Source organism: Selaginella moellendorffii, unplaced genomic scaffold (assembly GCF_000143415.4).
Source record: "Selaginella moellendorffii unplaced genomic scaffold, v1.0 SELMOscaffold_28, whole genome shotgun sequence".
NCBI classification, from domain to species: Eukaryota; Viridiplantae; Streptophyta; class Lycopodiopsida; order Selaginellales; family Selaginellaceae; genus Selaginella; species Selaginella moellendorffii.
In genome coordinates this window covers 1,264,883-1,394,202 of record NW_003314289.1, presented here as the reverse complement: position 1 = coordinate 1,394,202, position 129,320 = coordinate 1,264,883, and the positions used below count along the sequence as shown (strand labels likewise).

Genomic DNA, 129,320 nt, shown 5'->3' with positions numbered 1-129,320 from the left:
CGCCGAGCACCAGCACGATGGTCTTTGATTGTGCTGCTTCTCAATCTGGATGATCTCTCTCACTGCCTGTTCCTGCCCGGAAGGAAGCAAGGAAAAACAAAGCAAAAAAAAACTGGAAGAAAAATGGAAATGAAAGAAAAGAGGAAGAAAAAAACAGCTTCTCACACCTCTCGACCAGGACACACACCTGTATAAGTAGTCGATGGAGTTTCGGCGACGATCGATCCGAAAGAATTGTTTTCGCTCAAGCGATGGCTGAGACGATGTCCGCACCAGTGGAAGCAAAACCTTCCACTCGGATGCAGGGGCTGGATCCACGAGAAGCCTCTCGAGCGTGAGCAGTCTGCTGTGAACGGCCTCCTGTTGATGGTGTTGTTGACGACGGAGTTATGGCGGGCGGTGGCCTTTGGCGACCGAACTGTACATCGCGAACCAGGGGATTGCCTGCTCGCGTCGGTGGTGAGCCGGAAAAATAAGGTGGAGAGCAACCAAAGTTCGATGGCTCGCCATAGCTACTCTGTAAACGAGCACGGCGCTGGTTAGAAACAAAACGCTGGAAGAATCTTTAGTAGCGGAAAAGACTCCGAAGAAATCGAAGACTCAAAAAGTGTCATGAAAGCTTCAGAAAATGAAAGACGAAAGAACTTGACATGGTACGAGAAGCAAAAATGCTTTCACATTAACATGCTTTCTGTCTAAGAGCAAGAGAACAAGAAAAAAACGGAACTTTCAGCGATCAGCCAAAAGTTTTAGTAGCGGAAAAGACTCGGCATACGAAGAAATCGAAGACTCATGAAAACCGAGCTTAGGAAAATGAAAGACGGCAGTGGAGAAAAACTTGACAGAAGGAAACATGCTTTCAAATCCGTGAATTTGTTCGTCTAAGAGCAAGAGAACAAGAAAAAAAACGGAACTTTCAGCGATCAGCCAAAAGTTTTAGTAGCGGAAAAGACTCGGCATACGAAGAAATCGAAGACTCATGAAAACCGAGCTTAGGAAAATGAAAGACGGCAGTGGAGAAAAACTTGACAGAAGGAAACATGCTTTCAAATCCGTGAATTTGTTCGTCTAAGAGCAAGAGAACAAGAAAAAAAAAAACTTTCAGCGATCAACAGAAGGAAGAAACAGACGTACGAACAAAGAAGAAGAAGAGAAAGAAATCAAGTACCTTACTCAAAAAAATGTCCAGGATTTCGAATCCCGCGTCACTACTACGAGGTGTTGAGCTGCATCAAGGAAAACACAAAGAACTGGGTAAGAAAGAACAAAGAAAACACAAGAAGAAGTCTTACCTCTTTTGCCGACGACCCGAGTTACAAGGACGGCGAGGCTTTGGACAAAAGACCTCGTCTTCCAGCTTGTCTACAAAAATTCCTGGTCTAAACCTCCTCCTTTCGTTAGTCTCCATGCTACTGAGCGCCGCCAAAGGCTGTTGGACAGTGCTAAGATTTCTTGCGCAGATTTCCATGCTCGCCACGAGAAAATCGCCTGCAAAGAACCGAGAAAAAACAGGTTTTGAGATGAGCAAGACGGCAAGATCGATGAGAATTTCTAATTGCTAGCGAGCAACAGCCAAAATCCACAACAGTGACCACGCAAACACGCCGACAAAGCTCAAACAGGGAGATTTTGGAGGAACCTTTGCAAGAAATCAAGGCCAAAGCAGCGAAATCGACGAGAATGCGCAGTACTCTACCAGATCTGTGATCGCGGAGGTGGATGATCGATGAAGCGGCAGCGCCGCGCCCAAGCCCTAGATGCCCTCGCCTCCACACAATGGCAAAAATGGGAGCTACTGCCACCGGATGAGGAGGAATATTCAACTGTTGCGAAGGGAAAAAAAAAAAGAATAACCACTGCACCAATAATGCCGGCCCACAATGCGAGAGAAAAAATATGCTTTCACTGAGAGTTGAACTCAGGACCTCCCGTTTACTAAACGGGTGCTCTTAACAATTGAGCTATGAAAGCAAGCTGATGAAAGTGAGATCGCAAGAACTACATTTCTATCAATCTTTAACTTTTTACTGGTAAAAATTCAAATTTTTAAACAAAAAGCTTGAGTTTTTTTTTTTTTGTATGAAAAATCAAGTTTTACGCGCTTGGATAAGCTAAATCTTGACTTTTTATTGATAAAAAATCAAGTTTTATACGAAAAATCAAGCTTGGAAATGATATACAAGAATCGACCGGGAGTAAACTCCTGGTTTTACTTAAATTCGAGGAGATCGAGCTTTCTTACATTATACAATCATCGGCAAGAATGTGTGATACGATACAGTGTTCTTCCCACCTGGGAAGCTAAAGAATTAACCAAATCCATAGAGTTATTTTCAGGCCACTTAATCACCTTTCTCTCGCGGATGCGATGAGAAGAGCCACTGCCACCGAGAACATCACCAGCATGGACACCAGTAACGCCAGCGTCCTGTGTGAGCTACCACGGTATTCACCAAAGAGGAGCACTCCCCACAGCGTTCCCACCAGTGGTAACGCCTGGACAGCATCGGCGGCGGCGTATCCTGCTGCCTGTCCTCCCATAAACTGGAAACCATTCCCGAAACCACACACCAATCCTGCCAGGATCGCCAGCTCCCGGCCTTTCCAGTCCGAGAGGTAGGCCCAGAGTGAGGACTTTGGTAGACCGAGCACGGGATAGTAGAGCAAGTAGACGTTGATGAGCACTCCGAGCACCAGGAATGCCGTGGAGAAGTAGAAGAAACTTGTGTAGATTACCAGGTGTGGGACTTGAGGATCAAGCAAGTGGAACTGATCGTTGGTGGCGATGTTGAACAGCGGCGAGAAGAAGCCGTAGCACGTCCCGGTGATGAAGGCTAGGAGGAGTCCAAACATGACGCTGGAATCTCTGACCTGGATGAAGGAAAAAAATCCATTTTGATCAAGTTTGACGGTTTTAGAAGTCATAGTACATACCTTCACTGCTCTTTGCTCTTCCAAGTCCATAAAAGAGCTTGATGTTTCTGTCGCAATGAGGTCCACCAGAGCTGAATCAAATTAACATGCTAGATATCGTTATCAAAACCGAAATAGTAAGAACGAGAAAAGCTTACAGCTCTTTAGAAGGTTCGTGTGAAGATCTTGCTCAGCCTCGCACCTAAAAAGTCCACATACAATATATAAATGTCGCTTAACTGGAAAGTGACTTTAATCTCACCTGGGATTGCTTGGGCCCAACCTCGCCGTTCTATCATTTGCATTTGATGCGTGACAGAAAGATCCTAGCAGAACAGCGATCACGAAGCACCCAACTCCCGGGAAGAGAACTCTAGCAGAGTTCAAGCAATTGTCCAGATAGTAGTTCGCAGTCGTTCCTAGAAATAAGTCAGTACTTCAATCTTCGAAGAACGCAAGAAAAATAAATCACACATATTCGAAGAACGCAACTAAAATGAATCACACGTCTTTGATCGAAGAAGACAAGCAAAACAAATCACACAAAACCACCACAGGGAAGAAAAGAAAGTCGATAGAGCTAGCTTACCAAAGATGACTGCCAAGCTCGCGGATATGACTTCCGTGATAGAGATCCCCACGAACACCAGCGAGTATTGCATACAAATATTGCCCAGGCAGAGGGCGATGCCTCCAGCCATAGCTATAAGCACACAAGGAAGATTATCCTGTCGTACATCCTTAGAATTCATGCCGGGAAAGAAAGAGCCATATACCTGAGAGAGCTGCTGGATGAAATTGGGAGCGCTTGGATCGCTATCCCCGATCTGCCCCAGGGTCAACGCAAAGATCACTGCCACCGCGAAGGTGCTGATGGCGTAATCAATGTAGGTGTGCTGTGGCAGCCTTCCTCTCCTCTCGGCGATGTTGAAGAAGATCGGCCAGGTCCCGAGGCACCACAAGGAGCAGAGCATCAGGAGGATTGCCCATCCTCGATCCGTGACGAAATACATCGCCGCAGCGCCGCGCTATCGATCGATGCGAGAAATTCCGATCCTGATTTGTCGATCCTCCTCAATCCTAGAATGCCGATCTCTATACCTCAGCCCCGGCGAGCTAATCTTGCTCGAATCTCGCAGCGGCAGCTTCTTGGATCGAAGATTTGGAGCTCGTGGACTGGAAATATTATCGCCATAGCCTCGAGTCCGGAGCAATGGGAGGAGAATTTTCTTAAAGAAATGGTTGCCCTAGGTAGGGGATGATAAACACGTGCTCTCCACGCGCCTAGTATCTTTGTCCGCATATGAGATACCCGCATATTCGTCTGTCTTCTTCCTCTCTCTTTCGATAACGAAGAGCTTGCGCAATCGATCGCTGCTGAGTCGTCGATTAGAGCAAGAATATTCCAAGCACGACGCCGACGCCAAAGACATTGCCATCGTTGTAGGTCGCCTCCGTGTAATCCTCAGTCTCGAGAAGCATCGCGACTCCATTTGCATGCTCTGCCCTCTCACGACGAGCTTGTACCTCTCGAATTCCAGATCTGGCTGAGAATTGGCCGATTCCCTGGCAATGCCCGGAGACGTCTCTGGAACACACACCAGGCCCCTCAATTTCTCTGTGAGCACTGCCACGAACGTGTCCCTCAATACGGAACTTCTTCTTTGGCGCGTAGAGAAGAGGGCTTTCGATCAATGACCTGTAGAGGAATCCCGAATGATCACGCAAGAATCAGCTGATCTGGAACGATTGATTCCACCCGTTTCTTCTTGTCGGCGTCTTCGGGGAGAGTCTCCAATGCCGCCATTTTGATCGATTCTTCGCGATTACCCAAGAACCCCCCACGTCAGTCACTACGCGTTCGGCGGTGCTCCACTACTCGCAGATTGAGCCCAACAATCTGGGCGTGGTCAAGGACATCGGCGAGAATGTGGGGCTCATCACTGGCTATCCTCCAACAAGCTCCATGCATGGGTCATCCTCTTCATTCCTCGGATATGGCTCGTCATCAGTGAAAGGATCGCCCACTTCCATACTGGCAAGTAAGTTTTCCTGAGCTCTAGAGATAAGTTTGCGTTGCAAGTTCTTTCCAGGTTCTTTTCTCATTTCCTGAGGTAAAAATCAGTTTTTTCTTCAAGATTTCTCGTTTCGTTCTGTTTTTTGAGCTTGAAAGTCCTCTTTTGCTGAGACGCTTCTATAATGTTTTTTTGAAGGTGTGTCTAGCAATTTGCATCAGTTCTAGCAACAGTGCCACATTCTTCAACACCGGGGTTCTCGTCAATGGCAGGCTTCAGTGGTGCCATCTCTAAACCTCTTTCCTCTTTTAAAACCCGGGCTCGTTGTTGCTGCTTCTTTCTACCAGTCCTTTCACTTGCATCATTCACCCCATAGGGGGCCTGGCACATTTCCAAGGTTGGGTATGTTGTGGAAAACTATTGGAAGAAGGCCGTGGAGCAAGGTGCCGATCATCGGATCACAATGAGAAAGGTAAATAGAAGAGAGGAGAGAGTGGTCGCCTTGCATAAATGTGAATCTAGAGAGTTGGATAGAATTCAAGCACCTAGGCCATGGTTCTTGGAGGCCGTGGGAGAATGCAAGGTAGATCAATTGATAGTGGAAGAATCTGAGGCAAATCGATCAATATTTCAAGAAGAATCAAGCATTGATCTAGCAGGCTTGGATGAACCAGGGTCTGGGATGAAGGAGAGAGTGGGGCCAACCAGGCACAGGGGATAGAGTTCTCTTTGTTTTTGCAGGAGGTTTGGAATGAATGAACTAGTCAGGTGAAGTCTATGTGAAGGTGATAAAGATTAATTTGATGGTGCTGAGGTTTGCTCAATTTGTGGTATGCAAAGGCTAACATGGTGGCATTTGACTACTCTTATTTCAGTCTCTTAAGCAATTTGAGGATATATTGCCACCATCTGCAATGTTTGTGGAGGGAGGGTTTTAAGTCTAATGAGAAAATCTTAAACAAAGACAAGTACAACAGTAAAACAGATTTACAGACTACCAATTCATTGCTCTCGTTGTAAGTATACCTACCCATTTTTCCATAAGGTGGCACCAAAAATCTCTAGATTGGAGACATTTGTTCAATAGAAACAAGTAATTTCTTGTTGATTTTATGATTTTGCATATTTACTTTTGAACACTTCTTTCAAAATCCCATGTTTGCTAGAACATTTGTTTATGTTTCTTGGAGACTTTATCATTTGTACAGGCATGATGCCTTTGTCATTTTCTCTTTTGAATGTTTCAATTAAGTTCATTTTCAAGTCTGATATGGCCTTGGATTTTGTTTTTATGTGATGCATATACTATGTTTTAATATATTTCAAAAGGTTTTTACTACCTCAAAAGCAATGACAAACTCTCTTCCATATTAGAAGCGGTGATTTAAGATATTAATTTGTCATTTCCAAGCTTTCTTAAGCATGGCCATCAAATCTAGAAAGGTAAATGTGTATATCAAGTTTTGTTTTTGTTTACTTATTGGTTCTTTCAAAAGTTACAAAGCAAAAGAATATAAGATTCTTATGGTTCTTTCCAATATTTCTGAATAAAATTATGAATGGAAACTTGAAGAAAAAGGAAAGAAAAGGAATCTCTCTTCTTTGAAAATTAAAAAATGAAATACTTCATCCTCCTTTCTTGAAATTCATTTAAATGCAACCTAAGTTATAATTTAGTGTCAAATGTGGTTATTTATAAAAGAGGGTGAACCTTAGGCCAAACCTCCCGTTACAGCCTTATATCCCACAGTCTATTCTTGGAAGATTTTTATGGTTTATATCATTCTCCCAGCTGCAAAATTTGCTTGGTGTTAAGTGATTTACTATTTTACTTTATATAAATTAGAAATGGTTATATTCAAATTCAAATTTATAGATACAAATTATTTTATAGTAGTGGTCAAAATCTAATAGCCACCACCATAATATGGAGGACTGGGCACATAGCCAGACCCAGATCCTGAGCCACTTCCACCCCCACTCCCTTCTCCAGAACCTGGAGTGCTACTTTAATAAGGTGGTGGACTGCAAGGAAGAGTTCCACTTGGAGAAGATCCTGCGCCACTTCCATTCCCGCTTCCACTTCCACTACCACTTCCACTTCCACTTCCACCGCCACTTCCAGTGCCACTTCCAGGAATTCCACCATAGTACGGACTTCCACTTCCTCCAGAGCCGCTTCCAGAGCCAGAACCAGAGCCGGAGCCGGAGCCCGAGCCACTTCCAGGAATTCCTCCATAGTATGGACTTCCACTTCCACTTCCTCCAGAGCCACTTCCAGAGCCGGAGCCAGATCCACTCCCACTACCTTGTCCAGAGCCACTTCCATACGAGCCACCACTCCCGGATCCCGATCCCATTCCAGAGCCCGAGCCGGAGCCGCTGCCTTGTCCAGAGCCGGAGCCACTGCCAGGCGAAGAACCATATCCCGGACTTCCACCACTTCCAGAGCCAGAACCCGAGCCACTTCCAGAACCGGAGCCAGAGCCAGAACCTGTGCCGCCTCCACTCACTGGGCCACCACTTCCATAGCCGCTCCCAGAGCCGGAGCCACTCCCCATCCCAGAGCCCGAGCCAGCTCCAGAACCAGAGCCAGCACCACCTGGAATTCCTCCATATACCGGTGACGATGATCCAGAACCGGATCCACTTCCTTCTCCAGAGCCGGAACCAGAGCCACCACCAAAGCCTGCGTATCCTGAGCCACCACCTTGATAGTCTTTTGTCGGAGCGGAAAAGAAGCCGGATGATTTAAACTTTCGGTGGTGATGGTGGTGAGCGCACACCGAGGAGGCGAAGAGCAATGCTGCTAATAGAACAGCGCTGAGGATCATCGTCGCCGAACGGGTGGTGGCCATGGTGGTGGACAAGAGCTGCAGGGATGCGAGTAAGTGATGAGAAAGAAGTGAAAGCCTGACCGAAATTTATAGCTCGCTCGCGCTGAATCGAGAGAACGCAATGCGACTTTCGGAGCATCTGCTTGTACTCGGATTCTCATAGCTATGCCCCAGCTGGATTCGTTTCAACGAAACTGTTCTTTTGTTTGCTTACAGGATCATCATAAAACTTTCACCAACTCGCCCAGACTTATCGGCCTGCCTGGACCTCGTGCGTGAGAAACCAGACAAACGTTTTAAAACCATCATTTAGATTATGTAAGTTATGTACCAGAGATGCATGGCATCAATCTTGCCTATAGTACTGCCGCGGTGAGAAAGCTGCGCTTCCATCCGGATGGTCCGAACTTCGTCCAGCCCGATTCCTCTCGGTACACGTAGCACTGCAACAAAAAAATAGCTTGGTAGTACATTGTAAGAGAATATCAAGAAAATCATACAGTATCACAAAGAACATTCATTGTTTGCAGTCCACCGATAACGTGGATGGCGCCATTGACAGTGACTGCAGTACCGTAAGCTCTTGCGCACCCCATGGGTTGAACCTGTTTCGACGTTGTCAGATAAACGACAAGACGAAACATGATTCAGTGACTTACCGTTTCCCAGCGGTCAGCACGAGGATCAAAAGCCTCGACGGTCGAAAGAAATCCAGAACCATCGAAACCTCCCAGCGCATACCTGCAGAAACATGTTTTCTAATTCTGACTAGAAGATGGACGAGGTGGACAAATACTCACAGTTTCCCGTTTGAGACAGCCGAGGATAAGCTGCCTCTCTTGGACGTCATCGATGGCATCTTCGTCCAGACAGATTCACGAGGATCAAAGCGCTCCATAGTCCTAATCAATGCACCATCTTAAAGCTTAGAAAAGACTACGAGTATACCTGAGATAGTGTCTACCGTCAAAGCCGCCCAGAGCATACAAAGCTCCACCAATCTCAGCAGCTGCTACCATGTAACGCTGCAATGCAGAGGGTAAATGCAAAAAAACAAAAAGAGAAAGAAAGAAAGAAAGAAAAGAACGTCGTTACCTTTTCGAGCATGCTCGGAGAAGACGTCCAAGTACCAAGGTTGGCGTCGTAACATTCCACTTGAGAAAACTGGGCTTTACCGTTACCGCCGCCAAGAGCATACACTTTACCGCCGACTGTTGCTCCTGCTAAGTTACCACGCTTGTATTTCATCGAGCTGCATTTGCTCCAGCTATTACTGATAGAGTCGTAACGCTCAGCTGAGTTAGTACAAGATACCATCGCATGAGAAGACCAGAGATTCAATGAAAGGAGCATTCTTACTTGTGTCGAACCAGTTCTTCCCATCTCCACCACCAAACACGTAAATGCGATCGTCCAAAACGCTCGACGCGGCGGAAGATCGCGGGATGAGCATGGAGCAAGCTGGCGTGAACTGCGATGATTTAAACGAGTATACTTCCGCAGCTTTCACGAGAGCAGTATCATCGTAGCCACCCATGACAAATATCTGTGGACTGGCCAAGTTCGCCGATTTTCCCACAGCCCTGGCTTTCAGTCCACCCACTTCGAGCTTCAAGGCTTGGATTTGCGAAGCCATGCTTGCCTGCCAGGTATGAGAAAGACGAGGTATTTTTCTTTCTCCCACGCACAAAGGAAAGTTTTGGATACCTGAGAGGTTTCAAGCAGCACATTTGCCTTCTTCAGCGTCTCCACATCGTTAAGTTGCTTCGAGAAAGTTTTGGCGACCTCGAGAAGCCTTCTAAGCTCGACATCGTCTCTCCTCATCTTGAGAGGAATTTTAGAGAAAGAACTCGCAGATCAGCAAATATCTAGCTAGAAATATCGTTACCTGCGCCACGGCATTCGCGCAGAACTCCAGATTCTTGTCGGTGGCCAGGGCAAGCGCCGGATCCGCGGATTGAAGCGACAAGCGAAGCCGATCGCGCTCCGCCGCGAGCATCGCTTGCTCCTGAGCGCAGCGCTCGCCGTCGAGGCGCTCCCATTCCGCGATCGGGAGATCGCGCCCTAGCTCCAGCTTCTCGAGAATGGACGCCTCGAGCAGCGACATCGCAAGAAGATTTTCAAAAGCCCTGAACCCTAAACCTCGCCTGCTGACTAGGACGATACGAACGGGTAGTGAATGACGTGGCACTTAACTGGGAATCTAGGGTTCTTGGGCGATCAAAATGGCGGCACTGGAGACACTCCCCGAGGACGCCGACAAGAAGAAACGGGTGAAATCGATCTTCCAGATCATCTCCATCTCAACTGATTCTTGCGTGATCATCCTCTGCAGGTCATTATCGAAAGCCCTCTTCTCTACGCGCCAAAGAAGAAGTTCCGTGTTGGACAGGTGAGAGACACGATCGCAGCAGTGCTGAAAGAGAAATTGAAGGGCCTGGTGTATGATCCTGAGACATCTCCGGGCGTTGCCAGGGATCTCGCCGATTCCATCAAATCGGACCTCAAAGGTATCTTTTCAGAGCTGATCAAGAGTAATTCGATAAGAATTCAGCCAGATCTGGAATTCGAGAGGTACAAGCTCGTCGTCCAGGTGGTGATCGGCGAGGTGAGAGGGCAGAGCATGCAAATGGCGTCGCGATGCTTCTGGGATCTCGAGACTGACGATTACGCGGAGGCGACCTACAACGATGGCAATGTCTTTGGTGTCGGCGTCGTGTTTGGAATGTTCTTGCTCTAATCGACGATTCGATAGCGATCGATTGCGCAAGCTCTTCGCTTTTAAAGGAAGAAGAAAGGAGAATATGCGGGTATCTCATAGCCGAAGAACCAATGGTTTTCAAAAGAACGTAGAATATTCTCAAGACCAAATAGTCCCATTTTCAAACGATTTAACGGCGTAGTAGGACTATAGGATTGGGAAAATATATTTGAGTACGTTCAGATTTCCCGTTCTGCGTCGATCGATCAAATTTGTTTCAATGTAATCTTGATATTGAGATGGATCGCTGCATGGTGCGGTGATCCAGAGAAGGCACTGTCACACAGCTACACGCTGATATTACGGTTAGGATTTGTGTGGCCCTAGAAACTTCTTGCTCGCAAGGATGCAACGGTGCGGAACACGGCGGCAACGGTGCGGGCAACGGGAGACGCAGCGGTGCGGACTGTGGGGGCAATGGTGGCGGTGCGCCCGACGGTTGTGACAATAGCTACTGGATCCTTTTCTACGAGGACCTGGACTGGTGATCATCTGTGTTTTGCTAGAATTGTTTTGATAGAAATGAAAATCGACGCCGTGTTAACGCTCCAGAAGAGTAGAGATCCCACCAGATCGTACGTGGTCGATTGGAGCCTTGGCGTCTTCTCCGTGGCTATGGAGCTGGAAAAGACTCGATCATCAAACGAGAAACAGCCTCCCGCGCTCTCCTCCCCGCCTCTCTATCACGCGTTTGCCGCTCCTAAAGAACGCGCGACCTTCATCGAAAAGTTCGGTCTAGACTTTGGTGATGCGAAGGCAGTACCTTGACGAGGATGAGGTCCTCATTCGGATCATGTCTCTCCTCGCCTGGTCCCGCGACTTGAATCCCTCGTCTCTGGTAAGCAAGAGGTTTGCGCACCTGGCAAGGCTTGTCACACACTATTGCTTGGAATCGAGGAGTCATGATGTGGAGCAGGGGCTCATCCGCTGGTTTGGCCACAACAATCTTCGCCAGTTATCCATCCGGTTCCAGCAAGATTGCACTCGCTGGCTGCACCAGATCGGGAAGGGGCTCCACTCGGTGACCATCTACGGAGGTCCGCAGCAAAAGTTCGAGGGCCTCTGGTTCAACATCTCTGCGTGCCAGGAGCTCCGCTGTCTCCACGTCTACGTCACACAACTCGGCTCCACGCTCGGCAATGCAGCCTTGCCGTCACCGCTGCTGCCTAATCTCCTCTTCCTCACCTTTCACATACCGGTCAACGTGAGTGTGCTGCAGCAGCTGCTCGAGCTCTGCCCTTCGCTTCTTGCAGCGAGAATGAATACAATAGTGGTGAGCTCGCCCGGTATGTAGAGCTAGCCCGATTCACCCAGTCTGGGCATTTGTTGTTGTTTTTCATATATATGTGATTTTATGTTTATGCAGGTACCTACGTGCTCAAGAGCCGCAGCCTCGACAGCTGCCAGTCGGAACACTGCGAGGGTGGTGGAGTGGACAACTTTACACTTGCCCTTGACACACCAAAGCTCCGGTGGATGTTCTTCTTTGCTCCGCACATCGAGTTACGGCCCACTACATGCAACGTAGAGTGGATCCGGGTGAGAGAGAGCATGTGGAACATCCAGGGGCTGGGTTACACCAGGCTCAAAAGGATCATCTTCCTCAATCCGTTTAGCAGCCCCGCCCAAGTAATGGACAAGGCAGCTTTGTGTAGAACGTCGAGCCTGAAGAAGTTCTACTTCTGCATCTTTGACGATGGCATTCCACCCTGCTCTATTGATCTTGTGGCCCTGCTGGAGCCGTTCCAGGGGCTTGAGGAGTTCATTGTCTCTTTCATAAGTATCAAGGTGAAGCTTTTGCTTTCTTGTTCCAGTGCCTCACGGTGTGTGTGACGAAATGCAGCAACTCAACGTTGCAAATTGGAACAGCAGGAAGAGCCCCTTGACAGTTAGAGTCGAGTTTGTCTACAGCAAGCACATCTGGGAAAGAACAGGTCCGGAACTGGAGTTCCTTCGTGAGCTGGTGAAGAGAAGCAGTGACACAGATGTGGAGCTGAAGTGTGTCTACACTAGCAACGATGCTACTCCACAGATCCCTGCGTTGCTCAAGGAGTTTGCGCGAGAGCACCCAGGACGTGTTAAGCTGCAGCCCCTGCAGTGGGTGCCCTGGATCTACTGCGGCATGCTGTGGCGATCTTGGCAAGCAAGTGTCGTGTCGGAAGCTCCCTACACTGCAATTGATCATTGGTGTAGAGAGATGCACGAATCGCATTTGCATATACCATGTGGCTGGCAGTAGCTATCATGAATAATTGTGAATCACTTGAGAGCAATAAAAACCGCAGCAGAGAGGAATAAGATCATGACAGTAGCTATACCGGAGACAATTGGATTACTTGGGAGAAAGCACTGGACAAGAATGGCGACGACGGGACACTGTGAGGGAGTTCCCAAGTGGCATTTATGGCAAGTCATAAAGAATGAATAGTCTATTATTAGAATAAATAAGCAACATTTATTATGCAAAACCATATGCAAACAGTGATCCGTGGATAAGATTGTGTGAATACCATAATAAATACACATTTTCCAGATAGATGAATTTCTTAATAGGAGATGATTGTTCTTGATGGGAAAAACTTTTGGTGGGAAAAATGTATTCTTGACAGGAAATATTTGTTTTATACTTCTTTTCATCAGAAAATTTCAAACATGTTTAAGAAACTTCATTCAAAAACAAGTTTAGTGTTTTTTGCATACTATGGTAGATCACCTTGTAGCCAATTCATACAAGTGGAGTTTGCATGCCTTTTGCCTGAGCATTTCACCTTCACGGCTATCACTAGCTAGAACTGCAACACAAGCAGCCAAGTCCCACAGTTACTTCTCGTCCGGCTTAAGTATCAAGGCCCTCTGGCTGGACATGAACGCCTTCTCCCTATGGTCAAACCCCATCCTGACGCATACCACACCTAACCACACATGCATGGAAATGTAAAGCTCGCGGACTTTAGAATGGCCAAACACGTAAGTCTCTCGCAGTGGTTTTCTGCCTGGATGAACTGTGTTGTGTCGAGGCGATGCCCAACTTCCCTGTACCTGTTCCAAACCTGTCTTGTACACACAATGTGGCAGTCTCCCAAGAGTCTCTCTGCGAGACGCACTTTGAGAGCACAAGACTGACTTGGAACGTTGCTGCAACTTATCATCGTCCGGAGCTCAACCTCAGTGAGCGCAGAAGGGAGATTCATGTAGTCTTGCACAACATTATGGTGAATCAAGTCAATGTCGAAGAAGCCCTGTTCCTTCCACGGCTTGTCCACGTCCACCTTGTTCTCCTGAAGAAAGAGAACGAATTTGTGGATTCGGCACTCTGTTGGCAACACTGGGCAAGCCAATCCGGCAGCTTGGAACATCCCCTTCACCGCCTCTTCGATGCTACAACCTGTCGATAAAGACACCCCATTGATTTGGTAGAACCCTAACTCGGATTGACGTATTACAAGGAGCAAGATCTTGAAAGGGCCTGTAAGATTGTTAGAGCTTTAGCAGAACTTGTGAAGTGCCAGGCAAGGGATTTGTTGCCTAAATCAGCCACTGAATGGTTCTTAAGAACATTTCCACAGAGGGAGGCTACTGTGATAGGGAACAGGTGGCTTGATGCATTCGAGACGGATGATATCAAGTATTGGGACAAGTGATCGATCTTCTACTTCAAAAGGAGGCTGAAGTTAAGGAGCTTTTGAGGGCGACAAAATTCTGGTTTGTGGGAACGAATCTAGTGCAGATGCAAATATTTCTTATCAGAGCACTCTGAATGTTGTAGAGAAGTTGGTAAGGTTTATCTGTTTGTGCTATGGTGTTCAAGACTTCCTTATGTTCTCTGCTACAAAGTTTAATCTTCACAGTATAGATGGTACTGTTGTCATCCCGATGAGTTGATGATTCTTCAAGACAAGGAGAGTCAGCTTCAACACGTATTTTCTGAAGCAGTTGCGGAAAACGTAAGAAGTCTGATGATTCTCGAAGAAAAAGAAGCTGTGAGAGGGGCAACTGAAGAGAAGAATATCAGAGCAGCGGCAGGGCAGGTAGAAGTTAAAGATTCGGTTAAGCAGGCGATAACTACTGCGTCCGAGCACAAACTGGTTGGGATTCCCAACATTAGACGGACGTGTGATCTTTCAAGTACAATTCAAGCATTAAGTTCTCACAAGACACTTTGGAGGACTCTTGGAGAAAGCTTCGGGTTGTTCAAGGAGTTGTTTGAACTTCACAAGAAAATCAACAATGGAGAAGCATGTGATGCGCGAGCTATGCACCAGCAGGTTGCTGCTCTTGATCCGAATTTTGCAGTTCTTGGGCAGGACCAGGACGCACATGTAAGTATATGGACTTTGTGTTTCAGTCTGACATTTTTGTGCAGGAATTTTTAGTATTACTATTCAACGAGTTTGAGAAGGTTATGGATTGCAAGGAAGTAAAGCTGAAGTTCAAACACGTCTGTAAATGCGTGACTTGTGGCGTTTCAAACTTGAGCTTTGAAGAAACAACACATTGGCTGCTCCACATTCCTAATGGCGGGGGTAACTATTATGTCTAGACTTCGTTGTGAATGTTTGTTTAACGATTGTCCTGCAGATTCACAAAGTTTGGATTTGGAGACCTGTATTGACTTCGATCTTGCGGATGAAAATGTCCAGCTACATGCGTGTACTTGTGGGAGCCAAAAGTTTATAAAATCTAAATGCCTGATCCAGCTTCTTATAATATGCTTGGAGCGTTTTCGTGCTTCCAGATGAAGGTTTGAAACGAGGACTGACAGGACTAAAGCTAAAAAGTCTGTCTTTCTCATCTTTTAGCGTAATTTAATTCGATTTCCCTTATGCAGAGCTTAAAAGCAGAATGGAGGACAGAGAAGTCAAAGCGCTTAGGGCTGGCCTGCTAAACATGAGCAAGAGGACGACTGCCGCGAATTTTCCCAGAAAGTCTGAGGCTAATTCTAAACTTCTTGAAGCTGTGATGTTTCTGCTTAACACGGCTTTATTTTTTCTTTTCCAGATTAGCATCTAACGAGCAGGAATCTTACAACCTGTGTGCAGTTGTTGAACATTACGGAAGAGGAGGGCATTATACCACAGTTGCTAAAGCAAACAGAATTTGGTACAAGTTTGATGATGCAATTCTGAAGTCAACTACTTCTACAGGTTCTCAACATGCATGCTGTTCTATGTGAGAAACACGGAAAAAGGCACGAAATAGAACAGGTGGAGGATATTGGCACAGGGGAGCTTGATGGCAAGCATTTCAGGCACAGGAAGTCTACGCAAAAACATTCTAAACTTCTTGAAGGGGTGAGAAAACAGAGAGAGGAAATCGTCAGCAGCAAACAACTGAATCCTCTTGGAAAAGAATTCTCTCTCTCTCTCTCTCCATTAGTGGCAATGTCTTCAAAGTGACTGTTTCAGAGCTACCCTCCTGCGACTGCAATTCCTTCAAGCGTTCTGTCAGCCAAAATTTGTACACATGCAAGCATTTGCTTTACATATTCTACTTAGTGCTAACATTACCAACTGCAGATCACCGAGGAGTGCAGCCTAGGTTGCAAATAAAGGACTTTTTCAAGTAAAACCCTTACTAAGAGCCTTTCTATGTAATTTACAAAATGACACTTTTGTATGGTTGTATAGTTGCCCGCAATATTGGATATCTTGGTGGCCAATCAAAGCTACATCAAGAGGAATTGAGTGTCCAAGCAAGGCTTTAAGGGCAGTGAGTCATCAGTTTGGCATTTCTGATTTGAAATTTTATTTCAGCAACTGAATTGTAAATTCACCAATCCCCTGTCTAAAGAAAAATGGACTTGTTAACAGAAAATTTTGGATACCCATAATTTTATTTGCAACAGTTAAAGGTTTTAAGATATATGTAAAGAGTTTACAATAGCCTTTAAAAAATATAACAATGAATAAGTATTTTAAACTCTAAATAATATATTTTTTCAGGTAATCGCTTTAAATCAAGGTTTGTAAATACATGTATGTACATACATGTATTACCAATACATATATATACATACATGTATCTAAACCCCAATTAATAGCACTCACAATAACAAATGTTTGTTTATAATGTTGGTATCTCTTTAGCGCCCTTAGAGCCTCCATTTCGATCCACTGGATCCCGCTCGATCCAGAAATCCACGCTCGAGCTCGTCTATCGCTCGCTCTCCCTGCCGCAAATCCCCGTGATTCCTGTTCCCGCCCAGCAGCGTCAGCCAATCCACGCTCCCCGGCAAGAACGGCATCTCCTCGATAATCTCCTCGGCCTCCTCCAAATGCCCAAGCCGAGCGAGCAAATCCACGACGCAGCCATAGTGCTGGGCCGTCGCCTCGATCGAATGCTCCGCGGCCATGGCCTGGAAGTATCCAACCCCCTCGTCCAGCAAGCCGGCGTGGCTGCAAGCCGAGAGGATGGTGACGAAGGTCACGTCATTCGGAGCGTCGCCATGGAGCTGCATGAGCTGATAGGCCTGGAGCGCGGCGGTGCCATCGCCATTCCGAGAGTAGCCGGCGATGAGGGCGGTGGCAAGGACCAGCGTCGATCCCTGGAAGCCGTCGAAGACTGCTCGAGCGGCGGCGTGATCTCCACACCTCGAATATAAGTTGACGAGCGCGGTGGCGACGAACTCGTCGGATTTGCACTGGAGGGCCATCACGCAGTGGATGCTGCTGCCTTGCTCGTAGTCGCCCAGCTTCGCACAGGATTCCAGAGCCACCGCGAGAGTGAAGCTGGTTGGATGGACGCCTTGGAGTTGCATTTGGCGAAAGATAGCGAGGGAGTCTCTGTCCAGGCCTTTCTGGGAGCAGCTTGTCATGGCGCTTGTCCAGGCAAGCACGTCGTCCGAGAGCTCAAGTTCCTGTCGGTGAAGACCTTGATCTTGATCGCAACTTTTGGTCGATCTACTTCTTCCGTGAGCTCGTACGAAGGCGGTGCCCAGCGCGGCTGCTACTTCCGGTTCTACGTCAGCAACACCGCTCTCAAAGGCCAGCCTGTGAATCCATTCCCAGCTCCTGGGACTCGGCGATGAAGAGTTTAGAACCGCCAGAAACGTCACCCTCGCGGGCCTCAGTCCTTCGCCCAGCATCTCTCGGAACAACCGGAGCGATTCTTCCTCCGCGAGGAATCCCACCTCTACACTGCGCTGCTCTTCCAATAGCTTTCCAACGCTCGACACCGCCGTGAGCATCGCGTTCCAAGTCACAACGTTGCTCCGGTCCGAGACAGCAAAAGCTCTCCTGGAATTCTCCAAAGAGCCAGCTTTCCCATAGGTGGTGATCAAGCACGTACTGACGAGCACGTCGGATTCCAGTCCAGCCTCTCTGATCAATGCCGAGAAGAAGTCCACCTCCTGCGAGCTCGAACAGGCCGGCAAGATGGCAAGGAACGTCACTGAGCTCGGCTTGATCCCATCAGCTACCAATTCTTTGAAAAACTGGAACGCCTCCTTGCTATGCCCGGACTGGGCATACGCTGCGATGATCGAGTTCCACGAAACAATCGTCCGCTGCCTCACTCCATAGAAAACCTGGGTAGCGGCTGCTAGATCACCGCATCTCCCATACATGGCAATGAGCCCATTTCCCAGCTCCACAGCTTTCTCTTCTTCTTCTTGATCTGTGATCCCGGCCTCTTGGATGGAGCTGTGGATGATCCTTCCCAGCGGCAGGAATTCCTCTCCTTCACAGGCCAGGAGAGCGTTCGTGAAGGTGATTCTGCCAGGCCTGACTCCTTCCAGCATCATCTTCCAGAAAATTTCCAGCGCTTCTTGCCGGTGCCCGCTCCTGGCAAACCCGCCGATCACCACGTTCCACGAGACCGCATTCCGGAGCTCCATGGATTCCAAGAGCTCGATCGCGTCCCGGACGCTCCCACATTTTGCATAGACGTTGAGGAGAGTGTTCTGCAAGAAGAGCGCGCGATCGCCAAATCCACACCGGGCAATGTGGGAATGGATTCGCCTACCTTCGTGGAGAGCACTCAATCGCGCGCATGCCTGGAGCAGCTCCTCGTACGCGTAAGGCTCCAGATTGATCCCATTCCACTCGAGCTCTTGAACCCGCGAGCGCAGCACCGGTAGGGATTCGATGCTGCTGGCCGTGCTGGAGCTCCTCGCAGAGATCGAGAGGATTGAGACGGAAGAATCGAGCGCCTTCTTCCTCCTCCTCCATAGCCCTAAATATTTCACTAGCATCAAAATCCCAGAGAGGTCTCGGGCTCAAATCCTCTGCCTGGCCTAAAGTGGTCGCGAGGTCGAATCTTTTCAGTGGCATTCCTGTGAATGGTGGCTATAGCGATAGAAGAGAGGCTTCGAGGAATCCTAGGGTAGCTCGTTCTTCTCTTTCTCTTTGGTGCGCGGCGGCCAGGAAGCGCTCTCGCGAATTCTCGTCGATCTCTCTTTCTCTTTGGCGTGCGGCGGCCAGGAAGCCGCGAAGGTTTGCTCGAATTCCAGCTTTCGGTGCTACTCGACATGGATTTGCAGGTTTGCGCGATGGGAGTGCTGTATGGGCCAAAATCTTACGAGAACGAGCCTCATCGCGATCCATCACTCATTGTAAATTCCAAGGTAAGGAAAATGCTGTGCTTCTACCACTTCTACAAAATTATTTTCCTTCTCAGGAGCCTTTCAATGCCGAGACACCGCCGAAGGCTCTCGTGCGATCCTTCGTAACTCCCGAGGATCTCTTCTACAAAAGGAATCACGGTCCTATTCCTGTCATCGATGATCCAAACAAGTAAAAATTTCTTTGATCGAGATTGATTGATTCTTCTCTGAAGCTCTTTGCAATTTTTTTTCTTCTTCTAAATTGCTTGTTTTGGCAGCTATCGCTTGGAAATTGGTGGCTTGGTTCCTGGACCCTTGTCTTTGTCCCTCCAGGACTTGAGGTACTTGAAAATTCTTTTCAATTCTCTTCTATTGTCCGAAGGGTGATAACCAACGTAAATGCAGGAACTTGCCCAAGCACACGGTGACGGCTACGCTACAAGTAATAAAAGCCAACTTCAAACTTTTAGTTTTTGATGAGTTTTGCTCTCCAGTGTGCAGGAAATCGGAGAACGGCTATGAGCAAAGTCAGAAAAGTTAAAGGTGTTGGCTGGGCGATTTCAGCCTTGGGAAATGGTGGGCACGAATTGTTTTCTTCTTTCTTACGGCATAAACTTTTGTCCAGCTGTTTGGGGAGGTGCTAGATTGCACGACGTGTTGGAACTCGCAGGAGTTCGCCAGGAATCTTCGAAAAGGCATGTCGAGTTTTCAAGCGTGGACGTTTGCAAGGTGGGAAAAGCAAAACAAAGCTTTCTTAGTTGTTTGCGTTTTAAGTCTACCATCAACTTTTTGTTTCAGGAGGAAAACGGTGGACCTTACAAGGCGTCCATCCCTCTCTCCCAAGCAATGAGCCCTGAAGCGGAAGTTATTTTGGCTTATGAAATGAATGGGAAGGTAAAATCAAAAGCGCAGAACGAATTTCCTAGTTTATGAAAATCTGTCACAGGAACTAAATAGGGACCATGGATTTCCTCTTCGGGTTGTTGTTCCAGGTGTCATTGGCGCTCGCTCGGTAAAATGGCTTACTGAGATCAAAGTTATTGAAGAAGAATGCCAGGTTTTGTATGTAATTGATTAGTCACGACACACTTTAACATCTCTCAACTCGCCAGGGATTTTTCATGCAAAAGGATTACAAGATGTTTCCACCAACCGTAGATTGGGACAACATCAACTGGAACTCTCGCCGACCTTTAATGGACTTTCCTGTTCAGGTATGTCGTCAAGCTGGGATTTCTTCTTAAAAATCTCGTGGTTTTTGGTTGCCAGTGTGCTATATGCTCTCCAGCAGAGGGAGATCTCGTCAAAGCTGGCAGCAAGGTAAGCACACTTGTGTTTGATGCTCAGTTGTTTGTTTCTGCTTTTCTAGATGAAAATTCAAGGCTACGCTGTGAGTGGTGGAGGCCGTGGAATAGAACGCGTTGATGTCTCAGTAGACGGAGGCAAAACTTGGCAGGAAGCTCAGCGATTTCAAGATGACAAGGAGTACATTGCTGACAATCCCGAGAAATGCAAGAGATTTGCGTGGGTCCTATGGGAGCTGACGGTGGAACTCACGAACTCTCCGCTAGAAGTCGTGGCTAAAGCTGTAAGTTTCTCGAGTTCGTTCAAGACCTCTCACGGTTTTTATGTGATTGACAGGTTGATGCTGCCGCAAACATCCAGCCAGAGGATGTGTCGAGCATATGGAACTTGAGAGGAGTGCTAAACACTTCATGGCACCGGGTGAAACTCAATGTCGTGCCTCCTCAATCCAAGCTTTAAAACGTTGGAGGTACGAGGCCAGTTCTTTTTGTTTCTTAAAAGTCATGGTTTTTTAGAGTTGGAATTCCCATTGTACAAGAGCAGTGTGATTTTCCACTGCGCTAGACGAAGAACTGGCAGCTTGAATTTCGAGCGAGCCAGCCTCTACTTTTTATCCACCACCTCGATGGCAGTTCTAAAGAGAAGAATCGACACCTTTCCCACCGCAAAGTAGATGAATCCACCGACGGAGTGCGTTACATACGATCCAAAACTCGTCCCTACGATGCAGTGCCAGGCCGGTCCATGGATCTTATCAAACTCCTACAAAGAAAACCACGTAAGTAAAGAACTCGATCGTCAACTTGGACCGAAACTTACCTTCTTAAGTTGCCAGGCGATGAGCTTGCAGTTGAGCTTGCAATCCATGTTCTTGAGGAGCTGGAACGCACACTCCACGGCGTGCTGCTGGATCGCCGGAGGCATGTCCACGGACTTTAGCTTCATCCTCGAAGAGCTGCTGTGGCATATCGGCGAGGAGATGACCGTTTGTTTCTCCTCCACAACCACGGGAAGAAAGTGCTGCCTCCGGAGATCACCGCCATTGCCCTTCAGCTTTGAGCGGTAAATCCTCCTGCCAAGATCGTCGCCACCATCGCGAAGATCGTCCACGCCTCTGGACGATGGCACTTTGTTCTTGCTGTGGATCTCGCTGCCGGTGGTGGCGGTGGCGGTGGTGGTGATCCTTTGAGCGTTCAAGTTGCTGGAAAACTCCAGCGCTCGCCTCACCACCCGCCGCGTTGTAGCGTTGGGCTCGCTATTCGAGGAGCTCGCGGCGATGGTTCTCAGCTGGTCCACGAAAGCATCGATGAGATCTTTCTCCTGGCAAGGGTCCCGGATGTTTGGACTCGTGGGTAGCATCTTCCCATTGAGTCCCGCGTGGAAGCTTGCCCGGCTTGGAAACATCCCACCATCGGTCGCGGACAAGGGGCTTTTGGCCGCGGCGCTCGATCTCCTGTGCTCCTGGTCTATAATGGGAGAATTCGCGGCCACCACGACGCAATCCTCCGAAGATTTGGCCGCCGCTACTCTGCTGCCACTGCCACTGCTGCCACTGCCACTGCTTCCATTGCCATTCCTCGCGGCCTTGCGGCTAGGCCGCGACGATGCCTTTGCGAAGAATCCAGACTCCACATTGAGGCTCTTGGTCATGTCCCATCGCCCCCTGGCATTGCTGTGCTGCCTGGAGCTCCAGGAAGGATCCATATTCAAGCTCCGTGACATATCCAAGTAGCTCCCCAGTGTGATTCGCGGCTGCTGCTCGCCGGCATTGCCCGCCCTACCCATTCTACCCTGGAATCCCTGGATGATCTAGCTCAATCCGGCCCGATGGACTAGGGAGGGCAAGGTACCTGTACGACTGGAGCTGGAATCCTCAAAGGAATTCTCAGAGTTCCTCCTCCTCTTCCTCATCCTTGCTCCTCCACCATAGCCTAGCCGCCGAGAAGCTCTCTACCAAAGAGAGCTTACCTAGAAGTGTTCGGCATGTAGCGCTCTGGCGCTTTTGTGGTACTCGTGGCCTCGAGCGAATGGGAGAATGACGCGTGGCGGATTGTTACAGCGAGAAGCTATCCGCGCGAGACGCGTGGCACGGGCATGTGCAGCATGTTCCAATTTTGCGTTTATTTTGAGAAGTATGCAAGTTACTATAAATTTGATCAAGTGCCAGAAAATCTTATTCTTGAAAATGCCATTTCCATATGGATAACTATTAAGTATAGTATGAGGTTCCATTTGGGTGTTTTGGGCTTTAGAGTCCTCTAAATATTCTAGTTTAAGTATTTAGGGAAAGAATTTGGAGAGAAAGAAAAATATAGCCACTTCCTTGATTGAGGAGAGCTGTTGCACCAGCTTGTGGGAGGTGTGATTGTTGCCGAATGTGTGTAAAAGCTAGACAATTGTGTGTAGTACCACTGTCTTCACCTCCTGGCAGAGTCGTCCTTCCCATGGGATTGGAAGGCAAAACCATTCCCCAACTACTGAATACAATCGATGCCCTCTAGTTCGATATGCTGCAACTTCCTGTGTTTCCGTCCAAGAGGCTGATCAGTCGACAACTTTTACGTGGTATCTGTAAAAACTGTGTTGAGCTCTATCAGCCCCTTGCAGCCATGTCTTAAATGCTTTTTCCATTTATAGCGTATGGACATAAGCTATATTTTCCAGAAGGAGATCACTAAGCTCCATCTCCGTGACTGTGTCCAGTTGTGCCACCATCCAAGTTGATGTTGATTGTCCAGTCTAAAACAGCAAACTTTGCAAGGTTGTCTTCATCCAGGTGTGTGAGTCGACGTAGAACATATTGCATAGTATTCTTCCAAACTTGGAGTAGGATGCCAGATTCCATAGACATAACCCACAAGATACCTTCAGGCATCCGAATTCAGTTGTCCAATGAATCTTCTCAACTTTCCTCCAAAGGTCCTTGGTCAGACCAGGTCCTCATACTTCTCCACTGTACATCAAGACTGTTGTGACTTTTGCCATGAAATATTGATGTTCAGTGTCCCAACAGTAGATTCCCATGGTACAGAAATCACTTTGGAGGGTGTGGTATGCTTTGCAAGCTGTGTTGATATGGTCAATTACCCATGCACACCAGAGATTACATTGATGTACTACATAGCTAAGGTACTTGTATGCCTCCAATTTACAGCCAAGTCTGTGTTATTGAAAAACATGGCAAGGACCTCTTGTTATCTCTGAAGTATGGTGCGGGTGGAGGCAAGTAGTAGTAGGTTGTCTACGTACAGAAGTAGATAGAATTACAGGTCCTGCCATTTGGATCTCTGATAGATGGTGATCAAGAAAGAGAGCCTCAATCTTGTTGATATATAAACCAAAGAGAGTTGGGGAAAGTGGGCATCCTTGCTTTGTGCAGTGGTGCTGGTGCTCGATTCTTGACCAGCAATGTCAGCGAGAATAACTTTGTACAAAGCCGAAATAGCCTAGATTCTCGAGTACTTCCAGCCGATCTGTATTGAAAGCTTTCTTGAAATCAATGAAGCAACATATTAATGATTAAGTGATCCACAAAAGTGTATTGTGGCTGGAAACCTGCCTGGGCCATTGCACGTTTCTCTCGCTGCTCACTCTAGTTTACGAGATGTTTCTCCACCATGTGGGCAAAGAGTTTGGAGGATCAAAGAGACCATTATGGTATGGTAGTTCGTATCTCCACTCTTCCATTGTCTTAGAAATTCATTGCAAAGAATGTCATTAAAGATAATTGCTAGAACCTGTGCAAAAAAGCCTCTATCACATGCCTGGAGAAGCTTGGCCATTAGGCCATGAACATCCAGGCTTATGTGTAGTGGAAAATCCCCAATGGCTCAAGCCAGCTCTTCAATAGTGAAATCAAGGTTGCTTCCATCCACTGTAGAGTTGGCAAAGGTACCCAAGTCTCCATGTCTATCACTAAAATCTTCTTGGTAGGCTTTCAGAAAAGTTTATAGGCAGTCGCTGGTGTTGATTGGAGCTGTTGTACATTGTTTGCATTCTTTTTAGCCAGAAAAGCTCGTTTCTTGAAGATATGGTGCCCCTCCCAGCCATCAGGTGTTTCTTGTCTAGCTTTCTGCTTCTTTAATGCATGCCATTTTTGGCATTCTCATCCCACCACAGGGAGTTGGGGAACCTAGAATGTCATTAATGGGAGGCTTCCATGGCACTCCACTCAATGCCATCTTAGGTTCCCCAACTCTCTGTAGTGGGAGCCTCCTGTTAAACACCATTCTGATTCACTCTCGCTCCACTTATCTGGCAGTGATGTGGCATCAGGCCTTCTTTTTGTTTTTTCTCCAGTGCACTCCCTCTCCCATCCATCACCACTGCACTCGCCCACATGCACGTCTGCCCACACCCAGCATGCACCCTAATTATTTCCACAGCCAAATTCATGCCTAGTTGCCCTTATAATTGACTTCTATTTCTTCCACAATCAAGCATGGTGGTAGCACATCAATTTTCAGAGGTAAATAATCAATTCAACTTCATATTGATTCAAGAAAATCATTTAAGCTTGATGAAGTGAAAGAATTTCATGAAAAGGATTATTTTTGTGCAGATGATTTAGATTGGATTTTGTCTAAATCAAATGAAACTATAACTCTTATTGTGTATATATTATACAAGGATGTAAATAAGTTTTTAATGGTGAGAGGAGAAGGGATGATGGAGTGGATTTTTAGTGATTTTCCAACAAAAATCATAATTCTAGAGATTTAAAATGACCCAAAAACACAAACTTTTTATCATTAATCAGGTATATTTTTTTTAACAAATTATAATTATTAACTTTTTGACACAGGTATTGGTATGAATATAGAAAACAAGATTCTTATGAAACATTTGCTAAATCTACACCAAAGTCAGGATCTGGAAGTAGACCAAGTCAAAGTTTTAATAAGCAAAGGTGACTTTGCAATTTTTTAGTCAAACAAATTTACAAATAGCTTGATTATGTGCAGATTACATATTATTATAGAGAGCATTTTGATAAGAATGGGATTCTTTTTCATGGTCAACTTGATTCAATTGGAGGAAAATCATTATTTTCTTAAAAGCTTTCAGTAGATATTTGAAATTGGGTGATTCATATGATCCAACAAGATTTCAATCAGATTTATAATGAGAATATATAGATTGTAGGAAGGAACAAATCAGCTAGTGAACTTCCTTGTTGAGATGATTTTCTAACTATGTAGGATATCAATAATTTGTATAGGAAGTATTTACTTTCAACTTATCGAATACATAAGAATGATGCATAAAGTGTACGTATTTGGAAGAACATAAATCCTGAGAAAATATTTTTCTATAAAAAAGGTGATCAAAGTAAAGATTGTTTTACCATTGAGATTCAAACAACTTGGCAGTTGCAAAAGATGGTAGAATTTGTAAATAATATTTTTTTGAATCTTGATGCAACTTTTGGAACTAATCACTACAAGGTAAAATTTTTTATTTTTTTTAAGTCAATAATATTTAATAATTTATAGTTCCCATTATACACTATGTTTGCTTTTGATTATCATGGAAATGGCATTCCAATTGCATGGGTTTTAACTTCATATGTCAGATTGGAAACCATATACAATAATGATTGATGATGTTGAAATAGAGATTAATGCTATAAGGTAATTAATTTGATATGATATAATTTATTTATTTTTCTTTTATATAAAGTTATATTTTATTTTTATAAAGATTTTAAAGCACTTGACTTGGAAGCTATGATAGAGGTAATTTACTTATTAATTAAAATTTTAAAATTCTTATAAAAATTTGAGCAGGAAAATATCTATCAAAATGTTTATTATGAGCAAAAAATTCAGTTAGGGACAACAATAGAGGTAAACTAGCATATTTTATATACTAATATATATGAATTTTAAGTAGAAAGATATCTATCGAAATATACAACATCAACAAGAAATTCAGCTAAAGATTACTATAGAGGTAATTTACACTAAACAAATTTTAGATATTGAGCAGGAAAATATCACTCCATCAAAAGTTACAAAAATGATATTGTAGCAAAAGATGATGGATATCTTACAAAATCTTTCTGATGAAGAAACTTTTGTATCTATGAAGAAGCTTTTTTTTTTTTTTTTCAACAGAATTTCAACAGCACATTGATAGTTATGGTACATCCTTGAAACAGGCAAAAACCTTTGGTGGAAAGAATTATAAGTAAAAGAAAAGCTTTTAGTAGTCAAAAGCAACTTCTTTAACTAGGTATAGGAAGACAAGAAAGAAAAACTCTTTAAACAAAAAATTTAATCTTAGCAAAGAATAAATATAAAAACAAACTCTTTACATACTTGCATTGCTTATCTTTAAATTAGTGAGAAGATTTCATAATACCATAGCTAGTGATCATGGTCATCCATGACACCAAAAGTGTTTGGCATTGGCCATGTAGAAAGGCATCCATGCATGATTGAAATTTGGTTAAGTGTTGGGTCTGTGGCCATGCAGAAATAATTAGGGTGCATGTTGGGCGTGGGCAGACATGTGGGCAGGCGGTGGGTGGGCAGGAGTGTGGTCAGGTGGGCGGGAGCTGCAGTCGGGCGATAGCCAAGGGCAGGAGGGCATAGCAGCGATGGATGGGAGAGGGAGTGCATTGGAGAAAAAACAAAAAGAAGGCCTAATGCCACATCAATGCCAGGTGGAGAGAGAGAGAGAGAGAGAGAGAGAGAGAGAGAGTGAATTAGGATGGTGTTTAATGGGAGGTGCCATGGAAAAGTGAATTAAGCCACTAACCAAGAGTTTTGTATACTCTTCTTGCTGTGTGATAGGGGCTGAGGCCTTCCAGAGATCTTGTACCCATTTTGCATACACTTCATAGCAATCATCTATCAATTTATATGTGATGGAGGTTGAAAGTTCTCTTGGAGCAGTGATGACAGATGGTATCCTCAAGGATACTCCCTATGGAGCATGATCTGCCATTTCTAGATCAGGCATGTTTGGAGATGGAAATCCATCACCTTAGGTACCAAGGTGTGGTCTATGAGGGTGTAATCCATGGTACTATTCCCTTGATTGGCCTGACATGTATATTGCTCTATGTGTGGCCATGGTAGTGTACCATTGAGGATAATCAAGTCATATGTCAAGCATGTCTCCATAAGTTTTTTTCCTGCCATGGTTGGGCTAGGGTTTCCCTCTTCATCGCCAAGTGTAACTTCTGAACTCCTAGTGTAGGCATTCATATCCCTGAGGTTCACCACCTTGGCATCATGTCTGCAATCAAGAAGCTTGGTCATCAAAGGATCACCATTTCATTTTAGTAATTCTAGTGCATCTATAGGTATAAGGCTCTAGCTGCTCATGAATTCAGCTGGTAGGGAAGTAATAGAAGATTATGACAGCATCTTTATGGGTTTGGAGCTACAACCTTAATGGTATGTAGTGGTGATCTGGATCTATTTCCAAAAGCTGTAAAGAGGGGAGGGACATTCTTTGTGCATAGACTGCAATGCCTCTAGATCTATAATGGCTCCCAAGTTGAGAAGAGAGCAAACCTTGGCAATTCTGGCAGGTGAGCCTAGGTTTTACTAAGTGTTGTGATATCATATTTTATCTGAGAAATTATGTTTGGTGCTGAGACCAAGACCAAGATTGAGACCGAGACCAAGACCAAAACCAAGTTTAAGTCCAAGTTTGAATTTGAGAGTGAAAGCCCAAAGTTATCATTTCCTAGACTTTAAACGGTTTGGTAAAACGGGAAAGAACTCTAATAATATGGCCAAAGAAGGTCAATGAGGCCGAGAAAGTTATACCCACGTGGTGGGTGATGATACAAACACTAGAGAGTCCACAATTAGAGTGAGCATGGATGGAAAAGTGAAGTGACTTGGTAAAGTGTTCAAGAGTTGACTTTAACTCCCCAAGGAGATTGAATGATCAATATTCTCAATCTAAGTGTAGGTGGTATTGCTTATTTAAATACCTTGTATGGCTTATCAAGACCTTGTTCTAGCCATATGGCTACGGCACTTTAATGGCAAAAGCTGAAGGGAGTATTCATAAGGCTTACTTTAGGCTAGGGAAGCCCTAAACTATAAAAAGGAATATAAATGGTAGGGATGGTTACATGGTGAAGAAGTCCTAAAGATTAGTGGGATTTAGTGGAAGGGCCTTTAGGCTTTAACTAAGTGGTGGTATTAGTGAGCACTTTTATAGATGGAAAGGGAATTTATAAGGATTGAAAAAAGGATATTAGGGGATGGTGTTCCTTATATTTTGAGGCATCCTAAGGATGTTAAAATATGGTTATAGAATGACCATTTATGAATAGATGGCTTAGTCTTCAAAAGATGAAAATGTGGTGTTAATTGCCTTAGACTACTAATGAGACAAGTGTGGATGAACATATCCTTAACATAATGGGCTAAGATGTTAGTGGTGCTTTTAAATGCTTATAGTGGGACTCAGACACATAAAGCACTTAGACCAAATGTGAAGGTAATGTAGCTTGAAAGCCACTTTTGGGGTCTCAGCAAATACTCTAAGTTGGGATAAAGATTTATAAAGGTTGTAATTAAAACTTTTCTAAATGGTTAAAAATGTGGTCAAGTGACTAAAGTAAAATGGAATACACTTAGCTCCCCCCCCCACATAACCAACTAAACTCTCAATTAACAAACCATACTTCAACCCATTGAAAAGGTTGCAAAATGAATTTTTGGACTAGTCTTTAATAACTAGACTAGTAAGGGACTAGGGTACTACTGGATATATCTAGAATATGCTTGAGTATTTTAAGCACATTCAAATTAAGTTTTTTATATTTTATTTATAGTTTATAAACTTTCTTAAACACTTCCTAGTATATTTTATTTTTTCTACTATTTAATGGTTGATATACAATAATATTAATCTTGATTTTAACTTATAAACATGTTTATAATTATTGATCAATTGGATTATTTAATAATATTAAACATGAGGTTATTTAATTAGTGATCCTTGGACATAATGGCAGTTGGAATGTTATAATAGGGTTTTTGAATATGGTTTTAGATGGTATATTGCACTATGCTTGCAAGTAGAGATTTTAACTTGGATCACAGCCTCTAAATTTCTTAAACCTCCAAGAAATACCACAAGTCTCCTAAAGCTTTGCCATGGTAAGGAATTGTGTTGCTCAATGATGAAAAGTGCAAAAAAGTGTGATAATGGAGGGAAATGGGTGGAAAAATGAGTGCCTCAAGGTATGGAAATACCAATGATTGGTCAAGAAGGATGTCAGGCACAATCTATAATGAAGAACTTTCCAAAACAACCAATTGAATCTTGCCAAAATTAGAACTCTCTACAATGATATATTGGAATGTTGCAAACTAAAAACCTTTACCTGAAGAAGTTACTAGAAATTAATAGAAATGGGAGGGAAAATAACTATACTGTGGAACATACCTGGATGTTTGTGCATAAGGCTTAACCAGCCACTAAAAGCTTTTGCTTCCACTTTTACATTGTAGTGTTCAAGAAGGTTACTACTATAAGTTGGAGTTGATTGTGTATCTCCTATGGAAACTTTGCTAAATGATGAAGGCTATCTATGTGAATACTCTATGCTTGTAAAACACTGAAGAATGCTAAACTAAACCATGGTATTGGAAAGATGAAAGAGTTAATGTGGAAAGAACGGGCAATGGTGTAGATAATGAATAGAAATGCAAATAATGACTATGAAAAGTGTAGAGAAATGGGAGGGAAAATGTGATGGAAGTGATGTAAAGACAAAGTTGAATATCAATAGTAAAACTTAGAAAAACTTGAGCTTCCAAACAATCAAGATTAATGCCACATAGAGAAATTATGACCAAGCACAAATCTACTTTATGATGAATCTAGGACAATAAAAAAAACAAAGTGAAAGAACAAAGAAAAGAAAAAGCTGGAGAAAATAAAAAAACAAAGAGAATGAAAAAGAAGTCACTACAAGTGTAGATGGTGGTGGAGTAAGGCCTTGCATGATGATGTCTTTCCAAGCCTAAGAAGGCTAGAAACTCCAACACATGCCATGCTAGAATTGGCTGAGCCAAGTCGTTATGGATGTCAAAGTGAAGCCTAAAATGTGCATTGCTACCCCAAAAGCCATATTGTACCTAAGTAATCTTGAATGATAGAGGAGGGCACTGATGACAAGCTAGGGTCATCCTAGATTGCCTTTAGAAGTTTGGGGTCACACAAAGTGGTGTTGCCTTTAAAAGTTACATGAGTGGAAAGCTCAAAGCTAATGAATGCACTCTCTCTAGCATCCCATATAGAAGAGTGCCAAAGGAATCTCTAATGTCTAGGAGTCTTGCTGAAAAGTATTGAAGTTGTGAAAAAGAATATTGAAGGTAGATCTAGGTTTTTGTCAAAGTCCCGTGAATAAAACACTTGACTTGAGGACCCCAATAACATACCATATCATTCTCTACTGCATTACGTTTATGAGCATTATCACTCCTAATTCATTTGGGCTGGCCAAATCTACATACAAACTGCATATATGTGTTGAAAATTGCATCTATTTTTTTTGAGCTTGCAAGTAGTTATGTAATGAGTTGCTCCACATATCAAAGCATGAATGTAGAATCTATAAGATACAAGCTTGTAATATGCTGGCACAATGAGTATGTAAATCACAAATTACTACAAGGAAATTTACTCATAGTCTATATGGCACAGCACATAAGGATTCACATTTGTGTCAATCTATCTTGGAATTCTAAATAGATGCCTTTGCTATAGCCAAGCCAAATCATGCATTCCCAATGTTTCACAAACTTGTTAGTAGTTGAATCTATAACCTACTATTTGACAACTAGATTGGAAGTTGATAGCACTCCACTTTATGCCGGTATAATTCATAGTTACATTAGTCCATACCTGACTCAAAACCTCCTCTACTGGTAATCTGTTTTATATTCCCCTCTAATTTGGGATTCTATAACATTGGCCTTGTAATTTTGAGATAATTTGTTAGGTACCTTGTAGTTTTTATCTCAAGAAATCTTGACATGTAACCAGGTGGTACATGCATCTAGACTAGCAAAATCCTCTTATAGATAAAGAGGTCTCAAATGTATGTAAATTTTAAAAAATTAGTGAGACGAGCAAAAGTGGGAAATTTCTTCTTACGAGAGAACATCACTTTTTCAACATTGAAGGCAGTGTTAGAAGCAAAGATGAAGAGGGATAAAGTGTCCTCATCTTGCATCTCACATAGGTTAGAGATTCAATTTAACTATATATAAGCTTACTCATTCTGAATCTCCTATACTTGTCAACAGCCTTATTCTTATTTATGGATTGAACCAAACTACAAATGGGAGGATAATATATAAACTAAAGGGCATAAAATTGTGTAGCAAAAATCTTCACATCCAAATATGCCACTGCAGTCAACATGCCTTGCATCTGGACCCTAACCAAAGACCAATCCCTACCTTTAGGTTTGGAACACATAAGCTTGGAAGAACTCATGACTGATGAATGCTATGAATGTATATGGTATCCATGCATACATTCTATGACTCATGGTTTCCATTACAGATACCCATCAAAGCATCATCCATGTATATAAGAAACTCATATACCAAAGAACTAATCAGATAGTGCCAATTGGCAATGGTGGCATATCACACCGTCAAGTGTTGTGTGCCTTACAAATTGCACACCATACCAATTCAGCATTTAGGATATGCATTGTTAGAATACACATTAAGTATAATAGTTTTTATTGAACTTAATTTAAGAGGATTAGTTTGAATTCATGCCTCACACATGAGCACAGCTGTGTAAAGTTTCAACTGTTAGATTTAAATAATCCAACACTTTACCTTAAAATTCACTATATAAATTTTTGACCATCCCAAGTAATGTAACAATCTAGAATTTGAACCATCCAATGTGTGCCCATCAATGCAACAAAATCAATGTTTTGTCTTCTTGTGATTTTTTTTAATATCTCTCTTGCAATCAACTTGGCCACTGCTTGCAAGACTTGGAGAAAGAACAACTACTACAAGCAGCTTACAAACAAAAAAGATCATAGGCAAGGGAAAATGTTCCAAAAAAAGACTAGGAAGTTATTCTTCTACAACTATATTATGCAAAGAGAAAAAAAATTATAAGCCCATTTCAAATGCATTGGAAGTTTTCTTCTACAACTAAAAATAAGCTTATTATGCAAAGAGAAAAATAATTATAAGCCCATTTCAAATTAAGAGAGTAGTTGGTTGCTAATAAAACAAAAATTATTTAAACTATATAATTACTTTGTCTTTCTCTTTATTATTTTCTCAAAACATGTCTTTACCTTTAGTTATCATCTTCACATAAATATTTTTATAACTTTTTATATTTAATTTAAAAAAAAACACATTTTGTTTGCAATAGTTTATATAATTTATTGATAAAATTATAAAACTTTATTTAAATATAAATATATTTCAAAGTAATAAAGAAAAAGACAAGATAATTGAGAAATTATTAATTATTTTTGTAGTATAAAAGAAGGTTGTTTGATTAGTAATGAAATCAACCTCCTAATTCAATATGAGGGCTTATAATTATGCTTTGCTCTTTGCGATGATAAGTTTATTTTTTGTTATAGATGCAAGACTGAAAACATGTGGCGAATCTTGTTCAAGCCATGATGATTGTAAAGGAGATATTGCTTGTTTTGATAGTATTTGTAAAGATGACCCTGATATGGATACAAATTTATGTGGTGGTAGTGATGGTGGTGGTGGTGGTGGAAATCCAAGAGGTGGTGAAGTAGGTGGTGGAAGTCTTGGAGGTCCAGGAAGTGGAGAAGGTGGTGGAGGTCTTGGAGGTCCAGGAAGTGGAGAAGGTGGTGGAGGTCTTGGAGGTCCAGGAAGTGGAGAAGGTGGTGGAGGTCTAATATAAGAAAAATGGATTATTTAAAGGTAATGGTGGAGATGGGTTTTAAAGAAAATTTTAAATAAATAATTATAAATAAATGACTAAGAATAAATAATTAACTGAGATCAGTTCTTCACTTTGTACCTTTAATTCAATACAAATCATTAAATTTATAAGTATTATTTTTAATAATTTCTTTGTTTATATGTAGTGGTGTGTGTGTTTGTGTCTATATATATATATATATATATATATATATATATATATATATATATACTATTTTAGTTTCAATTAGGGAATTAATTTTTGAGCTTAGAAAATATATAATAAGTGCATAAAAGACTTTGACAAAGCTATGCAAACCAACAAGAAATCTTAGATATTATTGGTTTTTACTCTAAAGGCTTAATTCCTTCTTAGATGTGGCATAAAACTCTTTAGAAGGTTATATATGTTCATCTAACATATCCAACTCTTTAACATTGGGCATTTCTAGAATCTTAAGAATCTTTATAATACTATAGCTTGTGAGTAATTGATTTGAAGAAATTCAAAGAAGATAAGTGAGTATAGGATGAGATCCTTGTCTATATAGTGTAGAAAAATTAATAATATTACACGGCCCTAACTTAGTATTTAATGATACTGCAATTGAAGGAATCTATGGCTCCAACCTAGAGTACACCTGAATTTCACATAGTTATATAAAAGGGTGTAAGAAATAAAAATTATTTAAAAAACATATTATTAAGGTTCAAATATAGAAGGAAAGGGCTAAAAATCCTTTTTTCTAAATGGTTAAGGATCTTAGGATATTTGGGATTAATTATCTTTAAATTTGAGTAGTACAACTTCTTGAGAAGTTTAATTTTAAGACTTTAGAAAAAATTAGCCCAAAACCATCTTACAGCCCAAAAATATCATCATTGTTTGAGACCATCATAGTCTATACTACAAGAATGAAAGTTACCTTCAATAAGAACATCCTTGTCCACTAATTGTGCTTTAGCTATGTCCATTAGCATGATGGGGGCTTGATATTTAACATAGTACCTATAAAAGAATAGTATAATGTAAGGAAAATGCATATGATTCCAATTGCAACACCCATCTTTTATCCATTCTTCCTTCTTTATAATAGAATGTGTTTGCTACTAATAAACACTCCACTGTTGCTGGGTCATATGCAACATAATGTTGTAAAGGCTAGATTGTTAGTGGTTTGCCCTATTGCAAATTGATGATCATGTTGCATTGGGAGATTAATATTAAGGCTTGTAGGATGTAAAACCATATTTTACTGCATCTAGAGAGTGGTTAGGGCTGCTCAATTGTCTTGATCCTTAGATAAATGCTCCAATATTGGATACCATAGCAGTCAAAATGTTGTAAGGGGGCATTTGAATATCGTCTTTGATGGCATATTATATTGTGCTTGGCTAAAAGTAAACAAATTGCATTTTGGAAGTTTTAGTTGGATGTCCTTGTGACACTAGCACACCTCTCACTCTCAAACACACTCAAAACATGGCAAGAAACTCCTCAGCTCAAAGATATATTATTAATTACTCACTCATCCTCCTCCTTATACCTTTAATTTGTAGGAGAAGAAAGGTATATACCCCTATATAGAATATCCTCCCTCACACTCTAGGAATATTCCCTAGAGAGAATATTTAGAGAATCTTTATACTCCAAGATACAATAAAACCTAGAGAGAGAAAATATAAAAATAAAGAAGATAAAATTTGAAGATAAAGGGAAAAACCTAGTGAGAAACTTTATAGCCAAATTAGACTCGTCATCTAGCAAAAAAAAGAATGAGAAAGGGACAAAAAACATAGGAAAAGGTGAGAGAATACAATTAAAAAAAATAAAGCAAGAGAAAGATAGAAAAAATCAAAACCCAAAGTAAAGACTTTAATTTAGATCATAACTTTCAAATTTCTCAAATCTCCACAAAATACATATTGCCCAATGATAGAAAGTGAAAGAAGATGTGATAATGGAGGGAAATGGATGGAAAGATGAGTAATTCAAAGCATGTGTAGCACATATGGTTTTCATCCTTTACCTTATGATGATTTACCATAGGATAACCATGAAGGGGAATATAAACTTTTTATGTGCCATATATCTCATGCCATGTGCCACATGCCACATGTCTAATAACAAGAGAGTGGAATCTAAGTTTCAAAATTTTAGGCCACTGAATGAAAGTATGAAGCTAAATTCCTAAACTTGCAACCAAGGAGCGAAGGAACTAGAGCACGAATGCTAGGATTAACATGCAAAATGGAGCCAGATGGAATTTAACATTTTTTTAATATACCAATGGCGTAATGCAAGAATAAGGATTGTGTGGAATTTGGGCTTAGACATAATCTAAATGCAAAACAAGGATAGGCATGCAAGCAAGAATTAAATTATACCTCAAGTTAGTCGTCCATGCCTAACCTACCTACTATTTTTACTATACATTTGGAACCCCCCTTTCTTGAGTAACGCATGCTTTGGGCTTTCACCCTTAGCCATTCTTAGTACCAAGAGGATTAACTCAAAGCTTACTAAATATGGAATGACACTAAATTGTGAATTTGGACACAGGACCAACACCATTGTGTTCAGGACAATCTCTACATTCCGTAGACATACCAAATTAGCAAATTTAGACACTTTTCATAAATAATAATTGAGACCAAATAGGACTAACACATGGGGCATGATAACAATAAACATGGTATGCAATCATTTAGCAATATTAAGGGACTAGAGCCCATTCCACACCAACTATAACCCTTAGTAAAGAGATTATATTTTTTTCCACACCAATACCCTTTAAAAATTTATGTAAGGGGTAATACTTCCACACCACCCCTAACTTTTACATTTGTGGGTTATGCTAAGGGTATGTATTCCACACTAACATTTTACCCCTTAAAAATAAAGGGTAACTTATCTGCATAGAAAATCACTTAAATATTTTAAATATTTAAATTTCACACATATGTACCAAATACAACATAAGCTACTAACGCATCGCGAATTGTTTGAGCATCTAATATTGTTTCTCTAAGTTCTCTTGCATCTCTAGGAGGATCATTATATTCAACGAATGTTCCTTGTCGATGACATCACTCTAGCCTTCTTTGTCATGCTTTTAAAATTGCTTTATAATTCACCTCACCCATATCAATAAGAATGTTATGAAGAATGATGCAAGCATTAACAATATTTGGGATTTGTGGCAATCTCACCTTTAATTTGCTATCAAGACAAACAAACTTTTGCTTGAGTAAACCAAATGTTTGTTCCACAACAATGCACACATAATCGAGCTTTTTATTGAAGGCTTTTTGAGCACGTGATAAATGTGTCCCTACCAATTAAAATATTTATTAGTTAAATATAATAGTAAATTATAATAAAATAAATAACTTACCTAAAAAAAGAATCATAACATGTGTTTGTAGTTGATAACCTTAGTCACTGACCAAGTACAGTCTTACATTATCCGTGTGTATAACATGAATAAGAGCTTGAAGATAAATTCTATCTTTAATTTTGTGTCGAATTGAGCTATTTTTCCAAACTCACATATTGTGTACACTTCCTAAAAAAATAAAAATAAAAATTAATAAAAATTATAATAATTATTTAATAAAATTAATAATTAATAATTTTAAAATTGAAAAAGTACCTAGCCAACCGACATTTGCATTAAGGAACTGCTTCCATGCATCCACAATCGCTTGGATAATTATGCTAAATCATTGTTTCCTATTAGTGTAATCATCACGATCTCGTGCTGAAGGTTTGTCATGTCATCCAAAGAATCTTTGTCCATCGAAAATCATTATAATACACCATCATGAATATGTCCCACCATGCCACACTATGTAGCATTACCCACCATGCTTGTTCTCCTTAAAATTTAACATCTCCTAACATTTCAATTTGCCACCTGAGTTCACTATCATCATTGTCTTCATCTTCTTCATCTTCATTTTCCATTTCATGCACATTTTCATTGGAGCTAGAAGAAGATTCCTCTGAATCTGAATCCATATTCATAAGTATGAATTGAATGAAGAAGTCAAATGCAAACACTAAAAGCTAGCAAAGTAGTTGAATTTTTTGTTGATTAAGAGCAACCTGCATATTCATATCATAAATTAAATATCATTTTACAAAAAATCAAAATAAAGTAATGCAAATAAATGCCACATGAAAAATGCAAATCTACTACAACTTCATGATTTGTTGTGCAATTTAGCCTATTATTGTCGTGAAATGGTCAATCGCATATGTCTACCCCTACTTCAACTCACAACAACGATTAAACTCTTGCCTCTTGCACTGTTGCATTTGCTTGTTATCTTCCTTCTTCATTTGCAACTCCTCTTTCATGGTTAAGTATACATCATGTTGCACAATCAACATCTCGTTGAATTGTCTATCCTTCATGTCAATTTGCATCTGTTGCAACTTCAAATTCTCAGTCATTGCTTGCACCATTGAAGTTGTTGCATTCTTCTTCTTCTTGCCTATGCTACCTAGAGTTCTATGCCCATCTGCATCTGAATCGGAATTTGCATCTATACCCATGGCAGTTGTTGTAGAATCAGGAGCTGGAGGTGCTAGAGCATCAAAATCAGAGCTGAACTCTAGCCTAATGTTTTGTCTCTGCTACTGAAAATTACCCACAAGCTCGTAAAGATCCAAATCCATATTTGGGAGGTTGAACTCCTGAATTTCAGCTTGTGTCAACAAAGAATAAAGAGCTACTTTAGTCTTGCATTCATAATCAAAAATAGCCTTGTAATCACTCAAAATGTTCTCCCACTTCTTCCTGCATTGTTCCCAATCACAATCATATCCTTGAGCCTGCATTTCTTGGGCAATGATATGCCAATATTGCTTTGCATAAATTGTTATCTGCTACCTACTTGTCATCTCACATCGCACCAAATATTCTTGTTGCTTGATTTCCACCAAGGCCCAAATCTCTTGTGTCCAATTCTTGGAATGTTGCCTTTTTGCTCCTAGTCAAGCTGCCACATCTTCCACATCTGAATCACCACCACCACCACCTGCAAACTTGCTTGCACGTCCACGTCCATGTCCATGACCTCTACCAACTTTGCCTCCACGTTGTGAGACACAAATCCCTAAGCCCCAAAGTGGAGCCAAAAGGGTGCCACGTGGTAGTGGCCGAAGCAAAAGCCAAATGAGCATGACATGTTTAGACTAAAAGCTTCGACTTGAAAGGTCGAGAGCGGGAGTGGAACTCCCAATGAAGTGCTTAAGGAACAAGTATGAAGTGAGCCATAAGAGAGTCTCTAGAAAAGGGACACGAGAGGGAACCGAGATGGAGTCCGAGATGGAGTCCGAGATGGAGTCTGAGATGGAGTCCAAGATGGACCCGAGATGGAGTTGCCAAAGAAGTTGGTGCATTTCTCATATAGTGTGAGTACCGTGAACTTTTTTTAGAGTTGTTTCCTTGGTGGTATTCTAGACTCGAGTATGCATCGACGAGGACGTCGATCTTCCCTAGGGGGGGAGAGTGTCGCGAATGTGACTTCAGGTATCAAAAGTTATCAGTCGGCCTGTCCTTTCGGATATTCTTTCTTTCCTACCACGATAGCAGGAGGTCGATATTGCTGGACTCATTATCTGTCTTTACCTGAGCTAGTTGAGAAATTGGTCATCACATGTGCATTTAGACCGGAAAGGCACTAAGGAAGGAAATCCTAAGTTGTCATTGGTCAAGGAGACTTGACACGGTGATGAGAACTCATATTGTTGACTTGCACTTGCTAGTGTTGGGAACCCCCACGATATTGAGATTGGTCCCTCAATATTGCTAGATGATAGCTTACCGTGTTTGCCAAACACCCTTGCCATCATGCCCTTTGTGTTAGTCTCAATTCGTCCTAGATGCTATTTATAGAAAGTATCCAGATTTGCTCATTTGGCATTTTTACGGAATGTAGAGATCGTCCTGAACATAATGGTGTTCGTCCTGTGTTCAAATTCGCAATCTAGGGACATTCCATATTTAGTAAGCTTCAAGCTTGTCCCAGAGACTAACTCCTGATACTAAGGGAGGCTTGGGGTGAAAGCCCAAAGCGTGTGTTCCTCGGGGGGCTGTGGGGGGTTCCAAATGTAAAGTAGGGATATGTAAGCCATAAATTTTTCCTTTCCAATTTGCCAGCTTACCTCGTCTATCTGACCAACACTGCCTTGGCTTGTGCTAAGTTCCCTTGCCAAGGTTCTCACCTATTGCACCAGCTCCTACTTGGTCCTACTTGGTTTCAGCTACTCACTGCACGAGCAACGGAGAGTTAGCCTTCCATTCACGGATTCCCAAATCTCTCCCAATCCTCCTCCCCGGGTTAGACTGGACTTAAGGTTCGACTACACTCCCCGCAGGCACAAGCAGCCAAGCACACCAAGCCTCCAGGTTCCTAATACCCCTTGGTACAACAAGGCTTGATCATGGGACCCTCTAAATCCTAAGCCTTGGGTGCAACACTTGCTTCAGGACATTGGGGCGAAACACCATGGCCTAATGGCCCAGTATGGGTACCTCTACCCCCCCACTTCCATCCCGAAGGGAAGGCCCAAGCCCCTAGAAAGGGCGAGGACCAATGAGCCACAAGGTACTTAAGTGGGGCACCACTCCACATGAGCCGGGAGCACCGCAGTCGGTTTCCCTTTCGGGAGTGGGAGTTGCTCTTGAGCACTTCCCGGGGGGGCCCCTCCGACACCACCTAAGCCCATACTCACTCCCACCCAAGGCCCCTCAACCCTAGTCTCAACCTCAAGTCAGTTTGGAAGCACCACTGGAGAGTTCCTTCAAGATTGGTTCCTGGACCTCACTATCCCTACTATACTTTTGGAACCCCACTGCAGCCCCCCCCCCCCCCGGGAGATGCACGCTTTGGGCTTTCACCCCTTGACCCGTATTAGTATTTGGACTTAGCCTAGAATTCGATCTCGGACTCGATCTCGGACCCGATCTCGGACTCGACTTTGGACTCAACCTCGGACTCGGTCTCGGACCCGATTTGGATCTCGGACTCTGTCTTGAACTTGGTCTCGAACTCAGTCTCGAACTCGGTCTCCGATTCGGCCTTGGACTCGATCTCGGACTCTATCTCGAACTCGGTCTCAGAGTCAGTCTTGGACTCGATCTTTGACTCGGTCCCATTCGATGAACTCTTTGTCGTTTCGGTCATGCTTTCAGGGATCCTTTAGCCTACGACACCTCGGGGAGTCGATTCCTTACAGGATAGTGGTAGGTCGGGCATGGCCGACCAACCTGAGGCATAGTCTAGCTCCTGCTTGCGTGCCTGTCCTTGTTCTGCATCTGGCTTGGGTCTAAGCCCAAGTTCCATTCTATGCTAGCTGGTGGAGTACCCATGTCCTCGTGTTAGGCCACTGGTATGCTGAAATAGCGCCAGACTCCGTTTGGCTCCATTTTGCATGCTGGTCCTACCATTGGGATGCTGGTTGCTCTAGGACTGTTCCAAGTCACTTCGGGCTCCTGTTCCTTTGCTCCTTGGGCTATATGCTTGGGAGTTGCTCCGTGGACCGGTTCCATGACTCCTTGGCTCCATGCTTGGGGGTTTGGCACCGTTCCTTCGTTCAATGGCCCAAGGCCCTAAAACACACCACTGTCCTTTGGACACGTGGCACCTGTCATGTGGCACAAAGAGGGTTTAAGTTCCGCTTCGTGGTGTTATCCTATGGTAAATCACCATAGGATAAAGGGTAAAAACCACATGCACTACAATAACAGACTAAGAATATAAAGTCCTCAAGATAAGAAAATCCATCACATGAATCTAATAGATGTCAATTTACATGATAATTGACAACTTCCACTATCCAATTTCACAAAAAATGTAATGTCAAGTCTGTGTAAGATATGCACCTTAGTATATTCTATAGTATATAATCCAGGGTTTGTGATAGCAGAAGTATAATGGAGTGAGAGTATTTAGAGAGAGTTCACATTTACCACATCAAATATGGTGAAATGTCTTCTAAATATACTTGATCTATAGATTTAGAGAGAAAATAGAGAGAAGATGGAGATTTCCCTCTTTCCTTATGTTATAAAGGAAATTTTTTACTATGTCTTGTTTAGAGTTATGTTGCTAACAGTAAGAAAGGAATTTTAAAGTGATTTCACTTGCATCTTTTCCATAAATCTAAGGTTGTCTTACGAGTCTAAATGAAATTAATTTGAAGCAAGTGGAGAGATTTAGTCATTTTTTTGTATCTTAACTTATTACTCAACACCACCAACTTTGAGAGCCTAAATCTCAAACTCAATCCAAATTTTTTAATGCCATCAAGTGGATTGTCATAATTTAATCTTTCCTAAAATAGGTATCTTTCTAGAATCAAAAATCATTTGGGCCACTAAATAGTCAAGTTTTTGGAGGTGAGATTTTAGAGTTCTTTCAAACCCTTGCTCTTCTCCACAATTTTGGATTTTGGCTTTTAGTTTCCATATCAATTTTGTTAACCAATTGCTCATTACCTAGATTTTTTACCACTTGACAATTTAGTTCTAGAGCATGTAAGACCTAGATCAAATGCAATAAATGCCTCTTTAGCCTGGTATAGTGATCAATTTATATAGTGTCATGATATTGCCAAAGTTCCAAAGAAATGGCCATGAAGATGTCTGAGTCCATAAATGGTTATGCCTTTGGGCCATAACTCAATGGTGGTGTTGGCAAACACTGTCGTGGACAAAGTGAGACTTAGTGGGGACCAATGGAGGGATATTGGGGAAAAGTGTTCTTTATGTCTTCAGGCATCCTAAGGGTGTTATGGTATGGCTAGATGTTGAGTTTTGTTGCAAAGAGAATGGTATAAGTTTATCTATATTGTGAATAAAAATTTGTGGTATTGGGTGTTATAAAACTCTATTAGTGGGGTGTGGCATTTATGTTGCATTTTGTCCAATCAAGTTGGCATTTGATACTCACGTAAATATTTGTAGTAATGATAATGGCATTGCTTGCAATATTGCTTAATTGATGATCAAATCATTGTGATATTTATAGCATATCTATATAATCATGAGTAATATATTTACAAAGTTGTTTGGTTAAACAATTATCAACCCCAAAGTGGTTGATAATGAAACTAGTCTATTTGCATGTAGTAACATTGTAGTAGCTTTGACTAAATTCTTAATAGTGATCCATTATGCTAAGCTTGAGTTGGTACCTTGGTTCTTAAGAGTTTAAAAAGTTTTGAAATGGGTTATGGCATTCATTTGCTATAGCTTATTGATTTATCCATTAGTATTTGAAGTAAATGATTGGATGGTGAAAGTGTGAGGTTCAGGTATTGATATTGATAGCACTTTTATTAGTGGAAATGACATTGTTATTTCAAGTGATGAGGAATTTTCTTTAGACCTTGATTTTCATATCATTTTTCTAATTAACATTTTAGCTTCATATTGGATCTTGAAGGTGATTGAAAAAAAGTGTTAGTGCAATGTGAATATCCGAAGATATGGTCTTTGTGATCAAATCTTGGATGCTCATTTTACATTTTGTGAATATTAGTGTTGGATTCGGAAAAATGGGCATGATGTTTGATACTTAAATATATTCTTGAGTCATAAAAATTAGTGCTATGTGAAGTTGTTAATAAGAGGAAGTTGGTTGAATCTTCAAAGTTTATACTTCTAAACTAAGAGTAATTTTTTCTCTAGGATGGAAAATTTCCACAAATTTTCTTAAATGGTTGATTTATTGATTATTTTTCTCAAAAACCATTCCAATTTTCAAAAGCCATTACAAAGGGGTTAGAGTTGACTTTGGTTGCCTTAAACTTTAGTATGTAATTTATATGATGTGGCCCAAAAGTGATATTGATTTTTAAAGCTAAAGTAATTGAGTTGGATAGAGTTTATAGTGTAGAAAAGTGGCTATTATGCTTTTCTAAGAAGATGATTCTTATGCCTTTCTTTTGTTACGTTGTGCTTGGTGGCAAGTTGCATCTTACATTTTGTTAAACTTTTTCTTTTGTTACATTGTGCTTGGTGGCAAGTTGCATCTTGCATTTTGTTGGACTCTATGAGAGTAATGAATTCTCATTGATTTAACTTGGTCTTGGTAGCCCTAGTCACAGAGTAACTAATAATCACTCTTTAACTTGCCTTCATAAGACTTAAACATTAAACTCATATCATTAAGTTATATACTTGTTTAATAGAAAAGTACACTCAAGGTACTAGATATACAAACATGAACAAGTACAAACTAAATGACCACTCAAATCCAATCAAACCATAAAAAGCCTATTAACATGTTTAGTCAACAATTCTGAGCATGCCTTGAAGACTCAGTTGATACTAAAGTGAAGACCATAATATGGACTCATATTGATATACAACCTCCTAATAAACAAAGCTATAGTACAAATATTAACACCTCAACCTCAAACAACTAAGTTCTAGATAAAGAAAATACTGGCAAGAAACTGACTTTGTGAGAAAGACTCCTCATTTAGTACTCTATATCATAAGAGCTTTGAAGTTGTAGTCTTAACTTCTAGTAACTAGCTCTTGATAATTGTCCCTTTTACTTTCTTTTGGGAAGGGTTTTTACTTCTTTTTGTGCTAATTTCTCTTTCCCTTTCTGATCGTTTCGTACAAGCCATGCAAGTTTAATATCAATGATGTAGCAAAACTCAGATGAATTATGCACTTTATCAAAGATCGTTGGCCACATCAAAGAAAGTGTCGGCTCAATGGCAGAAACCAAACCTTTAGATCGTTGTTGTATGTTGAGGATTTTGACATCTGGCTCCATGAACATCTCCATACCAATTAGCTTTGGATTCTTGGGAGAAACTCTAATTGCTTTTTCCAACTTTAGAATTGCCTTTGTCGTGACTTCTGCATCATTATTAGAAATCTTTGTTGGTGAATTTGGGTTATCCTCCTTAACACATCCATAAACTAAACTTTATAATGTTAAAGCTAATGAAAAGTATATCTGCATCAATTTAAAAGCTAAACATATTGTGAATTGTACCATGATTTCTTTTTTAGCATTGAAGCTAGTTCATAGAGACTTGTGATCATTGTTAAATAAAACTTTATAAGCTTCTTTGAGATTTTGGTTTTGTGAGTTTTCATGCTTATTTTTTTATTTGTTAGGAGTTATTAAGGAAGGCGTTTTAGCTCATTAGCTTCGATATTGAAGTTAATATTTGCATCTAGCAAGCATTGGTGATAATTCACTATCATCTAGGATAATTGATTATCTTTATTAGAGGTTTTACTTGATTATTTATTGATATAAAATGATTTGTCATTTTTTTATGGTGGGTTCTTTCTTTGATAATGATTATATATATCTTTTTTGATGGGATGATTAATGATCTTTCATGATAATTAATTATTCTCTTTGATAGTTTATAGCTTTTCGCATTACCACAAATTCTTTATGGCTCACTGTAGATTGGTTTATTAGATTTAAGATATCAATATGTTGTTAATGATTATTTGAGCAACTCTAGTTCCTTAGTATTGTTGACTAAGATTTATTCAGATTGGCTAAGTGCAATAATTAGCATGAATAGGTATTTGTTAGTTTTACAATATTCATTCTATTCTCTTGATTGTTGCTAAAGTTGGTTTTGATAGATTTGGATGTTATTTCCTTTAGGTGATATATTCACAAGTATTTTACTTATCTGTCAATAATACTTCGTATTCTTATAGTTGTCTTTTGTAAGTTGTTTAGCATGCTATTTACTATATTTGATAGTTAAGTTTTTTTATTGAGTGTTATTGATGGTATTAAATTTTGTTAGATGATTAATCCTATGACTTTAACCTTTAATGAGCTTGGTGGTTCCTATACTCTAATTCGGATTAATAGATGATAATTTAAATACTTTTGTGTTCTAATTTAAGATTTATTCACTGATAATTAAGTCTTTTATATATTATTATCTCTGACTTTGATATTGTCCATTTATTGATCTTTGAGTTTGGGTTAGACTGGCTTCTACACTTCATATACATGGTGAAATCTCTAGTCATCTGGTAACTACTGTAGACTAGTCACATCACCCACCTCTCTCTTGATATTTCTTATTTCGTTAAAAAGGGTGTGATCATGTAAACAATTCTAATTGTCTGTTTACAATAGTTTATCTAAAATTTACCAATGGGTTTGATTTCTTTATTCAAAAGGGTTAAGGCTTTTGGCTTCTCTCTCTATGTCCTTGTAGACAAGGGCATATCACACTTTTGTAAGCTAGATGACACCTAAAGTAGCAAGGGTGGTTAACTTTATTAATTATTTCCTTGTTAACAATGATCAAAAGATGTATGAGTTGTAGTGCATATGCGTTAGATAGAAAGTTTACCCTAACTTATTTAAGTTGATACAGTTCTCATAAAGTATGCTCATCGTGAACTTTTTCTAGAGTTGTTTCCTTGGTAGTGGTCTAGATTAAAGTATGCATTGATGAGGACATCAATCTTTTGTAGTGCATGTGATCATGGGATGAGATTTGGATATACTGTCACCGTGGATCCTTGGAACCTTGGGGGATAAATGGGGATAAAATAGCCACTAAAGGCTCTTTTATCAAGCAATTGCCCCTTTTCCAATTGGCTTAAGGGGAGAGAAATAAGGTGCACTACATCTTCTATAACAGGAGGAGAGTGTCATAAATGTAACTACGAGTATTAAAAGTTATCTATCAACTAGTCTTTTTTGATATTCTTTCCTTATTACCACGATGGCAGGAAGTCAGTATTGTTAGTTCTCTTTTTAGCCCTTTTTTTTCAAGTGTTAGTAAACTGAGCTTAGCATCTATACTTAGCCAAATGAATATAAGAAAGGAACTCTTATATATTTCTTACTGACCATATTCAACTGGGCTTTTAACTCTCTTTTGCTCTATCTTGCATTAGCTTGACAATAACCTTCGCATATTGAGACTAGTCCCTCAATATCGCTAAATAGCTTACTGTACCTACCAAACACTCTCACTATCATGCATTATATATTAGTTCTATTTAGTCCCAATTGCTATTTATGAAAAGTGTCTAAATTTGCTAATTTGGCATATTTATAAAATGTAGAGATTGTCTTGAACATATTCTCATGTTTAAATTCACAATTTAGTGTTATTCCATATTTAGTAAGTTTTGAGTTAGTCCCAGAGACTAACTCTTGGTACTAAGAGTGGCTAAGGGTGAACATGTGTTCTTTAGACAAAAGAGTTATGGGGGGTTCCAAACGTATAGTAAGATTATATAAGTGACTAATTTTTCCATTCTACTTTAGTCACTTAACCACACCTCCGACCATTTGGAGGAATCTCACTCACAACCTCCATAAGTCCTATTTCAGACTTGGGCTTGCTAGCCTCAAGAATGGCATCCCTGCCACTCAATCTTTGCACTTGGTCCAAGTGCTCCACGTGTCCGATCCCATAACCGACACCACAAGGTACCATCAACATATTAGCCTGTTACACTAAGGCCATGCCCATTCACCTTGGTCACACCGGTGGTCCGACACCACCTCCATCATAGTCCCATCTCTCAAAGACTGGGCCATCTATTCATGAGTGATCATCCCAGATCCACTCCTTAGCATTCTTAGGATGCCCACAGACATGGGGAATTGCTTTCCCCAATATCCCTTTTCCGGTCCCCACCAAATCCCTTTCTGCTCATAGCCGTGTTCGCCAACATTGCCACTGGGTCGAGGCCCACAGGCCCGACCACCAAGTCCCATGCCTTGGTCATTACACCAGAGGACTACTCCTCTTCCTCTCCATAGTCTGGGCCTTTGGGACAACATTTTGGAACACCATGGCCTTACCCGAGCCTTGTGGGTACTCTTCCTGCTTTCCGCCTTTAAGTGCTCTAGCCATGAGCTTAGAGCAAGGTTCCGTTGAGCCATGCCAGGTATCCAAGTAGGTAGTGCCACCCACACTTGGACTAGGAGCATCGGCCAGTCGATCTCCCAGGGGAACTAGAGCCGGCTCTTGAACACTTCACCAAGCTACCCCGCTTGTCAGTCCGTGTTCACTCTAGTCTTGGACTTCCCAGTGGGCAACTCATCACCCAACGCTGGGTATAGCCTTCCTGGGCCAAACTGGCTCCACTGCAGTCCTCTGTAAGGAACCGACTCCCCGAGATGTCGTAGGCTAAAGGATCCCCAAAAGCTTGACCGAAATGACAAAGAGTTCATCGGATGGGACCAAGTCGAGGATCGAGTCCAAGACCGACTCTAGGACCGAGTTCGAGATAGAGTCCGGAATCGAGTCCGAGACCGACTCGGGGACCGAGTTCGAGTCCGAGTTCGAGACCGAGTTCGAGACGGAGTCCGGATCCGAAATCGGGTCCGAGACCGAGTCCGAGGTCGAGTCCGAGGTCGGGTCCGAGATCGGGTCCGAGATCGAGTCCGTGATCGAGTCCGAACCCGAATCCGAAGTCGGATCCGAAATCGGATCCGAGATCGAGCCAGAGACTAAGTCCAAATACTAATACGGGTCAAGGGGTGAAAGCCCAAAGCGTGCGTCTCCCAGGGGGGGGGGGCTGCAGGGGGTTCCAAAAGTATAGTAGGGATAGTGAGGTCCAGGAACCAGTTTAGAAGGGACTCTCCAGTTGGGCTTCCAAACCGACTTGAGGTTGGGACTGGGACCGAGGGGCCTTGGGTGGGAGTGAGCATGGACTTGGCTGGTGCCGGAGGGGCCATCCAAGGAAGTGCTCAAGAGCAGCTCCCACTCCCGAAAGGGAAACCGATTGCGGTGCTCCCGGCTCAGGTGGAGTGGTGCCCCACTTGAGTACCTTGTGGCTCATTGGTCCTCGCCCTTCCGGGGGCTTGGGCCTTTCCTTCGGGATGGAAGTGGGGGGGTAGAGGTACCCATACCGGGCCGTTAGGCCACGGTGTTTCGCCCCGACGTCCCGAAGCAAGTGCTGCACCCAAGGCTTGGGATTTAGAGGGTCCCATGATCAAGCCTTGCGGTACCTTGGGGTGTTAGGAATCTGGAGGCTTGGTGTGCTTGGCTGCTTGTGCCTGCGGGGAGTGTAGCCGAACCTTAAGTCCAGTCTAACCCGGGGAGGGGGATTGGGAGAGATTTGGGAATCCGTAGATGGATGGCTAACACTCCGTTGCTCGTGCAGTAAGTAGCTGAAACCAAGTAGGAGCTGGCACCATAGGCGAGAACCTTGGCGAGGGAACTTAGCACAAGCCAAGGCGGAGTTGGTCGGATAGGCGAGGTAAGCTGGCAAATTGGAAAGGAAAAATTTGTGGCTTACAATTTGGTATCGGAGCCTCTTCCTCAGTTCTAGCGAAGGATAGAGGCGGATTGCTGGGAGATGGCAAGGGCAGGACGTAAGCGAACCCAGGCGGAGACGGAACCTCCTCCAGAGCTGGAGCCTCCGGTCGAACAGGAGGCGATGGATGAGGAATCCTTGCATGAGGAGGACTCCAGTGAGGCAACTTCCAAACAGGAGTCTGGTGGTGAGGTTCGGTCGTCCAAGGCTCGATTGGATGTTCTAGAAGGACAATTGGCACAGACCAATGCCCTGCTAGAGACTCTCGTACGCAAGCTAAAGCGTGACGAGAAGCGGAAGAAAAAGCGAAAGACTGCGGATGCTGGCAGCGCAGAAGGTGCGGACCCTTCGGCAGGGACTGAGGCAAAACCAGACAAGGTCGAACAGACCGAAGTGGAATCAGTCCCTCAGGCAGTTCCCAAGTACAAACCGAAGCCCCCACCGGTCTTCAAGGGAGTGAACGACTATAAGGTGGTGGAGGATTGGTTTTACGATATGGAGGACTACTTCCGAGCGTTGCGATTACCGAGCTCGGAGAAGGTCCCATGTGCAAAACCATACTTGGCAGATAATGCCAAGTCTTGGTGGAGAACAACGGAGGCCAACGAAGGACCGGTGGCCACTTGGGAAATGATGAAGGCGAGGATCCGCGCGACATACGTTCCTCCGAATGCCACTCTGCATCTGAGAGATGAGCTGAGTAGGCTGAAGCAGACTGGAACCATCCAGGAATATGTGAATGGGTTCATGGCAAAGAGGATACTTGTCACGGACATGGGGGATATGGATGCGTTCCATGCCTTTATATCAGGTTTGCAAACCTGGGCTCGCGGTGAGGTGATGCGCTGGAACCCGACCAACTACAAGGAAGCGTTGGATGCGGCCATCAAGGTGCATTTCAACGATAACCTGCGAAAGGGGAACACGACGGGGTCGGGATCCACGTTTCACAAAGGGGCCAAACCGAGGGGAACATATAGCAGGGGAAAATTCAAGAAGAGTTTCTCTAAGAATGAGTCCTCGGGATTCCGGAAAGGCAAATCCGGTGGCCAGCGAGCAAGTACGTGGGGGAGTCAAGCGAAAAGAGACAAACCCACGGATAAGAAGGTCAAGTCATATAGCAGCGTGGGAAACAACGTATGCTACAACTGCGGTGAAGCGGGACACTTTTCGAGGGAATGTCCCTACCCGAAGAAGGCCAGAGCCAATATGGCCATCAAGTCGGGTGAAGTCCAAAATGAGGTATGTGATCCAGTCCCTAACTCAAAGTTACTCATTACACGAGCAACTTTGGTAGAGAGTCGTTCGCGACATCTACTAGCCCTCCGAGGGAAGCTCGGAGGTAGCTTTGTTAAGATCCTTATTGACACGGGTGCTTCGGATAATTTTGTGGCTGCAGACATAGTCCGGCAAGCCGGACTAACGGTGCAGCGGCTAGGCGAACCAAGGACTATAGAGTTTGTTCAAGGTAGCCAAAGCACCGATGAGGTACTTCGACAAGCGAGAGTCGAAGTGGGGACTTGGAAGGTGGACATGGATTTCACCGTGTTGGACATGGCGGGATTTGACGTGATCTTCGGAATGGACTGGTTCAATCGATTTGTGGTAGCCCTGCATGGTCAAGGTAGAAACCTTGTGGTACTGGCGAATGCCCAAGGAAGAAGATCTAGGGTGGAAGCCCAGGATCTAAAGGTAGGGCAAAGCAAGGCCAAAGAATCCTGCTTAAACCTGGTGTCCACGAGAGGACAACTCACTAAAGGAACTAAGGCAGCCTTTTTGTGCTTACTCTCGGTGAAGAGTGACAAAAAGGCAAGAACGGAAGAAGTGCCTTTAGTGATCCAGCGGGTGTTGGACCAATTCCAGGATACCATGCCGGAGGAGCTACCGGCGGGGCTGCCCCCAGCACGACCGATAGAACATAAGATTGAGCTGGTCGAGGGTGCTGAGGCAGTGGTTCGTCCCCCTTATCGTTTGAACGAAAAAGAACTCAAGGAGCTCAAGTGCCAACTAGAGGAGTTGGTGGACAAAGGGTATGTTAGGTTGAGCAAGTCACCGTATGGGGCGCCGGTGTTATTTGTGAAAAAGAAAGATGGATCTATGCGCATGTGCATAGACTACCGCTTGCTCAACAAGTATACAAAGAAGAACAAATACCCTTTGCCAAGGATTGAGGACCTGTTCGATAGGTTGGGAAAGGCAAAATACTTCTCGAGGATTGACCTAAGGTCAGGATACTACCAGATCAGGGTAGCCGAGGAAGATGTCGAGAAGACAACCTGTCGAACGAGGTATGGGAGCTTTGAGTTTCTGGTGATGCCCTTCGGGCTATGTAATGCGCCGGCAACGTTTTCGGCGCTAATGAACCACGTCTTTGTACCCTATCTGGATCACTTCGTGGTCGTCTATATCGACGACATCCTGATCTATAGCGAGACGCTAGAAGAGCATGCCGAACACTTGGCGAAGGTGTTTGAGAAACTAAGGGAACACAAGCTGTATGCTAAAGAGAGCAAATGTGACTTTGCTCAACAAGAGGTAAAGTTTCTCGGGCATGTGGTGGGCCAGGACGGGCTCAAGGTGGACCCGGAGAAGGTCCAAGCGATCCAGGAATGGGAGCGACCATCGAATGTACATAAGTTGAGGGCGTTCCTGGGGCTATGCAACTACTATCGAAAGTTTATCAGACACTATTCGAGAATAGCCCTGCCCTTAACGGACCAAACAGGAAAAGGGAAGATGGTATGGACAGCAGAATGCGAGGCGGCATTCGTCCACCTCAAAGGGAAGTTGAGGAAGGCTCCCGTATTGGCATTGCCAGACTTTGGTAAGGACTTTGAGGTAGAAACGGATGCTTCGGACTTTGCGTTGGGCGCAGTTCTGAAGCAAGACAACCATCCGGTAGCGTTCTTCTCGAAGAAGCTGGACAAGGCTCAACGGAAGTGGCCTGCCCATGAGAAGGAATTGTTTGCGGTGGTCAAGGCACTCAAGGAGTGGCGACACTACCTTGGGAGACACTTCAAGGTTTACACGGACAATGTGGCAACGAAACACTTCTTGTCACAGCCCGACCTAAGAGGGAAACAAGGTCGGTGGGCCAATGCCTTGGCCGAGTTTGATTGCGAAATTCTGTACAAGCCTGGGAAGAGCAACATCGTGGCGGATGCGCTAAGTCGAAAAGCGAGCTTGAAGTTGGCAATATCCAGCGCAACAGCAACCTTCTGGGACGATGTGCGGACAGCATATGAGAACGATGGTCTAGCACAAGAAGTGTTGCTGAGGAATCTAGAGGCGCGGGAAGCTCACCAGAGAGGTGAGCTGCCAACGGAAGAGAAAACGGGCTATGCGGAACGCAACGGACTCATTTATTACAAGCAAACAAGGGTGTATGTTCCAGAAGGGGAACTAAGGAAGGTGGCCTTAGAAGAGTGTCATGACGGACCTCTTGCGGGACACGGCGGAGTGCCCAAGACGATGGGCTTACTCAAGAGGAAGTACCATTGGCCAGATATGGCTAAGGACGTCCAAGACTATGTAAAGACATGTCCAACATGTCAGCAGGTCAAAGCCGTGACTAAGGCTAGTGGGGGCTTGTTGCAAAGCATCCCAATTCCAGATCGCCCGTGGAAATGTCTTACGATGGACTTCATCACGGGACTACCCCCAAGCGAGGGGTTCGATGCGATATTCGTGGTGGTGGACCGATTTTCAAAGATGGCACATTTCATACCCACCACAACGGACGTGGATGCGGAAGGTGTGGCGAAGCTGTTCTTCGAACAAGTAGTTCGAGTGCGGGGAAGGCCGGAAGAGATTATCTCAGATCGAGATAAGATCTTCACTAGTAGGTTCTGGAGGACACTCCTAGAACAGTATCGCACCAAATTGAAATTCAGCACGACCTATCACCCACAGACAGGTAATGGGTATTAAGTCAAGATTGATGGCACTAACACTTCTTGACAGACGGACAAACGGAAAGGGTGAATAGGCAGCTGGAGGATTATTTGCGATGCTATGTCTCGGGAGACCAGACCGACTGGGTAAGTCATTTGGGACTTGCGGAAATGTGTTATAACAACTCACCACACTCAAGCATCGGGGTGAGTCCATGGGAAGTCATCAATGGGCGAGCTATTGAAGGTCCTGTGGAACTCGGCGTGGCCGAGTATCATGGAGAGTTACCCGCAGTGGAGGCATTCACGGCGGAAAGACTCAACATTTGGAATCTAGTGAGGGATTCCTTGGAACGGGCTCAACAAAGGCAAACTAAGTACGCGAACCAAAAGCGTCGGGATGTGGAGTTCCAAGCTGGGGAGAAGGTGTGGCTGAACACCAAGAACCTCAGACTACCAAGCTGGATCAGCCGGAAGTTGACCCAAAGGTAAAGACGCATGTATTCCTGTAAATGAATTGATCTTGAGTTCCTTAAGCAGGTTCGCGGGGCCTTATGAAATTGAGGCACGAATCGGTAAAGTGGCTTACCGACTCCGACTTCCTCGAGAGATGGGGAAGATACACCCAGTGTTCCACGTGAACTTACTCAAGCCGTACTTTGAGGATCCGCTTCGCAAGGACCAAGTGAGACCTTTACCTGAGGTTATCCAAGGGGAAGAGGAATACGAAGTCGAGGCCATCCTCAATGCGCGCAAGAGCAAGCGACAAGGACGCGAGGTGAGAGAGTTCCATGTGAAGTGGAAAGGATTTCCACACTGCGAAGCAACATGGGAACCGGAGGAGAACCTAGCGAACGCTCGAGATCTAGTGGAGGAATTTCTGCAAGGCAGAACTTTATGTACTTATGCAAAATTCAATTAAAAATATTAATTTGCAAAGTTGAGCAAATGGCATATGTTGGGACCCGAAGGCGCGCCAAAGGTAAGCTAATTAGCATGGGTTGGATAGGTCGACCAGGCGTAGGGCACTACGCCCGACTCCCCGCGGGGATGTCGAATCCGTAGACGTATTCTACGGAGGTTGGGTTCGAGTCCCAACCCCCTAGTAAAGCAAGGCTGGGTTCAAGTCCCGACCCTATACTAGGGCGTGGTGAGGTAAGGAGTATAGGGACACCTATATTCCGTTGTCATGGGCTCTTGGCCGGGGAGGCTAACTTAGGCACACCGCTAAGTGGGGGGATGCCCCCGGAGACATGGACAACAAGTCGTAGGATAAAACGAGACGTTCGATGTGGGCATCGAACTTCTTCTATGGGTGGTGGAGTTGTAAGGAATCGACTCCCCGAGATGTCGTAGGCTAAAGGATCCCCAAAAGCTTGACCGAAATGACAAAGAGTTCATCGGATGGGACCAAGTCGAGGATCGAGTCCAAGACCGACTCTAGGACCGAGTTCGAGATAGAGTCCGGAATCGAGTCCGAGACCGACTCGGGGACCGAGTTCGAGTCCGAGTTCGAGACCGAGTTCGAGACGGAGTCCGGATCCGAAATCGGGTCCGAGACCGAGTCCGAGGTCGAGTCCGAGGTCGGGTCCGAGATCGGGTCCGAGATCGAGTCCGTGATCGAGTCCGAACCCGAATCCGAAGTCGGATCCGAAATCGGATCCGAGATCGAGCCAGAGACTAAGTCCAAATACTAATACGGGTCAAGGGGTGAAAGCCCAAAGCGTGCGTCTCCCAGGGGGGGGGGGGCTGCAGGGGGTTCCAAAAGTATAGTAGGGATAGTGAGGTCCAGGAACCAGTTTAGAAGGGACTCTCCAGTTGGGCTTCCAAACCGACTTGAGGTTGGGACTGGGACCGAGGGGCCTTGGGTGGGAGTGAGCATGGACTTGGCTGGTGCCGGAGGGGCCATCCAAGGAAGTGCTCAAGAGCAGCTCCCACTCCCGAAAGGGAAACCGATTGCGGTGCTCCCGGCTCAGGTGGAGTGGTGCCCCACTTGAGTACCTTGTGGCTCATTGGTCCTCGCCCTTCCGGGGGCTTGGGCCTTTCCTTCGGGATGGAAGTGGGGGGGTAGAGGTACCCATACCGGGCCGTTAGGCCACGGTGTTTCGCCCCGACGTCCCGAAGCAAGTGCTGCACCCAAGGCTTGGGATTTAGAGGGTCCCATGATCAAGCCTTGCGGTACCTTGGGGTGTTAGGAATCTGGAGGCTTGGTGTGCTTGGCTGCTTGTGCCTGCGGGGAGTGTAGCCGAACCTTAAGTCCAGTCTAACCCGGGGAGGGGGATTGGGAGAGATTTGGGAATCCGTAGATGGATGGCTAACACTCCGTTGCTCGTGCAGTAAGTAGCTGAAACCAAGTAGGAGCTGGCACCATAGGCGAGAACCTTGGCGAGGGAACTTAGCACAAGCCAAGGCGGAGTTGGTCGGATAGGCGAGGTAAGCTGGCAAATTGGAAAGGAAAAATTTGTGGCTTACATCCTCCCCCTTACTATACTTTTGGAGCTCACCAAACCCCCCAGGGTCTGAGAGAAGAATGCTTTGGGCTTTCACCCTCTCAGACTCGAACTCGGACTCAAACTCGGACTCGGACTCAGACTCGGGCTCGGGCTCGGGCTCGGGCTTAGCCTCGGTCTCGGTCTTGGTCCCAGTCTCGGTCTCGGTCTTGGTCCCAGTCTCGGTCTCGGTCTTGGTCTCGGTCCCGGTCTCAGTCTCGGTCCTGGTCTCGGTCTCGACCTCGGACTCCATCTCGGGTCCTTCTCAGACTCCATCTCAGTCTCCATCTCGGGTCCATCTCGAACTCCATCTTGGTCCATCTCGGACTCCATCTCGGTCCATCTCAGACTCCGTCTCGGTCCATCTCGGACTCCATTTGGGGTCTATCTCGGACTCTGTCTCGGTCCATCTCGGACTCCATCTCGAACTCCGTCTGGTCCATCTTGGACTCCCATGTGTCATGTGTTCGTCCTTTTGGGTCCCTTTTTTTAGAGCCTCGCTTATTGCTCACTTCGTGCTCATTCCTCGAGCACTTTGTTAGGAGTTCCACTCCCGCTCTTGACCTATCAAGTCGGAGCTTTTAGTCCAAACATGTTACGCTCGTTTGGCTTTCGCTTCTGCCACTACCACATGGTGCCCTTTCGGCTCCACTTTGGCGCCTAGGGATTTTGTGTCTCACAACTCCATCACCCATAGACGAAGTTCGATATCCTCATCGAATGGTAAACCCTTTTATAAAGTAACACCCACAGGTATTACCATTTCCATCCTTGGCACCTAGCCAATTTTGTCTATGGTTTGACCCCGAAAGCTCACCATGCCTTATCCATCCTCTAAGGAGCATAGTCTCTCCAACATAGAGACTCACTCGACCACCTGGGGTGGTTTGCTCCCTTTTATTGGTTCAGTTCTCGCTAAATCTGTTAGAAACACCCTCTCTAACTCAATTCCACCACTCATTCTCGAGTAGTCTCAGATTCCATTGACATAACCTTTGCAGTTTGGAACTTTTAATTTTGACTTCTCCGAGTCAATTTTCTAGGTGTCTCCAACACCTCACGTTGCACATGGTGCAACTCAACTTCCCTATCCTAGGAAGTTCTTTACTTGAGGGTATCATCATACTCTCTTTGATATCATGCCACCTTTGGGCATTAAGTTCTAGTTATCATAATTGGTGCTAGGGTTGCCTATGGCCCTATTATTTGGCTACCTTACCACTCCCCCCTTTGGAGCATCCACTTTCACCAAATCGCAGCGGTTGGGAATCCATCTTTGGGGAAACATTGCCTTTCCCACAATCCGTTAGCACCTAACACATTAGTGTTCTCGGCCTAACTTTGCCATTTGGATTCTTTCCCATGATTCCCATGGCTCTTTTCTTAGCCACTAGTCTTTTGCTCCTATCCTTGATTGTTGCACCCAGCAACATAGGATCGCTACCTTCATTTTCGAGGTTTCTTTTCAGTTCCATAGCAAACACTTTGCTTTGCCAAGTCCAGAGGGTGTTCACCCCTAGTACGTCTCTTTAACATTTTCTGCCATGGGCTTTATCCATAGCCCAACTTTTGAGACCCTCCCTTGGATCTCTTATAGAGACTTCTTTCCTCGGACTTGCTATGCTATAGCATTGACATAACTCATTTCCCTTAGGTGTTCTTCTCACTTGGTCACCTTGACCAAGCCACACCATTATCAATAGTTCAAATCAACACTTTAAACTAGGAATTATAATCCTTAACCTAAACAACAACCTTGTCCTTGTTTAGCCATAAGATCACTTAGTGATCTCATCTTGACCCTTTAATCCCAAGCTAACCCTTCTAGCTAAAGATCCATAGCAACTGAGACTGGGTGTCCCCATCTCATTCACCACGTCCTTGGTGCCCTTTACACCAAAGTGTTTAAGTTAGATATGCTAAGCTTTCACTCTAAGCAATCTAATTGTGCATCACAACTCTGGGGCATCCCCCGCTTGGCGGTGTGCCCAAGCCAATCTCCTCATTGAGAGTCCATGACCACCGAAATATGAGTGTCCTCATATTCCAAACCATCACCACGCCCTAGTGATTTGGGACTCGAACCCAAGCACTAAAGGGTCGGGACTTGAACCCAACCTCCGTATATGCATATACGGACAGCATCACACCGGATGCCTGGCGTGAATCCCCATGCCGGTGCACTAACATGTACTTAAAGCACACTATAAATCATAGCTTAGGAACCTAGTCCCTCTGCACTGCCAAGTCCTCTCGCTTGACAAGTTTGTGATCATGCACGGACTCCTCCATGTTTGGCCCCATGGGCCACCCCTTTTGAAGTTAGCACCTTCAACTAGGGGATTTGTTCCCTATGACCTGCCAATCTCACTTAGCAAGTCATCCGGCCACCGTAACATGGTTCATGCATAAGTGTGAAAGTTCTTAACCATCGACTGTCGTTCAAAGCCCTTTCTTTGAACATTTGGGAACCACTTCCCCAACCTTGATAGCCTCGCTTCATGGCCAGCTTCAAAACCACACTTCTGCTGCACCACTCTGATTTCGCGCGCTCTAGGAACCATTTACGCTTAGCTTTCTAGGTACTAAGCTACCTAGAATCGTCTTTGGGAACTTTTGAAGGAACTATGTCCTTTACCTTGCTAAGGCTTCCTTTTTCGCAAGCTTTCTAGTTGCCATATAGTCTAATATGGACAATTCCATATTTTAAATTCTCCATGACATTACGGTTGCTAGCAACAACACCCTCGAGCCCCCACTTGATTCTCCACTCCCAACTGGCATAACCACTCTTGGTTATGCCCTTCGATTCCTATGGTTTGGTTCTACCCTTTTACCACTTGCTTTTGGCTTCACACATTTCCTTCGGTCATTCTCCTCCAAACTAGGAGGATAGCTTTCCACTTTCCATCGTGCCTTAGCAAGTATTCTTAGGGATGAACCGACCCGATAGCTTAGAGAGTGGTTCTTCAATTCGGGTATGCTCACTTTATAATCCCACACACCAAGATTAATGTTGTTGCTTATGGGCCCTTACATGCCTATCACTAGCCTTGCTAAAATTCCATTTTTTGGCTTTGTCCAATTCGGGTAGACAGTATTCTCCCGTCTCCGCAACCTTGGACATTTGGATAGCACCTTCTATCCATCATTCGCTAAGGACTTAGTCCCTTAGGCTTTATCTATTGCCCTCGCGACATCAAACACCACCTCCTGGTGTTCTAGAATGTTTGGATGTCCCAAATGATGGCCTCTTTGACAATGAGCATTCCCTTTTATGACATTGACTTACTATATCGTAACATAAGCAATTTATCCCTCATAAGGGTATATCTAACTTCCTTATGCCATTAAGGAGTCTTGGGTAGCTACCTTCTACCAGTTTAACCAATTATCTTGCACCTTTTGCTTATTTTCTTTATAGTTGTCAAGTCCTATAGCTCATTGCTAGTGCTTCCACACCTCTATCATTGTTTTGGTCACCACACTCTACCATATGCCTTCCAGCTTAGGCTATGCCATTCCCATTTCCATTGGGATTCCCTTGGCAAAGAGTTCTCATGAACCCACCAACATAACTTCAAAGTATAACACCTTGGCACATTTGGTGTCTTCACACTATCGGCTCCATGAGCCTACCTTTATGACACTTGCATTTGTGTTTCGGTCTTCTACCAAGACCAACACAGTTGTTTCTCATGCCAACTATTTATTAGCACTGCACTATAGTGTTTGCACCTAACTCTGGGCCAAAGTTGCTTTCTTTTGAGAACATTTTTCCCACAACTTTAGTATGGCACATTTTGCCATCAATGAGATACCTATTGTTCTCATACTTGGATCTTATGATCCTCCCCATACCTCATGGGACACTATACACCTTAGTCCAAATGCTTCAACCAATCCTTTAGGACCATTCCCTAACTCCACTTGAGTCATTCAGCATTTTAAACTTTGTTAATCCAACAACCTGCGAGGTCTTAGTTTTCAAGATGCCAACTCGCTGAAACATAACTTCTTGTTTTCATGTCCTACTCACAAGGACAATCTTTGCAAGTGTTACTCAGACACTTGATGATTTTCTTGGGGCTAACCTTTACCCCTTATGACTACTTGTCCATGTGATGAGAATAGCAACTCATCTTTAAGTACACCCCCAACTCCTTTGGGTTGTTCCAGCATTTATTAGAGGTAGCTCTGGCTACCATTTCAAGGACTCGTATCCTTTTTTGTATTTGACCTCCCACGGTCATTACTTCTGGTTTCACATTCATGAGCACCAACCTTAACTATATGAGGATAATCTTGTGACTCCTTTATTGCTTTGGAGTCTCTATCTTTCACGTGATCCCAACTATAGTTGTTTACCACAACTATATTAGCCAATTGGCTACGTCAAACACTCATCTGGATCACATCCTCAACTCTTTGAGGAAACCCTTTTATTTTTCCCAAGATCCCAAAATTATTCCCTTATTAGCCCCTTTTCTATCCACCACATCGCACCCAAGTTCACACATGAACTTGAGTGGAGAGCCATGTCCTCTCGACATGCTACTCCTCAAGGATAGGCCCACTCCTAGGACCTTCTGATGCCAACATCAATGGTGATATACTTGAGCACCAATAAAAGTCAGACTAAGGAATAGTTCCGATACTAAGTTGTAAGCGACTAATTTTTCCATTCTACTTTAGTCACTTAACCACACCTTTGACCACTTGGAGGAGTCTCACTCACAACCTCCATAAGTCCTATTTCAGACTTGGGCTTGCTAGCCCCGAGAATGGCATCCCCGCCACTCAACCTTTGCACTTGGTCCAAGTGCTCCACGTGTCTGATCCCATAACCGACACCACAAGGTACCACCAACATATTAGCCCGTTACACTAAGGCCATGCCCATTCATGTTGGTCACACCGGTGGTCCGACACCACCTCCATCATAGTCCCATCTCTCAAAGACTGGGCCATCTGTTCATGAGTGATCATCCTAGATCCACTCCTTAGCATCCTTAAGATGCTCACAGACATAGGGAATTGCCTTCCCCACTATCCCTTTTCCAGTCCCCACCAAGTCCCTTTCTGCTCATGGCCGTGTTCGCCAACACTGCCACTGGGTCAAGGCCAACAGGCCCAACCACCAAGTCCCACGATCCTCTGGGACTTCCTTAGCACCCAACTATATCCTTGGTCACTACACCAGAGGACTACTCCTCTTCCTCTCCACAGTCTGGGCCTTTGGGACAACATTTAGGAACACTGTGGCCTTACGCGAGCCTCGTGGGTACTCTTCCCGCTTTCCGCCTTTAGGTGCTCTAGCCATGGGCTTAGAGCGAGGTTCCGTTGAGCCACGCCAGGTATCCAAGTAGGTAGTGCCACCCACACTTGGACTAGGAGCATCGGTCAGTCGATCTCCCGGGGGAACTAGAGCTGGCTCTTGAACACTTCACCAAGCTACCCCGCTTGTTAGACCGTGTTCACTCTAGTCTTGGACTTCCCAATGGGCAGCTCATCACCTAACACTAGGTACAGCCTTCTTGGGCCAAACTGGCCTTTCCTGGCCAAACTGGCTCCATTGCAGTCCTCCCCCTTACTATACTTTTGGAGCTCACCAGGGTCTGGGAGACGAATGCTTTGGGCTTTCACCCTCTCAGACTCGGACTCGGACTCGGACTCGGACTCGGACTCGGACTCGGACTCAGACTCGGACTCGGACTCGGACTTGGACTCGGACTCGGACTCGGACTCAGACTCGGACTCGGGCTCGGGCTTGGGCTTGGTCTCGGCCTTAGCCTCAGTCTCGGTCTTGGTCCCGATCTCGGTCTTGGTCCTGGTCTCGGTCTCGACCTCGGACTCCATCTCGGGTCCTTCTCAGACTCCATCTCGGACTCCATCTCGGGTCCATCTCGGACTCCATCTTGGACTCTGTCTCAATCCATCTCGGACTCCATCTTGGGTCCATCTCAAACTCCATCTCAGACTCCATCTCGGACTCCGTCTCGGTCCATCTCGGACTCCCACGTGTCATGTGTTTGTCCTTTTGGGCCCCTTTTTTTAGAGCCTCGTTTATTGCTCGCTTTGTGCTCATTCCTCGAGCACTTTGTTGGGAGTTCCACTCCCGCTCTTGACCTATCAAGTCGGAGCTTTTAGTCCAAATGTGTTACGCTCGTTTGGCTTTCGCTTCGGCCACTACCACATGGCACCCTTCCGGCTCCACTTTGGGGCCTAGGGATTTTGTGTCTCACAGATTAGTGGGTAAGTCAAGCATGACCGACTAACCTAAGGCATAGTTTAACTCCTACTTATGTGCCTGTCATTTTTTTGCATTGGCTTAGGTTTAAACCCAAGTTTCACACTATGTTAGTTGGTGGAGTACGTATATCTTCACATTATACCATTAATATGCTAAAATAACACTAGACTCTATTTTGCATGTTGGTTCTGGCATTGGGATACTAAAAGCTTTAGAATTGTTCCAAATCGCTCTATACTCTTGTCCCTTTGTTTCTTGGGTTAAACACTCAAAAGTTGTTCTATATTCCAATTCATTTACTCTTTAATTGCAAGTTTGAGAGTTTAGCCCCATTCTTTCATTCAATGGCATAAGGCCCTAAAACTTGTGTTCTGCTCTACTGTCCTTGAACATGTGGCATATGGTATATGGCATATAATATGTGACACATGGCACATAAAGGGTTTAGGTTCCACTTCATGGTTATCGTATAGTAAATCACTATAGGATAAAGAGTGAAAACCATATGTGCTACAAAGGCAAAATATTAGTAGAAATTAAAGATGGAGGTGGAGACTTATATAAAATGCATAAGAGCCAAGTGTGAGTACTTAACATTCTTTCCTATACATCAAACAAATTAAAATTTGAATGGTAAAAACATTCCTATCAATATTTATATTATGTTAAACTCTAGGGAATGAGTTTTTATTATGCACTAACAATACATAGATTCTTGATATTTTAGATTGTTAGTCTCATAAATGGGGCTTCAGAGTTATAACAATGTTCAAACCACTTGTATTATAATTATATATAGTCATGTGTTTACACAAAATACTATCATTCTAAAAAAATATAAATTCTACACTTTTCTCATAATGAACTAAACTTAAAAAATAAATTAATAAAATGGTATTCATTATAATGATAGTGGAATAAAACCTTATTAATCAAATGGAAAATATATACAACCATTGTAATATAGAATTCCATCCATCAATGAGAAAGGGGCTTTTATCTAAGCTTGTAAACAGACCACCTTAACATTCTAAATCTAATCATGCTCAACCAATTGTTTAAATTCACTGACCACTTTACTTAAATGATAACAAAATTATATATGTAGCTTTGTTACATGATGAACATAAAATAAAGCATCAGCCACTATATTAGATTCAACACTCATTAATGTAGTGTTTACCAATAGAATATTTTTCTTCACTATGAAATCATAGTAGTTGCATATTTTTAACTCTTTCTTGATTTTTTTATACATCCACATATACACACCTTCCAAACCAACTCTTGTGCATTAGTGACAATGCTCAAGAAAATTCACTAAATCTATAGAATTATCTATCTTATTTAAATAAAAGTGGACATCGAAGATAGTATATATTTATACATTCAAGCTCTCTAGTCATATCTAGAAAAGGATCTTGATGAAAATAGTGATATCACTCTTAAAGCACTCTAACTCTTATAACAACATCATAAAAACGAAACTCCTATTTAGTTGTACTTAAGGCTATAAATGAAACAATTGTTAAAAAGACTTCTAGAAAGTTATTGCTTGGAGTTGAAGGTGGATTGTTGTTTGAGTTTGGGGATGGAGGTGGAGAATTAAATGAGAATCCTCCAAGACCAAAAGTATACTTCTTTCTAACTATTCTAACACTCAAAAAAGAATTAAATTCTCAAGAATTCTTTGCTGACTATATTGTTTGTTACTGATTAATATACTCAAGAATGAGGTTTTATTATAATATGGCAATAGACTGAATCTTAATTATCAATCTTGGTAGGCTCTAGGGTACTAGAAGCTCATAATTAATATGAAGCTCTAGCAGGTTTACCATTTAGAATAATAGCAAACACATGCAAGCGTGCAAGTACGCTTTTTTGTAAGATTACCTTTTAATCTTGAAATTATATATAAATTTAACTTTTTTATTCATATATATCATTCATATCATATAATACAAGATAAATATACTACATACTTATACTATTATAGAGATGCACTACTATAATATATCATGCTCATATAAAGAGGAATGGGAAATAAATAAACAACATGTTTTTATTTATAATATTAAGTGAATTATAAATGCTATAGAAAATTCTATAGAGTAGACTTTTTGTGCTTTCTACCATACTGTCTGTTTATTTTTTTCTCTTGCTCAAATGTTATTTCAAAAATAACAAAAACATTTTTATTAATGGTGACAATGGTTTTTATATTTCTAGATGGGTAATGAATAAGAGTGTAATATAAGGATTTTAGTAGTAATAAAAAATTAACATTCTCACATTCTTTTATGCTACAATTACTTATAGATTTTTTGCCTTTCATGTTTCATATCTTTGTAAAACTTTTAAAAATGAATGAATGAATAAGTGTTTTGAATGTTATCTACATGTTTTTAGCCTAATGTGTGGTGGTCAACTATTGAAATATCAAATTTTTGAAATATTAAGATATCAAAATGTTAAAATATATAATTGAAAATTTTATGTTTGTGGTAAACTTCAATATTCCCATTTTACTTGGCCCCAAAAAATCTCTTTTTAACCAGAAATTTGTGAATAACAATTATATAGGTTCAAATGAATTTTTAATCTACTTAATTAGTGAGGATGGTTTTTAATACAGCAACTCCAAAATTTCTAGAGTATTTTAGGTACATATTATGTTTAACTTAGATTATAAAACCCCCATTCCATAATCATTTACCAGTATGAGACCTTTGGAGGTAGGAAGGATTTTGTTCTTTATAAAAATATACACTTCATGGAGAAAAGTGCCATGCTCATTAAATTTGGAATATTCATTCATCCCTTAAGAAAGAAAAAATATATTCTAACAGAATATTTTATTTTATTGTTTTCCAAGAAAAAGGGCTACATTTAAAGCATTTAAAGCATGGCTACATTTAAAGCATTTTGAAAAAAAAATGGCCAAAAAATGGCCTGAAGGGCATTAATTATTTTACCTGCTTGGGTCTATAATTTATTTTCCACACTATGGTCGCCACTCACAAGGGTCTCACTGATAATGTGGTAAGTCTCTTTCTTTTGCATCAAATGACCAGAATTTGACATGTCATTGCATGTGAAAACTGCTGAAACTGGATACATGTCCAGATGTTTAATGAAAGCTTTGGAAGATCTTTCATGCCAGTACGACGGTACAGTTCATATATCATCTGGCATATATGTGCATCTATGAGGACGATACAAAGGATCCCATAAGCATGGAGATTCAGAACGGAACGCCCTTGAATCTGGACTGCGTAAGCTAAGGTACCTTACAAAACTTCTTTGGATTTGTTTCTAATCTGTTCTCTCAGGCAGCTTGTCCATGGGTAGCGGCTCCAGCTTTCTTGAACGCGCTAAGAAAATTCTTGAAGGAGTTCAATACCAGGAAAAGGCTGGTAATTTGGACGATGAAAATGTTGCCAGCAAATGCTAGTTGGAGGTTCGTGGAACAGTCATATATGAGCGCTATTGCAGGTCTTTCTGAACACGTGCATTAGACGGTACCACAAAAACATTGTTGGAACCATTTAGTATTGGAGAACCTGGAATGCAGATGACGTTGAAAACTTTTCACTTTGCTGGAGTGGCTAGTATGAGTAAGTCCTTTTCGTTGTAATCTTATTTATCTAACTATGCTCTTGTGCTTTTTTGTCAACATATTGCTCTCGGTGTTCCTCGTATCAAAGAGATATTGAGAAAGCTGCACTTTGGAGATGTAAGTGACATATTTGTACAATGGAATATTTCTCACGGAAGAGCATAAAGATGGTCTTGCGGCGTGGCTGCATGAAGAGAATTTACTCCCTCCAGCTTGATATCAGAGCTGAAACAGTCGCAGAAGCTGTTGTTAAGTTCCTTAAATCAAATCTATGAACAGGTATAGTTTTGTGTGCGTTCAGTTAAAACTTGTTCTAATATGCCTTGTGTGCAGCATGTTAAGGTGAACGACCATCGAAGCATTTTGTTAACACCTGAGCTTGATCGCAAGAAAATGCTCGTCATTCACTTCAAAACATGCTTCCCAAGGTCATCGTGAAGGTAAACGATAATATGCGTTCTCGCAACCAAGGGAAACTGTTGAGCGAGAGGAGAAAGGCAAATACAACTCTCTTAGGGTTTTCTTTATTATTTTTCTAGTGTGATTGTTTTCAAACCTTAGACGCGGTCATGGGAACCGAAGGTGTTGACGGGAGTGAAATGACGAGTAATCACATCTTTGAGACAGTCGAGGTGCTTGGAATAGAAGCAGCGCGGAGTGAAAGAGATTCAGTACACAATGGGCTGACGTTATGACTTACAGGGTAAGTACTATCGCAAAAGTTCTCTCTCTCTTTTTTCGCAAGGATTGTTTGATCCATACATCCAGGTTTGGGTGGCGAAGATGAAAAACAGCGTTCTCATTCTCGCATCGTTCGAGAAGACGACGGATCATGTCTTCACTGGGTCTGTCTCCGCGGAGAACCGATGCCGCTCGGCACGGGGATCTTCAAAGTCAGGAAAGTTTTTAATCATCTCCTTGTTCTCGAATGTCTTCTAAAAAATCCCTCGTTTCAATTGCGTGTGTGTTCTTCGCAGAGTTGGAAGAATTCCGAAGCTTGCCTCTCTCCTGCAATTTTGAAGTGACGTGGACCAATGGAACGGACGTTAGTGCCACGCTAGCGGATGTAAATTTTAATGTAAAAAAGAGTATTCTGGATTTCTAGGGTTTCACGAGGGCGAAGCGAGCCATGGCAGCCGCGACGCGGCATCGATGAGGTACGATCAACCGTGCTCGACCGCATTCCCAGATCGCTGCCAGATAGAAGAATCTCCGGGAATGAGCGCGTGAGAGATCTTTGAGAAACCAGGGCTGCGATCGATCTGTATGTCATTGGAATGGCGCAGTGCCTGGCGCACGTCTACTGGTGGCAGGCCGGTGTCCACAGGCACATATTCCACTCGCCAGCGTCGAGATCGTCCAAGAATTTCTACTCTCAGCTGACAGGTAGCCAGGGTTTGCTGGAGGATCTCATGGTGCTGCCGCCTCTAGTGCCGGCAGTTGATCAGGAGAGCTCCAAGCTCATCGTTTGCTTCCGGGACGATGATTCAGCGATGCCGCCGGAGCTCCTGGACAGGGACTTGCGAGACTTTGGAGTGAGGACGAACTTACAGATGAGATACAGTCCCTGGGCAGTGGACATGATCAACGGGATGGGAACTTGCGATAAGAAGACACTCAAGAAGAGCAATGGAGGCCCGTGTGGCGGTGGAAGAGGTCGTGGTGACGATGGCGATGGTGGTGGCGATGGTGGTGGAGAAGGCGACGATGAAGGAGGAGAGTACGTGTTCCTTCTTCCGGTTCTTACTCTGGCCTTCGCAGCGTTCCATCTGGGATACTGCATCGCGGTGTGGGTGAAAGATGACAGCCTCGATGCGGGATTCTTTCGGACTGGACTCGGCCTCTTTTGCCTCCTCGCGCTCGCCGCTATCCGCCTAAACTCGTAAGCTTCTCTTCTTTTGCTTGCTTGTAAGTTTGTTTCCCTGGTCACCTTTCTTTAAGTTCTTTTGTTGCCTGCGTTCTTTCCTAGTTTGAATGCTATGCTTGTTTGTGCCTTGCAAGTTCTTATCTTGTTTTGTCCGTGAAGCGTCTACTGTTTTCTACTGTTTTGCCATTGTTTTTGTGTCTCGATGGTAATCCACATGTGTTTCTCTGTCTCTAGTGGAGCCGGCTTGGACGCTTATGTTCTGGGACTTGGAGCGTCCTTGGGCGTCATGGCCTGGACAGGCAAGCTCTAAACTTTTTCAGTGAGTTTGATCTTCTTCTTCCTTGCAGGTGAACGCTGTCTCGTGAAGAAAGAAGGGAGTCCAGCGGGCATAGTCGCATTGTTTGCCGCCTCAATGGCCGTGATGTTCACTGCAGCTTTATATCACAACATCTAGACAAGGTACGCCAGCAATTAGATTGGGTGGAGGCAAGCAAATGAGCGCGGCCATGGGCAATGTTCGTGTGAGAAACGAAAAAGAGGACTGTGTCTTGTCCCTTTCTTATGTAAATATTCTTTGTACACATCTGGGAGAGACCAGGATCGTCCAACAAAGAGCTCGTGAAGCTGGAAGTAATGCTCCTGTCTCCGTTTTTCCTTTTGAGGTACTTGCAAAAGTTTGTTGTTGGATGGAAGAGTTAGACGAAAAAAAGAAAGGAAGAAAGCGCTCGAGAACGATACACAACTATGATTTTGTAACTTTGATTATGAATGGGCCCAGAGATATCGCCATGTAGAATATTCTCAGGATGCCTGCTCTGGCATTTGGGAATCTTCTTGGCATACCTCCATCCTCTCTAACACAAAGTTTGATCTTCTTAACCTTCCTTAGGCATAGTCGCATTGTTTTGGCCGTGATGTTCACTGCAGAGCTTTATATCACAAGGTACGCGATTGGGAAAGAGCGTTTCGAGGCAAGCAAATGAGCACGGCCATGGCGTGGTCACGGGCAATGTTCGTGTGAGAAACAAAAAAGAGGAAAAACCCACTGTGTCCTCTCCCTTTTTTTACGTAAATATTCTGGGGATCGTCCTTTCGTCGGTAACAAAGAGCTCGTGAAGTTGAAGTAATGCTGCTGTTAAGTTTCTCCTCTTTTGATCTGCTGCGCGGTTCAAACAAACCATGAACAATCTTTTTTCTTTCCTATATTTTCCATTTTCTGTTATAATGGGAAATCTGGGGTTCAAATTCTTCCAACTCTGCGAAGAACACACGCAATTGGAACGAGGGATTGAAAAAATTCGACAACAAAAACTTGCCTAAATCCCCGTGCCAAGCGGCATCGGTTCTCCCTTGAACAGACGCGGCGACGAGATGATCCGTCTCAAACAATGCGAGAATGAGAAGAAGCAATATAAATCTTCTTGTTTAAAGAATACTAAACTCTTGCCAAACGCTGTCTGCCACCCAAACCTCGTGATCCCGAGGATTTCTCCCTGGATGTATGGACGATCAAACAATCGTTGTTTGAGAGAGAGAGAACTTTTGCGATATGCTTGGAATCGAAGCAAGAGACACACCATGGAATGAGCATTGATCAACGCCACATGATGTTGCTCCCGGATGCGATGACTTACAGGGTGTGTCCTCCACTGTCTCAAAAATGTGATTACTCGTTGTTTCTCTCTCTGTTAACACATTTGGTTCTGATGACCACTCTAGATTTCTTTTACAAGCACATTCTCACGCTAGAAAAATAAGAGAAAGAGAGGTTGTATTTGCCTTTTTCTTGGTTTATAATATGGTGTGATTCCTTTAGTTAATTAAAAGAGTTGAATCTAAAACCTCTCTGATAGGAAATATAAATTTTTACATTAGAATTCCTTACCATATTTTTTGCAAAACATATGGTAGAATAAATTAGAATATACTAAGAAGTGTTTAGGAAAATTTATAAATTATAAATACAAAATTAAGTCAAAGGGTAGAATATTTTAAAATATCCAAGCATATTTTAGGTATAACCACAAACTACAAAATTTTAATACTTTTATATAGAATATGTTAGTGCCGGCTAAATAAGTATGGGGATTAATTATTTACCTGGGTTTATTGGAAGATGATAAAAAATAGTGAGTTTTACAAATATTTTTTTTATCACTATAAAATCTTTAACAAGTTAAAGTTTAATGTTTCTAGTAAATTATGGCAAAGCATTTTATATTAATTAGAAACTAATCTCCATATTTTACATTGCTTATGGCATAATACATAAATTTACAAAAATTTAACATATAAAATCAATGTATAATTTATAATTTACTTTACTTAATAACTAAATAATTTGTTACAAGTGTCATTGAATAATCAAATTGATCAATAATTATAAACATGTTTATAATTTATAAATCAAGATTAATATTATTACATATTAACCATTAGATGGTAGAATAAAAAAGAATATACTAAGAAGTGTTTAGGAATGTTTATAAATTATAAATACAAAATTAATCTAAATGAATAACAGAATATCTTAAAATATCCAAACATATTTTAGATATATCCATTACTATTTCAGTCCCCTTATAAATTTGCTTAAGAAAACCAAAAACTAATAAACCCTCTTAAAAGCTTTCTTTTGAGATCAAATGAGCAATTTTCACTGAAGTTTTATTGCTTCACAATCCAACAAAGAACTTGAAGCATCCTATAGAAGCCTCTGTGCCTTCTTCTTCCATAGGAATTGCTTTTCCTCAGCTTTTTCCTTTGTTTTCCTTGGACAGACTTTGATTGAGTCCACCGGTGCTGCTGAGAGACCCAGTGAAAGGATTCGCTCATTAAAGCACTAGCCTGGCAAAAATTCAAAGACACCAAACGAAACAAACCTACAGTCGCAGAAGTTGTTAAAGTTCCCCAAAATCAAGGTTCAGATCTTTGATGATTCTAGCTTTTTCTGTTTGGAGGGACCCCATGCTTTCGACTATTTTCTCCAGCTTATTCTGAAAGAACTGTTGGTGTCTTGCACCACAGATTTCATGTAGTACAACTTGGCTTAAACCTCCATCTCCTTGCGGTTGGTGGAACGAACGTCCACATTCGCTAATACAATCTCTGCCGAAAAGCAACGTAGCTGTTCTCCCAGCAAAGTGGCCAGAATCATCGGTGGAAATTTCGCAAGAGTTTCCGGATCTCGTGAGCCACACCGCTGCAAAGAATGCTCTGTGATGTCCTTTGCTGGAAGCAAAATGCCCAGAGTTATTTGTGGAAAAAACTCGGCCTTTTCTGTCTCCTCGCGCTCACCGCTATCCGCACAAACTCGTAAGCTTCCTCTTCTCTTGTTTGCTTTGGTTTTTGATGTTTATTTCCCTCGTCACCAAGTTTTTCTTGTTCTAGAGCTTGGATTGCACAATGCTTGTTTGTGTTTTATCTTTCGTAAGTTCTTGTCTTGTTTTGTCTGCGAGGCTTCCACTTGTTTCGACTGTTATCCTTTTCTGCATCGATGCTAATAAGTGACTCCACATGCGTTTCTCTGTTTCTAGTGTCGAGCCGGCTTGGACGCTTATGTTCTGGGACTTGAAGCGTCAAAACTCTTTCAGTGACCAGTATGACAACGAGTTTGATCTTCTTATCCATGCAGCCGAATGCTGCCTCGTGAAGAAAAAAGGGATCCCAGAATTCGCATAGTTTTCCTGGCCGTGATCTTTATATCACAACATCTAGACAAGCTACGCCAGCAATTCGATCGAGACCGCTTGAGAAACAAAAAGAGAGGAGAAAACACTGTGTCTTGTAAGCATTCTTTGTACACATCTGGTGGAGAGACCAGGATCGTCCTACCGTCGGTAAGAAACAGAAACAGCCCGTGAAGTTGAACTAATCCTCGAAAGTTTGTTTCCAGTTAAGCGTCTCCTCTGTTTTACGTGCGAATCAAGGCAAAGTTTGTGCCTGTTGCCTGTGCAATCGAATCGATCCCACACAGGCTAAAGCTGCCGTGAAAGCAGCTCAGTCTTGTCAAGCCCAGCACGACTTTAGGAAGAGTACGTTTCAGTGAATCATCCACACCAACAAAATTGGTACCATAGCTACAATGCTTTTTGCTTAATTTTCTCTTTTGCCTCTGGACAGACTCTGATCGATTCCACCAAACATTGAAGACTATGATGATCCATCTTTCTTTTCTGTGGTGCTGCGCTTGTGTCCGGTGAAAGAATTCGCTCGTCAAGGGGGAAAATTTCCAAGAACACCAAACATATAAACGCGCAATAAATATAGAACAAGGGTAAAGCCTCCCGTTAAACATCCTGATTCACTCTCTCTCCGCTTACCTGGCGATGACGTGGCATCAGGCCTTCTTTTTGTTTTATCTCCAGCGCACTCCCCTCTCCCGTCCGTCGCCGCTGCGCACTCCCGCCCGCGGCTATCGCCCGCCCGCGGCTCCCGCCCGCCCGCTCGCCCTCCGCACTCCCACCCGCCCCCGCACATCCGCCCGCCCTAATTACTTCACAGCCCCAACATTTAGCCAAATTTCAATAAATTTTGGCGATTTTTTAACAAAAATCGTGATCCTTGAAATGACCTAAAAACACAATTTTTTTATCATTAATCAGGTATATCTTTTTAACAAAATATAATTACTAACTTGGTGTGAATATAGAAAACAAGATGCTCATGAAACATTCTCTATTATGATTGTTGAATTTACACCAAAGTCAAGACTTGGAAGTTGACAAAGTCGAAGTTCTAATAAGCAGGGTTATATTTGCAATTTTTTGGTCAAACAGTTTTACAAATAACCTAATTATGTGCATATTGCATATTATCATAGAGAGCATTGTGATAAAAATGGGATTTCTTGTTATGGTCAACTTGATTTGATTGGAGGAAAGTCATTATTTCCTCAGAAGCTTTCAACAAATATTTGACATTGGGTGATTCATATGATTCAGCAGGATTTCACATCAAATCAGAATATATACAAATTGTGGGAAGGAACAAGTCAACTAATGAGCCTCTTTATTAAAATAATTTTTTAACTATGTAAGATATCAATAATTTGCATAGGTAGTATTTGCTTTCAACTTATCAATTACATGAGAATGATGCATAGAGTGTATGTATTTAAAAGAACACAAATCCCAAGAAAGTATTTTTTTATTAGGAAAGTGATTGAGGTAAAGATTGTTTTACTATTGGGATTTAGACAACTTGGCAACTACAAAAGATGGTGGACTTTTCAAATAATAATTTATTAAGTCTTGATGCAACTTTTGGAACTAATCACTACAAGGTAAAATTTTCATTCATTTTTAAGTGAATAATATTTAATAATTTACAGTTCCCATTATACACCATGCTTACTTTTGATTATCATGGAAATGATATTCCAATTGCATGGATTTTAACTTTTAGTGAGAAAGGAGAACATATGAAGAATTAGATGATAACTCTTAAAAAATGAATTTTAGAACACATGTTAAATTGAAAACTATGTGCGATAATGATTGATGATGTTGAAGCAGAGATTAATGCTATAAGATAATTAATTTGATATGATATAATTTAAATGTTTTTTTTTATATAGAGCTACATTTGATTGTCAAATTCTATTATGTATTTGGCATGTAAGGAGGAATTGGCTCAAACATATTATTCATAAGGTGAAATCTTAAGATGGAAATATAAAAACGTCTCAGAGATATTATGTATCATTCAATTTATGCAGTTTTTCATAATGATAATATTATGAAAAACAAGCTGAGATCAAACAATTTATCGAATATTTTGAGGTGGATTTTCAAAATAAAATAGCCTTTATCAAATATTTTCAAGACAAATGGAAGAACAAAATTGATAAATGATTCAATATTGCTATATCAATAGTGATCAAGGCGCGCGCGCTGATTGAAATTTGGCTAAGTGTTGCTGTGGCCACGCGGAACTAATTAGGGCGCACGCTGGGCGCGGGCGGATGTGCGGGGACGGTGGGAGTGCGGGCGGGAGCCGTGAGGGCGAGCTGGCGGGCGGGAGTGCGCAGCGGCGACGGACGGGAGAGGAGATAAAACAAAAAGAAAGCCTGATGCCACGTCATTGCCAGGTAAGCAAAGAACAAGATTTAACGGGAGGGAAGGGTAAAGGTTTCTAAATTTTCTTCCAAGCTTAGCTTGCGAAAGATTCCCTCCCCTTTGTTATCAATCATTTATTGGCCTGGCAGTGGATATTCCGGCAGCTTTCCAAAGGGCAAGAAAAAGCCGGCGAGTGCCAGGCTGGCGGCTGATACTCTGACCGCCACCTGGCAGTCGCGAGCCCGGAATTTGTGAGCTACTAGACCGCGTACGAGCGATGGCAGAGTTTGGGCCATGGACGAATCGGCCCATCCTTACCGTACACCCCGCCGACACGCGTCACGGTTGTCCCCCACAACCGCAGCCGCGCATTTAGACAGCCGGCAGCGGTCATCACCGCGGACCGACGGAATATCCCGCGCGATTAGATTTGCGCATAAGTGGTGTTTAGTGAAAGAAGCGCGTGTCTGTGTAGTGTAGTGTAGGCTGTTTCGCAGTGGGGTCTCTTCTTTCTTTCTTCCATCGCTCTCCTTGAGAAACCCCCAAATCTTTGGGATCTCTTGGGCTCTTTCTCTCTTCCACAGAGATTTGTTCGTGGGCCTCGGAATTAAATTCTAGGAGCTCACTGGATGCGTGAAAAAACGATGATGTGTTCTCCTCCCTCCCTCCTGGTGTTAGAGAAGCAATGCTATGGCAGGGAATGGCAGCAGCTCAGGCAGAAATAGTCTCGCTCTGGAGGAGTTCATGAATAGCAATGCGCCGGGAAATCCAATGCTGATAAAAAGCAAATGCTGCTGCAGGGAACCGGCAGATGGATTCGTCCCGGCTATGGTGGTGGCGACACGATCGATCGGTGGCTAAGCTTGTAAGAGGTTTGTAGTGCCGGGCTGGATCGATCAATCACAAGGACAGCAACACGATGAGCATGGATTCTTACAAGAAGCAGCAGCAGATGAAGAGCTTGACGAGGCAGCTGTCGGAACACTCTGCTCTTGGCCTGGGAATGAGCAAGCTCGCGCTGGTTGTGTGTGCCGCTTGCGCTTGCAGCTTCTTCTACGTCGCCCTCCTCCTCCTCAGCAGCGCAAGCATGATGGCCTCGTGCATCCCGTCGTCCTCGCACGGATCCACCACATCCTCCAGAATCATGCCATACAACTTCGCGCTCCTGGGCAGCAGCAATGCCACCACCGCCGCATCCTCGCGATTCACTCTCAATCTGGATCAGGAAAAGCAGCGCTACAGCTCCACCTCTCCTCGCAAGTCCCTGCAGCAAGCCTCCGGCTCTAGAACTTCCGCCAGTCAAGCGAGTGGTAGTACTAGTAGCAGTACCAGTGCGGGTGATTCCGCGTTGGTTTCTTCGATTCCGGCCAAGGTGGTCCCCAAGATCGGCCCTCACGATGCTGCCCAAGTCGAGATTCCATCGACCACCATCGCCAAAACAGAGATCCACACCAGCACCAGCACCAGCACCGCCACCACCCTTTACAATATCGTGTTTGGCATCGCTGCATCGTCTCGCCTCTGGGACCGGCGCCGCGAGTACGTCAAGCTATGGTGGAAGTCCTCGCAGATGCGAGGATTCGTGTGGCTGGACAAGAAGGTGAGGCGGAAGTGGTCCAAGACGGACTATCCCCCCTTCCGGATCTCCTCCTCCACCGCGGCATTCAACTACACCAACAAGATGGGCGCTCGGGCCGCCATTCGAATCTCGCGCATCGTCTCCGAGACCTTCCGGATTGGCCTCCCGGACGTGCATTGGTTCGTCATGGGCGACGACGACACCATCTTCATCCCGGAGAACCTCGTCAAGCTCCTCTCCAAGTATGATCACACCAAGTACTACTACATTGGATCCAGCTCCGAGAGTCACACCCAGAACCTCCATTTCTCCTACAACATGGCCTACGGTGGTGGCGGATTCGCGATCAGCTATCCGCTGGCCAGAGCTCTGGAGCGAATGCAGGACGGATGCTTGCACAGGTATCCATATCTCTTCGGGAGCGACGATCGGATACAAGCGTGTATGGCTGAATTGGGGGTTCCTCTCGTCAAAGAGCCCGGTTTTCATCAGGTAAGTACCGTGTTCTTGGCGTGGGTGTGTCTTCCTCGCATGGCTTTTTCTTGGCATGTCTGAGTGCGTTTCTTGCGTGTGTCATGACGATGGTTGCTGTCAGAATTTTGCACTGGCGCTGTTTTAAGCATGGTTTGCTGGAGGACTTCTTTCTTGCAGCAAATGCCGACGTGCGGCATTTTGGTCGGGTCGGTTCGGATTCGCAATTCACGTCTTTTGGACGCGCATCTCTTTCTCCCTGGTGGTTGAGCGGCATGACGTGATGAATCCTCACACGTCTCGGCTGTTTCAAGAAAAAACTGCGTGTTTGGTTTGTCCTGATCATGCCTGATGCTTTCCAAGCAAAGAATTTCTCTCACTCGATCTTTCGAACTTTCGATTTTTTTGTCTTCCAGTTTGACATCTATGGCGACGCCTCCGGACTGCTCTCGGCACACCCAGTGAGCCCACTCATCTCGATCCATCACTTGGACGTGATCCACCCCGTCTTTCCAAACATGACGCAAGTCCAGGCGCTCAAGCACCTCTCGCGATCCATCAAAGTCGACGCGCCGGGGATCCTCCAGCAGTCGATCTGCTACGACAAGTGGAGGAAATGGTCCTTCTCGGTTTCGTGGGGCTACGCGGTCCAAGTCTATCGCGGGATCCTGCCACCCCGGGAGCTGGAACTCCCGGCTCGGACGTTCATAAGTTGGTATCGCAGGACCGAGGACAGTGGCTTCCCGTTTAGCACGCGGGAGATCTCCCGGAACCCGTGCGAGCAGCCCACCATCTTTTACATGGACAACGTAGGACACAAGAACTCGAGCAGGAGTTACAGCACGTACGCGCGGGAAACCAAGAGAAGGGGTGATTGCCGCTGGAAGATGGCGTCTCCTGGAGGGATCGATTCGATCATGGTCTACAGGGACCGCACGGAAGGGAACTGGCACACGGTAAGAACTCTTGACGATCACCAAGTTCTTCCAAGCTCTCAACTCGACTCTCTTGTTATGTTCCAGGCCCCTAGAAGGCATTGCTGTAGAGTCATAAACTCCGACAAGAGGAACGTGGAGATTGAAGTCGGGCAGTGTAGGACCGGAGAATTCATCGCGTGATTGATGACGACGAGTAAGATCACAGCTTTCGATTGGAGCTTGGTATATATGAGAGAGAAAGATACCGATTTCCGTATGTTTTCTTAGTATGATTCTTTTTCTTCTCTTCTTCTTTTTGGGTATACAGTACCATCATTTTTTGAGTGATGAGCTAAGCAGCAGGAGGAAAACAAAAAACAAATCATGTATATTGTTTAGCTTTTCTATGGCGATGTAATCTCTGTATGGAGTACTTCGCGTTATGAATGTGAATGTCAGGTGACCATCCATCGCAATTGTGTTGTTCTCTCAAAAAAAAAAAAAAAAAAAAAGGAAAAAACTGGCAGTGGCAGTGCTCTCTTTAAAAGCCTGGTGTTTGTGGACAGCAATTGCAATGGTGGAGATGGTACATCCATTTGAGTTTTCTAAAGCTCATTGGCTATGGCCAAGGAGATTCAGACAAGCAAAGGTCAGATAGATTAGAGCCATGGAGCTCAAGAAAGCTAAACACCCATGAAAAATTTAAGATAAAATGAATGTTGGATTGTTCTCCACTCCAAACAAGAACAGATCAGGCAAGAGGACAAACCAGTCCAAATGGCTAAGAATCCAAAGAGCCACCATTTGCGTGTGATAGAATTCGCGACCTTTCCCCAATCAATCCACCATCTGTGCTTTGCTTGATTCGCAAACCTCCTCCATGGGAGCAAGGCTGAGCAGATTGGAACAGCCCATGGAGTTTGATCCCAAGGGAATTGAGCTCATCACAGGCTGCTTCCACAAGGTGGTCACCAGGATGAGAGTTCCAAGCTCCAGCGATGGATCAAATGATCTTATAGAGCTTGTGGTGTACAAGGGTGTTCTTGGGAGGAGCGAGGTTCTTGTGGAGTGTGGCAAGGGCGATTTCAAGGATAGGATGACAGCACTGTGGTCTCCACACCCAAACATTGTGAGGCTTCTGGGATTTTGCACAAGCCCATTCTTGCATGCTCTTGTCATGCCACTGGAGAAGAGAGGCTGCCTCAAAGGCATGGTTTTGGATGGGAGTTTGGGATGGAAGCAAAGAGTGAAGATCATCAAGGGCCTGGCACTGGCACTAGATCATCTCCATGATGCCAGGAATGTCCTGGGATTCCAGGTCTTGCATCTGGGTGTGAGGCTGGAGAATGTGTGGGTGGCAGAGGATTACACTCCAAAGCTGGCTGGATTCCACTCTTGCAAGATCAGGAGGAGCAAGAAATCCATCTCTGGAACTGGATCGCAGGAGGATTTGGAGATTATATCCAAACAGGATTGTGAGGGTGTCACTGACAAGATGGATGTTCTGGGTTTTGGGTTTCTTGTGCTGGAGATCACATCTGGGAGGGAGCTCCAAAGCAATCCAGAGGAGATGATCCAGCTCGCTGACCAGAAATTGGCGATCGAGAGATGGATCGATCCGCGAATTCGAGGCGTCCCGGAGATGGAAGCGAGGAGGATGATCCAGATGTCAATGCTGTGCCTCCAGAGCAACCCAGAGGCGAGGCCAAGCATGGGAAAACTCGTCAGCCTTTTAGGGCTCTAGCCTCTGTTTTCAGGGCTACGTGGCAGATCCCAGCCGTTCAAATGAACGGGTCAGTTTAAACCCACATTATATTCCTTACGAATATCCGTTTTTTCTATTTAGCTTTACCTTTTTTACAAGCAAAAGAAAAACTGGAACTGGAAGAACAAAAAAAAAAAAAAAATTCGGCGGAGCTCACGCACGAACTCGCTGCTCCCATGGATGCAAATTGAGATCCCAGAAGGGCCTACTGTTCCATTTGGGGCAGGAAGAGATTTGATCGTCCTCCTCGGTCGATTCCGTGCCCGAGCTCGACGATCCGGAGCTGGAGGAAGAGGAGTCGCCGCCACTGCTGTGACCACCTCGATTGTCCTGGGCGGCGGCGAGCAAGTAGTGCTTGAGAGACGTGACGATCGTCTTGGACGCCACCGCCGCCGCCGCCGCCACGGCGGCGCGGGATCTAGAATCGTCCACGACCGACACTGGGGACGGCGGCGATGGCGGCGATTTCACACCGGCGATCTGCCGCCGCTTGTGTCGGTGCCGCTGATGCTCCTCGTCCGCCGCCTCCTCCTCCTGGCGGCGATCCTGGCGGCGATCCTGGCGCTCCTCTTGCGGATCGCCGCTGCCGACGCACGGGAAATTCGTCTTGGCCTTGACACCGCGCAGCGAGAATGCGGCCTTGTCGTAGGCCCTGGCGGCTTGCTCCGCGGTGTCGAACGTCCCCAGCCACACCCGCGTCTTCTTCCATGGATCCCTAATCTCCGCCGCGTAGCGCCCCCACGGCCGCTTCCGCACGCCCCGAAAGTGCTGCTCGGCGCCGCCGCCGCCGCCGCCCGGGGACGATGATCGATCGTTGCTGCCGGCACGAGGAGGTGCCATTGTCGATCGTCCGATGGAGATTTTCCGCCCCGAAATATTCACAAGAACGCGAACAGATCGATCAATCGACTCGAAATTTCGCCGGGAAACAAAGAAAGATCGCGAGAGAGTGGAGGAGGAGGAGCCAAGAGATCGATCGATCGGCTGCAAATTCCGCCGGGAAACAAAGAAAGATCGCGAGAGAGTGGAAGAGGAGGGAAGATTTCCTAGACTATATATCGGGAGAGAGATCCCTCGCCGCCTAGCCGCCGCCTCCGCCTAGAACAAGAGGAAAATAGGCCCTCGTTCTATCCAATCTACCCAGCCGCCATACACATTTAAACGATCTCTCGGAGCTCTAGAGTCGGCTATACGAGAGAGAAAGCCCTAAGAAGTATCACCCGGATTGATAGAGCGGGATATTCGCTGGGACGTACACGAGGCCGGCCGCCGCCTTGGCCGCCGTCTGGTGACTGATGAAAGTGACACGTGGATCCCACACCTTGCTTTGCGGCCCGCCGCCGCCGTCAGGCACGGGGATATTCCATCCAACGGGGTCGCGGAATCGGCCAACGCGGGAGGAATCCATCCCGTGAAGCTTTGCCTCCATGCACGGGATTGCAAATTGGGCCACTGGGATTTCGCCGCGTGGCCCACATGACTTGCGAGTGGTATTCCGCCACGTGTACCCGGGTTTGTTGCTGCGAACGGGATGGTGACGCGTGTGCCCTAGATGTGCGGATACAAATGCGTGGATAGTATTTTGCCCTCTTTGCTCGAGCTATGGCGTCGGCGCTTCAAGGAATTCTCAGCACGCCATCGGCGCGGCGGGTCTGCGAGCAATCGCTTGAGCAGGGCGCGGGCAATGCAGGTAATCGGCTGCAGTCTTGCCAGATTTCCGTGAGATCGTCACATCTCTCCTCGGCGGCATGCCTCTCCGGCAGATCGAAGCTCTTCCTGGCGGCGTCGACGCCATCGCTGACGCGAAATTCCCGTCCGGGGCTCCGGATCTTGGCGGCGGCAGGGAGCAAGAAGCTAGGGAATCGCAAGCTCCGCGTAGCCGTGATTGGGGGCGGGCCGGCCGGGGGATGCGCCGCCGAGACCCTGGCCAAGAACGGGATCGAGACCTTCCTCATCGAGCGCAAGATGGACAATGCTAAGCCGTGTGGAGGGGCGATTCCACTGTGCATGGTGGGGGAATTCGATCTTCCACTCGACATCATCGACAGGAAAGTGACCAAGATGAAGATGATCTCGCCCTCTAATGTGGCAGTGGACGTGGGGAAGACCCTCAACGAGAACGAATACATTGGGATGGTGAGAAGGGAGGTGCTGGATTCTTATCTCCGCGAGAGAGCCGCCTCTTTCGGGGCCAATCTCGTCAATGGCCTGTTCCTCCGGATGGAAATGCCCAGCGACGCCAACGCTCCCTACGTTCTCCACTACAATCTCTACAAGCCAGGAAGCTCTGTGGGAGTTCCCGCAACCTTGGAAGTCGACGCGGTGATTGGAGCCGACGGGGCGAACAGCCGTGTCGCCAAGGACATAGACGCTGGCGACTACGACTACGCCATCGCCTTCCAGGAGAGGATCAAGATCCCCGACGACAAGATGGTGTACTACGAGAACTTGGCCGAGATGTACGTGGGCGACGACGTTTCTCCGGATTTCTACGGCTGGGTCTTTCCAAAATGCGATCACGTCGCTGTGGGAACCGGGACCGTGATCAACAAGCCAGCCATCAAGAAGTATCAGGTTGCGACCAGGCACAGAGCTAGAGATAAGATTGCCGGGGGGAAGATCATCCGGGTGGAAGCTCACCCGATACCCGAGCACCCGAGGCCGAGGAGAGTCCGAGACCGAGTAGCGCTGGTGGGAGACGCGGCTGGCTACGTGACCAAGTGCTCGGGCGAGGGGATTTACTTCGCGGCAAAGTCTGGGAGGATGTGCGCCGAGGCTATCGTGGAGGGGTCCGAGAAGGGTGTCCGCATGATCAACGAGGCCGATCTGAGGAGCTACCTCCAGAAGTGGGACACCAAGTACTGGCCGACTTACAAGGTCCTCGACATCCTCCAGAAGGTTTTCTACCGATCCAATCCCGCTCGCGAGGCGTTTGTAGAGCTCTGTGCCGACGAGTACGTCCAGAAGATGACCTTCGACAGCTATCTCTACAAGACGGTGGTGCCCGGCAACCCACTGGATGATATCAAGCTTGCGGTGAACACGATCGGGAGCTTGATCCGGGCGAATGCGCTGCGAAAAGAAGCCCGGAAGGCGGTGCTTACGTAGAACCAAAGAGCTGTATATGATATAATGAGAACTTTTTCTCGAGTACATGTGTTTTTTATATTATCCTTGGCCAATTAAGCCTTCTCTCTAAAGGTGGTAGGGTGTAAAGGTGGTAAAGGTGGTAGGGATTTTGATTGAAAAGTGAATCAGATGTTTGAAATTGCAGAATTCCTCTTCTTCAAAGTCGCAAAGGCATTTTATCGTCCCTTGCCTTACAACTTAAGCTCTTCGTAACAATTTGCAACGCTACCCTTTACAGCAAACCGTGTTTTTTGGCCAGCTTTTGAATGGAGTTCCAGGCCGCAGGGGTCACCACAATAGGAAAGCAGCGGCGGTAGAGGCCGGTGATGTGCTCAGGGAGAGGCTCAATACGGGTGCAGCACTCGGCCTCGAGACGCTCCCGCCACGAGTCTTGGAAATCTCGAACAAACGTGATCACCAAGGCCTGTTCCCAAGAACCATTTGGAAGCCGATTGGAAGAGAATTCGGAAAGAGAGTACCTGTCGGACGCCAGGTTTGTCGCACTCCCCAATCTGCTTCACGTAGGAGTCGCTGCTCTCGGGAAAGTCGTACATGTAGACCACTTCCGCCTGGTGGGAAACCACGTAAGTCAAGAGGAGAAGAGAAGAAAGGGAAAGGAAAAGGAAGGAAGAGCGAGCTTACACTTTCCACGGGTAAATCCTGTGGCCAAGCACCCGTTGTGACCAAAATATTGACGTCGTAGCTCACAAATTGGTCAATAGCGTCTGCTCGCTCGTCGGGAGGCATGCCAGCGAGAACGAGAGCGCTCAAGTTCTCTCGACGCAATCGCGTGGCCAGAAATTTGCACTGGTGGAGAATCAGCTCCCATTTCAAATGGCAGAACAAAGAACCCAAAGACTTACCGCCGATTCAGTGTTGCCGGGATCCGAAGACCGAGGCAGATGGCTCCCAGCAGCTCCGGCTTTGTAGCCTCGCCAAAGGCGCTCACGGCAAACTGCTTGATGCCCTCTTCCGCTAGTCGGCCCATTTCACTCCCTCCTCCAAAACAACCCTAAAAGAGTGTGTATATAGATGCAATTAGGGCGCACGTGGCAACAGGATGGTTTTAGGGCACACGTGGCAGAAGTTGTTAGTTTTAGGGCACACGTGGCAGTAAGTGAAAATGATGCTCATTTAAAAGATTAAAGGTTTGGAAGCTAATAGAACGACGGAATATTATTTTTGAAACGCTAACGGAATGTTCCATGGTGCATTCTAGGGCGGCGGCAAAGCAGCGTTGGATGAGAGCCGAGTCTCGGAGCCCGCCCTCTTCCTCCTCCTCTCCACTGCCGCCGCCGCCACGATCGCCGCCAAGCGTTTGATTGATGAGGAGCCATGGGGGAGCCGCAGCAGGGGCGCTAGCATCGCGTGTGATCAGTAGTGGTAGCAGCTAGTCATGGATCATGGCGAGAGCAAGAAGAGCAAAGGGGGCGCTGGCGGTGGCGGGGTTGGAGGTGGCAGCAGCAGCCATAGCAGCAAGAACGAATCCTCGTCGTGCCACTTCCGGGGCGTTCGCAAGCGGCCATGGGGTAAGTTCGCGGCGGAGATTAGGGATCCATGGAAGAAGCGCCGGATCTGGCTGGGCACCTTCGACACCGCCGAGGAGGCCGCCGAGGCCTACGACAACGCCAACCGATCCATGAGGGGCGCCAATGCCGTCACCAATTTCGCCACTCCCGCCACCGCCAGCGACGACGATTCCAAGCCGCCCAAGGCCAAGTCCTCCAAATCGTCCGCCAGTGGCGGCGGCGGGGGTGGCGGCGGCGGAGGAGGTAATGGTGGTGGCGGCGGTTCTTCGAAGAAAAGCAAGAGGACTGCCGCGGTGGCGGCGGCGGCGGCGGCGGAGGCCACGACCAAGCAGTGAGATCTCTCGGATAATTTTTTTCTTTGTTTCCTACTTCTTGGATCGAGCGATGGGAGGATTTGACACACAGTTTCTGGGGATCGCGTGGTTTTTAGCGGAGTGAAGTGTGTGTCCGAGGTGGTGCTCTCCGGTCTAACGCCACCGCCGTGCAAATCTGTCCAGAGAGATGAGATGACGAACTTACCTCTTGTTTTATTGTTGTCAAATTATATATACACTATTCTCAAATTCTTTGATAGAACTCCGATGTTTGAGATGTCTGGAAAAAAGATTTAGAACTTTAGAACATCATATTACACTAGAAATTGCCCAGCAAATGCTAGGCTGTTGACAGGTTTCCTCTCTTGGCAACTAAATTCCAAAACTTGCCACCCCTTTGAGTTTTCCTCACTCCATGTAGTTGACTAGTGCTTTCTCAAAATTTCAAAGCATAACTTGTGTTCTTGGATGTGTCAAGTTGGAAAGCTGATAGCTCATAACATCTCTTGGTTAGGAATGCCAGGAAATGGTTAGAAATTCGTGGATGGTTTCGTAAATAATAATTATCCATTAGTATATACCTTTGAGATGTAACTCCTTTGATCCATTACGTGTATAGCCAGAATAAAGCCTTAGTAGAGAGAGTGAAACATAACACTTAGAAAGTTACTGTTCATTGTTCAAACAGTATACAAACTTTGTGGTAAAACTTATTTGCAAGCATAAACAGTTTTAGATGTGCTGCTGGAGAGTCTTTTTTATATATAGATTATGAATAGTCTACCAATCAGGATATCTATATAATATTCTGCTCTTAATCTTTTTAAGCAAAAATATTATAAAATTCAGAGGATATGCCGAATCCATTTCTTGGAATGTTCTAGAAGTCTTGAGATCTCTCTGACAATTTTTTTTCTTCTTGTTGGATCGAGTGATGGGAAGGATTTGACACAGTTTCTCGGGATTGCATGGTTTTTAGCGGGTGATTGGTCTGGTCTATCGCCACTGCCGTACAAATCTGTCCAGATAGATGGAGAAAAAAAAGGAGATGAGATGACGAACTTAACCTCTTGTTGTCAAATTATATATATACCCTATTCTCAAATTCTTTGATGGAGCTCTGTCTGATGTTTGAGATGCCTGATTATAGTTTGAAAGAAATTATTGTATTCATCAGGTAAAGGTAGAGATAACAAAAAAGAAAACATTGTCCACCATGATTATTAAAGGGACCAAATGAGTGCACTTAACAGTAAAAATAAGGGTCTAAGGATATGCTGAATCTGTTCGTGGAATATCCTAGAAGTCCATTTCCTAGAGATCACTTGACTCTACGCTGCTGCCTCAGTATCGTCCTTCTGTACGGTATCAGAAACCGCTCCAGTCCTGATTTCCAAAACAAAGATTCATAGTTTTTTTGGTTCTATCTTCAGGATGAAAAAAAAATCATTCTTACCCAGAGTGCACACGCTTCGATAGAACTCCCGCACAAATCCACTCGGATTGTGTGGCCCTAGCCTCTCTCGCGGCATCCTTCGCAAACACTCCAAAAGCTCCAAGTCGGCCTTGTAGAGATCTTCCTGGCTATGGCTGTCGTAGCCAACGTCGTGCTTGAAGCAGCAGTAATCCAGCCAGTCCACCGGAGGTACGTCCCAAACCAGTGATCCTTTTTGTCGACCGCTCGACCAGTTTGGTCCGCAGTAGTTCCCATACTTTGGAAAGATCTGCGAGAGAATAGCTCGGGTTCCAGTGTGCCATGGAACTGTGGCCGAGTAAGGCGAGAATGGCGGCATCACGAGGCAGCCACTGTCCGGGATTTCCTGGCCTGAGGAGCTCGCTGCTAGAGAACTTATGCTCGAGTTTTCACTGTCAGAGATTCGTAGAGAGTTTTCAGATGGAGCTTGCCTGACTTTGGAGGTGCTGTTCTTGCCTAGCTGCTGGAGATAACTTATGCTCGAGTTTTCACTGTCAGCGATTCCTAGAGAGTTTTCAGATGAAGCTTGCCTGACTTTGGAGGTGTTGTTCTTGCCTAGCTGCTGGAGCTGCTGGAGAGTGTTTTGGATCGAGTCCTTCCATATCCATAGCCGAAATCCTGCCGTGGCCGAGAGCATGTGGAGACTGTCGAACTTTGAAGCGAGAATTTGGAGAGTTTCGTTGGGAGACTTGACAATGGAGCTGCCGTGATTTCGATCTTCGTCCCCGGCCATTTGCCTCTTCCCTGACTGAGCTCACTCATGAGTCTAGAATTCTCGAGCACCAGTGCCGTGCTTTTGGATGAGACAGTGAAAGGACGAAACGTAGCCAGGTGGAGATCATCGCTCTTAAGCTTAAGAAATAAATCCTTAAGCTTCAAAGATCGAAATCACGGCGCCACCACCGTCATGACGAAACTCTGCCAAAAAAAACAAAGCACAAACAGTTACACGAAAGCATGAAAAATATAAAACAAAATAACGCGTTGAAAAACAAAAGCCGAGTACCTGATATACAAACTTTCTTGACTATTCACATACCTCCCCAAGTAGATGGACTACTGATCCGTCAAACAAACCGCTATGAAGACCCGGTCAGTAGCTTGCAGCTTCGTCCTTGTTTGTCACAACGATCTTTCCAGTGGCATGGCTTTCGATGCTCTTCGCCCAAGCATCCTCGGCCTTGTCCAGCGGGAACTCCGAGTCGATCAACGACTTCACCTTCTTCTCGTTCACGAGCTCGGCCAGCTCTCCCAGATCTTTCGCGTTTGCTGACATCACGAAGATGGTCATCTTTTGCTTGGACATTGTCAGGAACTTGAAGGCGCTGGTGAGCATCACTCCGAAGCTTGGGGTTAGATCGATGACTTTGCCTTTGGAAGAAAGCACGGGCTGGAAAGTGGACCATGGCATCGTAGTTGCGCACTGAAGAACAACGTCATATTTCTTCCCCGATGGACTCTTCAACGCAGCACCCTCTGGTGTCTTGTAGTCCAAAACTTCGTCCGCTCCCAAGCTCCTGACGAGATCGACGTTTCGAGCACCACAGGTTGCAGTGACGTGAGCGCCGGCAAGCTTTGCTAGCTGATAAGAAGAAACCATTAGTGAAAGATCAAAGAAAGAAAAAGAATAACTCACTTGAACAGCATAAGTACCCACGCCACCAGAGGCAGCAGTGATGAGAACGTTTCCTTTGTAAGATCCATCGTACTTCAATCCACCGGAGTCTCGAAGGCTTTGATATGCAGTGAGTCCAGCCACTGGCAAAGCCGCAGCCTCGACAGCCGAAACTCCTGATGGCCTCTTGGCCGTGTACTTTATTCCAGCTACAGCATACTGTGCAAATCCTCCACCGCGCTATGAAAACCACCAAAGTTTTAAGTGTCACAAACCTCTCAAGCCAGAGAGGAAAAAAAAAAGTGAAAATCACCTTAAGATCGAGCCAAGAGATAACTTTGTCTCCCTGTGAGAATCCAGTGACACCAGGACCAACGCTCACAACTTCTCCACTCACATCAGTGCCTGTGGAGATCAAGAAGACAAAAAAGAAAAAAAAAGCCAGGAGAAAAAAAGAATCTCAATTCCAGCTCCAAAGAAAAAACGCCTGGATACTTACAAGGTATGTATGGAAATTTGATAGAATAGATGACTTTGAGCATTCCCTTCTGGAGCTTCCAATCCACGGGATTAATCGCTGCAGCTTCGATCTTGACCAGAATTTCGTCCTTCTTGGGCGTCGGGACTGGGATCTCCACATGCTGCAACATTTCCAGGGCTCGATCATCCAAGAATTTTGGGGCATTTAGCTTGATCATACCTTGAGACCAGTGGCGCCTTCGCCGTACTTGGAGTACTGCAAAGCCGCCATCATCTTCTTGCTCGCTCCCTCTGCCATCGCCACAAAATCCCTCTCGTCAGTGACACTCCTGTTTAAAACCTACAATACAATAGCTTTTATAATGACACGTGTCGGCAAATCGGTTGTATCGTGGAAACGAGCTATAGAGACTTCTTAGCGTATAAACTTGACTCAGTCTTATATCAATTATAGTAATATTACTCATTTTTTTATATATACATATTAACCTACAATAAACTTATAATATAGTGATTTAAATTCATTTCCTTTTTGGAAATCTGGATGTTTTATAGCCTATTGTTTCTAAGTCCTTTTAGAGAAAGTCACCAAATGCCAGCTTTCAGGAGGCTCTTTCTCACAGGTACACCGATGCTCCCTTATTATTAACATTGGTGAGTATTTGTGTAATCATGTAATTTGTAAATCAAGCTCTATGATCACATTTTTATCACCACGGAATATTTGAATCGGTCGGTCTTCATGTTTTTTGGGGGGCAGACCTTGTAAATAGTATATAAATGAATGAATGAATGGATTTTCCATTCCACAAGCGATCTTATGACTGGGCGCCAAAAGACCAAAAGAAAAGTGAAAAGCTCAAAACCTAAACCCTAACCCCTAAACGCCAGATTCTTTGAATAAGACGAGATATGGTGTATATTCTGCCACGTGGCTTACCAAGTGTTAATGTGAGGCTGTGTGAGTAGCTGCTTTATATCCGCCGGGTCCCAGAGCCCTAATTTCATGGCGCTGGGGCGATGCTTTCGTGGTGCTCGAGTGCTGGGCTCCGAGCTCTCATCCGGTTAGTTCTTCTTCTTCTTCCATCGCATTCGCGGCGGCGATAATCTGGACGAACAGCGGAGAAAAGAATGCGTCTACAGTCCGGGCAGGGTTTCTAGTCCAGATTAGTAGCGGGATTTCGTTGACTCTTAGGTGAGGAGGGGGGACGATTGATCGATTGAGCGATTAGCAGCGATAGAAATGTCGAGGGGATTGCTCAAGGCACAATCCATCGATGCGATGCAGGTAGCGGTGAAGAAGGCGTCCCAGAGCCTGGCCGATTGCTCCTCGATCGCGGCGCTGCCGGCGCTGATCTGCTCGGAGCAGCACAAGCTCATAGAGGCGACGTGGCCGAAGAATCGGGCCTCGAGCCTCCAGCAAGCGCTGTGGCCGCCGATCGAGGATTTGAAGGAGGAATTGATGATAGGAGAGGACAGTGAGAAGGTAGCAGGGAAAAGGAGGGAGGAAGAGGGGGGGAAGGTTTTTTTTCTTTGGTGGCAGGAGCTCTTTAGACTCAAGAAGGTGAAGGTTAAGAATCCATCTTTGAGACGGTTGCTCAGTGGTGCGTTTGCAGGAGCAGTGTCTCGAACTGCTGTGGCACCACTTGAGACGATCCGGACGCATTTGATGGTTGGAAATGCTGGGAACTCCGTCGGTGCTGTGTTCGTCCATATCATGCAGCACGAAGGCTGGCAAGGATTGTTTCGAGGCAACGGGATCAATGTCATCCGCGTCACTCCTAGCAAAGCTATCGAGGTAGGCTTCTTCTCTTCAGTTTTTCCTTCGAGTCCTTCTTGTGTAGAGTTAGATGGAGAGTTCTTGAGAGATCATTGTTTGATTGAGCTAGATGGATAGTCTGATTGTGAGTGAGTGAACTTTAGCTTCAGTGTAGAGTTGGGACTGAGATAAACTAGAAAAGCTATCGAGGTTCAGTTTTTTCTTTTAGTCCTTCTCATGAAGAGCTAGATGGAGAGTTTTTCTATTGTTTTCCGATCGAGCTGGATGGATAGTTTGACTGTGAGTGAACTTTAGCTCGTTGGTTTGCTTTAGAGTTGAAACTGAGATAAGGTAGAGTTAGTTCGAGGATTGTGACTGAAACTTAGATAACATTTTCTTGCGACTTTGAAGGCTCACTGGTTTGGTTTTCCTTCGCAGTTGTTTGCTTACGACACTGTGAAGAAGGTCTTGCAACCGAAAGAAGGAGAAGCCCCGAGGATCTCCTTTCCACTTCCAGTTCCCACAATCGCTGGTGCTGCCGCCGGAGTGTGCTCCACAGTCCTAACTTACCCCCTGGAGCTCTTGAAAACGCGACTCACAGTCCAGGTACCAGCACAGTTCTCTTCTCATCTTGTCGATGGAATGGATTAAAAGAGCTCGCCAATCCTTCGCAGAGGGGCGTCTACGACAATCTCTTGCACGCCTTCCTGAAGATCGTCCAGGACGAAGGGCCGCTGGAGCTCTACCGCGGCCTGGTTCCCAGCGTCATTGGCATCATCCCTTACTGCGGGATAAACTACCTGGCCTACGAATCTCTCAAGAAAGGCTACCGGAGGTTGGCAAAGGAGGATCGAGTGGGGCATCTGGCAACGCTCTTGATCGGCTCCGCCGCCGGAGTGATCTCGAGCAGCGCTACGTATCCCCTGGAGGTGGCGAGGAAGCAAATGCAAGTGGGAGCTCTAAATGGGCGACAGGTCTATCGCCATCTCTTCCATGCCTTGAGCGGGATCGTGGAGAAGCAAGGCGTCGCCGGACTCTACCGTGGAATCGGTGCGAGCTGCATCAAGCTCGTTCCCGCCGCCGGGATTTCTTTCATGTGCTACGAGGCGTGTAAGCAGATCCTACTGGACGAGGAAGAAGCTACTAGCAAAAATGGCTAAGAAAACTTTGCGAAAGAATAACATCAACTTTTGGAAGTTAATAAGATTTTAGGGTTCTTCATTTTTAACCGGTTTTAGGGTTCTTATGTTAAAGGTAACCTGTTTTAGGGCTCTTGAGTTTTAATTAACCAAGATGTTTAGGCTGTCGGAATATGCTGGTTGCCATGTGGATATCTGACATGGCCTTCAACGGTCACTAGGCGTTTTTGAGAGGGGCAGTGTTTTTTCTCTCTGGGTGTGCTTCTTTAGGGTTTTGCCGAGCGCGTGGGAGGATCTTCTAGGTATGGGAGGGGGCGCCTGGTAGATTTGTAGAGATTCCGAGAGAGGATCCAGCGGCCGATCGATCGTATAGATTTCGATGGCGTTTCAAGCAAGAAGCTCGCCGGTCAAGCACAAGATCAAGAGGAATGCTGAGAATGTGCCCCCAAACACGACGCCCGGGCGGGGAGGGAGTAATCTCTGCGGTGATTCTCCCCTGCATTGCAAATCCGGCGTCAAGGCAGCAGTCAAGGGGAATTTCAGCGCCGGGACGACGCCATTGCATTCCAGCCCCGGGCTTCCGCCGCGGCCCCCTTCGTCCGCGAGCAAAATTCCAAAGCGGAAGCTACTGTGGGAGCAGCAGAATTCCGAGCAACCGGCGGACAGCGAGAAATCCAGCGACACTGGAGTCTCGGTAAGCTGGTCAGTGTAAGAAATTCCAGAGGTTTTTACATCGCCTCTTTTTGTTGCGTTATGCCAGGTTCTCGTTAGAGTGAGGCCATTCAACAAGAAGGAGCTGCTGGAGCAATCTAGCGCTATTATCAGCAAGGCATCCACGAACTCTCTCTCGATTTGCGACCAGCATTACACTTTCGATGCTGTTGCTGATGAGGATTCTACTCAGGTATATGTGAATGGATGATTTTAGTTTTATTTGCTAAAGCTTTGATCTCCGTTTGCAGGAGGAGATGTTTAAGCTGGTTGGATTGCCAATGGTGGAAAATTGTTTGGCTGGATTTAACAGTTCGATTTTTGCTTATGGACAGGTATTTACCTCGCATGCATGTGACATTGTATTGAAACATCTTCTTCCTTGCAGACAGGGAGTGGAAAAACATACACGATGTGGGGTGTTGTCCATGATCCCACAAGTGGAAAGCCTCCTAGCGCCGAGAGGGGAGTGACGCCACGGGTGTTTGAGACATTGTTTTCGCGAATAAAAGAGGTATGGTTTCTTTCTCGCGGACTTCTTATTTTTTATCTGACAGGACTCTCTCTTTCACAGGAGGAGACAAAAAATGCAGAGAAGCAGCTGTTTTTTCAGTGCCGCTGCTCCTTTCTCGAGGTAAAATTTCATCTACAACGAATGCATGTCTCCTAACATCTTGTTGCAGATTTACAACGAACAAATTGCTGACCTCTTGGAGCCTAGGCACAAAAACCTTCAGGTAACACGACTTTGAATTTGCCACGAAGTTTATTTGTGCCATACAGGTTCGGGAAGATGTAAAAACTGGCGTCTATGTTGACAACCTTACCGAGGAATACGTGTCGAACATGGATGATGTCTCCCGGCTTCTTCTTAAAGGGCTAGGAAACCGTAGAATAGGTGCAACTTCTCTGAACACGGAAAGCTCTCGGTCACACACCGTATTCACTTGTGTGCTAGAATGCCGGTACAAGGTGAGTGCATAGTAAAGATTTCTCACTAATAATCATGGTTTGGAGCAGACGTTGGCGGACGGTATGAGCAGCGTTCGAAGAAGCCGCATTAATTTGGTGGATCTTGCTGGATCGGAGAGACAAAAACAAAGTGGTGCTGCAGGTGAACGTTTGAAAGAAGCTGGCAACATAAACAGATCTCTCTCACAGCTTGGGTATGTAGTTTTAAGTCGCTGGTGCATAAACTGACATTTTGTACAGAAACGTGATCAACATACTGGCAGAAATTGCTCAATCAGGAAAGCAACGCCATGTACCATATCGGGACTCCCGGCTTACATTTCTCTTGCAAGAGTCCCTTGGTGGCAATGCCAAACTGGCAATGATATGTGCAGTATCCCCAGCCGACAGGTAAATTTCCTGTATGAATCGTTCTTTGTGGATGATCTTTTCTTCCGTGATGCAGCTGCAAAAGCGAGTCAACTAGTACCTTGAGATTTGCTCAACGAGCGAAGGCTATACAGAACAAGGCGGTTGTCAACGAGGAAACTACCTCCGACTCTAACTTGCTGAGGGAGCAAATACGTCAACTTAAGGTAATGATACTTAATCCTAGCTGACTTAGCTTCCGAACGTTTTGCCTCTGGCTGCCACAGGATGAGTTAAAGCGCATGAAATCCAAGGAAAAGCAACAAGGAGTTGACGGTCCTTATTCCAGCGCATGCAACGCCCGTAGGAGCTACAACCTCTTGAGACTAAGTCTAGCGCTTCCAATGACGGTGCCAGCAACGGTGGATTCGGATTCGGATGAAGAAATGGAGATTGACGAGAATGCTGTCGAGGGCAGAGAAAATTCTGTCGAGAGCATCAAAGAAAACACTGTCAACGACAGCAGAGAAAACGATCACAACGCGACTCCCGAAAAGCATGACGAGCAGATGCCAGAGTACTTTGCATTGGCGCAACAGAGAGATCCGGACAAGGCGGATGACAATCAAGCACGACGTCGTGAAGTCGAGGAGCTGCAGGATGCATTGGAAGTAGCAATGACAGGTCATGCCCGGCTGCTGGAGCAGTATGCAGAGCTCCAAGAGAAGCATGTAGCGCTCGTAGCAAAGCAACGGAGGATCCGCGAGGGAGTAACGGACGTGAGGCAGATGGCCATGCGAGCAGGGGCAAGCTCGTCACAGCTGAAGTGGCTCGAGTCGCAGGCAGCTCAGATCGTCGCGTTGAATCTCGAGCGTGAGCAGGAGCGAGAGGCCGCGAACGAGGAGATTGAGTTCCTCCAGTCGCAGCTGCGTGACACCGCCGAGGCCGTACAAGCTGCTGGGGAACTGCTTGTCCGTTTGAAAGAAGCGGAGGAGGCTGCCGCCATCGCGAACGTAAGCCTGAAAGCTCTTTCGATTGTTTGCCAGCTGACAAACCTTTTTTGTTGTTTGGTTTAGGACGCTGCGGCACTGGCGGAGCAAGACGCAGATAGAATGTACAGGGAGATGGAGAAACTCAAGCGGCGACACGCCACGGAGATGGCAACTTTGCAGCAGAGGCTTTTGGAGTCCCGGCTACAGAGAGCTGCGCCCTGTCCGATGTGCGTCATGGCAGAGAGAGTGAAGTTCCAGTTCACGGACGTGGATCCGGACACGGCAGCCGCAGCCATGGAGGCCGAGCAAGACGCTGCCGCCCTCGAGCAAGAGCTTGCACAATACAAGAACCACACTCCAATGGAGGCCATCGATGAGGACGAGGACGAGGACGAGGACGAGGACGAGGAGCTCGCCGCCGAGAGCGGTGGCTGTGACCAACAAGGACAGGGAGAGGAGCTTTACGCTGAGGATTCGTGGAGAGAAGAAGATCATCGTGACGATGCTGCGCTCGAGCAAGAAGAAGAGCGATACGAAGAGAGCAGTACTCCAGGTGAGCACAAGGAAGGTGAGAAGATCGCTGCTCGGAACGATCCGTGTGAGCAGGGAGAGGAGGAGGATTCGTCGAGAGATTATTATGAGCATCATCGGCAAGATGATGGTTTCGAGGACGAGATCCACGACGATTTGTACGATGGGAGCGAGGATAGATGCAACTTCTGATCTTGTTCTTGGGTATAAATTCTTGTTGGCTCGAAATAAAACAATCTAAACCATTGGTTAAGTTTTTCGTAGTTTGAAGCATATTCTCTAGCCGTTATAGGATATTCTCTTCGCAGTAATGTTTTAAACCTAAACTTAATCGCGTTGGGAGAATATTATTTTTTCGTTAAAGGATATTCGTTTTTGTAAAAGCTTCGCTTATATCTAGGGCTCTTCAATAGCAGTAAGTGTTCGCCATGAGCAGATAGGCGGCGGGCTTGCTCTCGTCGATCTTGAGCAGCTCCTGGAACGCCTTCTCCGCCGCTGCCACATTCCTCCACCGCCGACACGATCCCAGCACCGCCATCCAGCACGCCCCATCCGCCGCCACGGGCATCCCCGCCACCACCTCCACGGCCTCTCCGCCTCGCCCCGCCCTCGCCAGCGCGTCCGCCACACAGGCGTAGTGCCGCGCGCTGGGCGAGATCCCATGCCTCTCCGGCATGGCCGCCAGGATTCTCCTCGCCAGATCGGGCATTCCGCCGCGGCTGCACGCCGCCAGGATCGCCAGCAGCGTGATCGCGTCGGGATCGGTGGCTTCTCTGCGCATCTGGGCGAAGAGATCGAGCACCCGATCGCAGTGGCCGTGGATCGAGTAGCCCGCCAGAAGGGCGTTCCAGCAGGCCCTGGCGGAGGGCGATGGCGAGGAATCGAAGATGTGCTGCGCGGCGGGCATGGATCCACCAGACTTGGCGTAGAGGTCGATCGCGCTGCTGGCCAGGAGTTGATTTGTCTCGAGCCCCCAGCGGCAGGCAAGGGCGTGGATCCGGCGCTTACAGCATTTGCCCAGAGAGGGCATTTGGATCGTCCCATTTTCTAGCGAGAGATCGAGGCTGGTCGTGGCCGCGAGCGTGGAGACCAGGATTTGGGCGTCCGGGAGAAGCTCTCGATCTCGGATAGAATCGAGGAGATCCATTCCCATCTCCGGCTCGCCATTCTCAACGCATGCCACCACCATCGCGTTCCAGGAGACGAGGTTGTGGAGAGGCATGGAATCGAAGACTCTCCGAGCGTCCAAGAGGGAGCCACAGTTGGAGTAGAGCTCGATCAGCGTGTTCTCGATGAAGATATCACTACTTCCTCGAGGTAAGCGATGGTCGATCCAGAGTGCTCTCTTGAGAGATTTTAGCTTCGGTCCTCTTCCTCCTCGTCCCAAGTTTACGTCAAGTTCTTCGTTCTCGATGTTCTTGCGTAGCTCTTCGTCAACTTCTTCGTGTTCTTCCAGCCTTTTCTTTCCATGCTCTTCCTCTTTGCCTGCGATCTCCGCACAGGCTTTCAGTGCCGCGAGATAAGTTCTAGAGTTTGGTGTTACTCCTCTATCTTTGATTTCCTCCATCGCCAAAAACACTTCCATAGCTAGCTCGCTCTCTCCACACTCAACGTATCCCAAGAGAAGAGCGTTCCACGAAACAGTGCTGTGGTGAGCCATTCTATCAAACACCTTGCGAGCATCCACGGAGCTTCCACACTTTCCATACAGATCGACCAGCGTGTTGGCCACAAAAATCTGGGATTCGACTAAACCAGCTGCTGCTGCCTGCGAGTGAAGAGCCATCGTCTTCTCCAGGCAAGTTGTAAGTCCATCTCTTTTTCTTTCACTGTTCTCTTCTTCTTCTTTGCTGATAGTACTCTCTTCTGGAGCGCAGGCTATAAGTGCTGCTACAAACGTTCTCGGGTCGGGTCTCAAGCCCGAAGTTTCCATCCGCGAGAACAACTCCAGCGCCAACACGCAAAATCCATTCTCGACGTATCCCAGCAGCAGGGAATTCCACGACACGACGTCGTGGAACTTCATCCTGTCAAAAACCATCCGGGCATCCAGCAAACATCCACACTTCGAGTACATATCGATCAAAGAATTCTCCACAAACAAGCTCTCCGGTAGGCCTGCCGATTGTTTTCTAGAATGGATCACCATTCCCTGTTCCAGGCTCTTGATCTTGACGAGACAACGATCCAGCTCCTGCCATTCTTCTCTCTCGGCCAAGCCCGAGCAAGCCATGACAGCAGCTGTGAAAGTTCCAGAGTTTGGAGCCCTCGTTTGAGAGAAGATCTCGAGAGCGAGCGAGCACTGCTCGTTCTCGACGCATCCCAGGATCAAAGCGTTCCAGGAGACGATCGTTGGATTGCTGATGCTCTGGAAGACTTGCCAAGCTTCCGCCATGCTGCCGCACTTGGCGTACATATGAACAAGCGAGGTTGCGATATAGACGTCGGTATGGAGCTCTCTCTCGATCGCTTCCAAGTGGAGTCTTTTACCTCTTTCCAGGTCTCCCGAGAAGCTACACGACTTGAGCGCTCCAAGCAAAACATTCTTTTCGTCTTCTCTTTGGGAGGTTCTTCTCAGTGAGAAGGATTTGTGGCGGTGTAAGAAGCAGAAGAAACCAAGCTTAACATTTTGGCGAGAGGGGATCATGTGGCATTGCTCCTTTTGACCTAACAATAGATTTACCATTGTCTAGATCGATAATGGACATTTTTATTGCGTGTCACTTCGACAATGTCCAAAGTAGCTTTTGTACATCAATCACATCGAACGCAGTAAAAAGGGCACCATGCGTTCCCGTCAAAACTGATGCTATCAACCGAGAAGTAACGAAGGTCAATAGTGCATGCACGCTCACCGGAAAGATATATACATGAGAAAGGCGGCGCCTCCAGACCGTCGAAGTCCAACTTGAATTGAGCTCCTGCTGCTGCCACTGGCTTCTCGGGACTCCAGTTCTGCTTCCAAAGACGCCAAGCGTGTGCCACGAATTCGAGAAGGATATCGCGGATGGTGTTCTCTGAGGATTAAAAAGAAATCAAAACACAAGACAATAGGAAAGAAAGCTTACCAGTCAAGAAGTCTTCAAGTGATACGTGAGTGGTTATTGAAGCATCTGTAGGAACCACACGCCGCACGAGGAAATCTAGCATCAGCAGAAGCGTGTCCACGTTGGCTTCTTCAAATAGCGGCTGAGCTCGTCCAGAAACGAATGCCTCTGAAATAGCAGTTACGAACGTAGAAACACTGAGAGCGTGTGTGTCCATAACTATGTTGAGCCCAGAGAGAAGAGAGTCCCCGTGAATGAGCCCGTTGCTTCTGAAACCACCTAGTATCGCCTGGTTGAATGACCAAAGCTGGGAACGCCTCAAGCACAAGTAAGGATCGAGGACGTCGAAAATTCGAATCGCCTTGGCGTAAGCGTGACCATACTGCAGCATCCTGTTGTACATTGCTGTTTCTTCGTCGTTTAAGCGCAATGGCATCTTGTCCAGCTGAATAAACAAAGGTTATAAAGCTAGAAAGAAAAGATTAATGCAGCACAGCCTACGTACCCCCCTGTGTCTTCCATACTCAATCCCAGCCTGAATGGCTGCGATCAACACCGAGGCATCAGGTCCTTCGAGGCAGGCATTCAAGCCTTCTCGGTCCAAGGAATTGCCATCCACTGATGTCCATAGAAACGTTGGCAACTGCATTACCTGGGAAAAAACGAAAGTCCTTTAGTGCCAATGAAAGGGAACATTTACCTGGCGGAGCGTAAAAAACAAACATAGCTGCCCGACTCTACCATTTGCATCTGCAAACGGGTGTATCATCTCGAAATCGTAGAAGAATCGTCCAGCAGCTGTGATGATTAAGCTCTCTCGTCCACCAGCAGCATGGATGCTTCTTTCGAGCTCGTCGACTACAACAGCCAGTCTCTCCTCAAGTTGAAAACACGGACGCCAGGAGTCCCTGGAGCCGACATAAACGTCTGTGGTACGAAAGTTCCCCCCGGCTGGAACCAAATCTCGATGCCATTTTCTCAGCATCCCAACCGTGAGAGGAAATGGCTCCTCCAAACAGGACCTGAATGCGCGATAAAAGGATACCAGTCGCCCATAAGAAGTGTGTTCTCCTGTTTCATAGTCCACCCCGCCACCACCACCGAAAATAATCGCCACTGTTTGTCGAAACGAAAATGCTAGAAAGGCGCACGCTTGGTTAGACCCACTGCAACACTTGATAATCTCCACGCCAGAGGTCCTGAGAGAAGGCCTTAAATTCTAGACAAGAGGAAGAAAAGGAAGAAACTTACGAGAGGCTAAGGACCAAGAAAGTGACGATGTAAATCTGTGCTTCGTGATCCGGGTCACGCTTCATCGGGCGCCTTCTTTCATAATCCTCCTTGTGAACGAAATGCCTCAGCAACTGGGAATCAATCAACGAAAATAAGAGATGGCAAGCGCAATTGATCGATCATACCTTGCCGTGGTTCTCCACGCAGCCCTACCTGTGCCGGAGGCATAGAGGACATATCTCGCCACGACCTCCGCCGCCTCCATCGCCTCCATCGCCTCTGCCGCCTCCGCCGCCTCCATCACCATCGTTCCCGCTCCCCAAACCAAGAAACCTAAAAGGCCCTATCACTGTCGAGGGTTCGAATCCTGCCAGTGATGAGTACTTAGTATTGGCGAGGTTCGAATCCTGCCAGGGAGTCAAATCTTTATTTCTATGGCGGAAGAACCGCGCAAGCTCAATCCCGAAGATCTATGGCGCTGGTTTGGCGAATTTCACTGGCAGCATTGGCACGGCATCTGGATCAACTGGCGGGTGAGCGACTCGCTAGAGATCGCCAGGACGTACCGCAGCATCAGGTCATTCCAATCTCGCGCCGCAGATGGCTCGGTTGTGTTCCACAGGAACGATTGGTATGATCCGGCCGGGGCTTCCGAGAGGAAGATGACGCCCAAATCGTGGCTGATCAATCGGCAAGAGCACTGCGGCGCGGACGGGATCATCCACCCCGCGGTCCCAAATTCCAGGACGCTGGTCTTTCCCAATGGCGATCTTGCCTGGCTGGGGCTGGACATCGATTTCCCTCAGCGCCCAGTGGTCGGCGAGGTGTTCTTCATGCTTCCAGGTGAGCGAATCGTCGATCCATGCCCTCTTTTCTTTTCTCTAGAGATTCTTTGTTCTTTGCAGGCAAGAATGCGAGGGTAGCGATCATCGTCAGCTACAACACCGACGGATCGCTCTCAGCGTCCCAAATCCTCGAGGAGAGCCGGGACACGGACGATCGCCCGGAGGATTCGTGGCGTGGGAGCGTCTGGAATCACGATCTTGCGACAGTGGCTCTGGAATCCAAGCGAGAGGAACCAGCAGGGGAATTCGTAGGAGAGGAGACGACGCTCTATCCCACCGGTTTGGTCCTGGCGACGAGGAAACCAGCGATCTGGAGAGGATTCAAGCCAGATTGCGACGACAGCACGCTGATCCACATGCCCTATGGATTCACCGCATGCGTTCCAGAGAAGGTGAAATTGGGAGAGGAGTTCTCCTGCGCGGTGCATTGGGTGGTGAGCGAGCGCGAGGTGAGGAATATCTCGTGGAAATTCTCCGCGCAAGGCAAGCTGGAGCACTTTAGAACAGCCAAGTTCTCTGTTTTGCCCTAAACGAAAGACAAGAATATGCTAAGAGAAATGCTAATTGTCCCTTTTTGGGACTTTAAAGCTTGGCAAATTAGGGCAAAAGCATTGGGTTTGCTAATGGAGGAGTATCGGGAGAACCCTTTTTGGCGGGGCAAGGGAATGAGCACCAGCGCTATGGTGAAAGAGATTTCAGGAATGCGCTCAAGGTATGAGAATCTAGGAGCTCCAGGAAAGGATTGGGCGGCAAGGTGCTACTCACCTGGAGCCACCACAGAATGGCTCTTTCAAGTGAACAAGATCGAGGGCGAAGGGTTTGATACCTTGGAGGAGACCCAACAGGCAATCCACAAGGATGGAGTCCTGGAGATGGAGATGCACGACGACTGTGACGAGCGGATCAAGAACGTCTGGGGGCTGAATCAAGCACTGGTGCCATGGTTCTTTGGACAGGGTGAGGAGAAATTCGGCAGTGGAGGGATTGGTTTGCTTCTCGACTCTCACAAGTCGATGTTTTGCTTCACTCGTCCGAGCATCGCCGGGAGAATCAGGAACTTGTCCGAGATTGTCTACGTAGACAACAAAGACGGCAAGCATTTCTTCATGCGACCCGAGAGAATCGATTCAGCGCTCAGGGGTCTCATGAGGAAGACGAGCAGAGATCTTGGCAGGATTCTCAGCAGCAGCAGATCACAGGACAAGACCACGAAGCTGCTCAAACTCGGCGGGAGGTTCTTCTTCCAGTACGAGAGCATCCATCCCTTTGTGGATGGAAACGGGAGAACTGGAAGGATCATGCTGGCACACATCTTGCAGAGCGTGACGATGGTCTCTCCCAATGTTCTTCTGGTCGACAAGCCTGGAGGAAGCTGGCGAAAGGCTCCCGACTTCGTGGACAGGGACGACTATTTGGAATGTTTCAGGATCGCTCAGGGCTCGGTCGATGAAGTCCCGAGGGATATCACTGCGATGGTGATCGAGGGTGTTTACGTGGGATGGAAAAGATTCTTTGGAGCCCTCCAAGATGCGTTTCCCAGTATTCGTGTTGAGCGTAGGCTGGATCACGCTCACTCGAGGGACGAAGATGATCGACCAAGAAAACGAAGAAGAAAGAAGTAAGCTATAGATCAAACAAAACTAAATTTTGGTAAGACGGTTTGTATTGTAAGAGTGATTAGTTTAACTTGGTTCTTTTATGGCTTAATAGAGAAGTCTTAGATCATATCGATGGCTTCTTTGCAATTGGTATTTCGCCATCGCTTCACAGCGCCATCGTCCTCGCCATCGCCGTCTAGCCAGGGACCGAGGCTCCAGAGCATTCCCGGGCGATCCCAGTCCTCTGTTCTTCGCGGATCCACGCTGCGCGCCTCAGGTATTGTGTCGATCCACGCTGGAAATCGGGGATTTCTTTATCTAGGGTTCTTTGGAATGCGTTACTGCGCAGGAGTCGCATCCAAGATGGACGTCCCGGTCGATTCCATCGAAACATCTTCGCGGACGACACTGTATCCGGCAATCCAGCCCTATGCCACTGGTCATCTTGAGGTTTCGGAGCTTCACTCCATATACTGGGAAGAAAGCGGGAATTCTGATGGTCAGGTAAGCTGGCTTCTCTCCATTCGAGGATTTTAGATTCTCACGTACTGGATTTCTAGCCTGTCGTCTTTCTTCACGGTGGTCCTGGCGCTGGAACTAGCGGTGGCAACAGGAGATTTTTCGACCCAGAGTTCTATCGAATCATTCTTTTCGATCAGGTGTGTGTGATCATTGTCTTTCTACTGAAAGCTAGAAACGCTTTGGTCTTGCTTTGTGGAGAACAGCGTGGTGCTGGGAAAAGCTTGCCGCATGCTTGTTTAGACGAGAACACTACCTGGGATCTCGTGAAAGATATCGAAAAGCTACGAAAGCATCTGGCAATCAATAAATGGCTGGTTAGTGCTCGTGAGAGATATATCCACTGTTCTTCATCTACATTTTTCAGGTCTTTGGAGGTTCGTGGGGAAGCACTTTAGCTTTGGCATACAGTGAATCTCATCCAGAACAGGTATGTTTACGAACGTATCTCAGTCTTCCTACACGAGGACTTCCTACAGGTTGCAGGAATAGTCGTAAGAGGTATTTTCATGCTCAGGAAGAAAGAAATCGACTGGTTTTACCAATACGGATGCTCTGCCATTTTCCCGGATGGTAACTACGTGTCTATTGTGTAAAGTTCGCTGGTGACAGATTGTTCCTATTGTGGTAAGGAATATCTAGCTTGGGAGGCTTATCGTGACTTCATACCTGAGGAGGAACGCAATGACTTCGTCGGTGCTTACCATAGGAGACTTAACGACGATAATATAAACGTCCAGGTATCATACAAATGAATGCACAAGATTTGTGACTCAATGGTAGCGCAGTTGGCAGCGTCAAAAGCTTGGACAAACTGGGAATTAGCGACCTCATATCTTCTTCCAAATGAGGATTCCCTGAAAAGAGGGGAAGATGATCGATTTTCTCTGGTAAGCAAGAACTACTTCTGTATATGGTGTCATTTACTCCGCTGCTTGTTTCTTAACAGGCATTTGCTCGAATCGAAAACCATTATTTTGTAAATAAGGGCTTCTTTCCGTCGGATTCGTTTCTGCTGGACAATGTTGACAAAATACGCCATATTCCAGCGGTCATCGTGCAGGTGAGTTTTGAAGTATCCAGACGTTTGGTCGCGACATTTTCTTTTCTCAATCAGGGTCGATATGATGTAATTTGTCCTATGATGTCAGCCTGGGACTTACACAAAGCATGGCCGGAAGCCAACTTCAAAGTAAGTTTCACTGCCCAAGCATAGACAATGGCTTTCTCATATTTCCCTTCTTCTATCAGGTTATTTCAAACGCCGGCCACTCCGCGAATGAGAAGGGGACAACGGCCGAGTTGGTGTCTGCCTGCGAGTTCTTCAAGCATTCCAGCTGCTAAGATTCCGGTTTAAGACTTGGCTATCTTCTATGTTTTCTAACATTCGTATCTGGTGTTAATTTAGAGCCATGGTGAAAATCCGCCACCCACCTAAATGGCATTTTGACAAATCAGCTCCGAGAAACCTTGATCTCCAGCCCGAGGTGGAGAACTTGGCGGAAGCGAGCAACGAAAGAAACAACTTCATATGCCTCGTCAAGGCCTGCGGAGATGCAAAGGACCTGCAGGAAGGCCGGCGAGTGCATGCCTGCATCCGGGAATCCGTGTACCGCGGCAGCAGGTTCCTCAGCAATTTGCTCATCGAAATGTATGGCAAGTGCGGCAGCGTCGTCGAAGCCAGATGGGTTTTCGACCGGATCAAGGACAGGAACGACTACACGCACTCGCTCATGCTCAAAGTTTACGTGGAGAACAACCTCATGCACGACGCTACGCGGCTGTTCATGGGGATGCCGGACAGGAACGCCGTGGCCTATACCACCATGCTCACCGGTTATGCCGTGAATGGAGCACTGCACAAGGCCAGGAGGCTGTGGGACAGGATGCAGGGCAGGGACGTTATCTCGTGGAACACGATGATGACAATCTATACACAGAACAAGGAGATGAACAAGGCCAAGAAGCTGTTTGACGCCATCCCGCAGAGAACTCTGGTCACCTGGAACGCGATGGTTGCTGCGTATGCCCAGAACGGGTACCTCGAGCACGCGTTCCGGGTGTTTGTCACCATGCCGACGAGGAACGTGGTGGCTTGGACGGCCATGACGGTGGCTTACAGCCAGAGCGGCTTCCACGACGAGGCAGAGTTTCTGTTCAAGAGGATGCCAATGCGGGATGTGATCTCCTGGAACGCCATGATAAGCGGGTATGCTGAGAACGGGTTTGTGGACAAGGCCAAGGAGCTCTTCTTCTCGATGCCGGAACAGGATGTGATCTCGTGGAACGCGGTGGTGAATGCGTATGCGAAGAATGGCCGGCTGGAGGAAGCGAAGAGCATGTTTCATACCATGCCAGATCCGGATCCGGTGTCGTGGAACGTTATGCTCTCGGCTTATGCTCAAGGTGGCCGAGTTGAAGAGGCGAAGGTGCTCTTTCAGATCATGCCGGATCCAAACACAACGTCGTGGAACACCATGCTCTCGGCCTTTGCGGACAACGACTGTTTCGACGATGCAAAGGAGCTGTTTGATCGGATGCCGGACCGGAGTTTGGAGACTTGGAACAGGATGCTCGAGGCCTACTCTCACAACGGATACAGGGACGATGCCAGGGCCTTGTTTGAGGTGATGCCGATGCACAACGTTGCATCCAACACGATCCTCCTCCAGGCCTTCTCTCACGACGACAGCCATCTGGAGCTCGTGAGGAGGCTGTTCGACGACATGCTCGAGAAGGATCTGGTGGCCTGGAACTCGCTGCTCTCCGCGTATGCTCGGACTGGCCACCTCGCTCGTGCAAAGGCGGTGTTTGAGAGGATGAGCTACTGGAACGAGGTGACTTGGACGATGGTGGTGTGCTCGTGCAAGCAGTATGGGCATCTCCCGGAGGTGATGGACCTGTTCGAGCAAGTTCCAGGGGAGAACTCGACGGCCTGGACAGTCTTGCTCATGGCGTTCTCGAAGAGCGGGCACTTGCACGACACGAAGAAGCTCTTCGACAGGATGCACGAGAGGAACGTCTCGGCGTGGGTGGCACTGGCAGTGGCGTCCGCTCACTCGGGACAGATGAAAGAGTCCAAGGCCATCTTCGACAGGATGCCGCAGAGGGACGTGGCCTCGTGGACGGTGATGCTGCAAGCGTACGTGAGGGAGCGGAGCTTGGAGCTCGCGCAGGCACTCTACGCCACCATTCCGGAGAGAACGCAGGGATCCTCCACGGCGATGGTGGTGGCTTACGCACAAGACGGCCACCTCGAGGAAGCCAGGAGGGTGTTCGACGGCATAGCTGTCAAGGACGCGGTGGCCTGGAACGCGATGGTGGCGGCGTACGCAAGCTCGGGGCGGCTGGACGAGGCAAAGTGGCTGCTGGACGAGATGCCGGACAGGAACTCGATCTCGTCCATGAGCTTGCTCGAGGCGTATGCTCGCTGCGGCCAGGTGGATCAAGCCAAGAGCCTCTTCGACTCCATGCCGGAGCGGGACGTGAGAGCTTGGAACGCAATGGTGGCGGCGTATGCCCGGCACGGCCATGGGAGAGAGGCCATGGAGCTCTTCCGGGGGATGGAAGTGGAGGGCGTCTTGCCGGACGAGGTCTCGTACGCGAGCGTGCTGATAGGATGCGGTATGGTGAAGGAGGGACGCGAGTGCTTCGTGTCGATGGTCTCGGATCACGGCATAGCTCCGGTGGGAGAGCACTACGGCTGCATGATCGATATCCTTGGGAAGGCCGGGAAGCTGGATGATGCCCAGGAGCTCGTCGAGAGCATGGCTGTTCTACCGAAGGGTGTGGAGTGGGGGACCTTGGTCTCGGCGGTGAAGCTCTACCTGGATCTCGACTGTGGTGTTCGTGCCGCCGGGAAGACGATCGATTCGAGCTCGTGGCTTGCTGCTGCCGGATGTGAGGGAGTGGTGAAACTCATGGAGAGCAAAAGCTTGCAACTTGGACCATTGAGATGGAAGAAGCTTCAGCCAGGGTCTCGATGAACGCCTCGGCGCCTCCAAACCGCTCACTGGATTGATGAGTCTTCTTCGAGCAAATGGAAGAACACTAGATTCTCGCGAGCAAGCATCTCATCGTCCAGATGGCATGGCGAGTGGGGAATTCTCCTGGTTGGCAGTGTATGCCCAGAGCGAACGCGTACCTTCGCGAGCGCAGCGCTTGATATAATCTGGAATACTGTGCTCGGGTTTTCCTCGGGTCTGCAAAGGTCATGGCGAGGATATTCGAGAAATCAATTATTTGGTACAAGTAGCCCACGCATCCCAAGCCAAATGATCCGGATGACTTTTGTTCACGCCAATGAACAAAAGTGTTGCCAATCCCATCGTTTGCACTAACATCTTTTGAGCAGAATGCAAGCGCCAAAGACATTAGTGTGGGTTGGTTGATATACAATATGTTATGTGACTTTATTTTTCTTTTTTCACTTTTCTGCAAAGGAGTTTGTTCAGTCACGCCAATCTAGTGAGTTCTCACTGTAAAACTTTCTTTGCTGTCTCTGAGCTTATGCTTTCAAGGTCCAAGTGAGGAGTCTTTATGAACTCATTGTGTTTTTCAATGATTCTCTTAGGTTTGTGTTAGCTTGATCAAATGCTTAAGCACTATCAACTCAAAGTGCTTGGACCTGTTTTTTACCTGACTGTTGCTTAAGTGTTTTCAGATTTTTTAATATTTCTTAGACATTGCATAAAATGATAGTAAAGCTTACTTTTAGGTGTGGTGAGAAGTTGGGTGATTAATCAATGAAAACTTTTTTATTTTTAAAATGAAACTTTTTTATCAAATTAAAATGAATGTATCTAATAACCATAAAAATATTTAAAACATTAATAAATATTTTAAACAGTAAATAATGAATTTCTATAATATTTATTTATAGCCCATAAAGCTAACATATTAAAATAACAGTTACCATCATCTCATAATGTTCTATGTAATTTTTTATACTCATTTTTTATAAATATTATTATAATTTACAATCAACAAAAAAATACTTTATCATTATGAGAAACTAAATTTTTTTATATGTATAAACTACTTAAAACTTAATTAGTTTTAATATAGATTTTGCTATACTTTTATTTTATTTATTTTTTTGTGATTTTTACCAAAAACTTTTTTCACAATTGCCTATATGTAATAAAATCAAGATCAAAATAAATTTTAATTTCTTTCAAAACTTAGTTGTTATAAGCATAAATAGATATATCAAAACTTTTATAAAAGGTAATAAATATCCTTTATAACCATCATATTCCTTTACATCACCACACTTATTTAAACTCTTGACACGCTATTTCCATTTAACGTAAAAGTTTTTTATTATTTTAGGATACATCTTGGTATCCATAATTTATGCGTGGCAACCTTTAATATATTTAATGAATATCTTTATTCAAAATTTATATATATGTAAAGTAATTTATATTTTTTTATGATAATAATAAATTAACATTAATCTTTTGTGTCTACTTAACTAGAACAAAAGAAAAAATTGGAAACAAGCTTCAAATAATTAATAAATATAATTTAATAAATTATTTATTTCATTCAAAACATCTTTATTTATGTTCTAATAAAAGTGTGAAAAATAGCTAATGCCTTAATTTTTACAATAATGTAAAGTCTAATTATTTTACTTTTATTTATTTTTAATTTTTATTTATTAAATTTTTTCTTAATATAATTTGTGGAAATCTCAAATTAATTAAAAGTAACAAATATTATTTTATATACTTTTATATATAATGCTAAAAAAAATTAAGAGTTTATTATGCAACAAAAGTATTATAAATATTATTGTATGTTGAGCCTACTATAAAGGATATAAAAACTTGATAAAATTACTCTCTACATAATCTACAAAAGTATTATTTTAAAATCTTATAATTAAACAACTCTATCTGTTCATGTTCCTTACTTCAATATCTAATAATTTAATGGTTCAATTGTCTAATAATAAATGGGTTTAGTGTGACTTCCACTTGTATAATAAATCACATACCATATAATTTATATTGGAGATTTGATTTAAATTAGCAATGCCATGAATTGGTAATGCCATTACAATTTGAATTGGTGGAAGTGACAAACGATAATCTTCTTGACCATCAGGAAGCTTGATACTAAACAAAAGTGAGTTAAAATAAATCTAATCATTATCAGAAGCATTTCAAAATATTTAAATAAAGTGCTGAAATTCCTTAATAATCAAACAAAACTTATTTGGTTATTTGAACACACTTTTAATGGCACGGTTTGCCAACCGTCCATTTTAGTTTCGAATTAGAAATGGTTTTGGGAAAAAATTTATGGATGTTTTGGGGCGGGAGTGAGTTGATACCATGCACGGTTGGAGGAGTCGCTTGCTCGATCATGGATCGTGGATCGTGGATCTTTCTCCTGCTCAGCACGCTTGCCTTTGGAGCTGGAGCTATGGCTGTACTTATCGCTGTTTGAGTGCATAGGAGAGAAACAACTGATCATGAGCAAGTAAGAACTTCCTGTTTAATTTCTTGCTTGCTGATGGAAACAAGAAAATCTCAGGAGAGGAGGAAGAGAAGGCTTTAAACTGTGTTTTGGCCTGGAGCTTCAAAGTTTGACGTTTTATCTCTAACTGGATCACAAACTGTTCTTTGCACATTGGATACCCTTCAATACGTTGCAAGGTAGTCATTTACCATGAGAGTGGAGATCAAAGCTTAACCATAGAAACGGAAGAATAAGATTACAGAAAGCTACCGTTGGGTGTGAGGTTGCTGGAAGTGATAATCCATGACTTGAGCCAGGGCCTCCATGAACGCCTCTTGGCTCGTCTCGGGAAGAACACACCCCTCGGCTTCCTCCAGCATTCTCTCGATGGCCGACTTGCTGTCCAGCGCGTCCCGGCACATCATGGAGCCGATGTCAAAGGCGCACAGCCCAGCAGCTGCCCCGCGCTGCAGCAGCATGGTTGAGACTCGCAGCACTCGGGCCGACTCGACTCCAATCCGCCACCCGTGCTGCTCCAGGAGCTCCAGGTCCTTGTCCGCGTCCAGAGAAGCGATGTATTCCAGGCTCGGCTTGGAGAAAGGATGCCGGGACTGGTTCCAAGTTAGCCACTCGAACGTACAGTCCTCGAACTGCATGGATCGAGTTTAGAGATCTGCTCTGAGAGAGATGGTTTACCTTGCTTGGAAGGCAGTAGCCATGATCGATGGGGACGAGCTCCATGGAAGAGGTGTCCGGCGACTCGCAAACAAGAATGTTGGAACCATTCCTGTCGGTGTTGGCGAGTCGGATATCCAGTATAGCGATCTTGTGCACCTCGTCCACGGGGAAACGAGCAGGCCCCATGTCCTCGCAGTTGCTCCACGAGTAGACGAACTGTTGCAAGGATCCCAGCTTCTCCGGCTCGCTGAAAGCCGCTCCGGCGTGGCAGCAGCGGACCATGACAGTGGGAGGAACTCCCGCGAAGCCTTTCTCGTTCTTCCCGGCCAGAGCTCTCGGTCCACTCCTCGGATGATCCAAGACGTAAGCAGCAACTTCTCGGAGCGCTCCCTGCCCGGCAATGGTCCCTCTCTTCAGTCCCTCGCCACTTATGGACAGTGGCAAACCTCTCGGATTGTTCTCGGCCATGGGCTCCTCGTCCATGGGCTTGAAAATCGCCAGAGCCTTGCTTCCCGATCGATCCAGCATGCAGTACGCTCCACCGGTGCCAGCACTGGACAAGACGGGAGAAAATCCTTGATCCAGCCCAGCGTTGATCTCCCCGAGCATGTCCAGAAGCGATTCTGGAACTTGGATCTCTGGCTGGCAGCTCACCACCCCAGACTCGATCAGAGCAGTAGCTCCTCTTCGCTTGGATCGCTTCTCATCCTCGATGAAAACTTCGGTTCCCCCGCCACCTACGTGCCAAGTACGTACTTTGGCAGCTTTTCTCGCCACGATGTGGACCTCGGCATCGTCTTCCAGGAGAAAGTCCTCGATCAATCTCTTGTCGTCCAGGCGCTCGCCTCTCAAGATCAATCCTTGATCTTCGTGGCGAGAAGTAGAGAGGCTCTGGGATCGTGCTGCTGGCTTCCTGCTGCTGCTTCGATCCACTTTCAGCATGTACTCTCTCCCTCCTCCGGATTTTACCACCACTTGGAGAAGATCCGAGACGCGCAGGACGAGATGGATCACATCCCTAGGCCGGATCCCATAATCCTTCACGCGGCTCGTGTCCCTGGCGAGCTCCCGGCCGTCGTGCACGAGCTTTTGCTGCTTGACATACATACCTCGCTTGAGCGATTGAATGCGCATCTTGACCGAGGCGATGGTGTCGCTGGTGAGGATCCGGAGGGGAATGAGCGCCTTGCCCGCCATGGCGACGAAGATCTGGATGCTCTCTTCCTCCTCCTCGCCACTGCCATCGCCAGCGACGCCGCTGGAATTGCAGCCATAGCCGCGTGGGGAGGACGGCGATGGCGTGCAATCGAGAGGCCGGAGGACCACGCCAGAGGTCGCCATTCGCCTTCCACGAAGAACCCTAGAAATATTTTCCCACACGTCGCTTCTGGTTTTGTTTAATTTCAAGTTAAGCCAAACCTTATTAAATTCAATGTTTATAATTTGGATGAAAATATTTTCAACCAATTTACCAAGCCTTCCAATCATACCATTTGTTTAGGTTGCTCATGGAACATTTTCTTTGATCTATACAACTATTGGCAACAAAGATTCCATATCCATATACAAACCAATTGATTTGATCAATTGTGGCATTCTTCCAATTCCCTGGGGCATGTCCCCCAAATATGTCAAATTGTTGATGCCCATATTTAGAGCATACTTCACAATGATAGATGGTTGAGTTGTTACCCTCAAATTGGAAGCTAGAAGTGCTACCATCTTCCATGAATCCATTTGACATCAAAGACTTGTGTGTAGAAGACTGGCAAGCAATCTTCAAGTCACTCCCGACATAGTTTGTGAGAGTGACAAAGATTTCTTTCTGAGATGCAGTGTTAAACACCAAAATCATAAAGGAGGAGAGGAACAAAGCACGAAGACTATGCATGTTTTTCTAAATTAGTTATAGGCCTGATGACACCACCACTATATTCAAGGCTATATCCACCAATGGTGTTTTTCATGTGAGCGTGCTTCGAGGACAACACTGGGAAATATACTAAGAATTGGAATTAAGCCTATTGCCAAAATAGTACACTTGCAAATGCAAAAAGAAAAAAAATTGATTTCTTTTGTTTATTTATCTATTTTAAAAACAGTTTTTTATGGATGTATGCTCCTAATTGAGCAGGGTCTAAACCCTAGTTAATATACATTTCTTTTAATATTAGTTCATTTAAATGTGATATTATAAAATCACAAATGTATTCTTTTATAATAGCTTTTTACTGAATATAAATGTGTGTCATTTTGTGAAAAATATTTTTTTCTCAAATTAAAACAACTGACACACCTTAATGAAACTTCTATGTGTCACTATCACATATGTATCACCAAGTAAACTGCATTTAAAAAGTGGATTAACAATATATAAAATATTCAGTATATATCAGTTTATATCATATATTAATTTGGGTTTAAACCTTTGTTTACATACAAAAATATTTACTGACAACCATGATAAAAATAAAACCTAAAGTTATGGCATAAGTATTAATCAACTATGGAATTTAAATGAACTAATTACAATTCCAATTATTGTAGTGCACATGGTTTTCACCCTTTATCTTATAGTGATTTACCATAGGATAACACTACGAAGCGGAACCTAAACCCTCTTTATGCCACGTGACACATGCCATGTGTCAAATGCCACGTGTCCAAAGACACTAATGTGAAACCCGAGTTTCAAAGCCTTGGGCCATTGAATAAAGGAACAGTGCCAAACTCCCAAGCATAGAGCTAAGGAGTGATAGAACCGAACCACGGAGCAACTCCCGAGCGTATAGCCTAAGGGGAGCCCAGAGCAACTTGGAACAGTCCTAGAGCAATTAGCATCCCAATGCTAAGACCAACATGCAAAACAGAGCCAAACGGAGTCTGACGCCATTTTAGCATACCGGTGGCTTAACGTGAGGATATAGATACTCCACCAGCTAGCATAGAATGGAACTTGGGCTTAGACCCAAGTCGGATGCAAAACAAGGACTGGCATGCAAGCGGGAGCTAGACTATGCCTTAGGTTGATCAGCCATGCCCAATCTACCTACTATACATTTAGAACCCCCCAAAGTCATAGACAATGATATCTGAGAGACTTAATTATTAGTGAATAAATCTTAGATTAGAATACAAATGTATTCCAAGTAAGTTATCATCCGATAAACGAATATTTGAGTATAGGAACCACCAAGATCACTATCTTTGGAAAACATAGAAGTCACCATCCAACAAAATTCAATAGCAGGTATATCACCAAGTAAACTCAATGAGAAAACTTAACTATCAAGGATTGTAGACAGTATGCTAAACAACTTACCAAAAATAATTTAAAAAACACAAAGTATCATTGACTGGCAAACAAAAGACTCGCGAATGTATCACCCAAAGGAAATAACATCCTAATCTTGCAGAACTAACTCGAGCAACAATCAACAGAACATAATGAATGTGGTAGGACCAACAAACACTTAGCCATGCCAACCATCGCACCAGCCAATTTGAATAGATTCCAGTCAACAATACCAAGGAACTCAAGTTGTCTAAACAAGTGTCAGTAACATCTTACTGATGTCTCAAACCCAAAAAACTAATCTAGAGCAAACCACAAAGAACATGTGGTATTGCAAAAAGCCATAAACCATCAAAGAGAACAATTAACCATCATGAAAGATCATTAATCATCCCATCAAAAAAGATATGCAAAACCATTGTCTAAAAAGGAATCCACCATCCCGAAGAATAGCAAATCATTCTATATCAACAACAATCAAGTAAAACTTTGTGATAAGGATAATCAACTATCCTAGATGATAGTCAATTATCACCAATGATTATTAGATGCAAAAACTAACTTCAACATTGAAGCTAATGAGCTAAAATACCTTCCCCACCAACTTCTAACAAATGGAACAATGAGCATAAAACTCAATAAACTAAAAGTTCGAAAAAGTTTATAGCCAAATCTTGCCTAATAATGATCACAAGTTTCACATGAATTAATTTCAATGCTATAAAAGAAATCATGGGATAACCTACAACATTCTTTTCAATACATCCATAAGCCAAACTTCATAATTGTAGCGCACCTTATCTCTCTCCCCTTAAGCCAACTGGAAAAGGGGCAATTGCTTGATGAGAGAGCCCTTAGTGGCTATTTTATCCCCATTTATCCCCCAAGGTTCCAAGGATCCACGGTGACAGTATATCCAAATCTCATCCCATGATCACATGCGCTACACCTCATAATTGTAGCGCACCTTATCTCTCTCCCTTTAACCCAACTGGAAAAGGGGCAATTGCTTGATGAGAGAGCCCTTAGTGGCTATTTTATCCCCATTTATCCCCCAAGGTTCCAAGGATCCACAGTGACAGTATATCCAAATCTCATCCCATGATCACATGCGCTACACTCACCTCCCCTTCAGAGATGTCAATGTCCTCATTGACTATTGATTAACAATCCCTACTGAGCCAAGGGGAACCAGCACCTCCATTTCCGCACTGAATCTACCAATCCTTCCACTCACCTCCCCTTCAGAGATGTCAATGTCCTCATTGACTATTAACTAACAACCCCTACTGAGCCAAGGGGAACCAGCACCTCCATTTCCACACTGAATCTACCAATCCTTTTATTGTGTAAACTAGATATTCCATGTGAGGCAACTAGTCATCCACCTGTACCACAATCCCACAATGGATACCTTCATCTGGGATGCTCCACAAGAGGAAGGATGTATGCATGGATGCCCAATACGTACGATTTTCAAAATTTAGGGGTAGGAATATATATTGCTCAAGAGTATATTATATTTTAGGTAGCCACTAATCAATGGGAATTGAACCCGTGCTATTTGCTCTGATACTAACTGTAGCGCACTTTATCTCTCTCCCCTTAAGCCAACTGGAAAAGGGGCAATTACTTGATGAGAGAGCCCTTAGTGGCTATTTTATCCCCATTTATCCCCCAAGGTTCAAGGATTCATGATGACAGTATATCCAAATCTCATCCCATGATCACATACGCTATAATAATGCAAAGCTAATGAAGAGCATATATGCATCAATCCAAAAGCCAAACACAACGAAGTTATACTCAACAAGTGATCATCAAACGATCTTTCATGAATTCATCTATAGCAAGACGTAACTCATATCGTAACAAGCATAAGAAAAATCATTAATGATCAATATATTCCAACTCAAATCTAATAAAGATTCAAACATTCTAATATTGATCATTAACTCTTCCACTTGTAGAGTTAGCATAGTCCAAGACTGAATCACTTTTCAAGGAAAAGCCAAAGCTCAACCCTCTACTAAATAATCTCGTTTAGAAGACAATTAACTCAAACTTGCCACTCAATTCATTTGAACGTCAACACAGTTGCTAATAGCAAATGCACGAATGCCAACAACACAAAGCTATAGCCAAATCATTAACACTATCTTCATCAAGACCAATGAAACTTAATATCAATCATCAGAGAGACATTTCATTTCACTTGAATCTCAACATCAATAATGTCAACGACAAGGTATCACTTTAATGTTATCAACATCATAACAAAGCTAGAAGAAAGCACGAGTGAATCACCACCCAAAACTTCCTAGCAACTAAGCTAACTAAAGTCGAAGATACTTTATTTAGTATCTGAGACCAATCCTTTAGTAAAACTCAGTTACAGATAACATTTCATCAAGGAGTGATTCACCACATCCAAGACTCAATGAAATCCAACACTACAAACTAAACGCAACCAAATGATATTGACAGAGGTAAAGTCAACATATCAACATGGAAAACTATATAAGTCTAATGACATGATCCTCCGCAACACCATCCGATAAAGCAAGCCCATCACTGCTAAATCATCACTAAGTGAAGCAAGTGTCATAGTCTTCGACAAAATCTACAAGCAATCATTAGTTGCAAAACAACTAACAATCACTTTTTAACTTGCCTTCAGAAGACCTAAACACTAATTCTTGTCATCAAGTTATATACTTGTCCAACATGAACATGATATCCCAGGTACGAGATAAAAGTTCATAGACAAGCACAAACTAAATGACCACTCGAATCCAACTCAACCGCAATAAGCTTATTAAAACATTTAGCCACTAGCTCTGAGCATACCTTAAAGAGGCTAGCTATGTGATCAACACTCAATCGAAACTAAAGTGAAAACCATGAGATAGACTCATTTCGGTACACAACCTCCTCATAGACAAAGCTATAGTACAAGTACCAACATCTCAATCGCAAACAACTAAGTTGGACATCACCATCTTTAGCCAAGGCATAGAGCCACCAAGACCAAGTCAAGATCAGTGAGAACTCACTACTCTCATAGAGTCTTAACAAAATGTAAGGTGCAACCTGCCACTAAGCATAATGCTACAAAAGAAAAGCACAAGAGTCACCCTTCTTAGAAAAGTGCAACAACCACTTTTCTACACCAACTCTAGACCCTATTCAACTCAATTGCTTTAGTTTCAAATGTCAACATCCCTTTTCGGGCACATCATATAAACTACCTACTAAGATCTAAGCTAATAGAAGTCAATTCCAACCCTTCACTAGTTTGTACTGGCTTACGAAAACAGAATGATTTTTGAGCAAAGTGCCAAATAGATTAGCCATTGGAAAAGTCTAAGAAAATTTGTGGAAAATTTTCCATCCCAGGGAAAGAATGACTCTTAGTCTAGGAATGCAAACTTTCAAGACTCAACCAACTTTTTCCTACTAACAATTTCACATAAGTTCACCTCAACACCAATTCTCATAACCCATAATATGCTTATATAACCAACATCCAACACTGACATCCGCAAAATGAAAAATGAACATCCAAGGCTTGATCACAAAGACCACATTTTTGGATATTCACATTTGCACTAACATTCTTCTTTAACCACCTTTAAGATCTAATGTGAAGCCAAAACACTAACAAGAAAAATGACATGGAAAATCAAGTTTTAAGGAAAAATTCATCATCACTCGAAATAACAATGCCACTTCCACTAACACAAGTGCTAGCAATGTCAATACCTCAACTACACACTGTAAGCGACTAATTTTTCCATTTTACTTTAGTCACTTAACCACACCTTCGACCACTTGGAGGAGTCTCACTCACAACCTCCTTAAGTCCAATTCAGGACTTGGGACTTGCTAGCCCCAAGAATGGCATCCATGCCACTCATCCCTTGCACTTAGTCCAGGTGCTCCACGTGTCCGGTCCCAAGACCGACACCCCAAGGTACCACCGACCTACTAGCCCGTTACGCTAAGGCCATGCCCCTTTACCTTGGCCATACCGGTGGTCTAACACCACCTACATCACAATCCCGTCTCTCAAGGACTGGACCATCCGTCCATGAGTGATCATTCCAGATCCACTCCTTAGCATCCTTAGGATGCCCACAGACGTGGGGAATAGCCTTCCCCAATATCTCTTTTCTGGTCCCCACCAAGTCCCTTTCTGCCCATGGCCGTGTTCACCAACACTACCACTGGATCAAGGCCCACAGGCCCGACCACTAAGTCCCACGGTCCTCTGGGACTTCCTCACCACATGACTGTGTCCTTGGTCACTACCCCAGAGGACTGCTCCTCTTTCTTTCCACCGTCTGGGCCTTTGGGACAACATTTCGGAACACCGTGGCCTTACGCGAGCCACTTGGGTACTCTCCCCACCTTTCGCCTTTAGGTGCTCTAGCCATGGGCTTAGAGCGAGGTTCCGTTGAGCCACGCTTGGTATCCAAGTAGGTAGTGCCACCCACACTTGGACTGGGAGCATCGGCCAGTCGATCTCCCGGGGGAACTAGAGCCGGCTCTTGAACACTTCACCAAGCTACCCCGCTTGTCGGTCTGTATTCACTCTAGTCTTGGACTTCCCAGTGGTCAGTTCATCACCCAACACTGGGTCTGGCCTTCCTAGGCCAAACTGGCCTTTCCTGGCCAAACTGGCTCCACTGCAGTCCTCCCCCTTACTATACTTTTGGAGCTCACCAAACCCCCCAAGGTCTGGGAGACGAACGCTTTGGGCTTTCACCCTCTCAGACTCGAACTCGAACTCGGACTCGGACTCGGACTCGGACTCGGGCTCGGGCTCGGTCTCAGCCTTGGCCTCGGTCTCGGTCTCGGTCCCGGTCTCAGCCTTGGCCTCAGTCTCGGTCTCGGTCTCGGTCTCGGTCCCGGTCTCGGTCTCGACCTCGGACTCCGTCTCGGGTCCTTCTCGGACTCCATCTCGGACTCCATCTCGGGCTCCGTCTCGGTCCATCTCGGACTCCATCTCGAACTCCATCTCGGACTCCGTCTCGGTCCATCTCGGACTCCATCTCGGGTCCATCTCGGACTCCGTCTCGGTCCACCTCGGACTCCATCTCGGACTCCATCTCGGGTCCATCTCGGACTCCATCTCGGGTCCATCTCGGACTCCGTCTCGGTCCACCTCGGACTCCATCTCGGACTCCATCTTGGGTCCATCTCGGGTCCATCTCGGACTCCATCTTGGGTCCATCTCGGGTCCATCTCGGACTCCATATTGGACTCCATCTCGGACTCCATCTCGGACTCCATCTCGGACTCCACTTCGGACTCCATATTGGACTCCACTTCGGGTCCATCTCGGACTCCAACTAGGGTCCGTCTCGGACTCCATCTCGGACACTTCCACATGTCATGTGTTGGTCCTTTTGGGTCCCTTTTTGGAGCCTTGCTTATTGCTCGCTTCATGCTCGCTCCTTGAGCACTTTGTTGGGTGTTCCACTCCCGCTCTCGACCTTCCAAGTCAGAGCTTTTAGTCCAAACGTGTTACACTCGTTTGGCTTTCACTTCGGCCACTACCACGTGGCACCCTTTCCAGCTCCACTTTGGGGCCTAGGGATTTTGTGTCTCACAACTCCACCACCCATAGACGAAGTTCGATATCCTCACCGAACGGTAAACCATTTTATAAAGTAACACCCGCATGTGTTACCATTTCCATCCTTGGCACCTAGCCAATACTTGTCAATGGTTTGACATTGAAGGCTCACAATGCCTTCTCCATATTCGTCAATGGTTCGACACCAAATGCTCAACATGCTTTGCCCATCCTCTAAGGAGGATAGTCTCTCCAACTTAGAGACTCACTTGACCACCTGGGGTGGTTTGCTCCTTTTTATTGGTTCAGTTCTCGCTAAACCCATTAGAGACACCCTTTCTAACTCCATTCCACTACTCATTCTTGAGTAGTCACAGATTCCATTGATCTACCTTTGCATTTTGGAACGTTTACTTTTGACTTCTTGAAGTCAATTTCCTAGGTGTCTCCGACACCTTGCCTTGCACATTTTGTGCAACTCCACTTCCCCTCCTAGGAAGTTCTCTAATCGAAGGCACCCTCATCCTCTTTTCTATTTTTGTGCCACCATTGGCATTACGTTCCATTTATCATTATTTGTGCTAGGGCTGTCCACGGCCCTATCTTTTGGCTATTTAGTTGCTCCCTCACTTGGAGCCTTTCCTTTGCCAAATTGGAGCACTTGGGAATCCATCCTTGGAAGTCCACTTCTTTTTCCGCAATCTGTTAGCATCAAACACATTAGTGTTCCTTGGCTAACTTTGCCACTTGGATTCTTTCCAATGGATTTCACGGCCCTATCATGGGCACTCGTCTTTTGCTTCTATCCTTGGATTGTTGCACCAAGCAACATAGGATCATTACCTCCCTCCTTGAGGTATTCTTTTGGTTCCATAGCAAAGGATCTACTTTGCCCAGACTAGGGTGTTCACCCCTAGTAAGTCTCCCCAACTGTTCTAGGCTCTCTTCCTAGCCCAACCTTGTGACCCACCCATGGGCCTGTCTCTGGAGACTATTTTCTTGAACTCATAATACCATTGTATTGTAGTAGTTCATTTCCCTTAAGTGTCCTTCCCACTTAGTCACCTTGACCAAGCCACACCTTTATCAATAGTTCAAATCAACATTTTGAACTAGGAATCATATTCTTTAACCCAAACAAAGACCTTATCCTTGTTTAACTATAAGATCACCTAGTGATCTCATCTTGACCCCTTAATAGGTCTACCAATAGGAATTAGGTCTTCCAGACCTTACTAAGTTGTTGACTATGACCCCGGGGGCATCCCCCACACTTGGCGGTGCGCCCAAGCTAGCCCTTCCGGCCAAGGATCCATAGCAACTGAGACTGGGTGTCCCCATCTCATTCACCACGTCTTTGGTGCCTTTTGCACCAAAGTGTTCAAGTTAGATATGCTGAGCTTTCACTCTAAGCAATCTAACCGTGCATCATGACTCCGGGGCATCCCCCGCTTGGCGGTGTGCCCAAGCCAATCTCCTCATTGAGAGTCCATGACCACCGAAATATGAGTGTCCTCATATTCCAAACCATCACCACGCCCTAGTGATTTGGGACTCGAACCCAAGCACTAGAGGGTCGGGACTCGAACCCAACCTCCGTATATGCATCTACGGACGGCATCCCCGAGGATGCCTGGCGTGACTCTCCACGCCGGTGCACCAACTTTTACTCAAAGCGCGCTATAGATCATAGCTTAGGAACCTAGTTCCTCCACACTACCAAGTCCTCTCACTTGACAAGTCTGTGATCATGCATGGACTCCTCAATGCTTGGCCCCATGGCCCACCCTTTTTGAAGTTATCACCTTCAACTAGGGTATTTGTTCCCCTGACTTGCCAATCTCGCTTTGGCAAGTCATCCGACCACTGTAACATGGTTCCTGCACAAGCGTGAAAGCCCTTGATCATCGACTTTCGTTCAAAGCCCTCTCTTTGAACACTCGGGAACTACTTCCCTAACCTTGATAGCCTTGCCTCATGGCAAGCTTCAATACCACGCTTCTGCTGCGCCACTCTGATTTCACGCGTTCCTTGAACCATTTACGCTTGGCCTTTCTAGGTACTAAGCTACCTAGAATCATCTTAACCTTGAAGGAACTCTGTCCCTTAACTTGCTAAGGCCTCCCTTTTTGCAAGCTTTCCAATTACCATATAGTCTAACATGGACAATTCCATATTTTAGACTCTCCATGGCATCACAGTTGCTAGCGGCAACACCCTCAAGCCCCCACTTGATTCTCCACTCCCAGCTGGCATAACCAACCTTGGTTATGCCCTTCGATTCCTATGGTTCGGTTCTACCCCCTTACTTCTTGCTTTTGGCTTCACGCCTTTCCTTCGGTCATTCCCCTCCAGACCAGGAGGATAGCTTTGCACTTTCTATCATGCCTTAGCAAGTATTCTTAGGGATGAACCTACCCAATAGCCTAGGGAGTGGTTCCTCAATCCAGGTATGCTCACCCTATAATCGCACACACCGAGATTACATTGTTGCTTATGGGCCTTTACATGCCCATCGCTAGCCTTGCCAAAATTCCATTTTTGGCTTTGTCCAATTCAAATAGACAGTCTTCTCCTGTCTCCGCCACCTTGGACATTTGGATAGCACCTTCTATCCATCATTCGCTAGGGACTTAGTCCCTTGGGCCTCATCTATTGCCCTCGCGACATCAAACACCACCTCCTGGTGTTCTAGAGTGTTCAGGTTTCCCAATGATGGCTTCCTTGACAATAAGTATTTCCTTTCATGACATTGACTTACTATATCGCAACATAAGCAACTTATCTCCCGTAAGGGTATATCTAACTTCCTTATGCCATTAAGAAGGCTTGGGTAGCTACCTTCTACCCGTTTAACCAATTATTTTGCACCTTTTGCTTAGTTGCCTCATAGTTGTCAAGTCCTACAACTCATTGCTTGGTGCTTCCACACCTCCATCGTTATCTGGGCCACCACACTCCAACCACATACTCTGCAGCTTAGGTTATGCCATTCCCATTTCCATTGGGATTCCTTTGGCAAGGAGTTCTCATGAACCCACCGACATAGCCTCAAGGTATCATACCTTGGCACATTTAGTGTCTCCACACCATCAGCTCCATGAGCCTACCTCTATAACACTTCTTCTTTGTGTCTAAGTCTTTGCCAAGACCAATACCGCTCTTTCTCATGCCAACAATCCGTTAGCACTGCACCATAGAGGTCACACACAACTTTGTGTCAAAGTTATTTTCTTTTGGGAACACCTTTCCCGCTACTTTAGCATGGCACATTTTGCCATCGATAAAATACCCTCTGTTCTCATCCTTGGATCCTATGATCCCCCCCATCCTTTGTGGGGTACCACACACCTTAGTCCAAATGCTTCCATCAGTCCTTTAGGATCATTCCTTGACTCTACTTGAGTCATCTAGCAGTTTTGGACTTGGTTAATCCACAGCCCGTAAGGTCCTACTTGTGGGGCACTTGCTCACTGGAATACACTTCTTGCATTCATGTTCTATTCATAAGGACTATTTTCACAAGTGTTACTCTGACACTTGATTTTGTTCTCTAGGGCAACCTTTGCCCCTTAGGACTACTTGTCCATGTGATGAGAATACCAACTCATCTCTAAGTACACCCCCCAACTCCTTGGGTTGTTCCAGCATTTATAAAAGATAGCCCCAGCTACCATTTTGAGGGCTCTTGCCCTCATCCGTACTTGACCTCTCATGGTCATTAATTCCGGTCTCAAATTCATGAGCACCAGCCTCAACTATGTGTGGATTATCTTGTAACTCCTTTATTATTTTGGAGTCTGCATCTTTCCCGTGATCCCAACTGTAGTTGTTTACCACAATTACATCAGCCAGTTTGCTAAGTCAAATGCTCATCTGGATCACATCCTCAACTCTCTGAGGAAACCTTTATACTGTTCCCAAGGTCCCAAAGTCGTTCCCTTACTGGCCCCTTTTCTATCCACCACATCGCGCCTAAGTTCATGCATGAACTTGAGTGGAGAGCCATGTCCTCTCGACATGCTACTCCTCAAGGATAGGCCCACTCCTAGGACCTCCCGATGCCAATATCAATAGTGATATACTTGAGCACCAATAAAAGTCGGACTAAGGAACAGCTCCGATACCAAGTTGTAAGCAACTAATTTTTCCATTCTACTTTAGTCACTTAACCACACCTTCGACCACTTGGAGGAGTCTCACTCACAACCTCCTTAAGTCCAATTCAGGACTTGGGACTTGCTAGCCCCGAGAATGGCATCCATGCCACTCATCCCTTGCACTTAGTCTAGGTGCTCCACGTGTCCGGTCCCAAGATCGACACCCCAAGGTACCACCGACCTACTAGCCCGTTACGCTAAGGCCATGCCCCTTTACCTTGGCCATACTGGTGGTCTAACACCACCTGCATCACAATCCCGTCTCTCAAGGACTGGACCATCCGTCCATGAGTGATCATTCCAGATCCACTCCTTAGCATCCTTAGGATGCCCACAGACGTGGGGAATAGCCTTCCCCAATATCTCTTTTCTGGTCCCCACAAAGTCCCTTTCTGCCCATGGCCGTGTTCACCAACATTACCACTGGATCGAGGCCCACAGGCCCGACCACTAAGTCCCACGGTCCTCTGGGACTTCCTCACCACACGACTGTGTCCTTGGTCACTACCCCAGAGGACTGCTCCTCTTCCTTTCCACCGTCTGGGCCTTTGGGACAACATTTCGGAACACCGTGGCCTTACGCGAGCCACCTGGGTACTCTCCCCACCTTTCGCCTTTAGGTGCTTTAGCCATGGGCTTAGAGCGAGGTTCCGTTGAGCCACGCTTGGTATCCAAGTAGGTAGTGCCACCCACACTTGGACTGGGAGCATCGGCCAGTCGATCTCCCGGGGGAACTAGAGCCGGCTCTTGAACACTTCACCAAGCTACCCCACTTGTCGGTCCGTATTCACTCTAGTCTTGGACTTCCCAGTGGTCAGTTCATCACCCAACACTGGGTCTAGCCTTCCTAGGCCAAACTGGCCTTTCCTGGCCAAACTGGCTCCATTGCAGTCCTCCCCCTTACTATATTTTTGGAGCTCACCAAACCCCCCAGGGTCTGGGAGACGAATGCTTTGGGCTTTCACCCTCTCAGACTCGAACTTGAACTCGGACTCAGACTCGGGCTCGGGCTCGGTCTCAGCCTTGGCCTCGGTCTCGGTCTCGGTCTCGGTCTCGGTCCCGGTCTCGGTCTTGGTCCCGGTCTCGGTCCCGGTCTCGGTCTCGACCTTGGACTCCGTCTCGACCTGGGACTCCATCTCGGACTCCATCTCGGACTCCATCTCGGACTCCATCTCGGGCTCCGCCTCGGTCCATCTTGGACTCCATCTCGGACTCTATCTCGGACTCCATCTCGGTCCATCTCGGACTCCATCTCGGGTCCATCTCGGACTCCGTCTCGGTCCACCTCGGACTCCATCTCGGACTCCATCTCGGGTCCATCTCGGACTCCATCTTGAGTCCATCTCGGACTCTGTCTCGGTCCACCTCGGACTCCATCTCGGACTCCATCTCGGGTCCATCTCGGGTCCATCTCGGACTCCATATCGGACTCCATCTCGGACTCCACTTCGGACTCTATATCGGACTCCACTTCGGGTCCATCTCGGACTCCAACTAGGGTCCATCTCGGACTTCATCTCGGACACTTCCACATGTCATGTGTTGGTCCTTTTGGGTCCCTTTTTGGAGCCTTGCTTATTGCTCGCTTCGTGCTCGCTCCTTGAGCACTTTGTTGGGAGTTCCACTCCCGCTCTCGACCTTCCAAGTCAGAGCTTTTAGTCCAAATGTGTTACACTCGTTTGGCTTTCACTTCAGCCACTACCACGTGGCACCCTTTCCAACTCCACTTTGGGGCCTAGGGATTTTGTGTCTTACACACACCTTCTCCATCCAACAATCTACTCCAAGTGCTAATAGATCAACCAATGAGCTATAGTAAATGAATGCTACAACCCTTTTCCAACACCTCATGGGCAAACTCTCAAGGAAACAAAGTACTAATTTAAGCTTAGCATAATGGATCACCATCGAGAATCCAGTCAAAGCTACTATAATGCTACTATATGTAAGTAGACTAGCTTCACTATCAACCACTTTGGGGTTGATCATTGTTTAACTAAGCAACTTCATAAACACCTTGCTCACTATCACATATATATGAAATAGAAATCACAATAACTTGATCATCAATTGAGCAACACCATGAGTAATGCCCATATCACTACTACAAAGGTTTATGTGATTATCAAGTGCTAACTCAATTGGACAAAATGTAACATAAATGCCACACTTTACCGATAGAGACTTACAACACCCAACATCACTAACTTTTGTTCATAACATGGACAAGTTCATGCCACTCTCTTTTCGACAAAACTCAAAACTAATCCAACACCAAGATACTAAAGAAGCAATAGCAAGGTTCTCTGGAAAAGAATTGAGCATTGTAACCCAAGTCTTCCAATGGCAAACCTAGATAAAATGGTTTAGCACTTCACCGCTATCCATCCCATAACTCACCACTTGTAAGACCATCACTTTCAATATGCATTAAGATAGGGACTCTTGATTGCATACCGTGAACATGAGTCATCTCTCAAGAAAAGAAAATGATTTACGTGTTTGATCCTTCATCCCTAACAACTCTTTTTTCAGTCTCATCTTTGACTAAACCTCAAACTTGCTTTCGCACTACCTTCAGTCCAATCCAAGAAAAGTTTATGAGAGAGCACGGCAATGACTACTTGAACCAATAGACTAATCCCTATAGTCTTGATTAATCCACTTGTAAACATGCCTAGGAAGGATCCACTAGTGCCATGCTAAACAGTTACAGACCAACCTATTTGCCACTCATAGCAAACCCAGAGAAAGTTTACTTTTTCCCATGGTACAAAGAACAACTTATGGAACCACCGATAGGCTAACATTAATCCTACTAACTCAAAGTGCAACCTTGAGTTACTAATGTGCCTCACTCACGAGCCCAAGCACAAACTCGTGCAAAATGTTATACCTCAAATCCATCCTATGAGCCCAAGAGCAAGCTCAAATCATAAGGTACAAAAAGGTAACCAAAAATTTTTATACTCAAAGAACTATTGTGAAGCTTTTGCACCCAAACGTGTACCCACTCGAATCATTGTTTCCATCTCTTGTGTATGCAACGAGACTAGTTGCTTAATCTTATTGGATAGTACTCGCCGAGACTCATCCTCTGATACCAAATGTAGTGCATGTGGTTTTTACCCTTTATCCTATGGTGATTTACCATAGGATAACACCACGAAGTGGAACTTAAACCCTCTTTATGCCACGTGACACATGCCACATGTCACATGCCACGTGTCCAAAGACAGTGGTGCAGAACCCAAGTTTCAAGGCTTCCATTGAACGAAGGAACAGTGCTAAACTCCCAAGCATGGAGCCAAGGAACGACAAAACTGAACAACGGAGCAACTCCCAAATGTATAACCCAAGGAGTGAAGGGACAGGAGCCCGAAGCAACTTGGAACAGTCCTAGAGCAACTAGCATCCCAATACTAAAACTAACATGCAAAACGGAGCCAAACAGAGTCTAACGCTATTTTAGCATATCGGTGGCCTAACACGAGGATATGGGTACTCCACCAGCTAGTATGGAATGGAACTTGGGTTTAAACTTAAGCCGAACACAGAACAAGGACAGGCACGCAAGTAGGAGCTAGACTATGCCTTAGGTTAGTCGACCATACCCGACCTACCCATTATCCCTATTATACATTTGAAACCCCCCATAGCTGAGGAACACACGCTTTGGGCTTTCACCCCAAGCCTCCCTTAGTATTAGGAGTTAGTCTCTGGGACAAGCTCGAAACTTACTAAATATGGAATGGCACTAGAATGTGAATTTGGATACGGGATGAACACCATTGTGTTCAGGCCAATCTCTACATTTCGTAGATATACCAAATGAGCAAATCTAGACACTTTCCATAAATAGCATTTGGGACCAAAATGAGACTAACACAAAGGGCATGATAGCGAGGGTGTTTGGCAAACATGGTAAGCTATCATCTAGCGATATTGAGGGACTAGTCTCAATACGCGAAGGTTTTTGTCAAGCCAGTGCAAGACAGAGCAAAAGAGAACTAACAAGTTGGGCCGAGTATGCTCAACTAAATAGACACTTAGGAATTCCTTCCTTATACTCATCCGGCCAAGTACAGATGCGAAGCCCAGTTTACTAACACTTGAACAAGAGGGGTTGATAAAGAATCCAGCAATACTAACCTCCTGCCATTGTGGCAGTAAGGAAAGAGTGTCCATAAGGATTGGCCGACAAATAATTTTCGATACCCGAAGTCACATTTGCGACAGTTACTAACCTCAAAAGTATAACTCTAAACTAAAATAAAGAAATTTGAAAACCATTGCAATCCATAAAACACCATACCTATTAACCATCCTTTAAGACTCATTAACTTGAATAACCATCAATATAAACTATTTCTACATCTTCCTATCGATCAATCTCATTCATTCTCACTTCATTGTTAGGGCTAGACCCTTTTACCCAAAGTGATGGGATAAAGAGGAGAAAAAAATTGAGGAAAAAACATTGTAGAAGAAGAAAAAGTCAAAAAAAGTATCATAAAATAAATTTTTATAAACTATCAAGGTGAAAATAGGGAAATAAAAAGAAAAAAATGTGCTCAAAGTTTGGAAAATAAAAATTTATTATTATAAAATATTTCAGCTATCACAAGATAAATAAAAGATTCACACCACCTCAACACACAACTTGAAAAGGGAAAATTAATAAAAAAGTCCACACTCTCAAGGGAATATAGAAAATCCTCAACAATAATAGTAAAAAAAGGGCTCTTAGTGGCACATATAACTAAGGATACATATTCAACTTCAACCCAAAACTCTGATAAAAGTAATATAAAATTTAGAATAGGGGAATAATTAACACTAGAATTAATCAAAGATTTTACCAATGAAACAAAGTTAAGATTCTTAGCTTCATGTACATGCTCAACATTTAAATTAATATGAAGAGATTAAAAACACCCAATTTAACATTGAATTGAGAATGATAATCATAAGAGTCACAAATAATCAATATTTAAAAAAAAAAATTGCAAATGAGAAAAAGACACTAGGAACATGAGAAAGTGGCTTAGGCTGAAAAAAAAAAAATTGGAAAAAAGTAGAAGGCAAAAGAAAGTATTAAATGATAAATTAAAAGATTGATATTTACCCTACAAAAATCTTTAATTTGTCTTTAAAGCTATTTCCAAGGTAATTGAATTCCTTATCAACAAAAATCTACTCAAGTTTGTAACATCATCTTCCCATAAACTTAATCCTTGAATATTCTCCAAAAATCAAATTCCATCATCCATATTGATGTCACAATCAATGAGAGATAGTAGGATACTAAAATTAGGAAATACTATGTAATAACATCCTATAGAAGTTAACAAGAGCAACACACTAAGGATGGGAATATAATCATGCCCCATAGCACTAAATCTAATAAAGCACTATTAGTATCCTCAAGTGATATACTCTTTGATCAATGATAGTGTGGTATAGCAAAAGAAGAAAATATAATGAATATTGAAAAGGAAGAACAAATCTAATATCTACAATCTTAGATTTGGAGAAAAAATAATTAGATTAAAACAAAAACACAATCCTAAACACTAAGCAAACCATTAGAAAAAAGTTTTGCCTTCCCAAGGACAAATTGTAATGCTCTTTATATTCACAAATAGGAGTATATTAATTAGGGTTTAAACCCTTGTTTATATATAAGAATAGATTCAGTTTATATGCTATATTACTATAATTAATGTATTATATACATGCATATATTTATAGATCTTATATATAAAAATATAAATCTTTTCTATTGAATTGGAAATATGAATATATTAAAAATACTTATCTATTTATAAGCGAATAAAATATATATTGATTTAGCCATATTTCACATAATTATACTATGATTTGCTAATAGATTATAGTATATTTCCTGTATACAGAAATATAATTAAGTTCTGCTACAGAAGGAGCAGCTTAGGTGAGAGATTAGTAGACTACATGCACAAGAAGAAACCCCAAACACTTTTATTAGTTTGGAGTTCATTATGGATGAATTTAACAAAATGGAAGCAGTAAAATAAAACATTCCCAAATTGAATAAAACATGATGTGCAATTTTAAATATAATAATACGCTTTTAATTTGTGACCTTGGTTTGCTTAAGCAAACCAACACATCAACAATATGAAGTATATATTAATTTTTTTCTTTCTCTTTCTTTCTGTCAGCCCACTAGAATATTCTTGAGTCCTAATGTTTTAGTGAAAAAAAAAAAAAAAACGGGACGGACAAATGTCTTATCAGCTGAGGTGCAAACTTAAAATGCGTAATATGGAATACATGTATTTGTTTTCCAAATAGTATAATAGTTAAAAAAACAGAATAGACTTTTGTTTATTATATAGTTTTAACGGTGCACTTAGCCGCGTACCTTGCAAGCGTGAGGGCAAGCAGCAATCTTCTGCAGCACCCTGCTCTCCCTCAGTTTCCTCATCTCATCCCTCACATCCTCCACCAAAGCCATCTTGACGAGAAGCTCGCCCACCTCCTTGAGCTTGCTACACGCTTCATGGCGACCATCATGGACGTAGTGCGAGATGACAATCAGATTGTCCGTCTCAGGGCAGCCCCCTCTCCGGCAGTCGTCAACCATCACCACCTTTCGCAAATCCCTCCCCAAATTCGCCAGCTTCTTGTCCACCCTGTAGAGCCTGTGAGAGAACACGTCGGGCAAAACCTCCAAAACCCCGTCCGCATAGCGCTTGCGAGAGCCGGTCCATAGAACGATCTCGTAATGCTTGGCCATGGTGTGCAAGAACTCGTCCACTCCGGGTCGCTTGGCCACGAAGTATGAGCAAACCTTACCGCCGGGATCCGAGCCGTGGTGATCCAGCAAGCACGACACAAGTGTGTTATCTAGATCCAGCACCAAGACCGGCTTGCTGGTGCGTGGAGGAGGCAAAAAAGGAGGCTCTCGAGGCAGCGTCTTACCGTCATCGTCCACCTCTTTTACCTTGGAATCGAAGAAGCTCCAGGTGCCGTCGCGATGCTTGCGCTTGGCGTGGGAGAAGTCCGCCTCTTTGTAGCAGCTCTGGTCGCCGATGCGATTGCCCTCCACCACGCACAAGGCCTTCATCGGTTGCAAAAACCACAAAACCCTAGCCTTACATATAGTGGATGTAGCAAATCTCAACCGTTCATTACACCTTTTTCCATCTTCGTGACTTTGATGCTAGACAATGCTTTTGGAGGAGTGTCTTGAAAGACTCCATCTGATCTTCAAACTGGCTGCGCAGCTCTGGCGTCGAGATGTCGAGAGCAGCTCAAACCGGCAGCCATTTCTCGCAGCTCTCGGAGTTTGTCGTGCTGCTCTTGCGCCCGCAGTTTGATCGCATCCGAAAAAGAAGCAAAAGAAGAAGCTCACTTAGTGGAAAAAAAGAAGAGGATGATCTACCTGAGAATTCTCATCGGAGGTAAAACGTCCTCCACGCTCCATTCCTTTACGTGCTCGCCAACGATCACTCGCAGCAGCCCCTCGTACAAAACTCTAGAGTTGCATAAGGTGTCCTCTCTCGGGAGAGGATACCACTGTTATCAATCGAAAGTTAAAGATCTGTTAGATATATATACAAAAAAAACTCACATCGTTGTTCTTCTAGAGCTTTCCACAGAGATACTTCCCAGTTGGACAAACTTCTTTGTCTCGTCCAGCTTTTGCGATCGATTTCTTCCGTGTTTGATCTCCTCGACTGGCATTGAGCTCTGAAAGCTGCACAAAAAAACATCATTCTTTTCAAGCACTATCGAACAAACTAGACTTGCCAGGCAGGGAAGACTTGTCAATTCCTCCACATTTAGTACCGACGATGCCTTCCACATCGAGGACTGTATAGTTCCACTTGGACTCATTAGAGAAAAAGAAGAGAGAGATGGGATCTTGGCAGCCTTTCTCTATGTTGTCAAAGATCTCCTGACGCGCGACATCGAGTACCTCCTTCCAGTCTATAGTGTCGATAGAGATCACACCAGCGAGCTTCCGTGGCTTGGGTGACGAAGAGCTTAACCTTCCCTACAGAAAAAAAATGTAGTAATTGCCAGAGAGACTAGGATGAAATGAACAAATGACAAGTGTCTCCACGGTCAGCTCCAAATTTGCGCTTGTTCCGCCGCTCCAATGTTTCTACCATGTCTTTGGTGAAAATAGTCACGGGAGAGAAGCACTTGCGATTTTCATCGATAGAAGATTCACTGAAAAACAAAACCATAATCTAGAGAAGGACAAAAAAATAAAATTTAAACAAAAAGGTAGTGAAAAGCTTACAACAAGTATGAGAGCCATGGTTTTCATCTCCAGCTGCTTAAATCGATTGAACCCGGGCATCTGTGATTCGATTATCAAAAAAGGGTACTGTGGTGGAGTATCGTCGTGCTTGCATCCATAATATTCATATCTTCATCCTCACAATACTCATCGTCATCTTCATCGTCATAATACTTCCTCCTGATAGCCATCTCAACCTAGAACAACAAAGCGACGAACTTGAATAGTTCTCACAAGTTGCTAAAGTAAGCCCACCTTTTATCATCTTCAGTCTTCAATGTGCTTGCTCGAAAGAACCACGAGAACTATGACATGAAGGAGGAAGACGTACCCCACTACCAGCGCTTTAAAGGCGAGGCTCGTCCGGAACACGCCAAGGCTGCTGCTCAATCCTCCCCGGCTAGGATACTTTCTCTGAGGCTCTGATGGATCCATTAGCAAGTGCTTCACTCCGATCTTGTTCCTCTTCACCGTGTGAGCCAAGCTCTCCACGAGCTGATTCTTCCGTGCTTGGTTTGCATGCTCTACTCGCGCCTCCAAGTTGTCACGCTCGATAGTTAGCTTCTCGGCCTGTGCCTGGCATAGGAAGAAACTAGAACGCAAAGCTGAAGCAAGTTTGAAAACCACATACTTGCTTGGCCGTAAGTTGCTCTGTAAGGGATCGTAAGCGCCGCTCCAAGTCCTTTTCTCGCTGAGCTGCTTGACAACCGTAAGCTCGCGACAACCAAGTAATCCAAAACTCACTACCAGACGAAGGCCATGCCAGGGCCTCGTTTTCTACCATCGACAGCTCCTTTCTCGACTCTGCAGCCTTTGTTTGCCACTTTGCCTGCACGATAATGGCGCATGTCTATCATAGCATCGTGGAGGCGAGTTTATTACCAGTTCGGCTCTCAGTGACTGAAGCTCGCTCGCCTCTTCCTCCTCCAGAGGCGAGGCCTCCTGTACCTTCTCCTCTAGCTCTTCAATACTATCGCGCTGCGCACGCAACTCTTCCTCCAGGCAATCGTACTCTTCTCTCAGCTTCTGCTCCAGCTGTTCAAGCTCCTACATTCATATCA

General features: G+C 44.9%; 28 protein-coding genes, 1 long non-coding RNA gene and 1 other non-coding gene across 39 annotated transcripts in view; 15 read left to right on the top strand and 15 right to left on the bottom strand.

Moving 5' to 3' along the window:
- LOC112348268 overlaps nucleotides 1-2,323 on the bottom strand; it is a 2,504-nt gene extending 181 nt beyond the window's left edge. The window contains exons 1-5 of the mRNA XM_024680452.1: nucleotides 2,294-2,323; nucleotides 1,697-1,823; nucleotides 1,293-1,488; nucleotides 1,169-1,226; nucleotides 1-517 (exon numbers count right to left, since the gene is read on the bottom strand). The exon at nucleotides 1-517 is cut by the window's left edge and continues 181 nt beyond it. Of these exons, the coding sequence (XP_024536220.1) occupies nucleotides 245-517; nucleotides 1,169-1,226; nucleotides 1,293-1,488; nucleotides 1,697-1,823; nucleotides 2,294-2,323 (684 nt within the window). The 3' untranslated portion in view covers nucleotides 1-244. The remainder of the gene's footprint in view (nucleotides 518-1,168; nucleotides 1,227-1,292; nucleotides 1,489-1,696; nucleotides 1,824-2,293) is intronic.
- TRNAT-AGU lies at nucleotides 1,898-1,971 on the bottom strand. The gene has a single exon. It is a non-coding gene; the product is annotated as a tRNA-Thr (tRNA).
- On the bottom strand, nucleotides 2,173-4,205 carry LOC9630414 (ureide permease 1). Of its 2 annotated transcripts, XM_002975544.2 has the most exons (6): nucleotides 3,690-4,172; nucleotides 3,503-3,641; nucleotides 3,176-3,332; nucleotides 3,072-3,115; nucleotides 2,935-3,005; nucleotides 2,173-2,871 (listed from the first exon to the last, which is right to left on the bottom strand). In XM_002975544.2, exons 1-6 carry the CDS (start codon nucleotides 3,924-3,926, stop codon nucleotides 2,347-2,349), a joined length of 1,173 nt encoding a protein of 390 aa, XP_002975590.1. In that variant the 5' UTR covers nucleotides 3,927-4,172; the 3' UTR covers nucleotides 2,173-2,346. The 2 variants fall into 2 exon arrangements, with proteins under 2 accessions (XP_002975590.1, XP_024536436.1); XM_024680668.1 differs by having other exon boundaries at nucleotides 3,503-4,205.
- Nucleotides 4,206-4,273: 68 nt separating this feature from the next.
- Nucleotides 4,274-5,752, top strand: LOC112348336. Its single transcript, XR_002993016.1, has 2 exons — nucleotides 4,274-4,955; nucleotides 5,127-5,752. It is a non-coding gene; the product is annotated as an uncharacterized LOC112348336 (long non-coding RNA).
- A 1,076-nt stretch (nucleotides 5,753-6,828) lies between these two features.
- Nucleotides 6,829-7,786, bottom strand: LOC112348267 (uncharacterized membrane protein YFL067W-like). Its single transcript, XM_024680451.1, has 2 exons — nucleotides 7,423-7,786; nucleotides 6,829-7,334 (listed from the first exon to the last, which is right to left on the bottom strand). Exons 1-2 carry the CDS (start codon nucleotides 7,784-7,786, stop codon nucleotides 6,829-6,831), a joined length of 870 nt encoding a protein of 289 aa, XP_024536219.1.
- Nucleotides 7,787-7,948: 162 nt separating this feature from the next.
- On the bottom strand, nucleotides 7,949-9,873 carry LOC9645443 (kelch-like protein 5). Its single transcript, XM_024680464.1, has 9 exons — nucleotides 9,654-9,873; nucleotides 9,473-9,589; nucleotides 9,125-9,407; nucleotides 8,861-9,060; nucleotides 8,714-8,790; nucleotides 8,566-8,667; nucleotides 8,425-8,506; nucleotides 8,266-8,370; nucleotides 7,949-8,208 (listed from the first exon to the last, which is right to left on the bottom strand). The coding sequence occupies exons 1-9, from the start codon at nucleotides 9,870-9,872 to the stop codon at nucleotides 8,122-8,124; spliced, it is 1,272 nt and encodes a 423-aa protein (XP_024536232.1). The 5' UTR covers nucleotide 9,873; the 3' UTR covers nucleotides 7,949-8,121.
- Nucleotides 9,874-9,990: 117 nt separating this feature from the next.
- Nucleotides 9,991-10,557, top strand: LOC9645442 (tctex1 domain-containing protein 2). Its single transcript, XM_002975722.2, has 3 exons — nucleotides 9,991-10,038; nucleotides 10,101-10,275; nucleotides 10,324-10,557. The coding sequence occupies exons 1-3, from the start codon at nucleotides 9,991-9,993 to the stop codon at nucleotides 10,503-10,505; spliced, it is 405 nt and encodes a 134-aa protein (XP_002975768.2). The 3' UTR covers nucleotides 10,506-10,557.
- A 762-nt stretch (nucleotides 10,558-11,319) lies between these two features.
- LOC112348266 lies at nucleotides 11,320-12,374 on the top strand. The gene is made up of 2 exons (XM_024680450.1): nucleotides 11,320-11,812; nucleotides 11,893-12,374. Exons 1-2 carry the CDS (start codon nucleotides 11,320-11,322, stop codon nucleotides 12,357-12,359), a joined length of 960 nt encoding a protein of 319 aa, XP_024536218.1. The 3' UTR covers nucleotides 12,360-12,374.
- Nucleotides 12,375-16,436: 4,062 nt separating this feature from the next.
- LOC9645441 (pentatricopeptide repeat-containing protein At3g53360, mitochondrial) lies at nucleotides 16,437-18,717 on the bottom strand. The gene has a single exon (XM_024680449.1). The coding sequence runs from the start codon at nucleotides 18,715-18,717 to the stop codon at nucleotides 16,618-16,620; it is 2,100 nt and encodes a 699-aa protein (XP_024536217.1). The 3' UTR covers nucleotides 16,437-16,617.
- A 76-nt stretch (nucleotides 18,718-18,793) lies between these two features.
- Nucleotides 18,794-20,986, top strand: LOC9630412 (sulfite oxidase). 3 transcript variants are annotated; one of them, XM_024680467.1, is made up of 13 exons: nucleotides 18,794-18,958; nucleotides 19,006-19,089; nucleotides 19,143-19,258; nucleotides 19,347-19,409; nucleotides 19,474-19,510; nucleotides 19,563-19,644; nucleotides 19,694-19,797; nucleotides 19,867-19,962; nucleotides 20,015-20,125; nucleotides 20,181-20,282; nucleotides 20,338-20,388; nucleotides 20,438-20,656; nucleotides 20,710-20,961. In XM_024680467.1, exons 2-13 carry the CDS (start codon nucleotides 19,015-19,017, stop codon nucleotides 20,830-20,832), a joined length of 1,179 nt encoding a protein of 392 aa, XP_024536235.1. In that variant the 5' UTR covers nucleotides 18,794-18,958; nucleotides 19,006-19,014; the 3' UTR covers nucleotides 20,833-20,961. The 3 variants fall into 3 exon arrangements, with proteins under 3 accessions (XP_024536235.1, XP_024536234.1, XP_024536233.1); XM_024680466.1 differs by lacking the exon at nucleotides 18,794-18,958 and having other exon boundaries at nucleotides 18,968-19,089; nucleotides 20,710-20,842; nucleotides 20,917-20,986; XM_024680465.1 differs by lacking the exon at nucleotides 18,794-18,958 and having other exon boundaries at nucleotides 18,968-19,089.
- Nucleotides 20,858-22,342, bottom strand: LOC9630411. The gene is made up of 2 exons (XM_002975541.2): nucleotides 21,193-22,342; nucleotides 20,858-21,135 (listed from the first exon to the last, which is right to left on the bottom strand). Exons 1-2 carry the CDS (start codon nucleotides 22,156-22,158, stop codon nucleotides 20,977-20,979), a joined length of 1,125 nt encoding a protein of 374 aa, XP_002975587.2. The 5' UTR covers nucleotides 22,159-22,342; the 3' UTR covers nucleotides 20,858-20,976.
- A 4,545-nt stretch (nucleotides 22,343-26,887) lies between these two features.
- Nucleotides 26,888-33,288, top strand: LOC112348265 (myosin heavy chain IB-like). Its single transcript, XM_024680448.1, has 2 exons — nucleotides 26,888-27,120; nucleotides 33,069-33,288. Exons 1-2 carry the CDS (start codon nucleotides 26,888-26,890, stop codon nucleotides 33,286-33,288), a joined length of 453 nt encoding a protein of 150 aa, XP_024536216.1.
- Nucleotides 33,289-65,994: 32,706 nt separating this feature from the next.
- Nucleotides 65,995-67,428, top strand: LOC9645311. The gene is made up of 3 exons (XM_024680469.1): nucleotides 65,995-66,758; nucleotides 66,978-67,042; nucleotides 67,091-67,428. The coding sequence occupies exons 1-3, from the start codon at nucleotides 66,154-66,156 to the stop codon at nucleotides 67,195-67,197; spliced, it is 777 nt and encodes a 258-aa protein (XP_024536237.1). The 5' UTR covers nucleotides 65,995-66,153; the 3' UTR covers nucleotides 67,198-67,428.
- A 5,845-nt stretch (nucleotides 67,429-73,273) lies between these two features.
- Nucleotides 73,274-76,239, top strand: LOC9645310. The gene is made up of 3 exons (XM_002975718.2): nucleotides 73,274-74,873; nucleotides 75,269-75,808; nucleotides 75,875-76,239. The coding sequence occupies exons 1-3, from the start codon at nucleotides 73,722-73,724 to the stop codon at nucleotides 75,968-75,970; spliced, it is 1,788 nt and encodes a 595-aa protein (XP_002975764.1). The 5' UTR covers nucleotides 73,274-73,721; the 3' UTR covers nucleotides 75,971-76,239.
- Nucleotides 76,240-76,649: 410 nt separating this feature from the next.
- Nucleotides 76,650-77,513, top strand: LOC9630410 (probable leucine-rich repeat receptor-like protein kinase At1g35710). The gene has a single exon (XM_002975717.1). It carries the CDS (start codon nucleotides 76,650-76,652, stop codon nucleotides 77,511-77,513), a length of 864 nt encoding a protein of 287 aa, XP_002975763.1.
- Nucleotides 77,514-77,584: 71 nt separating this feature from the next.
- On the bottom strand, nucleotides 77,585-78,738 carry LOC112348273 (ethylene-responsive transcription factor 9-like). The gene has a single exon (XM_024680470.1). The coding sequence runs from the start codon at nucleotides 78,372-78,374 to the stop codon at nucleotides 77,688-77,690; it is 687 nt and encodes a 228-aa protein (XP_024536238.1). The 5' UTR covers nucleotides 78,375-78,738; the 3' UTR covers nucleotides 77,585-77,687.
- Nucleotides 78,739-79,097: 359 nt separating this feature from the next.
- On the top strand, nucleotides 79,098-80,726 carry LOC9630409 (geranylgeranyl diphosphate reductase, chloroplastic). Its single transcript, XM_002975716.2, has one exon. The coding sequence runs from the start codon at nucleotides 79,137-79,139 to the stop codon at nucleotides 80,640-80,642; it is 1,506 nt and encodes a 501-aa protein (XP_002975762.1). The 5' UTR covers nucleotides 79,098-79,136; the 3' UTR covers nucleotides 80,643-80,726.
- A 74-nt stretch (nucleotides 80,727-80,800) lies between these two features.
- On the bottom strand, nucleotides 80,801-81,549 carry LOC9645308 (ATP-dependent RNA helicase WM6). Its single transcript, XM_002975538.2, has 4 exons — nucleotides 81,527-81,549; nucleotides 81,306-81,470; nucleotides 81,143-81,232; nucleotides 80,801-81,087 (listed from the first exon to the last, which is right to left on the bottom strand). Exons 2-4 carry the CDS (start codon nucleotides 81,408-81,410, stop codon nucleotides 80,896-80,898), a joined length of 387 nt encoding a protein of 128 aa, XP_002975584.1. The 5' UTR covers nucleotides 81,411-81,470; nucleotides 81,527-81,549; the 3' UTR covers nucleotides 80,801-80,895.
- A 290-nt stretch (nucleotides 81,550-81,839) lies between these two features.
- On the top strand, nucleotides 81,840-82,768 carry LOC9630408 (ethylene-responsive transcription factor ERF098). The gene has a single exon (XM_024680539.1). It carries the CDS (start codon nucleotides 82,060-82,062, stop codon nucleotides 82,525-82,527), a length of 468 nt encoding a protein of 155 aa, XP_024536307.1. The 5' UTR covers nucleotides 81,840-82,059; the 3' UTR covers nucleotides 82,528-82,768.
- A 932-nt stretch (nucleotides 82,769-83,700) lies between these two features.
- On the bottom strand, nucleotides 83,701-86,431 carry LOC9645307 (chloroplast envelope quinone oxidoreductase homolog). Its single transcript, XM_002975536.2, has 6 exons — nucleotides 86,296-86,431; nucleotides 86,095-86,236; nucleotides 85,909-86,000; nucleotides 85,617-85,835; nucleotides 83,963-85,562; nucleotides 83,701-83,892 (listed from the first exon to the last, which is right to left on the bottom strand). The coding sequence occupies exons 1-5, from the start codon at nucleotides 86,371-86,373 to the stop codon at nucleotides 85,074-85,076; spliced, it is 1,020 nt and encodes a 339-aa protein (XP_002975582.2). The 5' UTR covers nucleotides 86,374-86,431; the 3' UTR covers nucleotides 83,701-83,892; nucleotides 83,963-85,073.
- A 633-nt stretch (nucleotides 86,432-87,064) lies between these two features.
- On the top strand, nucleotides 87,065-89,059 carry LOC9645306 (adenine nucleotide transporter BT1, chloroplastic/mitochondrial). The gene is made up of 3 exons (XM_002975714.2): nucleotides 87,065-87,873; nucleotides 88,273-88,440; nucleotides 88,509-89,059. The coding sequence occupies exons 1-3, from the start codon at nucleotides 87,319-87,321 to the stop codon at nucleotides 88,992-88,994; spliced, it is 1,209 nt and encodes a 402-aa protein (XP_002975760.2). The 5' UTR covers nucleotides 87,065-87,318; the 3' UTR covers nucleotides 88,995-89,059.
- A 163-nt stretch (nucleotides 89,060-89,222) lies between these two features.
- LOC9630406 (kinesin-like protein KIN-12A) lies at nucleotides 89,223-92,790 on the top strand. The gene is made up of 12 exons (XM_002975713.2): nucleotides 89,223-89,667; nucleotides 89,734-89,877; nucleotides 89,936-90,019; nucleotides 90,073-90,198; nucleotides 90,259-90,318; nucleotides 90,368-90,421; nucleotides 90,468-90,656; nucleotides 90,705-90,850; nucleotides 90,897-91,046; nucleotides 91,102-91,231; nucleotides 91,292-92,017; nucleotides 92,081-92,790. Exons 1-12 carry the CDS (start codon nucleotides 89,353-89,355, stop codon nucleotides 92,717-92,719), a joined length of 2,763 nt encoding a protein of 920 aa, XP_002975759.1. The 5' UTR covers nucleotides 89,223-89,352; the 3' UTR covers nucleotides 92,720-92,790.
- A 143-nt stretch (nucleotides 92,791-92,933) lies between these two features.
- Nucleotides 92,934-94,922, bottom strand: LOC9630405 (pentatricopeptide repeat-containing protein At4g39530). The gene has a single exon (XM_002975535.2). It carries the CDS (start codon nucleotides 94,920-94,922, stop codon nucleotides 92,934-92,936), a length of 1,989 nt encoding a protein of 662 aa, XP_002975581.2.
- Nucleotides 94,923-95,219: 297 nt separating this feature from the next.
- On the bottom strand, nucleotides 95,220-97,140 carry LOC9645305. The gene is made up of 6 exons (XM_002975534.2): nucleotides 96,993-97,140; nucleotides 96,826-96,938; nucleotides 96,275-96,773; nucleotides 96,080-96,226; nucleotides 95,596-96,019; nucleotides 95,220-95,544 (listed from the first exon to the last, which is right to left on the bottom strand). Exons 2-6 carry the CDS (start codon nucleotides 96,888-96,890, stop codon nucleotides 95,282-95,284), a joined length of 1,398 nt encoding a protein of 465 aa, XP_002975580.2. The 5' UTR covers nucleotides 96,891-96,938; nucleotides 96,993-97,140; the 3' UTR covers nucleotides 95,220-95,281.
- An 89-nt stretch (nucleotides 97,141-97,229) lies between these two features.
- LOC112348290 lies at nucleotides 97,230-98,260 on the top strand. The gene is made up of 2 exons (XM_024680524.1): nucleotides 97,230-97,650; nucleotides 97,713-98,260. The coding sequence occupies exons 1-2, from the start codon at nucleotides 97,242-97,244 to the stop codon at nucleotides 98,180-98,182; spliced, it is 879 nt and encodes a 292-aa protein (XP_024536292.1). The 5' UTR covers nucleotides 97,230-97,241; the 3' UTR covers nucleotides 98,183-98,260.
- A 35-nt stretch (nucleotides 98,261-98,295) lies between these two features.
- On the top strand, nucleotides 98,296-101,191 carry LOC9630404 (proline iminopeptidase). The gene is made up of 11 exons (XM_002975712.2): nucleotides 98,296-99,527; nucleotides 99,600-99,754; nucleotides 99,811-99,909; nucleotides 99,976-100,086; nucleotides 100,137-100,199; nucleotides 100,249-100,342; nucleotides 100,412-100,509; nucleotides 100,558-100,659; nucleotides 100,719-100,832; nucleotides 100,887-100,961; nucleotides 101,021-101,191. Exons 1-11 carry the CDS (start codon nucleotides 99,383-99,385, stop codon nucleotides 101,111-101,113), a joined length of 1,149 nt encoding a protein of 382 aa, XP_002975758.2. The 5' UTR covers nucleotides 98,296-99,382; the 3' UTR covers nucleotides 101,114-101,191.
- Nucleotides 101,063-104,222, top strand: LOC112348289 (pentatricopeptide repeat-containing protein At1g62260, mitochondrial-like). The gene is made up of 2 exons (XM_024680523.1): nucleotides 101,063-101,120; nucleotides 101,178-104,222. The coding sequence occupies exon 2, from the start codon at nucleotides 101,182-101,184 to the stop codon at nucleotides 103,753-103,755; it is 2,574 nt and encodes an 857-aa protein (XP_024536291.1). The 5' UTR covers nucleotides 101,063-101,120; nucleotides 101,178-101,181; the 3' UTR covers nucleotides 103,756-104,222.
- A 2,207-nt stretch (nucleotides 104,223-106,429) lies between these two features.
- Nucleotides 106,430-108,283, bottom strand: LOC9630403 (phosphatidylinositol 4-kinase gamma 4). Its single transcript, XM_002975533.2, has 2 exons — nucleotides 106,940-108,283; nucleotides 106,430-106,893 (listed from the first exon to the last, which is right to left on the bottom strand). The coding sequence occupies exons 1-2, from the start codon at nucleotides 108,260-108,262 to the stop codon at nucleotides 106,510-106,512; spliced, it is 1,707 nt and encodes a 568-aa protein (XP_002975579.2). The 5' UTR covers nucleotides 108,263-108,283; the 3' UTR covers nucleotides 106,430-106,509.
- An 18,029-nt stretch (nucleotides 108,284-126,312) lies between these two features.
- Nucleotides 126,313-127,702, bottom strand: LOC112348345 (CTD small phosphatase-like protein 2). Its single transcript, XM_024680703.1, has 3 exons — nucleotides 127,582-127,702; nucleotides 127,393-127,526; nucleotides 126,313-127,304 (listed from the first exon to the last, which is right to left on the bottom strand). Exon 3 carries the CDS (start codon nucleotides 127,072-127,074, stop codon nucleotides 126,358-126,360), a length of 717 nt encoding a protein of 238 aa, XP_024536471.1. The 5' UTR covers nucleotides 127,075-127,304; nucleotides 127,393-127,526; nucleotides 127,582-127,702; the 3' UTR covers nucleotides 126,313-126,357.
- A 79-nt stretch (nucleotides 127,703-127,781) lies between these two features.
- LOC9630402 (cingulin) overlaps nucleotides 127,782-129,320 on the bottom strand; it is a 4,520-nt gene continuing 2,981 nt past the window's right edge. For 2 of the 7 annotated variants that reach the window (XM_024680696.1, XM_024680695.1), the window contains 7 exons: nucleotides 129,142-129,306; nucleotides 129,004-129,088; nucleotides 128,891-128,955; nucleotides 128,515-128,835; nucleotides 128,415-128,456; nucleotides 128,260-128,364; nucleotides 127,782-128,186 (listed from right to left, as the gene is read on the bottom strand). In XM_024680696.1, the coding sequence (XP_024536464.1) occupies nucleotides 128,527-128,835; nucleotides 128,891-128,955; nucleotides 129,004-129,088; nucleotides 129,142-129,306 (624 nt within the window). In that variant the 3' untranslated portion in view covers nucleotides 127,782-128,186; nucleotides 128,260-128,364; nucleotides 128,415-128,456; nucleotides 128,515-128,526. The other 5 variants (XM_024680698.1, XM_024680701.1, XM_024680700.1 and 2 more) reach the window with 5 other exon arrangements.

Excerpts from the sequence above, each read along its gene's own strand:
- LOC9630408 (XM_024680539.1), top strand. The coding sequence starts at position 82,060 with ATGGATCATGGCGAGAGCAAGAAGAGCAAAGGGGGCGCTGGCGGTGGC.
- LOC9630412 (XM_024680466.1), top strand. The coding sequence starts at position 18,994 with ATGGATTTGCAGGTTTGCGCGATGGGAGTGCTGTATGGGCCAAAATCT. Across the intron at positions 19,798-19,866 it reads CAAGCGTGGACGTTTGCAAG|GAGGAAAACGGTGGACCTTA; the intron begins GTGGGAAAAGCA and ends TTTTTGTTTCAG. Across the intron at positions 19,963-20,014 it reads CTTATGAAATGAATGGGAAG|GAACTAAATAGGGACCATGG; the intron begins GTAAAATCAAAA and ends AATCTGTCACAG.
- LOC112348290 (XM_024680524.1), top strand. The coding sequence starts at position 97,242 with ATGGCGGAAGAACCGCGCAAGCTCAATCCCGAAGATCTATGGCGCTGG. Across the intron at positions 97,651-97,712 it reads GGTGTTCTTCATGCTTCCAG|GCAAGAATGCGAGGGTAGCG; the intron begins GTGAGCGAATCG and ends TGTTCTTTGCAG.
- LOC9630414 (XM_024680668.1), bottom strand. The coding sequence starts at position 3,926 with ATGTATTTCGTCACGGATCGAGGATGGGCAATCCTCCTGATGCTCTGC. Across the intron at positions 3,333-3,502 it reads GAGCTTGGCAGTCATCTTTG|GAACGACTGCGAACTACTAT; the intron begins GTAAGCTAGCTC and ends ACTTATTTCTAG. Across the intron at positions 3,116-3,175 it reads TTGGGCCCAAGCAATCCCAG|GTGCGAGGCTGAGCAAGATC; the intron begins GTGAGATTAAAG and ends TGGACTTTTTAG.
- LOC112348265 (XM_024680448.1), top strand. The coding sequence starts at position 26,888 with ATGTGGGCAGGCGGTGGGTGGGCAGGAGTGTGGTCAGGTGGGCGGGAG. Across the intron at positions 27,121-33,068 it reads ATGGGAGGTGCCATGGAAAA|TATTTGTAAAGATGACCCTG; the intron begins GTGAATTAAGCC and ends TTGTTTTGATAG.
- LOC9630409 (XM_002975716.2), top strand. The coding sequence starts at position 79,137 with ATGGCGTCGGCGCTTCAAGGAATTCTCAGCACGCCATCGGCGCGGCGG.
- LOC112348289 (XM_024680523.1), top strand. The coding sequence starts at position 101,182 with ATGGTGAAAATCCGCCACCCACCTAAATGGCATTTTGACAAATCAGCT.
- LOC9630411 (XM_002975541.2), bottom strand. The coding sequence starts at position 22,158 with ATGGGTAGGGCGGGCAATGCCGGCGAGCAGCAGCCGCGAATCACACTG. Across the intron at positions 21,136-21,192 it reads TCGCCTGGCAACTTAAGAAG|GAGTTTGATAAGATCCATGG; the intron begins GTAAGTTTCGGT and ends TTTTCTTTGTAG.
- LOC9645311 (XM_024680469.1), top strand. The coding sequence starts at position 66,154 with ATGGCGCAGTGCCTGGCGCACGTCTACTGGTGGCAGGCCGGTGTCCAC. Across the intron at positions 66,759-66,977 it reads GCCGCTATCCGCCTAAACTC|TGGAGCCGGCTTGGACGCTT; the intron begins GTAAGCTTCTCT and ends CTCTGTCTCTAG. Across the intron at positions 67,043-67,090 it reads GGGCGTCATGGCCTGGACAG|GTGAACGCTGTCTCGTGAAG; the intron begins GCAAGCTCTAAA and ends TCTTCCTTGCAG.
- LOC9645442 (XM_002975722.2), top strand. The coding sequence starts at position 9,991 with ATGGCGGCACTGGAGACACTCCCCGAGGACGCCGACAAGAAGAAACGG. Across the intron at positions 10,039-10,100 it reads ACGCCGACAAGAAGAAACGG|GTCATTATCGAAAGCCCTCT; the intron begins GTGAAATCGATC and ends CATCCTCTGCAG. Across the intron at positions 10,276-10,323 it reads CATCAAATCGGACCTCAAAG|ATCTGGAATTCGAGAGGTAC; the intron begins GTATCTTTTCAG and ends GAATTCAGCCAG.
- LOC9630406 (XM_002975713.2), top strand. The coding sequence starts at position 89,353 with ATGGCGTTTCAAGCAAGAAGCTCGCCGGTCAAGCACAAGATCAAGAGG. Across the intron at positions 90,020-90,072 it reads CGATTTTTGCTTATGGACAG|ACAGGGAGTGGAAAAACATA; the intron begins GTATTTACCTCG and ends TCTTCCTTGCAG. Across the intron at positions 91,232-91,291 it reads AGCAAATACGTCAACTTAAG|GATGAGTTAAAGCGCATGAA; the intron begins GTAATGATACTT and ends TGGCTGCCACAG.
- LOC9645441 (XM_024680449.1), bottom strand. The coding sequence starts at position 18,717 with ATGCTAGTGAAATATTTAGGGCTATGGAGGAGGAGGAAGAAGGCGCTC.
- LOC9645307 (XM_002975536.2), bottom strand. The coding sequence starts at position 86,373 with ATGGCAGAGGGAGCGAGCAAGAAGATGATGGCGGCTTTGCAGTACTCC. Across the intron at positions 86,001-86,094 it reads CAAATTTCCATACATACCTT|GCACTGATGTGAGTGGAGAA; the intron begins GTAAGTATCCAG and ends TGATCTCCACAG. Across the intron at positions 85,563-85,616 it reads TGGGTACTTATGCTGTTCAA|CTAGCAAAGCTTGCCGGCGC; the intron begins GTGAGTTATTCT and ends TCTTCTTATCAG.
- LOC9645305 (XM_002975534.2), bottom strand. The coding sequence starts at position 96,890 with ATGAAGCGTGACCCGGATCACGAAGCACAGATTTACATCGTCACTTTC. Across the intron at positions 96,774-96,825 it reads TTCTTGGTCCTTAGCCTCTC|GACCTCTGGCGTGGAGATTA; the intron begins GTAAGTTTCTTC and ends GCCTTCTCTCAG. Across the intron at positions 96,020-96,079 it reads AGTATGGAAGACACAGGGGG|CTGGACAAGATGCCATTGCG; the intron begins GTACGTAGGCTG and ends TTGTTTATTCAG.
- LOC112348273 (XM_024680470.1), bottom strand. The coding sequence starts at position 78,374 with ATGGCACCTCCTCGTGCCGGCAGCAACGATCGATCATCGTCCCCGGGC.
- LOC9645306 (XM_002975714.2), top strand. The coding sequence starts at position 87,319 with ATGTCGAGGGGATTGCTCAAGGCACAATCCATCGATGCGATGCAGGTA. Across the intron at positions 87,874-88,272 it reads CTCCTAGCAAAGCTATCGAG|TTGTTTGCTTACGACACTGT; the intron begins GTAGGCTTCTTC and ends TTTCCTTCGCAG. Across the intron at positions 88,441-88,508 it reads AAACGCGACTCACAGTCCAG|AGGGGCGTCTACGACAATCT; the intron begins GTACCAGCACAG and ends AATCCTTCGCAG.
- LOC9630404 (XM_002975712.2), top strand. The coding sequence starts at position 99,383 with ATGGCTTCTTTGCAATTGGTATTTCGCCATCGCTTCACAGCGCCATCG. Across the intron at positions 100,510-100,557 it reads ACGATAATATAAACGTCCAG|TTGGCAGCGTCAAAAGCTTG; the intron begins GTATCATACAAA and ends ATGGTAGCGCAG. Across the intron at positions 100,962-101,020 it reads GGCCGGAAGCCAACTTCAAA|GTTATTTCAAACGCCGGCCA; the intron begins GTAAGTTTCACT and ends TTCTTCTATCAG.
- LOC9645443 (XM_024680464.1), bottom strand. The coding sequence starts at position 9,872 with ATGTCGCTGCTCGAGGCGTCCATTCTCGAGAAGCTGGAGCTAGGGCGC. Across the intron at positions 9,408-9,472 it reads TGCTGCTTGAAACCTCTCAG|GCAAGCATGGCTTCGCAAAT; the intron begins GTATCCAAAACT and ends CATACCTGGCAG. Across the intron at positions 9,061-9,124 it reads GAAGAACTGGTTCGACACAA|CTGAGCGTTACGACTCTATC; the intron begins GTAAGAATGCTC and ends GTACTAACTCAG.
- LOC9630403 (XM_002975533.2), bottom strand. The coding sequence starts at position 108,262 with ATGGCGACCTCTGGCGTGGTCCTCCGGCCTCTCGATTGCACGCCATCG. Across the intron at positions 106,894-106,939 it reads GCTACTGCCTTCCAAGCAAG|TTCGAGGACTGTACGTTCGA; the intron begins GTAAACCATCTC and ends CGATCCATGCAG.
- LOC112348345 (XM_024680703.1), bottom strand. The coding sequence starts at position 127,074 with ATGAAGGCCTTGTGCGTGGTGGAGGGCAATCGCATCGGCGACCAGAGC.
- LOC112348267 (XM_024680451.1), bottom strand. The coding sequence starts at position 7,786 with ATGGCCACCACCCGTTCGGCGACGATGATCCTCAGCGCTGTTCTATTA. Across the intron at positions 7,335-7,422 it reads AGTGAGTGGAGGCGGCACAG|TGGCTCCGGCTCTGGACAAG; the intron begins GTTCTGGCTCTG and ends TTCGCCTGGCAG.
- LOC112348266 (XM_024680450.1), top strand. The coding sequence starts at position 11,320 with ATGTCTCTCCTCGCCTGGTCCCGCGACTTGAATCCCTCGTCTCTGGTA. Across the intron at positions 11,813-11,892 it reads AATAGTGGTGAGCTCGCCCG|GTACCTACGTGCTCAAGAGC; the intron begins GTATGTAGAGCT and ends ATGTTTATGCAG.
- LOC9630405 (XM_002975535.2), bottom strand. The coding sequence starts at position 94,922 with ATGGCGGAAGCTTGGCAAGTCTTCCAGAGCATCAGCAATCCAACGATC.
- LOC9630410 (XM_002975717.1), top strand. The coding sequence starts at position 76,650 with ATGGGAGCAAGGCTGAGCAGATTGGAACAGCCCATGGAGTTTGATCCC.
- LOC9645310 (XM_002975718.2), top strand. The coding sequence starts at position 73,722 with ATGAGCATGGATTCTTACAAGAAGCAGCAGCAGATGAAGAGCTTGACG. Across the intron at positions 74,874-75,268 it reads AAGAGCCCGGTTTTCATCAG|TTTGACATCTATGGCGACGC; the intron begins GTAAGTACCGTG and ends TTTGTCTTCCAG. Across the intron at positions 75,809-75,874 it reads CGGAAGGGAACTGGCACACG|GCCCCTAGAAGGCATTGCTG; the intron begins GTAAGAACTCTT and ends GTTATGTTCCAG.
- LOC9645308 (XM_002975538.2), bottom strand. The coding sequence starts at position 81,410 with ATGCCTCCCGACGAGCGAGCAGACGCTATTGACCAATTTGTGAGCTAC. Across the intron at positions 81,233-81,305 it reads AGGATTTACCCGTGGAAAGT|GCGGAAGTGGTCTACATGTA; the intron begins GTAAGCTCGCTC and ends GTTTCCCACCAG. Across the intron at positions 81,088-81,142 it reads ACAAACCTGGCGTCCGACAG|GCCTTGGTGATCACGTTTGT; the intron begins GTACTCTCTTTC and ends TCTTGGGAACAG.